The sequence below is a fragment of the Hesperophylax consimilis genome, chromosome 10 (genome assembly GCF_061612785.1).
Source record: "Hesperophylax consimilis isolate HC1 chromosome 10, BYU_Hcon_1.0, whole genome shotgun sequence".
Classification (NCBI taxonomy): domain Eukaryota; kingdom Metazoa; phylum Arthropoda; class Insecta; order Trichoptera; family Limnephilidae; genus Hesperophylax; species Hesperophylax consimilis.
The window spans coordinates 3304608-3445362 of record NC_142845.1 but is presented as its reverse complement, the minus strand read 5'-3'; the positions used below and the strand labels follow the sequence as shown (position 1 = coordinate 3445362).

The 140755-nt window shown below is 35.5% G+C and overlaps 1 protein-coding gene across 4 annotated transcripts; it reads right to left on the bottom strand.

The window, feature by feature from the left end:
• Nucleotides 1–22707: 22707 nt before the first annotated feature.
• On the bottom strand, nt 22708–136675 carry Pat1 (Protein interacting with APP tail-1). 4 transcript variants are annotated; one of them, XM_089636457.1, is made up of 15 exons: nt 136368–136675; nt 46336–46446; nt 44730–44891; nt 43961–44171; nt 41571–41697; nt 40246–40401; nt 39130–39360; nt 38034–38241; nt 35626–35784; nt 33265–33370; nt 31820–31962; nt 30039–30204; nt 28077–28205; nt 27356–27492; nt 22708–26414 (listed from the first exon to the last, which is right to left on the bottom strand). In XM_089636457.1, exons 1-14 carry the CDS (start codon nt 136539–136541, stop codon nt 27383–27385), a joined length of 2193 nt encoding a protein of 730 aa, XP_089492583.1. In that variant the 5' UTR covers nt 136542–136675; the 3' UTR covers nt 22708–26414; nt 27356–27382. The 4 variants fall into 4 exon arrangements, with proteins under 4 accessions (XP_089492583.1, XP_089492584.1, XP_089492585.1 ...); XM_089636458.1 differs by having other exon boundaries at nt 31820–31959; XM_089636459.1 differs by having other exon boundaries at nt 31820–31956.
• Between the last annotated feature and the right edge of the window lie 4080 nt (nt 136676–140755).

Sequence of the window (140755 nt, the reverse complement as noted above, 5' to 3'; positions counted from 1 at the left end):
CTTATCGCCATCTACGTAAGGGGTGTTATTGATAACGGCTCAATTTAAAATATTACACGACGTAGTGCATCGCCTTAAACAGATGTTATTAACCCCATAGCGACTTCCCTACCTTCCTCTTAAGTCATAATGTTGTAGCCAGTTGGAATGTGCACTTTTTCAAATGACAATAATTTTGAATGAAAATTACACTTTTTTTTACAATGACCAGAACCAGAAAAATAAACACTAAAATTCAAAGCATTTTAACAGGAATTCATAGTTTGTGAAAGTTCCACAATTAGTGTAACAATGCAAGAAGTAACACATTTTATCTGACTGCTAAAACTTTTCAATCCTCAATCAAAAATGAACAATAATGTAAGATTCTGCTTCTCTTTTTGTATTTTTGTCTGTATAATCTGTATTCTGCATTCGAGCAGGTATGTGACAGAGTCTGCTTTCATCTCTGAAAAGTAAACACGGTCTCGTTGCTGATTAAAAATGAACGCGGCTCTGAACGAGGAGGCCAGAGACATTGTCTGTCTTCTCTTCTCGCTGCATGTCCTATACAGTCTCAGCAGACTTTAATATAGAATCTGTACTCCGCATGGTTGCATTAACGTCAGATTTACAGGAGCGGACTGGAATCTAATAAGGCCTAGAAATCAAAACGAATTAAGTTAATCCACACATACCTCCCACACCTGTTCGATCCTATTGTTACCAGGAGAAGAAGAGTCCAGGCGCAGTACCTTTTCTAACGCGCAACCAACAAGTTACAATTATAATTCTGTCCGAAACCTTGGCTAATAAAGGAGGTAAAATATCTGTAATTTGTTTAATTTTAATTCACAGGCAAATCAGGTAAGTGAAATTTTGACCACCATTGTTGTTCTAGTGTTAAAATAGTCTGTGGATGACTTCGTCGGTATTGGGGTGAAAACGGAGTAATCTGATTTTGATCTATATTAAAAGAATATTTAAATATATTATTCAAACACATTTGAATATGAACGGTCTCGTCAAATACAAAAATCGTTCATTCTGATAGGAAAAACATCGATTATGGAAAAAAAAAAATTTTAAAGATTTTTCGCTATCATGGAACCCCAAAAATAAATCACTATAGCAAGGATAACTGTTCCCAAAACTACTTGTTTAGTTTGTAATTTCGCACACTTTTATTGAGATTGAAAAGTTTTTAATGTGTTTATTCTCTTACAATAATGCTTATCGCCAACTATTTCGCCTACCGAGATATTGCAGAGCTACGGAAATGTTCCTGGAGCACTCATACAAGTGTGCACTCTTTCAAAGCGCTTCTTCTCCACCACATGGGAAGCTTATGGCGCAGACCACGCCAATCAAACAACACTATTATCACTGCCATGGTTGCCTGGATGGAGTCTCCCCTGATGGTGGCCCTCTGGAGACGGGAGATGTTCAAATATCCTTCATAAACGGCTGCCCGCACACATTTTTCACTTCTATTCTGCATTTTTTGTGCCTGTCTATGTATTCTTATTATTTTAAATATGTAATGAATGGCATTGTACTACCCCTGCATAAATTCTGGAATAAACTCTTATTATTATTATTCGATAGTCCTGACGTGGACCCTGCGCAATGCAACCAGCATCCGTAATACTGAGTTCACCTGTGCCAGTCCTGTGTTCGGAATTGGTAGCTGAGCCATTTTTTATCAGATTCTAGATTCTTATTTGCCATGAAGTCGTGAATCATTTAAATTTGCTGAATTTAATGTTACTGTTCTTTATAAAAATAGAACGGCGTCATATGCGCCTCACAATTTTTACCTCACATGGGTATTTAAAATGTTACCTGGCTATTATAGACTTAGAGGCCTTGTATTTTGTCGGTAGAGAAAATTTGTTATATAAAACCCCTACTAAAATTGTACATTTTTAGAATCAAATTCTTCAGCATCACCAGCAGCCAACCGCGGCCATATAATGCAAACGTGTCTGTTTGTGTTATGTTGGGATCGGGAAGGAAATTCAGCCTCTGGATTTAGAACTCCTCCGTATTCGCCTGTAGAAATATGGAGAATTGCAAAAAACCATATTCAAGAGGAAACGGCCGTCTGTCAACTTGAAATAGAGATGGCTTTCAGTAACATCGGTATATGATGTCCTGCATTTTGAGTTGTGTGTCTGTTTTTTTGTTAATATATACTTATGGGAAGATAGATAATAAACATACATATACATAAAAATTATAAACGCTAAATATTTGGGAAGGAAGTCGGGAGATTAGGAAATACTTACTGCTCGTTGCTTATACGTCCGCGTCTGAATCTAAGTCAGACCTGATATGGTCGTGGTCGAGTGGGGTAGCTGGGCCTATTTTGATTTTATGGATTCTTTCGTAATCCTCTAACTAGCTAGGACTTACTGTTATTACCCTTTCATGTGTCTAACTAACTTATTAATATTACCATTTGATGGTTATATTTACTTTATTGATTTTAAGTTACATTAATAGTATGTTTTATGAGGAAAAATTCTCAACTGGATAAATAATCTCATAAAAGAAAAAGAAAAACAATAAGTTCTGAACTTTTATTCAATTTAACATTATGATTTACTGAATGTAAATAATAAAAAAATTCATCGTTGGGCTGCATCCTTTTCGCTTGGTTAGCTGGGCTTTTTTTTTTTTTTTTTTCATTTTCTAGATTCTTATATTCCATGAAGTGGTGAATCATTTAAATTTACTGAATTTAAAGTTAATGTTCTTTATACAAATAGAACGGCGTCATATGCGCCTCACAATTTTTACCTCATATGGGTTTATTCAAATATTACCTGGCTTTTATAGACTTAGAGGCCTTGTATTTTCTCGGTAGGGAAAAAATTTGTTACCTAAAAACCCTACTAAAATTGCATGTATCATCATCCAGCATCAGCACCAGCAGCGACCTACAGCGGCCATATACTACATACGTGTCTGTTTGTGTTGTGTTGGGAAGGGGGAGGAAATTTTGGCTGCGCCCTTTTGTTGGAATCCTTCCGCATTTGCCGTTGGGAGTAAGGAAAATCGCAGAAAACCTTACCCAGGAAGGAGCGGCCGAACGTCAACTTGAAACGTTTGCGGCCTTCAGTAACATCGGTATATGATGTCCTGCATTTTTGAGATGTGTGTGTGTGTGTCTGTTTTTATGTAAATATATACTTATGGGAAGATAGAAAATAAACATACATATACATACAAATTATAAAATATTATATAAATATATAAATAGATATATAAACGTTATATATTTAGGAAGGGAGTCGGGAGTTCAGGAAATACCTACTGCTCGCTATTCGTCCGCGTCTAATTCTGGTATGTGCCATATGTGGTCATGGTCCATGAGGATGTGTTTCGGTAGTCTATGTGTGTATCTGAATGTCAAGTCGCTCGGAGCATTGTATTGTCCTATGTCTCGTATAAGTTGATTTTTACTAAGTGTGAGTGATTTGTAAAAGCGTTCAGTCAGTCTGTGTGTGAATTCGTATAGAGTTGGAATTTGTTCTCGTTCGTGTAATCTCTTCAAGTTTGTTCTGAGTCTTGTGTTGTATGTGATTTTAATGCAGAGATTTTGAAGTGTCTGTAGATTCTTGTGGTCTGAGTGTGAGATGCTGCTCCATACGGGAATCGCATAAGAGAGTACTGGACGAATGAGCGAGTAGTAGACGAGGAGTTTGGTTTTGGGAAGTAGCGGACTCCGTCTATTGAAAATTGGCTTCATCATGCCGATCGCTTGTCGCGTGCGCGTGTGTATCTTCGCTTGGTGAGATTTCCAGTTGAGGCGGGAGTCCATGGTCAGGCCCAGATATGTCACTTCATCTTTCCATTCTATGCTGTGTCCTCCCATTTCGATGTTAAAGTCAGGTGTTCTGTTTACACGTTTTCTCGTGAACATGATGGCTTCAGTTTTCGCCTCGTTCAGTTTCAGGCGCCATTTTTTGTAGTATTCTACGAGCGCATCGAGCGCCCTCTGTAGGTAAATAGCGGCCATATTCGCTTTCAGCGAGGAAACGTATAGTTTGACGTCATCAGCGTAGATAGACAGATTGCATCTCTCGTCTCGGGGGATGTCGAAGGTAAACAGAATGAAGAGAAATGGTCCAAGTAAACTTCCTTGCGGCACGCCTTTTGGAATCTCACGCATTGAAGATAGCACGTTCCTTATGAACACTCTGAACGATCTATTCTTTAGGTATTCCTGTATCAGTCTCGTTAGGTATATGGGCGTGTTAGTGCGGTGCAGTTTATGCACGAGCCCGTCAATCCATACTGTGTCGAATGCCTTCTCTAGGTCGATGAGCGCAGCGGCGGTGAAGCGATGTTCGTTAAATTTTCTTGCGATAAATTCCGCTACTCTGGTGAGTTGATGGGTCGTGGAGTGCCTCTTTCTGAAGCCGAACTGCTCGTCTGGCAACGTTTTGTTGTCGTCGTGGTGTGGTACAAGCCTGTTGAGTATAATTTGTTCAAATACCTTGCTCAGCGTAGATAATAGGCTAATCGGCCGGTAACTTGTCGGCTGCGTTCTATCTTTATTCGGCTTTGCGAAAGGCAGCACGGTCGCCGATTTCCAAATCTGGGGGAAATGCCCGGTCATGAGGCAGGCATTGAACAATTTTGTTGTGTAGATGATGGCTTTTTGAGGGAGATGTTTGAGTAAAATGTTATGAATTTGATCGCTTCCCGGCGCCTTGTTTGTTCTCAATCGCCTGATTGTGACTGCAATCTCGCTTGGCGTAGCAAAGTGAATATCTTCAGCGTTTGTTTGCTCTGCTTCCCTCAAGTCTCGTAGAGAGTCTTCTACGATCCGGTCTGTAGCCGGGTCGGAAAGGCCGTCTGTAGCGGCGTAGGCTCTCTCGAACCCGTCGGCGAGTGTTTCAGCTTTTTCTTGTAGCGAAAGCGCCGTCCCGGGGCCGTTCAATTTCTGTAGCGGGGGGATTGTGAAGTCTTTATGTCGCAGCGCGCTTGCCATTTTCCATAGGGAATTATCCTTCGGCGTGAGTGATGCGACTTTTTTGTCCCAAAGTTCGCGCTTGAGTTCTGCGATTTCGGTCTTGATTTCCCTCTGCAGGCAGTTATACGCTGTCTTGAAATATTCGTCGCGTGTGCGGTGAAACATGCGTCGCAGGCGATTTTTCTCCTTGATGAGCGATAGAACGTACTCGGGAAGCTTGATCGTGTATGGGTGTATTTCTTTGAGAGGAATGTGTGTATCTTGTGCTGTTTGAAGAATCTCTGTGAGAGTGCTTGTAGCTGCGTCGATTTCTTGTGGCGTGCGCAGAGTTCCCGAAGTGAGATGAATTCGTTCGTTGACTTCTTTTTTGAATCCTTCCCAGTTTGCATCCTTGTAATTGCGCTGTTTTCTGGGGGTCCTTGAAGTTGTGCCGCCTATAGTAAAGCTCACGGGCAGGTGGTCCGAAGACAGTTCGTCTAGTGTGCGCAGTGGAGATATTGTCTTGACATTTTTCTCGAGTACTATGTCCAGTGTACTCGGATATCTAGATCGTTGCGAGTAGTACGTAGGTCTGTCGGGCGCCATTATCGAATAGGTATTTGTCTGCATGTGTGTAAAGAGCGTATTTCCGTTCGCATTTCCTCTGTAGTTATTCCAATAGTTGTGTTTGGCGTTCAAGTCGCCTCCCATCACAACAATCGGTCCCAGATTGAGCAATTTATTGAGATCTTCTCTCATTAGGTTACTTTGGGTGCAGTATACGGAGATGATGGTATGCGCTCTACCCTCTATGGTGACTTCGATAATCGTGGCTTCAGCGTGCTTCAACTTCGGAGTAGGTATTCTTGTGGACGTCATAGATTGCCGAACGAATATTGCGGTTCCTCCGCCTGATCTTCCTTGTCGATCGTCACGATAAATCTCGAAACCTTGCACTCTCAGCGGTACGCTTGGATTCAAGTGAGATTCTGATAGGAGAATAATGTCGGTGTGTAATTCGTTTGCCAAAGCGAGCAGTTCGTCTGTCTTGTTGCGCACGCTAAATGCGTTCCATACGAGGACTTTCACCGTCTCGGTATTAGGCATCGAGGGTGTCTAGGAGCTCAATCAGGATGACGAGCTTGTCTGCTCTTGTTGCGCAGCGGGCGAGCTGTGATCGCATCCTCAGGAGGCCTTGGAGTAGGGCCATCAAGTCCAGGTTATCTTCAGAAGAGGTGGACGCGCGCACGGGCTCCTGCTGTGGGCGGGGTTGTGGGGGCGGCGCGGTCTCGCGCTGCTCTTGGGCGGGGGCGGTGCCTCCGGCTACGTTGGCCCATGTGCGTCCATCCGTCCTCGGCTGAGGAGGTGGCCTGCTCGGGTTCTGTTCTGCCGGCGGTCGTTGGGCCCTTCTGGCAGGTCGCTGCTGTATTGAGGCGACGTACGCTACCCGCTTGGGGCAGCCTCTGTAGTTGGCGGGATGCGGGCCTGAGCAGTTGCAGCATGCGGCGGGCTCATCTCTCGTCTTCTTGGGGCATTCTGCCGAAGCATGCTCCAGTAAGCATTTTACGCACCTTGCTGTGTGCGAGCAGTTTCGGGACCCATGCCCGAAGTCTTGGCACCTGTAGCACTGGGTGCCGTGCTGTAAATGGTTGCTCCTGTGCTTCTGGAGGCGAATGCGGCAGTGGCACAGGTATTTGACGGCCGCGCGCAGCTGTCCCATGTTAACTTCCTTGTTGAAGTGTGCTAAGTATAAGGGATACTCGATTGAGGCTGTCATCTTGACCACCTTCACAGCTGGGAATCCCTGCGACTCCAGATCCGCCGCGATGTCTTCCACTTCGACGAGCGGCAGGCCCTTGATGACGGCCTTTTTCATCTTTTCTGCTTCGGCCGTGAATGTATGGAAGCCGCGAGCCTCCGCCCGCAGTCCATTGGTGAGGGCGCGATGGTCCTCCATCGTGCGCACGAAGATGTTGGCCGTGCCGCCCCTGTTATACCTGAAAGTAAAATGCTTACCAGCCCCCAGATGTCCTTGCACCGCAGCTGTGATCTGCGCGTGCGTCATGTTCCCCAGGGTCATCACAACCGGGGGAACGCGGTCTCTCCTGCCGGTACCTGCGGGAGAGAAATTATTATTAGTATTGGCACGCTTTATACGCGGCGCGCCGGCGCCTTCGCTTACCTCGGGCAACTCATTAAATCGGTTGCCACACTGGAGCGGTTGTGGTCCCCGTGGGGACATGGGCCTCTTCACGGGGTTGGACGGCCTCGTCCAGCCTCCATCCTGGGGGGCAGCCGTCTCCATCGGCTGCTGCGGTCTCGGGGGCGCCACGTAGGCCGACGCTGGGCCTATCGGGGGGCGCGTGGGGGCAGGACTGGGTCCTGCTGCCCTAGAGGGGCCTGCTACGGGCTCCGTCATCTCCGTTTCATCGGGCGTGGTGGCAGTCGTGGTGGTGGATGGTCTCCGGGTCCTTGGGTCCTCGGGGCGGGGCTGTGGTGCGGGGACCGTATAGCGCACGGTCCCGGTCTTCTTACGCAGCGCAATTTGATGGGCGCCGGGCGGTACCACGACCGGGGAGTCCTCGTGGTCAGCGGGGAGCATCCTCGTCGGGAACATCTTGATTGGTGGTAGTCGGTGCCTCCTTTTAAAAAGGGAGCACGTCTCGGGTGCTTGCGGGCGGTTTGCGGGGGCCAGCGTGGATCTGCGTTGGTTGAGTGTTTTTTGCGTGAAAAGTGTTGCCTTGAAAAAGGCAGTTGGGGGCGCGAGCGCCTGCTCGGGGGGGCCGGCGGGATTCCTCCGGCCGGCAAAAGTAGCGGGGCCTGGCTGTGAGCTCACAAGCCAGACAAAAAGACTTTCGTGGTTATGTCACAAACCACAAAAAACTCGGATCTATCTCTCCTCTCTCTATCATCGGTTAGCTGGGCTGGTAATATATGTACGGTCAGTGTTGATTGTTGATACCATGCCGCCAGCATTCTGCATTCACCCCACAGTCTCACACTGAGTACTGAGCTATGTGTCCTGTGTTCTGTACTTTATGTGCCGCTAGTGGCTAATTGCTATGCAGGCAGATTCACTCATAGAGGAACACTGAGTATTCTGCAAACACAACATAAAAAAATATACACTCATATAACTGTAATATCAATTCACATCTATGTTAACCTGACTGCTCTGTACTTACAGTTAAAAATAATGTTAAACACCTTGGTGTAATTGTATACACTAACATAAAGTGGAAATTACAAACCAATGCGACAGTAGAAAGGTTAAGAAAATCAATGAACATTTTTATTAGAAAACGAAACATTTAAATCTTAAACTATTACGAACCATATATTTTTCACTGATTCAATCTGTATTGCAATATGGAATTGTTGGCTGGGGTGCTGCGTTCAAAAACTCTCTCTTACCTTTAGAAATCATCCAGAGAATGTTAATAAAAATAATTTTAAATACGCCATAAGATTATCCGACCATCAGATTATTTAAAGAATTTAAAGTCCCTTCTCTGCTAATCATTTATAAAAAAACATCACTTCTACAAATTCACAAAGATTCTTTCAACAACGAAAACCAAACACTTTTTTCGAACAGCAACAGACCAAATGTGCATGGTTCTATAACCATCCCGTGCTGCAACACACCACAGCCCAACAATTTTATAAATATAGTGGAGTGAAATTTAACCAATTACCTCTAGATGTAAGATTACAAAAAAATTACGCTTAATTCAAAAACACTATAAAAATATAATTCAGTAGAATTTCTTTATTTATTACACTTTAAAAATAATTATTTTAAAATAATATTAGATATACTTTTTTCTTTTTTTCTCTCCTCTTTTTTTCTATTAATTTTTCGCAGCATCATTTTATTTTTCTTTGTTTAAAATAATAATTTGTTAAAATAGTAATTAATTACGTTTCTCCTCTTTTTTCGTTTCAACACGAGAATTTGCTCAGAAAAAAAGTGTTTTACGATACTGTTTTCACTATTTAAAAAAATTGTAATATGCATAAATTGTTATTGTACTTCTTTAAACCAATAAAGAAATAATTTTTCAAAAAAATCACATAAAATACAAGGCCTCTAAGTCTATAATAGCGCCATCTGTTGGATGTAAAGGCCACACGCTATTGTTTCTCTAACTGCACAGCCAGACTGATCCACAGCAACGCGTGGCGGGGTATAGCCAGTAATAAATAAAAATTAATAAAAGTTTCATATTTTTTTATCAAATTGCGGTCGTAACCTTTGGTTTTATTTTTTTGGTTTAATTTTTGTGATTAACGTCTATATTTAACATAAAGCATGGTATTTTCTCTTTCTAATAACCGTTTTTTCATCATTTCATCATTTTTATTGACGGAGACAACGATTTATATGAGAGCATGTTTCAAAAAGCGAAAAAATTGACTCTACGGGTAAAAGCTGTTTGTTTCCAAAACCGAACAAATTAGCCTGAAGAGTTAACCGAAATGTTATATGTAATAATAGGTACATTGAATATTTTTTTCAAGAATAAATTGTTTCGTGTGTTTACGCACGGGGAAACGACAACAACATTATTTATTTACTAAATGTTATGATAATAAGTATAGTTTTCTATTATAAAAGTTTTCCAGCAGGATTTCTGCAATATTAATGTGTCTGACGAGAATTTTGGTTCCAATAAGAATGCATATAAGAAAAAGAAACTGAAAACTGGAAAAAATGAATATAACTGTAGACCTACAACGTAAGAATTTACTAGGCGGTGTTTGCTGACAGCAGACGGTATGAAAACAGCATGGAGAGGACTGGAATGACCGTCCCGTCCAATAAAGAGAACTATGCTAGAATTAATGTAGGCTTACTCCGTAGTAATTATAGTGTGCCACCTGCCACATTGTCACCAAAGCATTCTGGGTAGAATAAAGATAACTTCAGGCGAGCCACTACCCTACTTGCTTCGCGCAGGGAACTCTGATACTTATATAAAAAAAATATTATGTTTATTTCTTGCTAGAGCAATCTCGATGAGTTGCAAAACTCATTTTAGGACTAGATGAACTTACAATACGTAGGTGGGACTTAATAGGTACAGTTCTACATTGGTATTTTGATATCAAAATTATAAGTTTCACATACAAAACAGTACACAAATAGGAGGTTAAGTAGAACAAATAGGAAGAAACAAAAAAAGAAACGGAGATATACACATAAGCACAGAGCCGAGGTAGGATTTAGAACTTAATTACCCACTAATACATTGGTAAAAATAGATTATGCTCGATTACAAATACAGGGGATAGAAAAGGAGAGAGAGAGAGAAACAAAACAAAGTACAACACGACAAGAATTACGTATTTTCATTTTTATATGTTTATTATAAAATATTATTTTAAAGCCTTACTTTGAATCTTTGGATTATGCTGGCTAATTTATCATACTAGCTGAAGTCCCCGGCGTTACGCGGGCTTTGCACTGTTTTTTTACGAAATCAGATGTAGACGAAGTCTCCCTTTTATTTGTATTTATGGAATTAGAATTAACGGCACACATGCCATATACATAGTAAAGTAAACAAGACAAAAGAAAAAAGAATATCATTTATATTCTTTTTTTTCTCATGTAGAACAAGTGAAAGAAATTAAGAAGAAACAAAAACTCGTTAAAATACTCATTCTTAAAATGTTTAATTAGTACCGTTTATACTTCAATAGAGGAGTATTAAAAACATCAGCTAATATAGCACAAGAGTTAGTAATGGTGTGTAATCTATTTGTGACAGAACTGTAGCCTGATACCGTAGTACACACTGAGGGACTTTGATGGTAGGAATAGTTTTTTCCAAAATCTTATGTAAACAGTGACCTTCCTCCTGCTTTGAACTTCAGGTGTGCAAAATTTCATCAATCTCAGAATAAAGTTGTAGATTGGTTTAATAATAATAATATTTCGATGATTTATATGTATAGCGCCGTTTTTGGAGTAAAACCACCTCAAGGGCGCTGTACAAATATATAACATATCTTCATAATGCTCTATCTTATTACTAACTATAATAATAATAAATAATGTTTGGCTAATTTATACAGCGCCGTTTTCGTGAAAAATCCCTCAAGGGCGCTTTACAAATATATTTATTAAATAATAAATACAGCTGGCGTACAACTAGAATACATAATAACTAGTGACTTACATGTAAGACTTATTTCTAGTGACTTGCGACTAAGGTTCATAACTACTGACTTAAAACTAGTGACTTATGTCTAGTGACTTGCGACTAAGGTTCATAACTACTGACTTAAAACTAGTGACTTATGTCTAGTGACTTGCGACTAAGGTTCATAACTACTGACTTAAAACTAATGACTTATGTCTAGTGACTTGCGACTAAGGTTCATAACTACTGACTTAAAACTAGTGACTTATGTCTAGTGACTTGCGACTAAGGTTCATAACTACTGACTTAAAACTAGTGACTTATGTCTAGTGACTTGCGACTAAGGTTCATAACTACTGACTTAAAACTAGTGACTTATGTCTAGTGACTTGCGACTAAGGTTCATAACTACTGACTTAAAACTAGTGACTTATGTCTAGTGACTTGCGACTAAGGTTCATAACTACTGACTTAAAACTAGTGACTTATGTCTAGTGACTTGCGACTAAGGTTCATAACTACTGACTTAAAACTAGTGACTTATGTCTAGTGACTTGCGACTAAGGTTCATAACTACTGACTTAAAACTAGTGACTTATGTCTAGTGACTTGCGACTAAGGTTCATAACTACTGACTTAAAACTAGTGACTTATGTCTAGTGACTTGCGACTAAGGTTCATAACTACTGACTTAAAACTAGTGACTTATGTCTAGTGACTTGCGACTAAGGTTCATAACTACTGACTTAAAACTAGTGACTTATGTCTAGTGACTTGCGACTAAGGTTCATAACTACTGACTTAAAACTAGTGACTTATGTCTAGTGACTTGCGACTAAGGTTCATAACTACTGACTTAAAACTAGTGACTTATGTCTAGTGACTTGCGACTAAGGTTCATAACTACTGACTTAAAACTAGTGACTTATTTCTAGTGACTTGCGACTAAGGTTCATAACTACTGACTTAAAACTAGTGACTTGCGACTAAGGTTCATAACTACTGACTTAAAACTAGTGACTTACATCGAAGACTTATACCTAGTGACTTACGACTAAGGCCTATAACTACTGTCTTAATGACATTTATATTTACTTATCTACATAACTACAAACTTACAGCTAACATACTTTTTTTTTTTTAAATACATCGATAAATACTAAGCAAGTCAATACCATTTTTACTTTATCATGAGTAGTTGGAAGGAATTGCTAGAGAATTTATGTGTGTGCATCAACAATTACAGTATAACAAAAAGGGGAAAAAATGCAATTTTTGGATAGAATGACGGATTTATGGAAATGGGTGTCTGAAAAAGTGAGTTTTTAGTTTCGATCTAAATTCTGTTGGGTTGGTTATACATCTCAGTTCCCTTTTATCCACAACAATTTTTTCGAATTCCATGGGGGGGGGGTGTGGCTACAAGATTCCATTTCGGACGCAAAAAATATTATATCAAAAACCGGTGTATTTTTGTTAGATTTTTTCGTCGCTGATTCTCGTTCTGAGTAGCCTAAATAGCGATAAATCGCCTTCGTTGGCAACACTGGTGACCGCGCGCAAGCTGCATTGTTTGTTTTACCGCGGACCCGCGACACTTTTTCAAATTGGCGGATTGGCGGGTTTTTTGAAAATTGTTCACGCGGGCCACTTATAATTCGTTCGCGGGCCACATTGTGGCCCGCGGGCCTGGGGTTGGGCAGCCTTGGACTAGACTAACAGATTGCATCCACCGGTTCGACGATCAATAATAGAGAACTATATGCACATGCATTCGATCAATGAACATGATGCTGCGTTAGAATATACATATATTTATTTATATTCTGTACAGGCAGATAATATAAAGGACCATACTTATTCAAATTCAAAAAATATTTACTGTACAAAAATACTGAGTACAAAGGGTATAGCTTATACATAGGTTAAATCCTATTTCTTCCAGCTAACCCAACAAATACACATTATATTACATAACCCAACAATTACATGTTAATAAATATATGTAAATAAAAAATAAAAAAAACAGAGGTTATTAATGTATGTAAGGTATTCATTTAAGGAGTAGTGACATTTGTTTAAATATTTTTAGTGATGATTTAAATTTGAGTATGTCGGTTATTTGTTTGATGCTACGTGGAAGGTTGCTATATACTTTAATGGCCATGTAGTGTGGTCCTTTTTGAAAAATAGTTTTGTTTGCTTTTAGGATTAATAAGTTTTCTGTGAACCTTGTAGCGTGTTTATGTGTTGAGTTTTTTTGTGGGAACTTTTCTGGAGATGATCGAACTAACAGGCATAACTCCATTATACAGGGTGTATCGGCAAATATCCGACAAACTTTAACCTTTAACTTTAACTTTAAACTTTAACTTTAAACTTTAACTTTAACTTTAATTCCTCAGCACATTTGGAGTAAAAAATGTTATGGGCGCTTTGCTGTCCGGTAACATTTTTTTTCCATTAAAAAAAAAAATAAATAAAAAATTCACACTCCGTGACTGTCATTTGCATTGAATCTCGTGTTCAACAGCTGTTATTAGCAAGTGTGTCAAAAAGTGTCCTCGCTCTTTCGTACACACTCAATAATAATAGTTAAAAATGAGACGAATGGTGCCGTGCCATTTCGTTGTGATTGTAAAAGCGCGCCAACGTAGGTACGTACGTACATTATTCAACGAAACTCGAACAAAATATTGCCAGACGAGTTTTCAAACTTTGACAAAGGATAAAACATTGGTGACATGTGGTGAAAATATGAATAATACATTTTTTATTTTAAAAAAATGTCACCGGACAGCAAAGTGCCCAAAACATTTTTTACTCCAAATGTGCTAAGGAATAGCTGGTTAAAGTTTGTCGGGTACGTGCCGATACACCCTGTATGTCCGTCACTGTCAGAAGTTTGAGATTTTTAAAAAATTGTCTAGATGAATCCCGGTGATCAGAGTTTGTAATTTTTCGTAGGCACCTCTTTTGGATGATAAAAACATCTTTGGCGTTTACTGAGTTTCCCCAAAAAACTATTCCGTGTTTTATCATTGAGTATACGTATCCATAGTATGCGGCGATTACTGACTCGATGTTTAAGATATTTTTAAGGGTGCCTAGAACAAAAGAAAAGCTACTGATTTTTGCTACAACTTTAGATACATGTTTTTTCCAGTTTATATTTGCATCTATATATGTTGTATTCCCAGCAGTGAACAAGTTTGGGAAGGTTCGATATGATTGTTATTAAAGTTAACGTTTATGTTTATAGGTGCAGCTTGTACTGGACAAAATTTAAGAAGTTCAGTTTTGTTTGTGTTAAGGGACAGATTTTGTGATAACAGCCAGTTTGCTATTGATTGACAAGTCTCGTTAACATGTTTATTAAACTCGTCAACGTCTCCAGTACATTCAAATAACAGAGCAGTGTCATCAGCAAACATTGAACATTCTGTGCCAGCAATTATTTTGTTTTTTTTTTGTTTTTGAATCTGATTTAGATGTACGCAAATTTTTTCATACATCTAGTAGGAAAATATAAAAAATACAAAAAATAACAATTACATTTTAAGAGAAAAAGATAAATACACAAAATTATATTATATAAGATATCTAGGTGACTAAAATAATATTGGTGAGTATGTTCAACAATCAAAAATTATTTTTACATATAAATCACATGTCCTACGAAAAGTGCTAAGGCTTGTGGCTTCCTTTATGACATTTGGTAGGTTATTATAAAGTTTTTGCCCTTTATAAAACGCGCTGTTTTGTGTGCATGAAAGTTTAGTTTTGGGAAGCCTAAAATCTCTGCGTCTTCTCGTAGGATAATTGTGAACATTTTAATGGTACATAACATTTCTTTGCAGATAATTTGGGAGCATATTATTTTGAAGCTATTGTTATCATTGTTAACGTATTATATATTATATGTTGTTTGGTTGTCATCATATTGAAATTTTGTAACATAATTTTAAATCTAGTAAAAATGTTGCATTTTAAAATCATCCTCATCCCCCTATTTTGTATAACCTGGAGTTTATTATTTTGGGCTTCGTTACATAAGATTAAAACACTAGAACAATAATTTAAATGCGGAGAAACAATAGAATTGTAAACAAGGCGCGTTGTCTTTAGATCGAAGTTATTTCTGATCCTTTTTAGGAATCCAACTTTTTTAGCAATTTTCTTTGTTATGTATTCTAAGTGTTCATCAAATTTTAATTTTTCATCTAATATTACACCCAGATATTTAATACTACTCACCCTTTCTATGTTTACGTTATCAATTTTTAGTATTGCCTGCTCGTTTCCCCCTACACTATCCACAATTAAAAATTTTGTTTTCATAACATTCAATTTTAGTTTGTTTTGGTTTAACCAAAGTGTTACACAATTTAAGTCAATTTGAATTTTTTCAATGGCGTCCTGTAAATTTTTACTGGCTTTGTATAACAATGTATCATCAGCAAAGAGTTTAATTGCATAATGCTTTAACACTTTGATAATATCATTCATGTATATAATGAACAACAGTGGACCTAATACAGAACCCTGCGGAACGCCTTTATTAGTGTGATGTGGTTCAGATGTTATACCATCATATTTTGTTACTTGCGTTCTTTCTGATAGGTAATCAACGAACCATTTAGATTCTTTACCATTAATTCCAATATTACTTAATTTTTTGATTAATCTATCTCTGTCGATTGTTTCAAATGCTCGTTTTAAGTCTAGAAATACTGCAATAATTTTACTTTTTTTGTCTCGAAAATTTTTCCACTCGTCTATTACATAATTAATAGCATTTTCACAAGAACATTTTTTTCTAAAACCAGATTGTTGTCGAACTAATATCTGTTTGGCCTCAATGTATTCATTTAACTGTTCCTTTGTTGGAAGTTCGTTTATGTACACAAGGAAGAGGAGAGGCCCAAGAATGCTTCCTTGTGGCACGCCCTTGTTTATGGTTCCCCATTGTGATTCTACCATGTGTTGAATCATTTTTTCGTCAATATTTGAAATTTGAACTTTCTGCTTACGATTTTTGAGGTACGATTCACACCATTATAAGGCTAAGCCCCTTATACCAATGTGTACAAGTTTAACTAGAAGAAGCTTGTGGTCAACATTATCAAATGCCTTTGAGAGGACGAGAAAAATGCCTACGGTTTTTTTGCTAACATTAATACTACCCAGAATTTTGTTTATGAAGTTTAAGACTGCCTGTGTTGTTGAACGACCTTTACGAAATACAAATTGTTGTGGACAAATTATCTCGAATCTTTGGAGGATGTTATAAATGCGATTGTACGTGGATTTATTACCTGGGAGTTCACCTGAGATTAACACTGTTTATTGTTTATGTTTATATTTTTTCACTGTTTCTAGTTCGCACGAAGAGAACGTACTTGGACCACATGCAATTGGAAATGCCATTATTAATTCTGGTATTTATTTTAATAATATATTTATGTTCTCTAAATGTAATGTCTTTTAATTACGATTAATCTTTAGATTCCATGTGTACGTGAATTGTGGGAGACTTTTATAAGCGTTTCGTGGAGATTAAAAATATATGATGATCGCTTTACCTAAAATGTATTAAATACCCGTTACTAGATTAATGGCATTTCTGTTCGCGGCGCACGTAATTAGGTAACAACGTGTAATTAGGCTGATTGGGAGTTGGAGTTGGGAGGCTGTTGATTGTTACACACGACCGGAATTATTTTGCATGGATTCGTGTTTTTAAAACGGTATCACAAAAATCAGAGCGGAACTTCGTTCGTGAAGTCATCTGATAAAAAATGTTAAGCCTATGGAAGATGTTATAACTTATGACAAATAAAAACAATAAAATAATTACCACGACGATGATGCAAACGTTTTTAAAATTATTTTTTACGGAACCCAAGATAATATTAACAATATCTTACAAAAGAGTAAATAGTGGTATTTTAGATTCTCTCCACACGGAAATAATTTTCCTCAAGTCCTTTGTCATCTTTTGGATGCTGTATCGAGGGGGGGGGGGTATTTTTGCAGGGTGAACGATGTGTATTAGGGAGGAAACACACAGCCCGACAAATCCTTCCACAGCTGAGCTGTTGAACTCCAGAACGAATCGTAGAAGCGACCCGTTCTCATGGGACAAAGTCGTGTACATACGATAGTTTCTCTGGGATGATGAGGTGCTGATGGGATCAATGACGCTAGTTCCTCGGAGCATCTTTCATTGTATTACCGGTAGAACAAGCACAGCATACCTAAGGACTGTCTGCATATGATTTCGAAAAACTCTGGAAACTTCAACTAGTAGAGTAATATAAGTTAATTATTTAAGTTAGTTATGTTTATTGATTTTCAATTCGGTTTCACATGTTTGGCCTTGGCTTTTAAATCGGTTAGTCTTCCTCCTATTACTGTATTATTAAGCTCGTGCATGAGAAACACCAACGCCATTATCGGATTTTCAATCACCGCTATGTTACTTTTCTTCACCGTTTATTGTATTATATCAGATGAATTGTAATGATAATGACCCGATTGTTTGTTTGGTTGATCGATTGACCATCTTCTGAGATCGGAAGCTATATGATAGACGATAGTGTGTTCTCACGCTTTCTATTGAAAGTTGAGAGAATCGTGTCAGCTTATTCTGTATGCATTGTGCCTGATTCAACGGTGCTTGGTCGTTAGAAGATCTGACATTTAAACGACAAAGGAAGATTTGTAGTCTTTCACAAGAATTAGAATACGACCTTCTTTTTCTGGCGGCCTTTCCTATAGTGGTTTGGCCATAATCAGGAAAATTTTCACCTAGCTAGCTGCAACTTATAAGGTTTACAAACTATAAACTGCATATTCCTATACAAAACATTGATTACAATTACCTCCTGGATAAAATGTCTCTATGAAAACTTTCAGAAAGAAGAATAAGCACACATTTAATACTGTTACAAAGAATACTACATTTTAAAATTGACTGTCCCTAATTACTTCAATTTATCAATATCCATATTACCAAAAAATCATGCCGACATCTCTTACCTTTTTACTTAAATAACACCAAGACACTAGCTTACCAAAATTCTCCGATCAAATAAAAATATCAACAAATATTCTGATATGTGTGATATATCCCATCTTAAAACTAATCAGTATAAATGTTGTATATTTTATCACTTTTATTCTTCTAGACACAAATATAACCCATGTACCCATATAACTTCTTCGCTTCTACCATTTTGTTTTGTTGAATATTTTAAATTCAAACGCATGAGGATTCTTAGTTCCTGTTCACATTTTTAACTATGAATTTTGTTCTGTTTTTTTGCAACCTTTTTTGTCATTATTCTGTTGTGTTTTTCATTGTTCATATGTATTTTGTTCTGTGTTTTTTTGCAACCTTTTTTGTCATAATCTTTACATTTTTCTTTATTGTATTAATTTTTAAGTGTTTACTTTGATATGATTATATCAAAGTAAACACTAGTTATGATTTTTTTTAAGAAAAGCCTACTAGGGCGTGTAATAAATAAATAAACTTGGGACAACTCGGTGGAAGTAATGCATTCGTAAAAGAAACGTAGGTTTCGAAGCTCGGGTCGGCCCTAAGTAAAACGGCGCGGCGTTTAGCGCTAGAAAAAAACCTCAAGGGTGCTGTGTTAGGTGTTAGGTATTATCAGCGCCTTTGCTACTTGCGGATTGGTGTCTTGGCAAATCGCCGCCCGGAACAGACTACTCCATTTGTGCCTGCGTATCTGGGTATCTTCTCATAATAATAGGCCCTCCACACGATCCAACTTGCAAAACCCGACATGTCGAACCACCAACTTTTTATTTTTCCGACCGCCTGAATAATAATAATTTGGTCAGCGGTTTTTCGACATGCTTGGTTCTGCAATTCGGATCCTATTTAGGGCCTATACGTCTTCCTGTACTACGTCTTTCATCATCCTTGTCAAATGCTTGGTTTTGAGTTCAGGTTTATGGAAATAGAATAAGGTTATTGATGTCCTCCGTGGAGGGGTAAAGCTCTCGACAAGCAAGCTGAAGTTCGCAGGCTCAAATTTCACTGCCCCATCTCCTTCCCCTCCCTAATACTTTAACATACCTCAATTGATGACTGGGAGCAGTTGGGATTCTAGTGCGGTTTCACACATAAAAAGATAGGTTTTTAGTTCATGAACATAAATAATGTAAGTAGCACATCACTAGTCTTGATGCCGAGGTAAAAATAATCGTTTTTAAGAATAATCATGGCAACATCTAGTTTATAAACCTGTCCAATAGAGATCTACTCTTTATCGTCCACTTGAACTGGTTTAAATAACAAAGGTAGTAACCCCATTTCTCAAATTGTATTTTGAACATTTTAAAGTACATTATGTTTAGTAGAAACAAGTTTTTTTTATTGCTAGCTTTGTAGCTTACTAATTCTAGCTTTCGGCCATGTTCTGATTCGGGAGCACGATAACGAACTGCCTATTTCCTGCAATCACTGTCTATACATCAGTGCCTGCAACCAATAAAACACGTAGTTATTTAATGTAATGCCTATTGCAAGCCACAGGCGCAACCTACATATATATTATACATAATACAGGTGGGGCAAAAGTAATCACCCGATGTTCTTTTGCTGTAATTTTTTTTATGATAAACTTTTGTACTGCTTGTTATTCCGCGTTCTTGCGGAGTAAACCGATTCATGTCTTGTCGATTTGTATTCTGCGTTTGTTTACTTCACAAATGTCAAAACTGAATCGACATTTGGCGCCATTTGCAAAAGTTATAGCTTTTTCCAGGTAACCGGATAAATCGTCACAATGATAATTCATCACATCTTTAAAAAGATATATGTATAAAGTCATGGAAAGTGATGAAACAAAAACTTTATTAACTGGGTTATGTAGGTTAGGTTAAAAAAAAATTTCATTGCTTCTAATGACTTTATATCACTTTTTAAAAGTGTGTTGAATTGTCACTGTGTTGAGTTATTATAGAACCCTTTTTCCAATAGGGTGATTACTTTTGCCCCTACATACATCGTACAGTGATTACACCCCTGCTAAGCAGAGATACTTATACCAGATGATGATATCAATCTATAGTTTTTATATTTAAGAGAGTGGTATATTCATGGATTATAGATCTGCCCTGATTATGGACACTGCAATGCTGTCCGAAACGTTAGCTAAAGAAGGAGGTAGTGTAACACGGCATAATAGACCAAAAACAAATCACTATATTACATACCTCGTGTTCCACGCTCATACCGCCAAACTTTGAGGAGGTTTTTTTTCATGAATAATCATTCATTATTTACATATCTCCATTTCAAACCATCTTATTGTTCTTTTTGAACACTTACTACGGAGCCTTAAGATTGTTGAAGATTTCGTTATTTGGCTTTTTGGGATGAGTGATTTTATGATATTGTCATTTGCACTGTCCTTGCACTGTATAACCCCCCAAATCGAGAGGGTGCAGCATAAATTTCTAAGATTCATTAATTAAAAATTAAGAATTCCAGTCGAAGATCTTAAAAACCTTTCAATAAACTTACTAAACTTGATTGACTTATTATCAAAGCGCACAATTACTGATTTTGTCTTTTCAAAACAGCGAATGGAAGATTAGACACCATGGATTTAACAAACCTAATTACGTGAATGTACATATTATGTTCCAAAGTCAATAAGTATGATAAATATAAGTATGTTCCAAAAAAAATAAGTATAGTTAAATCTATGTTTACCGCCACCATGTGACCAAACTAAAAATAGTATATTAGAATATTTGTAAATGATCTACAAATATTTTCTTTCTTACATGCTCTATTTATCATTATATAATTTTTTCTATATTCTATTAAACACCCAATCGGGCGTAATAAATGTTTGTTGGTGACAAATTTGCTTTACAACAAACCGTTCTTGTTTAATTTATAATAATGTTAAGCTATGTTCTGTTTGATACCCAATCTGGCATTACAAAGGATTGCTAAATACTAACATGCTAAACAATAAACATTTCATATTTATTTTACTAACATCAACAATGTTACTAAATATTGTTCCGCTACTACTTTCATAGTACCTTAAGTACCGATCTTGTAAAATTAATTAATTTACTGGACAGTTTGTATAGAGCCGCTTTTGTGAGATATCACCTCAGGGGCGCTTTACAGTACAGTTGATGCAGGTATTACAAAAAATATAATAATTATTACAAAAATGAAGTGAAGTTAAGTTAAGTAAAATGAAGTACAGGAACAGGTGACACGAATATAGAAGATGGAGACTTGGCAGCATGAATCCTAGGTGGTGAAGAAACTGGACCAGCTGCTGCAGCGAGAATCCACCGCATCCACCAACAGTGCCAGCACGAGGTTCGTCATCCGTCCAGGTATATGTCTGCTGCTAATTGTATCGTCTTACCAGACAATGTGTTTATATATTAATAAAAATAGTATATAATCTACCATAAAATGTCAGTTGGTGGCTGAGTTGACATCGTGTTTGTGTCCCACCCAGACTTAGTGCGTTCAGTGTTTCGGCTGGCTAAGTCCTCCATCAAAACACAAGCAACATTTTCCACTTACTGTGGTGGTAGTAGGAGATTTTCAAATATTTTCAGGTTACTTGTAACCCGGGAATACAAATGCTTTCTTTTCAAAAATATAAAAAATAAAAATGTAGTTTCCCCAGAATAGCCAATTATATTCAGAGAAAAGATTGTTTAACATATCCTACAGGTAATACCAACCTTCAATAAGTTATTACTGTGCCACGAGACCACTAGTAAGATCTTCCTGTGTAAGGAATTACTTTAATCGTAAGAACAAAGTGATCTATACTGCCGTCATAAAGAAGGCAAATAGGAATTTGCAATAGTCACATTCTGACATGTGAGATATTTCACCTTTATAAAATAGTTCATCAGAATGAAACTTGCAAATTCCTAGCTGTATTTTTGCTCATGATGGCAGTTGCCTCATGGCCGTCTTTGGGGATGCTGTGTGAAGGGTCTTTTTAGGGAAAGGAAGGAGAGAAAGTTCTGGGAATAAAAAAGGTGTGAGGGGTGGGTAGGTATCTGGGGGTCGATATGCCCAGTAGTGACGGACGTATGAATCCATCCCTCCCACTGAAGTGCAAGGCGATGGGTCGAGAGAGTCCTGCTGGAGAGGTCAAGAGGTCTCCCTCAACCAGTCTCTCCAAATCCAACCCGCCAGTCACATTGCTGCATACATTAGTTGAATACATATTCCAAAAATTTTCAGTGTTTTCTTTTCATTAAATTAAAGAACTTTATCAATTACGATGTTATTTTCCTTTCAGATCTGAATCATCTAAATTAGTACTGTGTTTGCATCAACTCTCGCATCTCCCTTATTTTTTATTCATTGGTATTTGTCATGGTGTTTTTGTATATTATTATCATAGATCTTAAAAAATTGTTTTATTATTTGTATTATTATTATGTCACATAACCTGAAATAAAAAACATAATACATAAATAAAAAGAAAGAGGGAAAGTATATTAAAAATAAAATAATAAAATGAAAGAGGGTACTAATAAACTAAAAAGGTTTGAAAGCATCGCAAGCGGAAGTAATAATAATTACACTTGAAAATTTATTTCTCAAAATGCAAGCATTACAATAGGCAATACATCTACAATTACATTTAAAGCATTAATGTTCAATGTGAATGGGAATAAATATGTTACTAATACAGGATCAATACAATGTCTCTGTCATTGTATAGCTAAAAGCTCAGATGTGACTAATGTCTGTGTTATTGTATAGCTAAAAGCTCAGATGTGACAAATTTTCAAAAAATGCCTATTCAAATTTATTTTTCCATTGTCAAAGGTTTGTATGCTTTATTGCAGAGGTAAAAAGAAGGTGGTTGTTGACAATATTTAACACATTAGACTTTCTTAAAAGATTGGAAAGCAATTTTGCTTATAAAAATCTTGAACCAAAATAGCAAGACGATCAATTAATTCACTTGCAATTCTGCTGTTAAGAGGTTTTAACACATTGACGGACGACACTTGTGGGAAAATTGCGGAAAACAGAGGTTCATCAGTAATAAAAAATGATTGTCTTTGGTTGTGACACTATCAATTATAGAAGTGTTCGCGTTGTGACACAAATAGACAAGCTACATACTACTGCAATAAAATACTTGACTTCCCATTCCGTTGTGTCACATCACGCCCACTGACTTAAAGACGTGTATGTATGTACGTTGTGTCATATCACATCTCTAAAACGACACTAACAGAGGTTGTGTCATAATTTCACACATCTCCTCTAAATAATGTCAAAAGACGCTGTGTCATATGACATCTCCTCTAAATAATGTCAATAGATGCTGCGTCATATCACATCTCCTCTAAATAATGTCAATAGACGCTGTGTCATATGACATCTCCTCTAAATAATGTCAATAGACGCTGTGTCATATGACATCTCCTCTAAATAATGTCAATAGACGCTGTGTCATATGACATCTCCTCTAAATAATGTCAATAGACGCTGTGTCATATCACATCTCCTCTAAAAAGAAATCAATAGATGTTGTTTCCGTGAATGTGTTAATAGCTGCTAAATGAATTACGTTGATGTTTATCACTTTTTAAGAGAAGCCTATAAACCTAACAGACCTTTTCATTAAGCATAACTTGTTCTGAAAAGGGAGTAACTCGTTACGGGTTGTGAGTTTTATACTCCATCCGTCCGCCTACTAGTCTAGATGAAAAATAGACCACCTCAAAACACTTTTACCTTCAGAAAAATGTTCTAGAAATAAAACAATGATTATAGATAACACAAAAATATACGAGCGAATTTACATATCATACTATTATCAAGTCAGAGCTTAAAATACATTACATATATCAAAAAGTAATACATATGTCCAGAGATTTGATGGATATGTTGCAGTCAAAAAGTCATTAGGTCAATACGCATTGTACGCAAGCATTATTCACTATCACTTGTTTTAGATTGGCTCAAATGATTATTTATATTATTATAGAACGCCTACTTTCAGGCATTCTGTAATACAATTCCTAGGTGAAGTGTGAACATTACTTAATACATTGCCTGTTGATTCTAGGCATTCTATTCTATTTGTAACTCAACTTCTGTAAGCTTAATGAATAATGGTTTCTTGTACAATGCGTAACCCCTATTAATCGCTGGGTACCTAACAGATATATTATGCCGAAATAATGCTTGCCACAGTTACATATTATGAATAAAAATTACGCTACATTAAAAATGATAATCCTGTCTTACAATGCGTGTTTTTTTGTGAAACCCGATAAGAACAAAAAAAAGATGAAACATTTACGACTTTAAAATATGGAACACATAATAAAAAAAATAAATCAGTCTTTTGCATTAAAAATTTATTTTAACTCCTTTTGCAATTGAATCGGAGGTACCACCAAGAAATGACATTCAGTGGGGTTATAATATATCCACTCAAATTATATAATATACAAGGCGGGTCAATATACGGGCAGTTTGCAATATACAAAATACATAATTATTAAAGTTATCAGATAAAATATTTCAGTTTAATTTAATATAATATGCAATAACTAGCCCCTGATTTCATAATAATGTATTATTTTAACATTCGTCCGCCATTCCTACGTTAATTACCTACAATTATCTATTTAAGCCGTACCTTTCAACGGTGTCAACAAATTGATCGAGTTATGATTAGTTATTCACGCCGTGATAGCTGTTTCGCCTTCCAAAGGCTCTATCAAGCAGTGACGTCTGTTAGTACAATATATCTACCTATAAGAGTTGTTTAAATTAAAGCCACCAGTGGGAAGATCTGCATACATATGGATCCATTACAAAATGCATTTTATTTATAATATGAAATAGAGCCAACCCTCGTAGGGTACCTTCCTCTTTAACACTTACATTAATCAATCATTCTTACATTACCCAATCATTAAAATACACAATAACACCGCATGATGATAATAAACAAACCAACGAATCACACATCATAATAATATTATTAATCAATCATTCTTACAATTACCCAATGAGTTATCCAGAGTAACATCACATAATAGTATAATTCTCATATTACTCACAGTTACAAAGAGTAACAACGAATTAACATTATCACTTTCGTATTAGTCAGTTAGACAAAAAAGTAACTCTACATAATAGTATAATTCTCATATTACTCACAGTTACAAAGATTAACACCAAATTAACATCATCACTTTCGTATTACTCACAGTTATACAAAAGAGTAACACTACATAATATTATCATTCTCATTTTACTCACAGTTACAAAGAGTAACACCGAATTAACATTGTCAATTTCATATTACTCACAGTCAAACAAAGAGGAACACTACATAATATTGTAACTCTCATATTACTCACAGTTAATCAAAAAGAAACACCGCATAATGTAATCACTTTCTATATTACTCACAGTTAAACAAAGAGTAACACCGAATAATATAATCGCTCTTCTATTACTCACAGTTTAACAATGAGTAACACTATGTATCACTTCTATAATACTCACAGGAAAACAAAGAGTACTAGGTAATATTATCACTCTCATATTACTCACAAGTAAGCAAAGAATAACACTACGTAATAGTATCACTCTCATATTACTTACGAGTTAAACATAGAATAACACTACATAATAGTATCACTCTCATATTACTTAGAGTTAAACAAAGAATAACACTATGTAATATTATCACTCACATATTATTCGCAGTTGAACAAAGAGTAACAACCACCACATGACAATATTAACGATCATTCTCACGTTACTCGATAATTTAAATGAGTGACAAATCACAACACAGACATACAATAAACTCATTGAGATGCACAAGAGATTTTCATTATAATGCAAAGGAATTTGAAATACAAAAAATACACAATAATAATAATCGTAATAATAAACGGAAGATATGTACCCATTTGTGAGAATATTTCCACACCGTCTAACTTTAAATTCTTCAGCACTAATAATTAATAATAATAACACATTGATTCTTAGAACTCGCAGTAAATAGCGTCTGTTTTCACGATAATCATGTTTTATGTACAGTTAGTTTGTGGATCGCACGTGCGGCGCGGGTGATTGAGCAACGTGGGGCGCCGGGCCGCGGACGGTGGGGGAGGAAGTGGCGGCCATGGGAGTCGCGGGGTGAAGAGTCAGAGTCAGTCGCCGCGGCCGCCCGATGAGTCAGTCACGGTCTGTGTTCGTGTACGTGTCCTGCGTGGCCAGTATAAAATTCCTGGAAAGAAAGATTCGGTTAATTAGAAGCATAAAATTAAAGCACACTTCTGAAAGTGCATTCACATGTTTAGAGTAGTTTTTAAGTAAAAGAACTCCTAAATTTTTAGTTATGTTTAATTACATATTAAAATTAAGTATGCATAGCTCCCATAATCACTCAGGTCTCAGGCCCATTGTGCGTACACATCATATCTCCATTGCTTCAGGTTATTCTTGACTGTACACCAATTCCTTTATGAAATTTCATCCACTCGCTAGGCCGGCAGATTTGTCGTCTTTTTTTAATTTTCGTTCACGTCCTAGATTGTGACGATCCTGTAATGACCCCACGATATCGTTAGGGTGATTATGACGGCCAATTCACCGTCCTAGCGGGCGGGAATGAGATTTTTTTTTCACCACTCGACTTGCAAAGCAAAATAATGTTCCCTTATTTTTTGTAAGAATTACTCATTGTATTAATTTCACAATACTCAAGATTACTTTTAGGACTTTTCTCTGCATTTCATACCAGTTATTCTATCTTCCTTCCCTTTTAATGACAATTTTTTTTTTTTAAACAAAACAAATCTTGTTAATAACTTATGAAAGAAAGGTGAAAAACGTTTTTCGTTTCTACTGAAATAGTTGTAGAAGTGTAAAGTGGCAGGTTTGCTTGTATACACCTCAATTGGTTGTAATTATTGTGAAACATGCACATTACATCAAGAAAATGATTCTAAAAGCGTGGAGGACCAAATTGCCGTCCTAGCGGGTGTAAGTGTAACTTTAGAAGGCAAGTGCGGATGAAGGTTAAAGTTCACAAAGGTTGTTATTAGGTGTTTGGCAAAGTCTGCCAGTTCCATAAGGTGGTAATACACTTGTAGGTATCTTGAGCTAGTTCTCTACTTTATTCTTCTTCACTCTTCCTATCTGTTAGTGTTACAGAGAGGGTGGTACCTGATATAAGCACGCTCCGGCCAGTCCTCAATCTTCGTCATCTTGGCGGAAGAAGTCGAGCTTGAGCTGTGGAATGGGGATGGCCACCTCCATGCCGAAGGCCGGCTGCTGCTTCTCCAGAGGCTGCTCCCGGAGGGCTGAGGAGGATATTCATCTTCATTAGTGTCGGATAATGGCGGGACAAGACACAATAGTCACATAGGGATTAGTGAAGAATGGGGGAGGGGATAGAATGGACGGTAAAGGGAAACATGTCTTAGATGAGAAAGTAAGATATAATGGAATCATATCTTACAGTCCCATCTTAGACATGTTCCCTTTCATCGTCCATTCCTCGCCTATTCACCCCTCCACCTTCATTTCAACACTTTGTAATATATTATATTCACACATTAAAATCCATAATTAGTTTTATTTTGGCTATATAATACATATGTACAAACTGAAATAAATGTAAACTGTCAATTTCACGAAAATTAATAAATAAATAAAGTAATGTCAAGTTAGTATATTTTTCCCTGAGGAAGGAATGAATGGTTGTTCCGAAACCGGTCGGTTTATATAAAAAAAAATATAGTGGTTCAAACAAAGTAACATTGTTTCGTTATTTATACATAATGGATAACCACAAAGTTATGGCAGAAATGTATTTAGTCTATTTTAGATTATGATTGGAAACAATGGTGGACATTGGTGGAGTGAATAAGTGATAAAGGTTTACCTCTCCACCGTTGTAAGACCTGGCTGTAGAAGAAGGCGCGGTCAGGTTTCTGGAGCTCATTATTAACATGCACCAAGCCCAGGTAGTCATACTCCAGTCCGGAATACCTCTCTCCAAACAGTTTTAAACCTACAACAATAATGGCATTACTGTGTTAAAAGCTATCTAAAGACAACAAACATTATTAAAAAATTATAACTTTAAAAAAAAGATACAATGTAAAGAAACGATAAATAAATTATTACAATACGTTGCTCGACTTTTCCCTACTTTCAATAAATATAATATCCATGTATTATATAATATATATAAACCTTCCAGAAGAAATTCTCTAAATGATAGTGAAAACCCTATCAAAGTCCATTGCATAGTTAAGAAGAACTAAGCGCCCAGACAGATGCGGATAGTGACTTTGTTATATACTATTTAGAGTTACAATAAAGCCACAAATAAGGTTTTCACAAATGAAATTTCGTAATTTTAGTCTACTGAAATTTAAATTGAAAATGGAAAAAACAATGCGGTCGACGAGGTAGAGAAGCCGCCTCCTAGCCGTTTTCTAATGTTTGTTATTTGATAAATGTGTACCACCGTTATAAAATAGATTAAGTTCATAGGTATATTTTGCAATTCACATTGTCTTGTACTTGCCTTAGGCATTCGCACTTTGAAATGGCAGCATTTTTCTAAAATTCGTTTGTTATTGTTTCTTGTTGAGTAACTTGCGGACACTGAGCGCCCCCAGGGTGGAAAATAATGATTTCAAAAGGTGACCGCCTTTTTTCGAAAAGCGCGGCCAATTTGAATTGCATACGCATGTCCAAAGGTTCAATTCCATTACAACTGTACAAGACAATTAACCGTCCGTACAATAACTGTATATATGTAGGAGGCTGGGTACACTTGTCAAAGTTTCAGTCTTGGTGGATGTAGTGGAGGCTTGTAGTGAAGTTTAAAGCCAAGTTCAGAAAGGAATTTATTTCCAAATCTGAGCTGACGAAAATAATTTATTACTGGCAAAAACTGAATAAAACACTTGAAAATATTTCTTGGAGACTTGGAGATGGTTCTTCAGGAGAGAGGATTCTCTTTCAGAGGTAGTTGTTGAACTGACTTTGTATGGAATTCGGTTCTCTATTTATAGAACAAATTCAAATCGGGCCCTCTCGGAGGAGATTTTCCTCTTTAGTGAGGAGTAAATTGGTTAGGTATTTTTCCTCTCCGCAATTAGTTTGCTGAGAGGAAAGTAATATTTTGATATGATACCTTTAACCAAGTCAGTTCAATCTACCAAAACCATCTCCCCCAGTCTCGTTTATTTATTTTATAATAAATTATACAAATCTTTATATTGGGTTTGAAGTTAAATATCTTTGGTTTGAACATTTCCCAAAGAGTGACAAATATATTTAGGTGTGATTTTTCATGTTATTATGTTAGCATATAATCATTTCTTGATGTTGATATTTATTCCGTGGTTATATTTTCAATCATTTTCCCGTAAATTGAGTCTGATGTTATCACAAATAGTCACATTTGAATTTGTAATCATTGTTTGATTAAAATCTCAATGGAATATGCTGTGCTGTGGTTGGTTGAAGATGGCGGCCATCATGGAATTCCCTCTGGTGAGTAATGGAGGGGGATCAATGTAAATACTGAGTCCGTTCCTTAGCGGTGGTCATTTCGTTGATTGGTGGCTCCGAGTGAGGTGGTGGATGATTATTTTCAGGTTCAGGGGTTATGGTTATCAGGTTAAATTATCTTGATAAATCACATATAGCATATCATTTGATAGAGTAATTGTGATGTAAAGATTTTTAATTGTGTCGGCGACACGGTATCAAGCGGTTTCGGGGTTTGAGTGTTCTTGCAGTTTTTACGTAAATATGAATTTCATTGAAAAATCCTGGATATCTGGATACGTATGATACAACAACGATAATATAAAAACGGACTCACTAATAGCAATAGATCTGAAGTAAAGCTTCTCTGCGTCAGCGTACATGTTCATATGATAGTTGTAGAGGGAAGCCAAGTGTCCTATTGATAGTCCTACTTCATAGTCATCCGTTCCTAGCAATTGTTCCTTTATTGAGATGGCTCTCAGTTGCATTTCTTCTGCCTCCTGCAATAAAAAACAAAACTATGTTTCATTTACTAAATTAAATTTAGCAAAAAAATACAAGAAAAGAGAAGATCAGGAATGTAGTCTACTTTAAGCAATGTTCCTGGCTCAAAACCCTATACATATTGCACATTCATATTAGCCACTAATCCAAACGGAAGTCTTGATAAAACACTAAAACCACCATAAAAGTTTAACTGGCGACCGGTGAAGTTCATCTGAAATAAGTGACTTCAAGCCACAGGGATACACAGTTCGCTTTCGGTAATGTTTCATGCTTCCACAACATTGCTCCTCCGGTATATGACACTTCTTCCTCAGGAATATGCAATTATCCGATACTCGTGTTGTGTACTCACATCGCAAACAACTCGTCGAGCACAGTGCGTAAACATCGCAAATGACATCACGAAACCTGCTCATCGTTGAATTCTCGAAAGATCAAAACTAGAATGCTTTCATAATCTCAATCACAACCAAACAGTTGCTGAAGCTGTCATTTTTATATCATGTCATTCTTTATTGACTGTTTTGTTCCTAGCATTGATCTAAAGCACACAAATTGTTACAAAATGTTGTAATGGGATAATTATACTTGATTATATTTATTATTTGGTGCGGACGCATTATATCTGGCGGCACTGACGGACAGCTGTTCCAAGTTTGGCTGACAGAATAATACAACATGACATGGCAGTTTTCTAGTGACAGAGCTTGCGGTCAGACGTGCAGGAAAAGAAACTCTGCGGGTTGGCATTCGACACGAATTCGTGATATTCCTCCATCATGCATGCATTTCTTTAGATTTTATTTTAAATTAGTTTACTATAATTTTAATGATAAATTCATCTTCATTATATGGAACTGGCGCCTAAATGAATAATCTCGTAATGAGGTGCAATTTTAGAATTCATTATTTGATTACCTACAATTTTTAACTTATCACCAAATCACCATGACAGTTTCTTTTAATGTAAAAATAATACCGACCCACTAATTTTTCATAGAGGTAATTTTTTCATAGAGGTTAGTCTTAGCCTGGGATTATTTCTATTTATAAATTTTTTTGTCTCATGCTAACGATTATAATTGTACAGTAAATTATACTCTTAATTATTATGGATCTTTTATTTGAAATTTACATCTTTATTCTTGACACTTTAAGTAAGACTAAATTCAAGTTTACAATGTCTGACACAAGTGACACCCGGCCGCGGGAGATTGGCACCGCCGAGAAGTTTATAAAATGTCAGCAACTTGTGCCTGTATACGAACTTCTGCACAGATGTATGGTGGTAGTCGTCATGATACTTGAATCATCGAGTATCGGATACTTGCGTATCCCTGTGAATGAAGGACTTAATGGTAACACTTTGCTACATTCATTTAATTATCAATGATCGTTATGACAGCTTTAGAGCCATTTTTGTAAGGTGCACCAAGATGTCAGCGAATTTGAGGAAATTACCAAGATGGCCAAAGCAGCTTTATGGTTCAACAAAGGACAACTGTGGTAGAGCAACAAAAGGCGTTCAGTCTATAATATTTACCCACAGTCAGACTCCTTCAACAGGGTGAGGTGAGAAAACGAGACTTGGTGTAGTACAAGACGTACCTTGAACTTCTGCATGCTCTGGTAGAGGCGGCCCAGGTTGCCGTAGTGCTTGGCGGTCTGCACGTTCATCTCCCCGAAGGCCATGAGGGAGAGGCGTAGCGCGGCACGGTGCAGCGTCTCCGACTCGGCCAAGAGGTCTGCTACTGCAATCACTCCATAAATATCACACACTCACATAACAATGCCATGAAAAAACATTGAAATAAACATCTCAGAATCAATTAATTAACTCTGATGTAGGTAGGTAGTGACCAAAAGTTTATTGTTGAAGTTTACATAATACTGTTTTTATTTAATTTACTTAAATGTGATGATTATTGTATTTTGTGACTTCAGTTGGACAAGATTCTTGCTGAAATTTTTTTCCAAAATGACCTTTGAATGCAAAACCATTTCTTTTGCTCATTTCTATAACCAAAATAACTTTCACAACCATTGGTGTTGTATTTCTGTAGATACTTGTATGACGAAGTTCTAACATTAAGTTTTTAAAGCTTCTATTTATTTTACAAGGTTCTAACATCACTTTGAACCTTTAGCAGTTGAATTTTTGTTTGGTGAGGTCTCAAAGTTTTTAAGACGATTTCTCGTGTTTTTTAATATTTTCTGATTTTGAGGTTCAATCTTAAGTAAAGTATTTTAGTGAACATATTTTAAAGGAAAGTATTTAATTATAATATGGCCCGATCTTGGAATGGTATTAGGGAAATGTAGTTAGAACCTCATGCAATGAAGTATTATGACCTAGCTGGTTGCATATGGTTTTATCTGCATGTTTAGGTATGTTCTAAAATGGTAAGTATAATCCCATTTAAGTATTTTCCTTTAAAATATAAAAAAATATAAATATATTTTATTATATAAAATACTTTGTGAAAGATTCTACTTAAAAATCAGAAATCGGTAAATAGATAATGAGAAATCGTCCTAAAAACTTTCACACCTCATTTCTCAGAAAAAGGTAAAATGAAGTTAGAACCCTGTCCAATTGAGGTAACGATTTATTAGAAATGAAAATTAAATACAACAAGACTGTCCTAAACCAAAAGGGCTTAAGAGAAAAAAAAATTATATGAAAAAATTTACCAGAAAAACTAGATCCTTAATTTAAAAAATGTTGTAAAGGAAATTCAGAGTGGAAAATGAAGAGGATGGACAAGAGCAAGGTTGGTTAGAAAGTACCTGGCTAATCAGAACTAGTTACTAAACACAGCTGTATCAATTTGAAGCTTCAAGTGATAAAAATGTCTACGGACAAATGGCCGGCGTAGGTACTACTGAAGTCATCGCGTCGAAAGGCCCAGCTGTTCTAGCATCCTTTCCTTAAGTCAAACCTATTATTTGTTACCTTCTCAGATATTTTTTTTAAATGAAAAATATACAGCTGGGCAAACCAGTCGTCTGTAGCGGCTTTAACACTAATACATAAAAAGGACAACACTGACCTCCGGAATTCCTTCCCGGTGGCGTGTCCAGTGCGATCTCCTCGAGGATGAGCGCCTTCACTCTCTTGGCGGTGGCCAGCATCAGATGGGTGGGGGGCAGCATTGCCTGCAAAGCAAACAAAAAGGGTTAGGTGTCTCCAACATTAGAAGCACTCCAATTTATTTAGGACGGGTAGTGTGTAGGAACCCAAATTATAAGGTAATTTACCCACATTTCTATTATCAAGATTACTTCATCACATTAGTTCTGTTTTTCCCATTAATTTTTAACCTTCCCACTACCAACAGGGGTACCCAAAATTTATGAAATTACTGTTTTCCGTGAATAATTTTAAATAGACTTTATAGTTTTGGTATTTTTTTGCATTCCTACAACAAAACCTATAAATCTACCATTAATTAAAGCCTCATTTCTTGCCACAAATAATATTTTTTGCGCTCTGAAACCATAACAAAACTGTTTCCGCCATTCTATCTCACTCGCTCACGCTATTACCAAAGCTGCTTGAGGGGGTAAGGTAATCTATGTGAGAATCCTGCTGCGCATCACTGCTCGTCACACGCGGTAAGTTACGCAATGTTCATTGATAAATAAAGATGTTTTTTCATAATATCAACAATATTATGATAATTATTTCACGAAAACACGTTACCCCCCTTACTAATAAACGTGTTTAAAATTTAATGCAACTGATAAAAAACCATTTACCGTACATTCAACTGCGCAAAATTGGAAGCACGTTTATTAGGCCCAAAATGTGTAAACTGCTATAAGAATAATTATGTGTATTAAAATTTACGAATAAATCCAAAAAATTAACCCGTAAAAAAACAAAGTATCTATTTTAAAATGTCTTATAATTCAAAAAAAAATAATAATTAAATTGGTTTGACTGAGGATTGAACGTTCCTACCAAGGAACTGTTTCGGCTCGATCAGGTGACGGTAAGTGGGTTAATTTCCGCTTCCAAGATTTGCATTCATTCATTCCCCAAAACAAAAGTGAAATTCAAATAGATATTTAAAAATGGCGTGCCAAAGGTTAATGTAATAATTTTTTTACTTAATTATTGAAGACAATATTAGCGATTCCTAAATGATAATCTGAAAGAGAAAAATCAGAAAAAGATACGGTCACATCTAGGACTCGAACCCAGGACCCTTTCCTTGCCGAGGCACCGCTCTACCAACTGAGCTAATGGAACCCTACCTCTTTCAGTCATATTTAACTGTATCATACTTCGAATAAGAACTACTGATATTGCCTTCATTTTTCCCACTGCACATTTTTATTTGCAACTATTTTTATGTATGATCGCAAGATTCAACCCGAACTAAATGCAATCTAGACAGCGTCTTTTAGATAAACCTATCTTATTATTTATTTTAATGTGCCTCGGCAAGGCAAGGGTCCTGGGTTCGAGTCCTAGATGTGACCGCATCCTTTTCTGATTTTCGGATTACTGTTACAAGATTTCTGGCACAGTTTTGTAGCAAACAAATTTTACATAAAACTTTGTATGCTACAAGAATGCTTCGGTGCTGGATTCTACAGGATCCCACTATACTTTTTATAATTGTCAAATCAATTGGTCTGGGTCGCTGTTCTGGTAGAATGTCATATAAAACTTTGTTTGCTACAAGAATGCTTCGGTGCTTGATTCTATAGGATCCCACTATACTTTTTATAATTGTCAAATCAATTGGTCTGGGTCGCTGTTCTGGTAGAATGTCATATAAAACTTTGTTTGCTACAAGAATGCTTCGGTGCTTGATTCTATAGGATCCCACTATACTTTTTATAATTGTCAAATCAATTGGTCTGGGTCGCTGTTCTGGTAGAATGTCATATAAAACTTTGTTTGCTACAAGAATGCTTCGGTGCTTGATTCTATAGGATCCCACTATACTTTTTATAATTGTCAAATCAATTGGTCTGGGTCGCTGTTCTGGTAGAATTTCGCAACTTACAAAGTTTCCATCGTGAGCTAGTGTACTCTGATACAGATTAAACTTTCATAGTGGAAGAAGATTGCTGTAATGTCCTCGATATTAGTATATGAGCTCACCCATGGATGACATTAGATTAGTATATTAGGTTAGCCATGGATTACATTAGCTGTGGAGAATAATAGGATAATAAATAAGGTGGCGACCTCAAGGTCGAGGTCCAGATTATTCTAACAGCCTGCTAATTAAGATATCAGAGCCCATTGTAAATCTATCAAAGTCCAAAGTGTTTTATGGGAGCCGGTGTTTTATTGACGATGAGAGCTGTGAGAAAATTCATGAGATACCGATTCACCAATGTTAGTCATGTTTAACATTTTGTTAGGAAGAATAAGGTGAAATAAGTCTTACCTCCATGATCTTGATGGCCTTGTCAGCCTCCTCGCGCGCTTTGAAAAAGCGGCCTGACGAGTATTCGTGCACGTACAGAGCGTAGGACAAGTCTTCATGCGCCATGGCCAGCACCAGGTTCTTCTCGCAGAACATGGACATCAGCATGTGCAGGGCTTCCTGATGAACAAAACAAACAAAGCGTTTTGCATCAATAAACTGTACTCGAACTGCAGATGAGAGCTCCTTTTCTATACCTCTATTGGACATGGAATACAAAATTTCAAATTAACGAATTCGCAAAGTAATTCAAAATTTTAAGAGAACAAAAATTTTGCTGATAATTCGAGTTAAATTCGTAAAAATATGACAAATTTCCGTGTAAATCAATATTTCGCGGCCAGCCCGTGGATATAGATTTATGAAATAATAATGGAAATAGAACGATCTATAAGAGTGTAGTGAAAATTGTACCGCGTTTTAGTCCTATTCTTAAAATTTAGTTTAGACCAGTGAAATTTAGATTTATGAAATAATATTATGATATATTTCTGCACAAATTGAATTTTTTCAAATTACCCGGACAAATTTTCATGCATGGACAAAAATAAATTTTTTTAAGCAAAATTTTCAAGCCACGGTTTTTCCTGTATTTCGTTGTTGCTCTGTTACGTTGCTTATAAGGAAGAGAAAGAAGTTACAGGTGAGTTATAAGTAGTATGCTTTTACTGGTCAATTTATACTGCTGAATAAATATGAGAGATATACAAGTTGACCAAGTGGCCTAGCAACACGGAGGTTCACACACAAGCATATGTTGCCGATATTTAATAAACTCGTCCAACCGACAGGACGAGGTTGTGCTTTCTCACGTCGTTGAAACTAACTTAGAGTCGCTCGTGTCAGACATTGGAGTTGCAGATTACAGATTTAAAGAAGGAAAGGGTCTAAAAACTCCTCGAATATTAAATAAATATGGAAGCCGTACTCTTCAATATATAATTCCAGTGATTTTCAATAAAATTAATAAAAATCTTAAATTTGAAAAAAATGAGAGACTTCCTAAAATGGTAAAGCTGTGGCTAATGTATGAAAATTTCATGTATCCTTGAATTTTTTTGATGTATCTACCTGTATGTATAACTTGTTTTTAGTAGAATGTTTAATTGGTAGAACCTACAGACAAGCTGCCATATAACAGTTTTGTGGGACTACCCTAAATTTGTACAAATTGTTTCTATTTACTTAATAAATAAAAAAATAGTATGAATGTGGTTTTATTGTGGACTGTAATCAAAATCTGACACAACTATTGGGGTTGCTGTGGTTAACAGTTAGAATTGGAAAAGTATTCTGACTTACTCTTGGCCTTTTCGATCGATGTTATGGCCATGAGAGACAGTGCTGGTTATCACTGCACAAGCTTCCGTAATAGACTCGAATTAACCTGTTAACCGGGCGGGACGTATAAATACGTCAAACGTTAACAGTATTGGGTACGGGTAGGACGTATGAATACGTCCTCGAAATATATGTTGCGGCCTGGAGCGGGACGTATATTTCCGAGCATATCACACGGAAATTGAGTTTTTAATTTTTACATATTTTAATTTTTTAAACTCAATGTTTCTCTTTTATCTGTGTGCTTTTATTTATTGTACTGTAATTATAACCTTTTTTATATTTTTTGTAATCTTGTAATTAATTGTTTGTAAATATTCTATTTTTTTAATTAATGTTTTCACTTTTTTTGATGCATAAATAAAAAATAAAAAAAATATGAAATTACGTCCACCAGGCGTGATGTACGAATACGTCCTAGTGAAGGAGTTCGCGCCCGTTATATGCTGCATAATTCAAAACTGAACTTCCCGGTTAACAGGTTAATCATACTGAAGGGAGATGTTCACTGCACTGGTTTTCTTAACACACTGGTAATGTATAAATAAATTGTTGCAATATCAATGAATGTAGGTTAAACCACACTGTCAGACGGGGACAGGTAACTGGGTGGAGGAATGCAGGAACTTATGTTAAAGGGAGAGGTATATAGACATTTTGTAACAATGCATGCGTGTGCTAATCAATGGTATGAACAAAACAGTCCATAAGGAATGACAGGATATAAAAATTATAGGTTGTGAGTGAAACATTCTAGTTTTGACATTTTGAGAATTCAACAATGAGGCATGTTATTTCAGTAATGACCTATACAGATTGTGTGCAACAAGTTGTTAGTGACCTGGGATGACGTGCCTAAGAAATCTCAGATACCATGGGAGCAATAATATTGTGGAAACAGGAGACATTGTCGAATGCACAACAAAACCCTGGTGAACTTCAAGAAAAGGACTATGATTGAATTTGTGCATCATGATGCCTGTCTCGCCGTATATCTAAAGGACTTCCACCTTATTATAGAGTCTCACCTCGTAGACTGTGACGCTGTCCAGTATGGAGTCCACGTTGAGCAGGTAGAAGCCGTAGTCCAGCAGCGTGAGGGAGTAGCGCGGGTCGGTGGTGCCGAGCCACAGCCGAGCCAGTGCCACGGCCTCTCGCATTAGCATACCGGCGCGGCTGAACTCGCGCATCATGACGCATGCCTTGCCGCATATCCGAAGGACATCCACCGTTATTCTGGAATGGAGTAATAAAAACTTACTTTAATGCACATAAGAAGATGAACACATTTGTTCATCGTCTTACAAATACTTTCGATTCTTGCCGATTACGATGCGACCCAATTATTTGTTCCACTAAATTGTTCCAACTTATCCTAAGGCTTTCCTGACTTCTTCATCTATCCACTTGTACATCATATCGTCGCCGTTCTGGCAAAAATCACCAAATCACAACAGAAATCTTAGGGTACTGCAAATTTGTAAAATTAAAATAATTTTCTGCTAAAATATTTTACCTACGTTATTAGTACATAATTATTATTCAAAAAATCAGTGCCAATTTTGAACATAACACTTAAATTCAAAGCAAATTTGAATTCAATAAACCCATAGAATAAACACAACACAACAAGTGTTGTGCGAATGTTTTGTGATCCAAATTAGAAATTTCTATTAGAAACTGCACTATTATTGTAAGATTATTCTTTCAACAATGTCATTGTTACATATGTTATGTAACTTACTACTGATATATTATATAATCTTTAAATTTTTTATGAAATTAATTAATTTAAAAAATATATGTATATAAGCCCAATCGGGGGCTATATTTCCATACAAAACTGTGTTTTCGAAATTCAAATTGGATAGAGATCTATACAATTTGTCAGGCAAGTGTAAGTGAGATAGAGCGCTGGGCGGTTGGGCTAAATGGAACATTTGTTTCCATGCAAATTCGTATGTAAGGCACTTCTAGTGTTATATTCTTTATTCTATGATTGAACCAAATTTCACATAGAATTAACTAACACATCATAGACAACCGAAATTGGGAGGTTTTATGACTCCTAGACACTTTTCTCCAAACGACAAACTAGGATAAGATAAAATTAGAAGTACAAACTTGACGGGAGTATCGGGCCTTAGCAGCTTGAGAGCGCGCGAGCTCCAGCAGTATGTCTGGCGGTAGTCGCTGCGCAGGAAGTGCAGCAGCGCAAACTCGCGGTACAGGCGCAGCATGAGGTCGCCGAGGGCGGGCGAGCCGGGCGCTGGCGGTGGCGGCGCCGCGTCCACCGCCCGACAGTACGCGCGCTTCTCGCCCGCACACGGCTCCAGCGCCATGTAAGTCCTGAAGCTGGAAACACAATACTGTTAATACTCCAACCAATGTAGGTCCGCGCCTGTACCTTAACTACGAAGAAACAAACAGAAATGTAGCTTTGATAAATACGAAAGAATATTGACTTTAGAATGTTGTGGCTGTTCTACTAGTATGTCAAAGGAAGGTGTTCCGAACCAGCGCCACTGGTGCAGTCAGGATATACATCAAATGAGTATGCGACATTTGTAAAGGGTCCACATTTGACAAATGAAAACAGATGTGACTTCACAAAGATACAATTTAAGAGGGGGGTTTGGGCAGTAGGAGGGATAGATCATTTGTTCGTCACTTCTGGACACGCTGATCGATAGATTCTTACCCACCCCTTATACATTTTCCTTCCCAGAATTTTCTCTCCTTCCTTTCCTTAAAAAGACCCTCCACACAGCATCCCCAAAGATGACATAGGCCCTGGAGGAAATTGTTTTCCTCAGGACCTCCTCTGCGGGGTTAGTGAAAAAAAACTTGTTTTTGTGCTCAACAATTCGATTGACTGTAATAAATGTACATTTCTATGTTTCTTCCTCCAGCATTCCCAGATAACATAAGTCCTGAGGGAAACCTCAAGGTCTCCGGAGTAAAGTAAAAAAAAAAAAAACTGATGCCAAAGTGCCGACGCCTTAGAGAAGAAAGCTCAGATAACTGGGAAGGTACGTAGCGGAGCCAGGAGGCATCACCAAATAACCAACGACAACCTCAATAACTGGGCTACTGTCACAGGTAAAATAATAGGCACAGGGGATAACACAATCGATTGAGCGCTTACATAGAGAAAGTCATAGAGTCACAAGTTTAAGTAGCGATATTACGGTACCAAGGCATCAGGAGAACATAGCAGAACATGGGGTCAGTACTAACCTGGGGGACATTGAGTCAGCATGGGGGTATGTCTTGATCTGTATTGTGGAACCCATCATTTCTTCTCTGCAGGTTTCCTCCAGCAGGGATATGGAGAGTGCAAGGGTTTCTGAGGCCTCCTTGAAGGAACAATATGAAGCCTGTGCGTGTAATAATCTATAAAGAAAAACATCTTAATAAAATAAAAAATTCAACCTGCGTACGTATGTGCTCACAAAACTCGAAAAAGAGGTAGTGGTTTGAATAGTTGAAGAAGTCGAAGAAGTCCGAGGAATACTTAATGCAAATATCTCTGTACGGGAATGAGATACGGTTTCGAATTAAAGTCGGTGTAATATAGTTTTTTAACAGTAATATTGTGGTATACAGTAGTGAATGGTGGAAGAAGTTGGTGACACCCGAGAAAGACATTAGCAATAGCAAAGGATTGCGGGTCCACTAGTATAAAATTAAATACATAAATTGGTTTAATATGGCAACTGAGTTCAAACCCGGTGACACAAGATATTTTATTTTCTATGTGTTTTTTTTTCTAATTAAGAGTACCTGCAAATCTTTTCTAAAGCTCAAGTAGCTTTATCCAAAGCCCATTACCATATAGCACTGCTATGTCAGATGGAATCTTTGAATTCCTATTTATTTATTAATTTCTTGGATAATTTGCATAGCGCCGCTTTTATGAGACATCACCTCAGGGGCGCTTTACAAAAAATATAAATATGTATTACAAAAATAAAGTGAAGTTAAGTAAAATGAAGTACAGGAACAGGTGACACGAAGATAGAAGATGGAGACTCTGCAGAAAGAATCCTAGGTGGTAAGAGACTGAACCAGCTGCTGCAGCGAGAGAGTCCACCGCGTCCACCAACAGTGCCAGCACGAGGTTCGTCATCCGTCCAGGTATGTGTCTGCTGCTAATAAAGCGCTGACACAATATCCTCACATAGACAACAGACCTTGGCAGCACCGCTGTGACGTTCGGCGAATCCATCATTCATCTCCATATAATCCTGTTCCTGGTGATTGTAGAAACTGTCCATTGTGCCCGCAATAAAAAGCGACGGTCGGGATAATAAATTACCCTTATTAAATTAGCAAAACACTTGCTCGGGCCTTCCGAGTTTCCGAGAATTCCGTTGAAAACATCTGGCATGACCCTCGTCCCACGTTCGTTCATCGCGAGCGGATGTTGAATATTTTTTAACAAAATTTTCGATTATTCACTTTTAACACACTGCACTCAAATCACATTACTATGAAGTTCTAATTACTGTTTTTTAGAGATCAATGTGTAAATCTATAAGAAACAAAAGAACATGTCTTACCTATGGCAGCATTCCAACGTCATACGGACATAATACGTGGTGTGCGGGGCACTTTGACACAGGTCTCTACACGCCACTAACACCTCTTGCGCATTGGTGTACCATCCCACCTCGTTGAGGAAGGTTCCTGGAATGAAAAAAAATAAAAATAAAATAGTTCTCCACTCCACTAGATGGCAACGCTTGAAAATTAGTTCTCCACTCCACTAGATGGCAACGCTTGAAAATTAGTTCTCCAATCCACTAGATGGCAACGCTTGAAAATTAGTTCTCCACTCACTGGATGGCAACGCTTGAAAATTAATAAAATTGGAATAAAGAGGGACTTGTGTAAGATAAATATTCTTTCTGTAAATTTTTCAAGAAAATTTTCATTAATATCATAACTCGGATTCTCTCTCCATTCAAGTGATGAAAGAACCCTTTAAATTCCTACCCAATACTCTTGATCATTTACACATTCTTTCACAATACAATGGATAATGATTTAGTTGAATGATTTGTCCTGTGATGTATGGAGTACATTCTCAAAGCTAAAATAAAAATTACTCTTCTTCGTAGCTAATGTTTGACAGCTTTCCGAATCAATCACTTGACATTTATCGCTACATTTAATGATGGAAATAAACTATTTCCATGTTGGCATAAAACATTGTTATTTAGCAAAATGTAATAAATTACTACTTTACTACTTGTAACTCATTCTAACTGTTTGTATGAGAAAAATAATTTACTGTAATACAACTATATTGCTATAATATTAATTAATTTATTATTTATTGATTAACGCCCTTTTTGGGGTTTTTACATATGATTTATTAAGAAATATAAATTATTTATTGTACATAACTGAATTGCTTCATTGTTCAATGAAGATGTCAACTGACTTGGTATAATTGTTTCCCTCCATTAGTATTCTGGGCAAAGAGGAATACATATGGTAGTTAGTCCTAGAATTTCTGCACTGAAATAAATCCTGACTTCTAGTATTACGTTGTGGAATCTGGAAGCTTATCAATTCTAGCAATACCGGACTATCAACTAAATCATTTAGAATTTTATATAAAAATACCAAGTCAGTGAAAATACTTCTGTCTGACAATTTGAGCATATTCATATAATTTAACAGAGTGTTGTAGTTCAACATAATTTCTGGAATACCCATTTTAAAATTCATAAAACGTAAGAATTTGTTTTGTATTCTTTCAACAGCTAGTACATGTATATTATAATGTGGGTTCCAGACAGGAGAATCGTACTCAAGTTGACTTCTTACATAGACAAAATATAACAATTTAATACACTTTATATTGTTAAAATTTCTGGTTAGCATTAACAAATGTAACCTTGTACAGGTTACATGACAGCTCAACATACATTTAAAAAGTGATAAACGCCATTAAAAGTGATTAAAAAAAACTAACATATAAACCTAACTTAAATAAGATATATCTGCGACGACACAAAATATTTTTATTTGAAGAACCTAACGGATCAAAACCAAGTTGGATGACGTTCGCGGCGGGCTCTTTTTTACAATAGTCGTGACTTTGAAAAATGTTAAAGGTTTAATAATAATTTCATTAGCAAGCAGGTGATAATATTTCCAATCATGTGACATGCGACAAACTTAGATTCCAGGCAATGACTTAAAACAACAACAAAAAATATCAAGAAAAGCAGAGTATTTAAAATATTAAAATTACACTTAAAATTAGCGCCAATAGATTTATAAAAAAATCAAATAAACGGAGCGTTAAAATTCGATAACGACGATTCAAATAAGATTACTTTTAAGTAGGCAATAATGCATTGGAAAACACTAGATTTAACTGGTAGTGAAAAAAAGAAAAAAATTAATTTTATGCAAGATAATAATAATATTTTATTTAATATGAAGCATCTAACATCAGATTAGTTATTTTTATTCTCTCCGGGAACATTGTGATTGAATGTTTACTTTTTGCTGTCTCATTTCTTGTTCATAATCTTCAAATACAAGGTCGATAAGTATAATGAACAAGATAAAGAAAGATACGCTAATATGTACCAGGAGAATAAAGCAAATGGATGGAAAGAGTCGGAGGACAAGAGGCCTCAGGAGGACATGGCACGATCAAGACAATCGATAGTATGTAAGACTCAGTAGTTTACACCACTCCATCAAATTTTGATAACCGCTTGACAATTGATCAAACGACTCAAACGCTGACGGGTAGAGAATTAGCGGTTACAATATGTGAGTGTGACAAAATGTCAATTTGATGACTTTGTCAAATTGACGGTGGTTCAAATGACCTAGCATAAGAGTTCACAGTGAAAACCTTTCCAAGGACAAAGTTGGAGCAATTCAAAGTAAGATTAAGATAAGATATTTGAAATCATCTTACCTAATCTAAGTCCTAGGTCTATGAGGGAGTCTCTTGTGTCCGGGGGGTGTGCGAGGTAGGTGGGGGCGGTGGGTGGGGAGGTGGAATGGGCTGGTGACGCAGGCTGCGGAGGCTCCGCAATGGAAGGAACGTCGGCTAGCAGCCTGTCGCATTTACTATTGTAAAACTCCACTAGCCTGGCCGCCACGTTGACATCAAGTTCCACGGCAGCCTAGAACATGAAAAATTAAGTATTACCGAAAATTAAGTAGTTTTTTTTTTGTGTTTTATATCTGTGTGCGTAAATTCGTAGTACAAGCAGGAAACGGGTGAATCTACATCATTAGAGAACCCAAAAACATTTATTTTCTTTTGACCTGAGTAATTTGTTTATAACTTTTTTACATTTTTTTTCAGCAACTAAAATTTTGGAGTCAGGTCCCACGCTTTGCCACATTTTAAAAGACATTAAACAGCTGATATTAACCCCCTAGCGACAGATTCTTAAAAAGTTTTACCAAAAAAATTCAAACTTCGGCTTGATTTACTTGAATACGAAAGATCAAATCAAAAAAATCAACTCCAAATGTGATGTAGATTCACCAGATTCCAACTTGTGCTATGAGTTTCCGGACACCGTGTACAAATACAATGCAAAAGATTAATTTTTGCTTTGTGAAATTTACTCAATTTTTTATCTCTTTAGCTTAATTAATTCTATAATAATATAAAAACAATTTTTGAAGTCAAAATATCAGTTGCTTGGAAAGCTATATAATTCGGTACATACTTTCAGGTAAGTGGGGGGTGTGCGTGGGGAGGTGGAATGGGCTGGTGACGCAGGCTGCGGGGGCTTCACAGCGGAAGGACCGTCAGCTAACAGTCTGTCGCATTTACTTTGGTAGAACTCAACAAGCATGGCCGCCACGTTTACATCAAGTTCCACGGCAGCCTGGAACAAGAAAAATTAAATTATACCTAAAATTTTGTAGTATTTTTTTTTGTTTCATATAAATACAATGCAAAAGATGAATTTTATTATCCTTTTATCCTTTATGGCCCTATCTATTAAATCATTTAAAATACTACTATTTTTACATGATTTACAAAAACTTCTGTAAATTACTACGAAATTATTACGAAAATAGAATCTGCTGGCGGAGGGCGAAAATTTTGCATCAGCACTCCAAGAGTTACCATAATATAAAAACAATAACTATTACGAAATCAAAATAGCAGTTGTCTGGAAAGTTACACAATTCTCTATGTGAGTGTTATTCCTCAAATTTTAATCATATAAAATAACAGTTTAAAATACATTCATGACCATACACCTGATAAACAATTTACCGGTGTTTAAAAACCTGCAATACTACACATCAATCCTTTTCATCTCTCGTAAACATACTTCCTAAATCCACAAACTCATCCACCTGCTCCAAGTATTCATCATTCACAACTATATTGCACACTGTTTCCGTACTCTCTTTTTCAAACAAAGAAAAGGAGTGAAAAAAAGAAAAAACAAAAAAGATCATGGTTATGCAAAAGAATAAGTTTATTCTTTGCTACCTGAAAGCGTTTGTACAGTTTATGGCGTACAGTGCTGTCCCTGGGCACCCTGATGAACATATTCATCACGGTTATGCAAAAGATTAAGTTTAGTGTTTGTTACCTGAAAGCGTTTGTACAGTTTATGGCGTACAGTGCTGTCCCTGAGCACCCTGATGAACATATTCATCACGGTTATGCAAAAGATTAAGTTTAGTGTTTGTTACCTGAAAGCGTTTGTACAGTTTATGGCGTACAGTGCTGTCCCTGAGCACCCTGATGAACATATTCATCACGGTTATGCAAAAGATTAAGTTTAGTGTTTGTTACCTGAAAGCGTTTGTACAGTTTATGGCGTACAGTGCTGTCCCTGAGCACCCTGATGAACATATTCATCACGGTTATGCAAAAGATTAAGTTTAGTGTTTGTTACCTGAAAGCGTTTGTACAGTTTATGGCGTACAGTGCTGTCCCTGGGCACCCTGATGAACATATTCATCACGGTTATGCAAAAGATTATGTTTAGTGTTTGTTACCTGAAAGCGTTTGTACAGTTTATGGCGTACAGTGCTGTCCCTGAGCACCCTGATGAACATATTCATCACGGTTATGCAAAAGATTATGTTTAGTGTTTGTTACCTGAAAGCGTTTGTACAGTTTATGGCGTACAGTGCTGTCCCTGAGCACCCTGATGAACATATTCATCACGGTTATGCAAAAGATTATGTTTAGTGTTTGTTACCTGAAAGCGTTTGTACAGTTTATGGCGTACAGTGCTGTCCCTGAGCACCCTGATGAACATATTCATCACGGTTATGCAAAAGATTATGTTTAGTGTTTGTTACCTGAAAGCGTTTGTACAGTTTATGGCGTACAGTGCTGTCCCTGAGCACCCTGATGAACATATCCAGGTCCCACAGCTCTGGGCCCGTCACCCAAAATATCTCCTCGCTCATCTGTAACAATAACAAAACAATCATTATTTCCAACTATAAAGTATCCAAAAGTTTTTTTTTTTCAATTTGGTCTTAATTTTTTTTAAGTCGTTATTTCATTGGTCAATTGATTAATATAAACAATTCCCAACACTGTAAAATATTAATGTACAAAGACTGTTTATAACGCAAATAAATAAAAGTAAGAAAAACGAGAAATACACAGACCGATATGTTCCTAGTTCCTACATATTGGTAAAGGTATTTAACTAAAACAAAACAAAACCTAGCCTAACATTTTAGGTAAAGGTATTTAACTAAAACAAAACCTAACCTAACATGTTTTGTCATCTCTCCTCCTGCAGCCAATTGCCCATAGAGAAGAGCACATCATACTGATTGTGGATAGTTGAGATCTTGAAGGATACGAAGAGGGCTGGACTGGAGAAGCAGATCCTTGGATTCTGCTGCTATCCAACATGACATCTCCAACACCCAACCCAAACACCCAAATCCCAAAGCCACCAGTAATTGGACAGCTGCACAAATAATGGAATGGATATGTTGAATAAAACAAAGTTGCTATTTTCTTCTTAACTACGTGACGGATTTTAATAGGGTTTTCATTTAGACAATTTCTTCCGGAAGATTTATATTATATTTAAAACATGCATATTATATTTTTATAAAGTGCAGAAAAGTCGAGCAACACCGGGTACACGTCAGCTGGTCGATAATATTTTGAAAAACATGTCTAAAAATCTTTAATAAGTATGTTAATATATTCAATAGCTTTAAAACAGAAATCGAAAAAACCAAAAGAAAATGCGGTTTGTAGCGGGAAGTAGTCAGTTTCGTTTCCCGCCACAATGAAAACAAATAAATATAACATTCTTTGAATAGTCATTCTCCGTGTGTGTCGAAAGAAACATCAACAAATAGTTAAAAATTCAATCGCAAATTAAAACGAAACTCGCCGATTTATGTTATACTATTTGGATTCACGAAGTTGTACCAACCGAAATTTCGATAAATATGTATATTTAATGTGTTTTTTTGCGAATCTTACTACCGCCCCACTATCTCCCCATCTACGAATACCTACTTCTCTGAGGATGACAAAAAGGTCGAAATTTAAATAGCGGATATTCACAAAAATCTAGAGTCAATATAATTTGAATATATAAATATGTAAAATAGCTATGGCTTGAGGAAAGAGTGAGCATCGTGTGGGTGAACGCCCTTGCCGCCAAATCATCTATTCTTATTGTGGAAGTGGTCAGATAAGCTGATGAATCTTATAAATAAATATACAGTGTCTTCCTTGAGAGTCGCAAGGAAGACCCCGTGTTTTTAGTTATCGCGGCAGAGCCGGCCGCTACGGGCGCCGACCTGCCAAGGAGCCAAGACGCTCATAATAACCTAACACCTAGTACAGCTTGGTTCAGGGCCGGCCCTGGCTGCAGGAATACGAACACACCATTTATTTATTATTGTCAAAAATGCAATGAAAGCAGATATCAAGACACTTACAAAAAGTCCTCTTTCTCATCTCCCTCTCTCATCTTTTAAATACTTCAACCTCACAACGAACCCCAAATTAAGACTCCGTAGTAAGGTTTGAAAGGGAGATATGTAAATACAAATGTTAGAGGGAGCGCGCTAATATTAAAAAACGATAAGCGAAAATGGTAAACATATTGAATAAAACACAACTCGTTTGAAATAGAGCAAAAATATCTCGACAGTTGCATTTAAAGATTCACTGTGAATTTTGTTCATGACTAACTCGGAGACGCCCGAGGAAGACATGGCACGATCAAGTGAATCAGATACTCGAGTCGGGCAATGTCAAGAGTCAGAATAATAGAAGGGTATGTATGAGACGATGTATGAATGTGAATGAGGCAAGGAGCGTGTACCATGACCGAGTTGTTTGGCGGTACGTCCTCTCTTCCTACCCCTGCGGGGAAACGGCGCGATGGTTAGTTAGTTAGTTAACAAAACGTCGTGTTTTTAATAATTTTCGGAGCTTACTTTGCGATTTTTTTCTATTGAGGTAATTTCATATAATTAACGCTTCAGCGTAACAAATGTATAGATATTATCTTCAAAAATAGCATATATTTTTTGGAACATAAAAACTTAGAGAAACTTGTTATAAATAAGTAGAATTTGGGTAAGCGGGGGCTTAAGGCTAAAAAATAACATATTATTATATTATTGTGTTCTGTTTTCTCACTGTTTTGTTCTGTTCTGTATTATTTTTTTTTTAAATAATATAATGTTTATACGCAAAAGTTATTTATTAGAAAATAAATATTAACATAGTGTTACTATGTATTTTGCTTAGGAGAAAAAAACTAAGTGAGTTTAAAAAATATATATTTTTAATTGAATTTTGTTAACAGTAAAATCAATAACAATTTTACATCTATAAAACACAATCAACATTTTACTAACAAAATAAAAAGGCCAAAGTTGACGTTCTTCCTTTGCCTCAGTAAAAAATAACCACAAAAACGAGGAAAATAATAAGTTTTCCTCATTTTTTGCGGTCATCGAGCAGAATTTGGTGGTATTAAATATCTGCGAGCATACGTCAAGTGAATTTAGAATTGTCTGTGATTTTGTATTTTGTTATTACGCAACCTAAAAATGTACTTATCATATAATAATAGGCGCAATTCAGGTGCGTTTTCAGAAAGAGACAACTACCAGTGGCGGTCGGTGACTTTTTGTAGAAGGGGATGCTGGACATCAAATGTTTATACTCGTACTTGATATCAAATATGCACATCTAGACGCTAGCCTACAAACAAGATACAATTAGGTGCCGTCTAAAATTATCTCCATAAATCCATTAACCTGTCCGGTGGTGAGTTTCTGGAAAGAAAACGGTCCCGCTGGAGGGAGTTTTTTCAACAATCAAAATATAGAAAAAAATAAATGCCACCTCGTAGAGTATAAAAAAATAAAAATAAAATCCTTAGAAACTAGCACGAAAAAACAAATACTAAGCTATTTAGAAGGAAAAAATAAAAACAATTTTGCAGAAATCGCCAACCATCGAAATCGGAGCAGATTTTTGTTTTTACTTAATAAAAATCAGATTCACTTACCACAATTTTAATGAAGCCAAGGGGGGAAGAACGACTTTTTATACACACTAACATATACGTATTATTATTTACACTTATACTATTGTATTTTCATTATAAAAATTAAACATAGGTATACAATGTATATGCAGTCAATAATTACGATAAAAATAACACTATTCTAATTATTATGTACACTATCTTAGGAATAAAATTGTCTTCACTAACTAATACTGCTTTTTCGTATGGTAGTCTTCGAAACATGGATATACGTAAAATGCAAGATTGCAGTCGGTGCACATATATTTCGTGTCACTTCTTTTTTGAGCTCGAACTGCTGTATGTCTACACACATGGCATTGTCGTTGAGTTCAGTTTCTAACGGGAATATTTGCTCTTATACCTGAGTTAGTTGAATCGAATTCATGAATAATGGGCGTAAACTTACCCTGATCCCATTTACGATGATCAACTTTTCTCTTTTTGGATGTTGAACAACTAGGGAAAGTTTCATCCCCATCAGATTCGTCGGATGAGCTATCTGAATGTATTGGCAAATCATAAAGATCCTCGTAAACATCTTCATCTTCACTTTCGATTAAAATGTCAGCAATGTCTTGTTCATTCAAAGGGTTAACCATTTTTTTATAAAAGTAAAATATATAAATTGAACTAGTTATCAATACGAATCACAAAGTCAAATCACAGTAAAACACTGTCCAAATTATGAATAACCTAAAATAATAAAATGTCAATGATAATAACACTTTGTAGTCGGGCGTTTCAAACAATAGACTCTAGCCTATAGCGGATGTTTTTCGCGATTAGCACAAAAATATATCCTCATCCCTTTCGTTAGTATCTGAAGAAATTTTTGAAGGGTAAAAGAAAATATCAATTAAATAAATTCCACTAAAAACACGTCTGTTTTGTAACTCTGTATATCATAACTAAAGCACGTGTATATTAGCGCCACTCTATCTTCACAAGTAACGAGTACCGGGAATACATCCAATTGCTAAACAATTTTTGTGTTATCTCTCATTCAGGAAATGATTATTGTCATAACATCCTCGGGATTATCTCATAAAAGTAAAGGTCCAATGAATTTATAAGACGCCATAAAAATATAATAGGTACTCATATTCCCAGTTCAACTAACAAACAATCTTTGAAATTTTACACGATAAAATTGCCTAATTATTACGCGCAATCTCTCATTGAGCTGCGCAAAAGTATGTGTGTACATAAAAGAAACAACGGCTTATCTTTTTTTTGTTACATGTGTGTGTAGTTTGTAATGTCTTCAAGCGTTTAGATTAAATAGTCACGGGAAATAATGGGGTAACTTTACCTTTCTCGCCTTTGAAGTGGAGCCGGCGTAAAGGATATTTTTACCCGTCCCGCCGATAAGCACCAGTCGGCCGCGAGGAAAAATACCATTCCCGCTCATAGTGTGTATACAGTATAACGAATAATATTTCAAATAGTTCATAACACTAAGATTCACTATTGAATTTTGTTCAAACTGTCAAAAACTGTATTCAAACTGAAAACAAACACTGTCGGTACAATATATGTAATAAATATTCACATTCAAACACGTGAGGTAATTTTTAATGCAAGATGATTAGGTTATTCAGTGTAAAAACAAACAAAAACCACAAATTTCACTTCACAAAAGACGTCGCTCGCAATAAAAATGTTGTTTACCACCAACTGCCAGACGGTGACGTCACGGAATATTTTAATTGTGAATAACTCCGTTGGTAATGTACCTAAATCGATAAAAACTTTTGCAAGTTATGACAAATTGTCCCTAGATAGCAGTAACTATCGGTTTTCCGGAAGAAATTCAATAGTTAATTAATTTTAGGCGCAACCGTACGGGTACGGTCATACTCCTTACGAGGATTTTTTTTCTCACCGTACCTGTACGGTCATACCACCGGACAGGTTAAGCTCCATAACTCAATATTTCCAGTATCCAGAATATCTACATACCTACATCTATATAAAGTGAAATATCTTCATACCTACATCTATATACAGCGAAATATCTACATACCTACATCTATACATATAAAGTGAAATATCTACATACCTACATCTACATACAGCGAAATATCTACATACCTACATCTATATAAAGTGAAATAACTAATATATAATTAAAGATTCATTGCATTTTGTATGTACGTTTCAATGGTAGATATTATGTTTCATATATATATATTTAATTGTAGGCAGGTAATGGGAAAGATAAAACAAACATTTTTATTTATCTTTTGTAAAAATCATTTATTTTTATTTTGAACTAAGTAAGAGATATTTTGCTTTGTGAAATCTTTGAATGAATTTTTCAAATATGTAGATTTTAGACTTTTCAAATATAAAGATTGATTTTCACAAATGAATTGAGTTATATTATTATTAATCACGTCTAACGGTTTATGATTTTCATTAAAAAAATATTGACCTCGAGTGATCATTCACTTAAAAACGTAAAATTCTCCCACAATTTTTTTTTTTCGTAGTTATTTATCTTTGTAAAAACGCTCCTCAATTGGAGCAGTCCGCCCGACTAGCCAAGGCGCCAAGGAGCCAAGGCGCCAAAGAAGCCAAGGCGCTGGTTAACACCTAATACAGCGAGCTTCTCAGGGCAGGCTCTAACAAGGTTTATTTCATAATTTATTACAGGCATATAAAAGTTTAATTCATATAAAGGAAATACGTAATATTATATACGATATAACACAATGTTGCAAAAATTTTATTAAAAAATGCATGTAGTGCTGTAGATCGGGCTTTCAAGAATCAATAGAATTTCCCTGTTAAATCTTTCATCGCTGACGTTAAATATGTCTATTATCAGAAGAAAAAAGAATAGAGATTTTGTTAAGGAACAATATACTCCTCTCCACTAAACTATCGGCAGGTCGGTCCTACAGGCAGAAAGGTAGAATAATCTATGTATCTATGATGACACCGTCTTAAATAATCATCAGCAACATAGAGACCTATTACATGGCTTCGAAACAGCTAGATTAAATAGATAGAGCCACAGCACGTGGCCGCGCTCACACGTGTAGAGTAATCTCAAAAAGTGTTTCTGAAGCCTCTCCAATAACCAGACATACACTAAACGTTGAGTTCAATTATGTGGTCGAGCCAATTTCGTCGAGTACAATCAAATGTGTGGACATCGCATCGAGCCGTCGTCTTCACTCGTCACGAAAGTGAATAACAGGCTTTACGGTGACCCGCCCTTTACGTGATATTTTGGTCCACTTTCGTGGATGAGACTGACATGTGGGTTGCAGATCGATGGAATCGGCTGTAACTGTCACCTCAGTAGTAGGAGCTTCGGATACTTCCGATGGTAAAGATGGCTGCTGCATCTTGACTTCGGTAACAGCAATAGGACCAGCGGTTACGGCCGATGTAGACGACTGCTGCATTTTGACCTCGTTAACAAGAGTAGGATCAGCGGTTATGGCGGATGTAGACGGCTGCTGCATCCTGACCTCGGTGATAGGAGTAGGACTAGCGGTTACGTCCGGTGTAGACGGCTGCTGCATCCTGACCTCGGTAATAGGCGTAGGACTAGCGGTTACGTCCGGTGTAGACGGCTGCTGCATCCTGACCTCGGTAACAGGAGTAGGACTAGCGGTTACGTCCGGTGTAGACGGCTGCTGCATCCTGACCTCGGTAACAGGAGTAGGAGTAGCGGTTATGGCCGATGTAGACGGCTTCTGCTTTCTGACCCTGGTAACAGGTATAGGACTAGCGGTTATGGCAGATGTAGACGGCTGCTGCACCTTAACCTCGGTAACAGGAGTTGGACCAGCAGTTATGGCCGATGTAGACGACTGCCTAATCTTGACCTCGGTAACAGGAGCAGGACCAGCGGTTGTGACCGATGAAGATAGCTGTTGCGTCTTCTCGGCCAACTGCGGGGTAGATGTGATCTGTGTAGTAGATGTCGAAGGAAGTACGGCGACATCCACTTTATCTGCGGCCTGAGTTTTGTGCGCAGATTTTTTAGTCCTTTTGCGAAAGAGAAGCGGCTCTCCGCAAAGGAGTGCGCCAATTTCAGACAGTGTACTGTTTTTATTGTTATTTACAACAACTGTGAGCGAGGGGGACGGGTCAGGGGGCGGTGGTGGCAGGGGTGGTGCGGGTATATCGACGTCACCTTCTGACGTGTTGGTAGCGCACACGGAGAGTTTCACGTTGGGCGACGGAGGGCGCTGCTCGCTAAAACCTTCGGATAAGCATTCGGTTGAAAACGGTATTTCCGAAGATGTGGGACTGACCTTATCTGCACTGTCACTTCTTGCACTTGCACAATTTGAGTTCGTAATTTTTTCGAGGTGAATTACGCGTTGTAATACATCTTTCAACACTGAAGTTTGTTCGTTGAGTATGATCATTAGATCACGGAGGGTAGGTTCTGCCATTCTTGAATTTTTTTCACTTCACAATAATACTTTCAGGTATAGGAACAGTCAAAAACACGCCCGGACAAGAAAAGATAAGGTAGTTGTGTGTGTTATCATCCACAAAACTCCGATAAGACTATGCAATCGATTCAGGGCTTGCAAGTTTATGTTTCCCTCGTATATTTGGGAGTCTGGGCAGAACGGTTATGTAATAGAACCCTTCTAATTCAATTTCCTGCCTTATACATCATGCTCTCTTTCTTACTTACTTAATACCTACGACTCCTCCATCCTTCTCTAAAACGACAAATGTAAAGAAAGAAATGCTACAACGTAGCTTTTCAGCGGCAGAACCATTCTACCTTCATACGATATTGTACTCAACAGCTTACAAATTGTATTTGGTGACTTAGCAGGGGTGCCCGGGTTCGCGGGTAAGGTTTGTCTAGGTCTTGGCGGCGGATGCGTTTGCCCACCTACTGCATGTTAGACTGGTTAGGGGAGACCTTTTGACCACTCCAGCCGGACTCTCTCGACCAATCGCTTTGTACCGCACTGGGGGGGATGGATTCATACGTCCCGCCCCATTCCGAATTCATCTCCCTTCTTACCCTAAAAAGAACCTCCACACAGCATCCCCAAAGATGACATAGGCCCGGAAGGATGGTTTTCCCCAGCGCCTACTGGGTGGAGCTGATGTAAAAAATATATCGACACTTAAATTGAGAAGGCAAACGAAAAAAAATGACAAATTATTTTTGACAAGCTTGGTTAATTCCGTGACGTGGCGTTGTTCGATTAAAATGGACATTATCCGGTGTTATCGGCGTCGCCTCTTTATGAAAGTTTGATTGCTAACTTTGTAGAGATAAAAAACATGTGAATGAGATGTCACTTAATCACCTTGATTACCGATTGAGACAATACATGGTATTCATATATAATATATGTACAATTAAATACATTCAATGATTATGTTTACTTTTTTTTAAATTTAATCTAAATCAAATTTAATAATATTATTATTAAGTTCTGCGAGTATTTTTTGGTTTTTGTTATTGTTACAGCTTATTCGGCTTTCAAGGCCATTTTCTAACTGTTCTTATAACCACGTTTAAACGTAGACCTAAACAATATAACACATTTAAATAAATTAATAGCAACATAATAATAATTTTCAAAATCATAAGCAATAATTAGTCGCCTGAAATATCAACACAAATTGAAAATATCTTCCGAGTAAAAATAAATGTCGCCAACGGGAATTGAACCCGTACATTCTGATAAACAACCAATGGTTGTAAACAACTAACAGGTGAAAAAAATATTATAAGCAGTAATTTTTGGTTGAGGTAGTACTACATATTGAATTATTTGGCAGGTTGGAAATAAGCCGACATAGCTCATCAGAAGGTACGGGTTCAATTCCCGATGGCGGCATTTATTTTTACTCGGGAGATATTTTCAATTTGTATTGATATATAGGTATTTTTTTTATTTTTTATTATTACAAGATAATACATCACAAAATGATAACAAAGTAATAATGTATTATTACCAGTGAGTTTATAAAACTCATTTCGGGAAAGACAACATTAGATTAAGGACAAGACAAATAAATAAAATACATTAAAATAAATAAACGCAGATGTTATTATGGAGTTCCAGGCGATTAATTTCAGGCGACTAATTATTGCTTATAGTTATTCTTTATGCTATGCATGAAACCTTGTCTTATAAACATTAGTTTATCATTAACAAAAAAATAATAAATTAATACCAGTCACATCATTATCAAACAATTAAGATAACATTAATGTGGGGAAAACAGACTTCAAAATACCCCCACAGAAAATGAAATCTATACTCACAATTATTTTATCGAATAATAAAATAGAATCATATTAATAAGTCGTCTAAACGTGGTTACAACCACAGTTTGAAAATGGCCTTGAAAGCCGAAACAGCTGGAACAATAACAATAACAATAACCAAAAAATACTCGCAGAACTTAATAATAATATTATTAGATTTGATTTACATTAAATTTGAAAAAAAAAATAAATGGAGTTCTACGAATTATTGTTGAAGAAGATAATACTAATAAATGTAAACGAAACTTGAAGAAAGAACAAGACATAGAAAAATAAAAAGGTAACGGCCTCAACTGGGAATCGAACCCAGGATCTGTCTTACCGGGACAACGCCTCTAACCACTCGACCATTGGGACCCAATTATGTTAAGACTGTTAATTGTTGAGACTGTTAACTTTGTTAATTTTCCGTGTCTTTTTCTATTTAATGTTTCGTTTAGATTTGTTAGTATATATTATCTTCTTCGTCAATGACATACTACATTTATGTATAACCTTCAAGAGTTATTAAAGTAAGTTATTCCAATAAAATTAAATAAGTATTATAATCAGCCAAAACCTCGTAACCTTCACTGGCTCAAGTGCCCTGAAAGAATCCAGCACAAATTTTGTTGGATGGTGTTTAAATCCATCAATGAAATGGCCCCACCCTACATCTCTGAACTATGCGTCCCGGAAAACACTGGTCTGAGACAGTCAACTCTTAGATCAGCAACATCATCAGCTGTAGGCAGACTGATAGAACCTAAGCGCAAGCCAAATACTAAGTTTGGTGATCGCGCTTTCGGAGTATCTGGGCCGAAGGCTTGGAATAAACTTCCTCGGGAGGAAGGATCCATAAGAAGTCCAACAGAATTCAGGTCTAAACTAAAAACTTACCTTCTTAAGCTGTCTTCCCTTAAATTAAATATACCATTTCTGAGAGAAAGTAAAATTATATCCAATTTTCCAATTACATATGTCCTAAATCCTGTATCTAAATTTCGCTAATAAACAATTATTTAAAGTTAATTAAGTGTTAATCTTAAGTGACCTACCAGGTAAGTATGGTACTGTATATTATCTCCATATTTAGTTAGTAATAACATAGATCATTGTAGAAATCTATTATATATTTGTACAGCGCCCTTGGGGTGATTTTGCACAAAATATTCATACAACGTTAATAGATTTGCTGTATTTTTTTGGATTGGAAGAATTGCAAGGAAAATGTGAACCTGGGTCTTGAAGAGACCCATGTTTTAAGCGGGTGGAAACACATAAGCCAGAAAATTACATCAAAGCCAAGCTGTTGTATACAAGAACATAAAAAATATCAAAAGTGACTCAGTTGACGTGTTTCTCGGCTTTATTTTATGTTGGACTATAAAACGCTGCCTTCTATGCAGATATAAGCACAGAATACTATAATATGCTAGACTGATTATTATTTGACTGAACAATCGCCAGGTAAGAACGAGGTAGGTACCGGTCACCAGGTAGTCACTAACTTCTATCTAGATATCTAGGAAGAACCTTGCGAGACAAATGGCGTGATCATTTCTCCAATTAGTATGCAGCGGCCGCACTATTGACTGAATTCACTACGAGTAAGAGACAGAGAGGGTATTATGCTGTGTATCCTTTCCCGTAAACTTTATAATAATTATTTTCTTAAGTTTCTTTATTCAGCATACTAATACCACTTTTTAGTTTATGATTTTCAAAATGAAGATTAACAAACAACTAACTAACCTAACAACTTTATATATTTAAATATATATATATTTTAAGAAATTAAACATTCCTAGGTTACGAATAACATTACAATATTTAAAAATCTCCTACAACCCCCACAGTAAGCGGAAAATGTTGCTTGTGTTGTGATGGAGGAGTTAAAGAACGATTTTTTTTTAAATTCGCCAAATTATCTATCGTGTTTAAGGAAAAATATCAGCTTTCAGGAAAGATATCCGGTTGCAAGACAATTATCGCGTGTCACACGAAGCCTTCGAAGGTATTCGAATTCATTAACACCAGGCGTTTCGTGATCAGATCACCAACGACGCCATTGGTTCCCGATGGAGTATTGAGGACTGAGATGTTTTACAGCAATGGCAGAGTTAGGATTTTGAAGTGTTTATTTTTTTGGAAAACCAACAGTTATAATCTCTAAATAGTATGAAATGAAGTCACTATCCGCGTCTGTATGTTTGTGCGTTTAGTTCTTCTGAACCTTGCGACGGAGCTTGATAGGGTTCTCACATCATTTAGATATTTTCTTAGGAAGGTTTATACATATAATACATGGATATTATATTTATTGAAAATAGTGAAAAATGGAGCAATGCCGGGTACACGTCAGATAGTAAAAAGTATAAAACAAAGTATTATCATCATCTGTTCGTTCGCTTAGTTCTTCTAAACTACGCAACGGATGATGATATTGTTTTCACTATGATTTAAAGAATTTCTCCCGGAGGGTTTTTTTTTTATTATGTGCATCTATATAAAAAGGTTTACATTTTTTTTTTGACTTTGCCTGTCTCACTAGGAAATCCTGTGCCGAAATTACTAGGAAATCCTGGTTTATGTATACAGGGTGTCCGGGGGTAAAGTGCATTGACTTCGGGAGGTGATTCTACATGATGGTAGAAGTAAAAAAGTTAAGTAACTTTTTTCGAAATTCCAACTTTTTTTTCCATTACTAAAATATTTTTCCATAGAAGAATATTTATTTTCCTATACAAACAATTCAACTTTTTTACCTAAAAACTACCTTAAAACGTTGGAATTTCGAAAAAAGTTATTTTTCTTTTCTACTTAAAATCATGTAGAATCACCTTACCCCCAGACACCCTGTATATGCATGCATATTATATTTGCAGAAAGTAGAGAGAAGTCGATGTTTTGTAATCAAGTCGTAAAACCACAGACATAGGAATTAATAGACGAGAAGATAATGGCGAGGGGTAAAATCAACTGTTGAAGAACGAAGGGAGTAAGGCTGACTGTGATTCGTCAATAAATCAATCTGACAGTAAATAGGCATCTCGCATTATAATATCACCATTTACTTCTTAAAAGTAAAATCTGCTTTTGAATGAATAGACATTTTTACATGGGAGCGCAAATTACTCGCCACGTTATGAACAAATTTGCGAAGTCCAAATTCGGCAAAAAATTCGGTTCTATTTTCAGAGTCGAATATTTCGTTTAAGTATTTAGTTAAGACACTTTTATAAATGTTCATAATTTACTTCCCAGCAACCAACCAGCTTTGTGTTTCGCGTCCAGACGTTTCTCGATGTGATAGTATATGTTTCTAAAACTGATCTATATTATACGATGTGAATATGCTTAAAATAAAGTAAAATAATGCTTATATATGGAATGTGATACGACAATTGGGTTTATTCTCTTTTTCAAATCTATTTTTACAAGTTTTCATAGTACAAGTCAACATTTTGCCGTGTTATTTCGTAAAATGAACCGATGATGCCTCGACCATAGTTCGCACAAGAATGATGACGTCACGTTTTCAAATTTCACTTGAGGCCATACGCGAGCACAGCCGGCTCCAGTGGAACCGGTATGGGGAGTGGGGATAATACGCTTTTAATCACTTAGGGCAGGTCTACTAATATTCATATGTCTATGCGTAAAACATATTTTTTCGGGCGCTTACATTGTTAACGCTGGCTAAACCTTATGAGATGCATCAAAACAATGAAATTGTGTATCATAAAAAGGTCTACAGAAAAGTCCGCGATGACAAATCAGCTAGTATTTATAATGTATAGTAAAATATGTATGATTAATTATTCACCAATAAAAGGTTTTCGATTTTTTAATTGTTTAGATCCTAGGGAGTGTGTCGCCGCAGTTATTCGGAAATATTTTTTTGCTCTGGAACAACCTTGACTGAATGATATTGGATTAAATGATAAAATTATCTAAAGTGACGTCCGCCGGAGATAATCAATTTACGCTGTGTCTTTGATATCACGTATAAACATTTAATACTGTGCAAGCATACAATTGCAGGGCCCCGCTGAAGTGGAGGATAGTACGTCTGCGTTAGGTACACTTCCTTTGTGTAAGTACCTACCTGCTTTGGTGCGTTACATTCGATCTTATATCTCCTTATATTAGCTTAAATACTTGACATATCATTTTAGTATTTTACGTATTCCTGCGCAAAATAATTGACTGAATAATTGGGATTTCTATAGTTTAAAAGTCCATAAGACAGAAAAATGCACGGGGTCGTCGGAAGACCCACTTGGTTAAGGACGTTTTGTTTGGCATCTTGGCCTGTCAAAAGTCAAGTTATTAGTATTGGTAGATTCTGCTGGTCTCGAAGACTGCGATGGGCAGGACGCGGTGACAGAATGCCACGATGACAAGAGGTCAAATATTATGACTGTGGGTGCAAGCGAACTAGGGACAAACCGAGGAAGAGTTGGATAGATTACATGGAAGAGGATTGGAGCAGGACGGTAAGGACTGAGGACTGGAGAACATTTGTGGAGGTCAAATTACACCCTGGGATATCGTTACATTATGACGTTCCATGACGATGGGAATCGATATTTACTTTATTTGGCGAACGATAATAGATACGATACGAATGTACCACACAGAGAAAAATGAGTATTGCTGATTTATTAAAAAAACTCTTAAAATTATTGGTAATCCGGGTAAAAACGGGACTGCAGAAATACGGGATAAACCTAGTATCCCGTATTTATAAAGTAAAATCGTAATAACATGTGTTCATGTTCCTGCGTTTATCTTAATAATATAGACGAAATGCGAAAATATTGGGATTTTTATGAACACGTGTTATCACGGTTATCAGGAAAGCTAATCAAATCATTCGTGAAGGGCCTGCAATCTTGTTTTAGCCGGATTACGAATAATTTTAAGAGATTCTTAATAAATTAACAATATTGTTTATCAGTAAGTTTTCTCCGTGCATCCCAGCCAGGAGCACTCCTGTCCCGGTATGACCAGTACGCCAGGGAGCACAGATTTGTTAGGACTTGGAACACGTGCTCCAAGAATGTGAAGGATGTTGAAGTTTAATCAACCGGTATACATGGCAACCTAATAGGCCAATATTGGAATTAAGGATGAGCAGAAATAAAGGAATTGATTTAGCGTGTTTTTTTATTCTTTCTGTCTCCTTCCTTTTGTATTTTCTCGACTCTTCTTGGGCATTCTTGTCTCTTTTTGGGCTATTCTTTTTTGCGTTGTTCTTGGGTCGTTTTGGATGTTCTTGAATTTTCTTGTATCTTCCTGCAACCCTTGAATTGTGGAGAATTTTCATAGATAAATTAAGCACTGCAATTATGAACCGGTGAACGGAATTTCAATCGATTTACAAAGCGTGGGAAGCTGAAATTTGTTTGGAATTAGACAAATCAATATATCGATCAAATTAGATTCGGTTGATTATATTACGCATAAACAAACAACCTTACTAACCTTAGTTCATTAACCACGAAGCGATTCATTTATAAATAATTAAGATCGAAATTATAAACAATCAAACCTCGATTCCTTTCATTCTTGTGCCAACATGTTATAATAGCGAAAATAATTGGTTAAACATAATTAAACATGTGAAGCTGGAAGTATTTATAAAAACAATGCCTCAGGATCATTGCCTTTCAATAGAAGAAATTTACCATTCGAATGTTAGTAAACTTGAAAAATTACGACATCCATCCAATACATAATCCGTCTTACTAGAGTAATACGGGAAGATAAAAACGGCTTAGTAGAAAACGTTACTCATAATGACGCGCATGCGTAATGCGTATACCGGCCGTAGTCGAAAATTTAATTATTGATTAATTAATTAAATAATTTTGGTAACTATTGCTTGTTTGATATGATTTATACTATTCAGTTCCAATTTTGAAAATTAAAAGTTAATACTCTGAAACTAACTACGACTCTGAAAATAGAAGCTGCCTTACTTTGCCGAATTTGGACTTCGCAAATTAGTTCATAACGTGGCGAGTAATTTGCGCTCCCATGTAAAAATGTCTATTCATTCAAAAGCAGATTTTACTTTTAAGAACTAAATGGTGATATTATAATGCGAGATGCCTATTTACTGTCAGATTGATTTATTGACGAATCACAGTCAGCTTAACCCCCTTCGTTCTTCAACAGTTGATTTTACCCCTCGCCATTATCTTCTCGTCTATTAATTCCTATGTCTGTGGTTATACCCCTACGCAAAAAAATGAGTATTGCCAATTTCTTACGAATCTCTTCAACTTATTCGTAATCATATCATAATTTGAAGAGAATTTTAATAAATCAGAAATATTCATTTATCTCCGTGTAGGTACTCTATCCATTGTGCATTTTAAACACAGACGGTCTCGAAATGAGCGCATTTGAATTCTTAGTAAACAAGACAGTGTCACTACACCCAGAATAAGTACCACAGGTACAGGTAGGTACTGTAATAAGGGGTGACTTGGTTACAGCGGATATCTGAACACTTCTCGCTACGACTCAGAAATTAATCTTTTTTTTCGGACCGTGAGCACACAATAAAATGACCTTTCGAAAATAAGTTTCAAATTAGTTGGTTTCTAGTTTTAATCACACATATTGATGGGTGAATTGTGAAGCTGTTTTTTAAATATTTTCAAACATAAAAATACACTAGTGGACCCCGCAATGCCTCGCTATTGCTAATGCCTTTCTCGGGTGTCTCAGACTACTTCCACCATTCACTACTACATATCTCAATGTTACTGCTAAAAATAAATTATTAAATAAATAAATTACATAAATTCAGTTACCAACAAAGGATTAAAAATGCTTGGTTTCATTCTTCGAAATGGCAGAGACTTCCGTAATATTTCAACATTAAAAAATTTATATTCTTATTTAGTTCGTAGTCAAGTCGAATATAATTCTTCTATCTGGTCCCCTCACTTCAAAATTCACTCTGACTCCATTGAAAAAAATCAGCCTGAATTCCTTAGATTCATTAAATTATATAAACTCGGTCTCACAATTGAAACAACAAACTTGATGAAAGAACTGAACTTATTAAAACTCTCAGATAGAAGACTTGTTTCCGACTTGATTTTTATTTAAAAAAATATTAATAGTATTATAGACAGCCCTGATTTATTAAGTCTAATTACCTTCCATATACTTATAAGAACTAGTCGATCCAAAACTCTTTTTGGTTGCAATAAAAACATCAGGACTGAGTCATTTAGATTTAGATGCTTGTACCTAGATTGCATGCAGTTGGCAATGTTTTCTCAGAAATTGTAGATGTGTTCAACTGCACGGAATATAGTTACAAGAAGGCTATAATAACATTCCTCAGTAATAATAACAATTTAGTTTACCATTATATAATAATACCATTCTTCTGTATGGGTTCTGTATAATTTTAAATGCAAATTTTAATATTGATTACTGTTTCACTGAATTGTTACGTTCATATTATCAAATGTATGTTGTTATAAATTGGGGTCCTTAGAATAATAACTCAGATTCTTGAGAGTTAAACTGAATCACTTTTTATTTTGACAATAAACATCCACTTTCACAGGTATGACTAAGCACTTTTTACGTAGTTATTTCGGAGGGGTGAAACCTTTGATTGTTTTTGAATAAGAGCGCGTTTTTAAGCAAAGACCACCTTTTTATAACCTGACAAAAGACTGTTGACATTCAAATTCAAAAGGCCGCAAAACAGAGATCGTCTTTGCTGACAGAATTTAATCATACAAATAGCAGAGGCGAGAACCTTTCATAAATAACATAATTTAGCTTTCATACATGTCACTAGTGGTACATAATTACCCTGAAAATTATACAATGTAAAAGCTCTTAGGTATAATAAATAAATAAATAAAAAACTACATTACATCGACTTAAATTCGACTCCGTATCTCATTACAGTGCAGAGATTTTCCGTTAAGTATTCCTCGGGCGTCCCCGACTTCTACAATTCAAACTATGTAATAAGCTTATAAAAACGGATTGTATAAGTCGCCTCACTCCTAAAAGTGACTTTGATCACCATTAATTTTTTATTTGACTCCCCCACATGTATTTCGATATAAATGTTTCTGACACAAATAATCATATAAAAAAGTTATTTAGTTTCAAAGATGAAAAAGTCACCACATTTTACGATACTACGAATAGTCCCACGAATTATGGGAAAGGAACGAAGCAACTGCAAGCGCGTTTCGCGCTCCTGGCTCGGATCGCGGAAATTTTCTCGTATTTATCGGGGAATCGGGGGCGTGTTCATTTGCCCGAAATAGATTATTTTTTAAAACTTCTGGCGAAATTGAACACAAATATCTTCAAAAAACGAAATTCATTTTTTGGGTAGAATCATTTGTATTGGCATGTTTGAAAGACCCGGGAGTCGAAAGGTCAATTGGCGATATTAGATTTTTTTTCAAATCGGTATAGATCACACTTCATAATGCGTTCAGTGAACTTGTTTGTAACAAAGCGGAGAGTTGCAAGAAAACTATTTACAAAACGCGGATGCAGTTGTGTTAAGCGTCAGCTACACTACTCGCTTCGACGCTTCGACGAAGTCCTCGACGAAGTTAGCCGAAGTTCGAAGTGCGTGCCCACACTCGTGCAACTTCGCGAGTAACTCAGTCCAGTCCTTTGACTCGGGCGCATTTACCGACAACAATCGGAAGTCGGGGGAAGCGAAGCGAAGTTGCCCGAAGCGAAGTGAAGTTCGTGCCCACACTATCGTATTCGGTCAACTTCGATCAACTTCGCGAGTAGTGTAGCTGGGCTTTTAGGCGGTGTTATCACCTCGGAGATAGGCACGAGACGAAAGGTACATAGTATTATTGTTCATTGTACAACGCTAAACGACCTCAATCTCCTAAGGTTTACCATTCATTCTCCTTAGAAGTGACGAAACAACAGCTGCTTTGGTTATGAACCCATCCTTCTCCCCGCGATCTGTGTCATAGCGAATATGGCGTTGCGACACTCGCCGCTGACTTTTGTCAATAATTTTTCGTTCGACAGCATTGCTAAGATGCCAACATGTTGCAGACAATGTTGTAGTCGGCAGTCATGGCGCCGGTTAGGGCAGGTTCAGATTGTGCGATCCATTTGCAAAATCTAAGCGCGATTGTGAGAGGATTGGACAAAAATTGCGACTAGAAACGCTCTCTAACAGGACGAAATGGAAATTCGCAAAATATAACATCAATATTTTGGAGCGATTTCGAACGCAATTTTTTTGCCAAAAGTTACAAGAAACGCTTACTAACAGGACAAAATAGAAATTCGCAAAATATAACGGCGATATTTTGGAGCGATTTTGAACGCGATTTTGGCCAAAAGTTGCGACAAGAAACGCTTGCTAACAGGACGAAATGGAAATTCGCAAAATCTAACGGCGATTTTGAGAGCGATTTCTAACGCGGTTTTAAACAAAAAAAAAAGATAAAAGCTTTCTAACCGGACGAATCATCTTATTAGGTAATATAGAATTCGTGTAAATACATAACTCCGCTGTTGTAATCTTAGCATTTTTCTCGTTAACGACGCATGTAACTGGTAGCACCATATTGGAACCGTCAAGTTGTAGCTTCTTCTTTCGTATGGTGGGGGGTCAGAGGGCAAAATCTAGGCCAGTGAGCCAGTCTAGGGCCTCACGCGTCACTCTATGGACCTCACCAATCCCGCCGGGGAAGGAATGTAGCGGGCATTCTTTAACCACATTTTCGGTGATCTGTTTCGCACCGCATTCACACATCGGCGACTCTTTACGTGGGAACAGAGACTGTGGGAAGACATTGTCTTATTGATCGTTTACTAACTTATAAAGTCTACAAACAATAAAATATTTTCCCATTGACCGAAACGCTTATCAAAGTAACATGGCTTCAACTCCCGCTGATTATAATCATTCCACCTTTCTCATAAACGACGCATTTAACAAATAAGGTACCACCTGTTTGATGTTGTCTGCGAAGAAACCTAGCATCACAATCAGCATGCAAGCAAATGCGCTATCGCAAGGAGAACCCGCCCGTGCATCGTGCATTAAGCCAAGCACTTTCTACATAACAAACGCGTTAATGAAATCGCTTCATCTGAACAGAGTCTTAGGTCTTGGGCGGGCAGTGCCTGTCTAGTAAAATGCACTATTATACAGTCGAGAACGTCTAGCCAATCTCGACAGCAGTTATCTAACGGCCTTATGACCTCCTTGATTGCACCCACAACGAGTACAATACCATTCACTGTACACGATCATATTGCACCACAGGAAAGTTATTAAAATTAAGTAGGCTTTAAAATTATTTCCTCGTTATTTGTCACAAATTGTCAACACTGACCGCTAGAAAATTATTAGAAAAAACAATAATTATTATTCATAGATAACGAGTTGACACTATTTAGAATCTAATTATGATCTGATCGGAATTCGTTGAATGCAACAAAAACAGATTGTGATGAAATATCATGAATACGGGTTAGATATATAATTTAATATTGACAAAACAGGAGAGAAAGTGTGCTATAAATAGGGAAAAGTACTCGATTGGTGTTAGTTATCGAATAAATGGTTCCCAGGGCGGCGGTAACCATTTCGCCTCCCAAATTGAACAAATTAAATGAATTGAAATAAAATAATTAAGGCAGTTATAAAAACTAAGCAACTAATATCTATGTAATTAATGAGCCGGTTGTGTAGGTATATTTTTTAATTTTTTAATGATAAATTTATTTTGTTCTTTAATTTATTATGTGGGTATATTTTTTATTCTTTAATGATGAATTTATTTTGTTCTTTAATTTATTGTGTAGGTATATTTTTTATTCTTTAATGATAAATTTATTTTGTTCTTTAATTTATTGTGTAGGAATATTTTTTTATTCTTTTATGGTAAAATTATTTTGTTCTTTAATCTATATCTTTGTTTATGATTTTTTTGTTTCACAATTTTTTGTGTCGAGTGTCGATTGTTGAATGCTTTTATTGCCTGGTATTTGTGGTGTCTTTGTCCAAAGCTTGTATTTATCGACGGTGTTTTTTATGTTTTATATGTACGTTCGTCTAACTGATCTATTTTAATGTTAGTTTGTGTTTGTTGAAATTCAGTTTTTGGTCAAAAATATGCTTTTGTGGTGTATTTATGAATATTTGGCGTATGTCTCCTAATACAAACATGTTGAATATTTGGTCACTGTCAGTCATTCTATGTATTTTTTTTAATGTGTTCTCTTTATGATAGTTTTCTGTGTAATTTCCACATGAGCGATGGCTGAGTTTGTTGTTCCTCCCCAAGCAATAATACCGTATTCTACATATAATGGATTGGCAAAGTGCACAACATATTGCTTTCATATGTTTCCTATGTTCAGGAAAAATGGTATTGTTTTCAGAAGTTTATTTGTGATGTGTATGTGCATGATGTGTTTATCTGAGGTTATGGTCTATTATGATTGCTAGATATTTTATTTGGTCTTTTTTTCTAAAGTCAATCTATGTAAACAAGATAGACATAGTTGACATCACAAGGAAAACAAAAACAGTCAAATATGATAGTGCAAAGGATTGTGACGAAATATTAAACGAATAATCAGCGGGTTAAATATAAATATTTACAACGCGTGTATCCTTAATGTGTACCTTTGTATTCACACGCGCCGAGAGAGGAGTCAATTATTTATGGAAGCGCAAAATAAAAGAAGACCTTGCTACTAAATGTAAATGATCGGTTCCTTAAGGTTAAACGCGACACTCGTTATATTCTACGTGTCAATTCATTTATTTTATTCAAATACGCTTTTTGCAAGGTATCGCTTTACAATATTAATACGTAGCACGTATAGCGGTGCAGATTGCTAACAGTATAGAAGATCTACAGTCGCTCGGGTCTAGTGCGAATGAAATATGTATGAAGAATGAGTCAATAATGAATGTAAGTAAGTCTAAAGCAATGAGGTTTTAAATAGAGAGTGTGCTATATAGTTATAAATGATGAATACTTGGAGCAGGTGGATAATTTATATAATTGGGAAGTATGTTTACGAGAGATGGACAGAGATATTGAAAGGGTAAATGCAGGTAACTCCATTAATGGAGGACTGAACGAAGTTGGCGCTAACAAAAACTATCCAAAGAAGCAATGTTAGCAGTCCACGATGGAGTGCTGGTACCTACCCTGATGTATGGAAGTGAGACATGGAACTGGCAGAGGAAGGATGGAAGTAGGCTGAATGCTGAAGAACTAAGATCCCTGAAGGGCTCCCTTCGCACATGTATTAATTAACACATTGTAACATATTGAAATGGAAACAATGCTAAGCAACACGTGTAGATTGATGCCAGACAATGCAGTCACCTGTTCCTGTTGCCATGGGACGGGGACAATGCTATCAACATTGTTTACCACACACACTACAAACCGACAAGAAAACAAGAACCCGATCTCTTTAAAAATACAAATCAACGAGATGAAGACTACAAGGAGAAAAATGAGTATTGCGAATCTCTTCAAATTATTCATAATTCGGTTAATAACGGGTTGGCAGGCCATTTCCTGATAAACTTTGAGTAAATTCCTAATTTATCGGAACACAAAATGCCAAAATATTAGGATTTGCATGAACGCGTGAAAACGTGTTCCGACATCGTTATCATGTATTCGTCATTTACTAAAAGTTTATCAAGAAACCTATTAATTCATTTGTCAAGACCTGCAATCCGGTTTTTAACCGGATTACGAATAACTTAAAGAAATTCAAATGTAACATTGTCATCAAATAGCCATTCAGTGCCAGTTTGGGTTTTTGACATTAAACACCGATTCTAGGTCCATTTCAACTTTTCAGCAAAAAAAACCAAAATGGCCATCTGATGACTTTGTCACACGTGAATTTCTGTGAAACAACTGGGCCTAACTAAAGTTGGGGTGTTTCTAACACACGTCAGACGATGCTGGCCACACTCTGATCAAAAGCTAAAACGGGCCGACAATCGACGTTTAACGGGGACCATTAAAAAATGTTAAAATTTCAAAATGGCGCTTATTGTCGATGTGATAGTCAACAAATGTGATGGAGTTTGCTATACCCAAAGCTAAATTTTAGAATAAAAATGGTTCGTTATTTCGTTGTATCTATTAGACACTCTAGAAATGTAATAAAACATATCCACTAATTTCGGTTGTGGGTCTGACTGTGATTGTAACTTGGTTCAATAAACTCGGATTTGTTTTTAATTTAACTGTCATTTTTAAAATCTGAATTGATATAATAATATTTAGAAGACTTGAATAGCGCAGTTTTTTGTGAAAAATCACTCCAAGGGCGCTGTACTGTATACATATATATGTCTACAATGCTTCTAATTTACCAATTATAGACTAGACAAACATTTATAAACTTTTTACTAATTATGAGTCAAGGAACTCGTACAAAGAGAAAATTAACTCCATATTATTACATCTAATATTTTAATTCCATTTTAATTTATTTTCTTATAAATCCCATTTTTTCCATGTTTTATTCCATTTTTTCCGTTCAAATATATTTTCTTATAAATCCAATTTTTCCATATTTTATTCCATTTTATATTGTATTTCCATTTTTTTTTGGTTTTAATATATTTTCTTTTAAATCCCATTTTTGCCGTTTTAACACAGTTTGTCCGGGAAGGGTAGTTCTACCTCTTACGCCGGTCCTGCTTGAATGGCGGAAAAGGCATTGCTGTCCGATAGTTTTTTAATACCAATCTCTTTGTAAGGGTCTCCTTTTTTTCCATTTTCAAGAAAGCGTTATTTATTTAAAATAACTAGATTTACTAACATAATAAGAATGCATAATTCACTAACATAATAAGAATGCATAATTCACTAACATAATAAGAATATAGTTATAAGAAGGCTATAATAACATATCTCAATCAATAATCAATGTCAGGAATAATAATATTCTTCTGTATGGCTCCTATATCATATTTTACCACATGTAAACGATTTACTTCAGATATCTTATAGTGTTAGCTAACATATGTATTATTTTATTAAAAATTATTATTTCTTATCCATAAGTATCATTGAATCGCTGACAGCCCTGAAATGTTAATACATACCAAGTTGCGACGCCAGCCCAGCTATTCCAAGTACAATTAATTTTGTGGGTAACAATAAACTCACTGCTAATTGCTCTATTATAATATGCTCTATTTTGTTAAACTATACATGTTAACGAGTAAAATTTTTTTATACGCGTACTATAACCTTAAGGCGATGCACTACGTCGTGTAATATTTTGAATCGAGTCGCCATCAATAACACTCCTTACGTAGATGGCGATAAGGCTTAAATTTCCGCTAAACACCATCCAGCTGTTTTGATTATGGAAGAAAAAAACATGGCCAAAAAGTGCCGTTTATTTTATTTTGTGGATGTTCAGGCATAAATTTTTTTTTTTTTTTATAAATTTAATTTAGATTAAATTTGATAATATTATTATTAAGTTCTGCAAGTGTTTTAGTTTTTTATTATTGTGACAGCTGTTTCGGCTTATAAGGCCATTTTCAAACTGTGGTTAGTCCACATTGAGACGACGTATTTATACTATTTCAAATTTAAATTTTGAAGGTGCATACATTGATTTATTACTGGTTACACCGATGACATGATCTATTGTTGGTTAAACCAATCTATGTTTTCCCCTCAGTAAATGGTAATGGGTTCTTAATTATTTACTAATGACTTTATTGCTATGAATTATTTGGGTGCATTATACTGCTTGGGTTTTGTGAAAATACTAAGAAGTGGTGAGTAAATTATTTTCCGTACTTTATTAATTAGTGTTAAATTTGGGTCATTCGTTCGTTTATTGATTTCTAATTGTTCAAGTAAATTTAATCTAATGCCCTTTTTTTCTATATGCAATGGTTTAGGACCCTTGTTGTTAAGTGGGGTATGATTATTCACCAAGAGATGTTCTGCGAATTTTGAGGATGTGTTTTTATTATTATAACATCGTATATGTTCTTGGAATCTAGTTGAGAATGCCCTCCCCGTTTGTCCGATGTAAGTGGCGTTACAATCGGCGTGGTCACATTTTAATTCATATATGCCACTGTTGTTGAGTATAGGGATTTTACTTTTAGAGTTTTTAAGGCTTGTTCCTAAATTATTGTTTGTTCGAAAAGCTATATTTAAACCACATTTTTTAATTTCTTTTGCAATTTTTTCAGATATTGGGCCGAGGAATTCGAGACATGCAAATTTTTCTATATTTTTGTTATTTACCGGATATATTAAATTGATTTTATTTTTATATTTCTTATTTTTTATTATTTTTTCAATGTTATTTGCCTCATAGCCGTTATTAATCGCGATCGTTTTTATCGTTTCCTTTTCTTTTACATAAGCTTTATTGTCTAAGGGAATGTTAATGAGTCTATGTACCATTGAATGGTACGCTGATAATTTATGAGACCAAGGATGATTTGAATTTGAATTTATTGTTGTATCTGTAAAAGTTGGTTTTCTAAATATTTCAAAGGTGTGTTTATTATTACTTTTACCAATTGTCAGATCTAAAAAGTTTATTTTACCTTCAATCTCATGTTCAACTGTGAAGCAGATTTTATTATTAACGGTGTTGGCCCAATTAGTAAAGATATCTAACTGTCGGTTGGTACCATTCCAACATATAAGGATGTCGTCTACGTATCGGACATAATATACTATATGTTTAGCTAAGGGAGATTTAAGAATTATATTTTCAATATAATCCATAAATATCTCCGCTAGAAGTGGACTTAATGGTGACCCCATGGGGAGACCATCATATTGTTGGTAATATATATCATTGAAAAGGAAATAATTTGTATCTATGCAGATTTTTATGAGCTGGAATAACTCTTTTCTTATTACCGGATTTATATTGCATTTTTCCAAGATATTTTCAATTATTATTAGGCATTCTTTAATGGGGATGTTGGTAAATAGGGATTTTACGTCTAGAGAAATGAATTTACAGTTATGCGGGAGATTAAAATTTTTTATTTTATTAACTAGTTCTATCGAGTTTTTGACACTGTAACGTGGTGAAAAATTTGTTAATTTTTTGAAGATGAAGTTAAGTCTTTTAGCCAGGTTTGATGTAGGGGCGTTAATAAAAGATACTACGGGCCTTATTGGATTATTCGCTTTATGGAGCTTAGGTTGGCCATACAGAGCTGGGGCTCTTGGGTTCATGACCCTTACGTTTTTCTTTGACCATTCGGTGGGAAATATGGCATTTGGAAAAGGTGGAAGACTTCCACCTTTGCAAAGGTGGAAGACTTCTTGTTACCAGAAGATTTTAAAATTTTAACTAAGGATCCAACCAATAAAATTGTCAATAACGTCAACATTCTTATAAATAATTGCAATGCCATATTTCCCACCGAATGGTCAAAGAAAAACGTAAGGGTCATGAACCCAAGAGCCCCAGCTCTGTATGGCCAACCTAAGCTCCATAAAGCGAATAATCCAATAAGGCCCGTAGTATCTTTTATTAACGCCCCTACATCAAACCTGGCTAAAAGACTTAACTTCATCTTCAAAAAATTAACAAATTTTTCACCACGTTACAGTGTCAAAAACTCGATAGAACTAGTTAATAAAATAAAAAATTTTAATCTCCCGCATAACTGTAAATTCATTTCTCTAGACGTAAAATCCCTATTTACCAACATCCCCATTAAAGAATGCCTAATAATAATTGAAAATATCTTGGAAAAATGCAATATAAATCCGGTAATAAGAAAAGAGTTATTCCAGCTCATAAAAATCTGCGTAGATACAAATTATTTCCTTTTCAATGATATATATTACCAACAATATGATGGTCTCCCCATGGGGTCACCATTAAGTCCACTTCTAGCGGAGATATTTATGGATTATATTGAAAATATAATTCTTAAATCTCCCTTAGCTAAACATATAGTATATTATGTCCGATACGTAGACGACATCCTTATATGTTGGAATGGTACCAACCGACAGTTAGATATCTTTACTAATTGGGCCAACACCGTTAATAATAAAATCTGCTTCACAGTTGAACATGAGATTGAAGGTAAAATAAACTTTTTAGATCTGACAATTGGTAAAAGTAATAATAAACACACCTTTGAAATATTTAGAAAACCAACTTTTACAGATACAACAATAAATTCAAATTCAAATCATCCTTGGTCTCATAAATTATCAGCGTACCATTCAATGGTACATAGACTCATTAACATTCCCTTAGACAATAAAGCTTATGTAAAAGAAAAGGAAACGATAAAAACGATCGCGATTAATAACGGCTATGAGGCAAATAACATTGAAAAAATAATAAAAAATAAGAAATATAAAAATAAAATCAATTTAATATATCCGGTAAATAACAAAAATATAGAAAAATTTGCATGTCTCGAATTCCTCGGCCCAATATCTGAAAAAATTGCAAAAGAAATTAAAAAATGTGGTTTAAATATAGCTTTTCGAACAAACAATAATTTAGGAACAAGCCTTAAAAACTCTAAAAGTAAAATCCCTATACTCAACAACAGTGGCATATATGAATTAAAATGTGACCACGCCGATTGTAACGCCACTTACATCGGACAAACGGGGAGGGCATTCTCAACTAGATTCCAAGAACATATACGATGTTATAATAATAAAAACACATCCTCAAAATTCGCAGAACATCTCTTGGTGAATAATCATACCCCACTTAACAACAAGGGTCCTAAACCATTGCATATAGAAAAAAAGGGCATTAGATTAAATTTACTTGAACAATTAGAAATCAATAAACGAACGAATGACCCAAATTTAACACTAATTAATAAAGTACGGAAAATAATTTACTCACCACTTCTTAGTATTTTCACAAAACCCAAGCAGTATAATGCACCCAAATAATTCATAGCAATAAAGTCATTAGTAAATAATTAAGAACCCATTACCATTTACTGAGGGGAAAACATAGATTGGTTTAACCAACAATAGATCATGTCATCGGTGTAACCAGTAATAAATCAATGTATGCACCTTCAAAATTTAAATTTGAAATAGTATAAAAACGTCGTCTCAATGTGGACTAACCACAGTTTGAAAATGGCCTTATAAGCCGAAACAGCTGTCACAATAATAAAAAACTAAAACACTTGCAGAACTTAATAATAATATTATCAAATTTAATCTAAATTAAATTTATAAAAAAATTAAATGGAGTTCTACGAATTAAACACAAAAACAATAAATAATTCAGGCATAAACATTTAAATGTTTTCCGATCATTTTATAAATAACTTAATTTGCCACATTATACAATAAAACTATAACTGAAAATGGTTCGTAAGTAGGAAATTTTGAAGTATAAAGCAGTTTTCATAGGCCTTATAAATTATTTTTTTTCTGGACTTATAAAAAGACTTATGTAAAAAAAACTCGATTATTTCAAAGGCTAATATGTATTATACTCGCGGTATTTATTTAAAGCATCTGAAACATTTCTAGGCGACCAAATTTTCAAACCAAAAAAACATGATTTTGCATTACTACGTAGGGCATCGCCTTCCGCCTGTTTTAATTTATGCAAGAAAAAAACATGGCCAAAAAGTGAATTTTATTTTATTTTGTGGATGTTCAGGTATAAATTTTTTTTTTCGATCATTTTATAAATAACTTAATTTTCCACATTATACAATAAAATCATAACCGAAAATGGGTTCGTAAGTAGGAGATTTTGAACTTTAAAGCAGTTTTCATAGACCTTATATTATCACTGAATTGTAAAAGACATTTTATGGCGTTTGAATAAATAAATAATCCCGTGTGATTTTTCTTACTAAACTACTATGTATGTAATATTATATATTGATAATAATTACAATAGTTAACTTATGCCTACATGAAAAGGGGTACATTTGCAAGATTTTCAGTCGATTTCTGAAACGCGATGATAGCAAAATAGTTGCAAACTGTGGGAATTTTTGTCGGCGGCTCGTGTCGTGACGACTATATTGACCTAGCTGTAAACTTCACGCAATTGCATTTTCATTTCATCTGCCATTATAATATACGGGATAGTATAGACCAGGGGTATTCAAACAACAATCTGTGAGCTGGATCCGGCCCGCGTGCCCATTATCATCCATCTAGAGTTAACGGACTGACAGAGTAACAATGGCTAATCAAATGGAGTTAATCGGTAATTTGTCCATTAGTTTATAAAGTGTGTAGACCATTGGTATTCGCATTACGGGACAAGGTCATCTGCAGCCAGCATCCATCTCGAGGTCAAGCACAGTATGCTCTGCTAACGGACTAACAAAGACCAGAAGGTGGGACAAAATTGCAAGGGAACACTGTTTCTCAATCGACAGTCGGTAATTTATTAATTGGCTTATAAAATTTGTAGACCCCCAGTATTGCCGTTACGGGACAAGGTCATCTGCAACCAGCATCCATCTCGATAACAAGCACGGTATGTTCTGCTGACGGGCTGACAGAGTAATCCCAGTAGATAATGCGGACAAGATCGATGTGTACATTGCAAAGGAACACCGTTTCACAATCGGTAATTTAACCATTGGTACTTGTATACAAAGTTTGTAGACCCCAGGTAGTCATCTGCAGACAGCATCCACCATGAGGTCAAGCACAGTATATTCTAACGAACTGACAGAGTAATCACAGCTGAGGATGCGTACAAGTTCGATGCGTACATTGCAAGGGAACACTGTTTCTCAATCGACAATCAGAAATTTGTCCATTGGTTTATAGAGTTTGTAGACCCCTGGTATTCCCGTTACGGGACATAGTCATCTGCAGCCAGCATCCATCTCCAGGTCAAGCACAGTATATTCTAACGAACTGACAGAGTAATCACATATGATAATGCGTACAAGTTCGATGTGGACATTGAAAGGGAACACTGCTTCTCAATCGACAATCAGTAATTTGTCCATTGGTTTATAGAGTTTGTAGACCCCTGGTAATCTCATTACGAGACATGGTAATCTGCAGCCAGCATCTATCATGAGGTCAAGCACAGTGTATTCTAACCAACTTACAGAGTAATCACATATGATAATGCGGACAAGTTCGATGTGTACATTGCAAAGGAACACTGTGTCTCAATCGACAATGGGTAATTTGTCCATTGGTTTATAGAGTTTGTAGACCCCCGGTATTCCCGTTACGGGGCAAGGTCATCTGAAGCCAGCACCGAGCTCGAGCACAGTAAGTTCTGCTAACGGACTGACAGAGTAATCCCGGATGATAAGGCGGACGAGATGGATATATTATATTTATGCATTATTGCAGGGGACACTGTTTCTCAATCGGCAACCTTCTTGACTACGTAGACTCTATATGAGACATACTGTTATTATTACAGTTCCGTGATTAATTACCCTAATTATGTATAGATAATATGAGATGATCGACGTGAGACAAGATTCTGCAATCTTCTCGAGAAACTTGATGAATAACATAGAGAATAAACTCATTCATTTTCCATATTATGTTTGTATATTGATTACACACTCACTGAAAATTTTGAATAAACAATACGGTTTTTGACATAGTGATTTGTTTTTGGGGTATTATGCCGTGTTGCACTACCTCTTTCTTTAGCCAATGTTTCGCACAGCATTGCAGTGTCCATCATCAGGGCAGATCTGTAATCGTAATAGCCATTACACATATGCCCTGATGATGGACACTGCAAGATTAATCAAAATAGTGATTTAGCATTGAGCTTCGCCTTAATTGCTAAACAACACAAATTAATAAAATAAAATTACACTGGGATTAAAATCTGCGACCTACGGATTGCTAGTCGAGAGCCTTACCCCTCAATCACGGAGCCCGTCAATAAAGCAATAATTGAAGGCGAAGCTTATTGCTAAATCACTATTTTGATTAATCTTTATAACGAATTGGTTTACATTATGAATACAAAAAAGCTTTAGATAAATTGAAGGTTTTCCTATCGTTTCCCTTAAGTAGAATTCAAAGAAAAAATTTAGTTACTCAATATAAAACATAAATGTAAACTACTAAAAAATGTATTTTTTCAATAGAAATGTATGAACGCATAAATGAAACAAACACCTCTAAAAAATTCAATATTATGGCTAAGATTATCTGTGACAGTTTCCCTTGATTAACTTATTTGCTTTCTTATAAAATTGTTTACAAAATAAATAAAAACCGCTTTTGCGTTGGAAATCGATAGACTCCGTTTGCCAAGCGATTGTAATGCCTATTATCTATGTTCGTGACGATATAAGGCATAACAAGAATTAACACATTTTTGGCTTGTAGCTTGGGAATGTGGGACGATGGAGTTTATCTTGTACAACGCCTTTTCAAAAAATACTATAAATCTGCATAAGCCACTTTTAAACAACGGGAATCGTTCATTTGCGAAGGCTGTCCAAGTCTGGTCTATGAGACAACGAAGTGTGAAGCTAATTAAAACTGTACCGGGGCGATGCTGATGGATTTTATGCTCATTCTGTATAGTATGAAAATGCGCAATTAGTACCGGCGCCACTGTCACTCCGACATTATTAAGCCCAGTTCACACAAGGAGAAAAATTTATTAAAATGGCTGATTTATTAAAATCCTGTTAAAAACTTGACGGAAAGCCATATCCTGGTAAAATATTAGTACATTGAGAATATATCGGAACACGTGATAAATGAAATGCCGAAATGTGTCAATTTTAGAATTTTTAGAACACATTCGTGTTTTACTGATAGTTTGTTAGGAAATCTGTCAATTCATTCCATCCATAGAGTCCCGTTTTTAACAGGAATATGAATAATTTGACCAGATTCTTAATAAATTAGGAATATTTTACATCTGTAAGTTTTCTCCGTGTATCTAGACATATTTTCCATCGATGAGGAGAGACATCCTATCCTACCCGAATTCCATTACTGCCTGATTTTTTTTCCTTTTAAATTTGGTATATATAAATTTCTATGTATGGATAATTTGACCAGATTTTTAACAAATTAGCAATATTAAAATATAAAACTAATAACTAAAAAGAAAACTAATTGATATAATTATCAATTAGTTTTCTTGGTGCATAAAGTTTTTTTGGCGCTATCTAGAATCTGAATAGAATCTAGACGGGTTTCATGAAGTGACAAATTCAAGTTGTCGCAACTGACAAACTATGTAGGTGTAAATTGTTGGAAGATGCCGAACTTCGTGGCTTTGAAAGTTAAGTAACAGGTACCAATGATATTTCGTTGAGCCATAAATTGTCTTAAGAAACTATTCAGCTAATTTAGGGAATAATACGCGACAAAAAGAAGTTTGAAGAGTGGCCTATATGGTTGAATCAAAACATAATTCGACACTATGACAATTATTATTCGATCTTCGTCGTTAGCATCGTCAAACTGGCAACTAACAACGCGTTCATGGAAAGAAATAGCGCTTGTGTGACAAAACGTCGACATCAAAAAAAAACTCGACGCCGAACATTTAACTTCCGTGTGAACGAAGCTTAAAACGCGACACAATGCACATAATAAGATAAAATTAATACACTTGGTTGAGCTGTTTAGAGCGGGCGGTTCAATCAACCGGTTATATTGTAATCTGGATTCCAATCAAGGAGAACGTGTTACATAGAGATATGAAAAATCAGGGAACTAAAGGATAAATCACAGCAAGAAAGATAATATTATTACTGACGAGAAACTTGTCTGCATAGCTTCTTTCATCCAGGCCATGGGCCCATCGTGGTTTGTCCAAATTTTCAGAAGAGATGATATTCGTTTAGAGAGGGACAACCAGGAAATATCTATATAGGATAATCCAATAAAAAAATGCTTTTTGACGGGTGCAATCCCAGTAAGTGTAATTTTCTCCATACGTAATTTCTTCCAGTTGTAATTCCGTCCGTGTGTAATTCAGTCAGTGTTTGATAAGTGAAATCACGCCTGTGTGATTTCGTCCCCACACCCTTGATACATATGCCCCGTTGATTGCGCCAACTCCCACTACCAAGTCTCACCAAATTCTCTTGAATGCCTTTAATAAAGTTCGCCAGGGTTGTTATTGGGTACTTGCATATGTCTTCTGGTGGCTCCCCAGGAATCTGAGCATTCTTCCCAACGAAGAAAGATAAATAAACGCCCATAAAATGGTAGCCCACATTTTGATCGTATTAAAAAATATCGTAATTATCATTTATTCGTAAGCGCATTTGATCGTAAACTGCACCTTATTAAGTAAAATGATTACAAGTAAATTATATCAAATCTGTTTACTTTAACATGGCACACAGACACTATTATTTGCCTACGATCATTTGATTGCGATCATTTGATTACGATCATTTTGTTTACGATCATTTTACCCATAACCCTGAGTATTTAAAAAAAAATTAAAACAATTTTTTTAAAGTTAATCAATCCCGGGTTACGAATAACAAGACAATATTTGAAAATCTCCAACTACCATCGCACTAAGCGGAAAATGATACTAGTGTCGTGATGGAGAAGCCAACCGAAGAATTGAACTCACGACGCCTGGTGGAAACCAGATGCGATGCTAACTCAGCCACTGACTGGTCAATTACACGCAGATCACACTCATTGAATACATTTTATGGACGTATCTGACAAACAGGTAAACATTATGGCATGAATCTATTCATAGGAGGAAGTTATTAAAATGCAAATCGGCGATATAATGCAAGTAATAAAAACACGTTCGGCTCTCGACAGCCAACTAGAATGACTCCATTGTTATTCACCATCAATGACGAGGAATTGAACATTAATAATTTATTAAAAAAATATATTAATTAGCGGGGTGTTGGACAGGGGGAGGTGTAGGGGGGTCTGATTTATAATCGAATCAGCTGCTGACAAGTGAGAGCAATGACAGCTCAGAAAGGGGTGGGGCATTGACGTCATCATAACTTGTTGCTTTATATATTTTTTTATATTGGTTGTAAACAAATAACATTATGTTTAGTGTGTGTGAACTGGTCACACAATGCATTGCAGAAATAATATAATAAAGTCCCATTCAGATAGGAATTGAATGTTCAGCGTGGAGAATTTATTGTTTCGTCGTTTTGGAACAAATTCACATAAAATGCAAGATGATTTGGTTTATAATAAAAATTACAAATAAACATACCTTATATAAAATGCTCAAGGTGGGGGGGATGCTTAAATTAAACTTTCGGATCAAAACTACAGTATTTTATCAAAAATAAATTCAAAGGACCTGACTGCACAAACCAGAAGCCACACGGAAAGGAATATAAAATGATTTATTTTCATCGTAGGTATATATATACTCGTAGAATATGGACTTCTGCTGCCATCTAGTTCTAGGGACGAGAACTTTTATTTACCTTGTAGAGGTAATGTTTTGTTTGAGATTGGAAAATACTTGTATTGTTAATATAAAATTCATTTCACATACTGAAAGATTTTGCTAAATATCCAGACACAATGAACATAGAATATATTAGAATTACAAATTACGAAGCCCAAATTATTTTAGAAACGCTTGCATAGCTAACGCTGGCTAAACTTTATAAGATACATCAAAATAATAAAGCGTAATCTGTACCGGCAGTTTGTTGAATCATACAAATTATAGTAGCGTTAGTAAAGTGATTTAATTTATGTGTGGTATTGTTTTACTTTGTATTTTATTTTATGCTACATGTTTTACTAATGTTATTTCATATCATTTTAACGTTATTTCCTGTTTTACAATAATATATATATATATTTATTTAAGAAAGTTTGCAACATTACAACTATAAATGCATATTATGGTGTATATTGTACATTGATTTGTAATTTTTTTAAGGTTATAAAATTAACAGAAAAATACAAACATAATATGATGAAGGTAAAAAGAAAATAAAAGTACAGTTAGTGAGGTTTCTCAAATACCGCCTCACTAGGCTAGCCTGTGTTGAGGCAGAATTTTTTATGTTAGTTCATTACCTTTGAAACATACCTATACTTGTATTAAAATGTATTCGCTCAATAATGTGGTGACTTCAATAACTGCGAATTTGGGTTAATGCACCAGTAAAGGCCCTATTCTTATTTTTGATCTAAGTTTTTACATTATCTTTGAAAATTTTTTGCGAATCACATTGTTGTCTGGAAGAATGTTGTAGAGTCTTGTCGCAAAGTATTTAAAGTTTCGTTGACCAAACGTAGTATGCGTTATCGGTATTTGTAATAAGTTTTTGTTGTTGCTTCGAGTACATGGTGTATTTGAACTTTTTTCTATTTATATTTGAGTATAGATGAGTTGAGTTAGGACAGTTAATGTACTAAGGAATTGTATATTTCAAAAATGCCTACAGAAAAGTCCGAGGTGGTATGTGTCTAAAGATAACCCCCATGACGTGGAAGGTCTAAATATGAAAATCATTGCATCCATTTAGGCTGCTTTTCTATGTGTTGCGCATCGCATCACGTCAAATCAATCTATAGAACTGGTCTTTGAGAGGAACGCAGCGGCCAAAAGGTAAACGTCCGCCGGGAGAGCAAAAGACGTCAGGAGATGCCAACTGGATTCCAGATGCAGTCGACAGTTCAAAATAGTGCATTGTGATGCGTTCAGAGACATCTGACCGAGAGGTGATGATCTGAGACTGCAGAGGAAGACGATAATATGCTGAATTGGCCCATTGAATTCAGATGGAATAAGGCTATTCGAATTTTGAATTTCAATGAGACGAATGCAAATGGTTGGAACACAATACATACGAAGAATACAAGAGGAGTGTGAGAATGCATCCGAGGAAAACGAATTTTGTTTATTTTTAAATAAAATTTGAATGTATAAGTCTTAGTAACTCCCCAGAAGTATAATAGATATACATTATTTTATTTGGTTTTTGCCCAGTTGGACTTTTACATGTAAGAACTGAATACACCTAGTGAGCTTATTTTTTTAATGATAAACTAATGTTTATAAGACAAGGATTTTATGCATAGCACTAAGGATAATAAATTATTATAAGCTATTATTAGTGAAAAATAAAGTTGGTATTTAATAAGCAGTAATTGTTGATTGAAGTACTAGTACATATTGAATTATTTGGCGTGTTGGAAATGAGCCGACGTAGCTTCAGTGGTACAGAGCACCTGACTGGACATCAGAAGGTGCGGGTTCAATTCCCGTCGGCGGCGTTTATTTTTACTTGCGACATAATTGGAAAATTTGATAATTGGACTTTCTCTCAGGAATGGTATATTTAATGTAAGGGTATGACAGCTTCAAAAGGTAAGTTTTTAGTTTAGACCTGAATTCTGTTGGACTTGTTATGGATCTTAGTTCCGGAGGGAGTTTATTCCAAGCCTTCGACCCAGATGCTCCGAAAGCGCCATCACCAAACTTAGGACGGGTTGTTTCGGAGTATTTGAACAATTCATCAAATTTCAACGTTAATTTCTGGGATCTGCGAAAGTCCAATTCAAGTTCTGTTATTATATCATTGTAGGCTAGTTGCTTGACAGAACTGAAATAAAAACAGATCTTGAAAAAATCTTTCACAGAACTTGAAAATGAACGTTGAAATTTGATGAATTGTTCAAATACTCCGAAACAACCCGTCCTTAATATTTGGCTTGCGTTTAGGTTCCATCACTCTGCCTACAGCTGATACTAAATAATAGGAAACTTGTTCAGTGGGAAGGAAGTGCAATGATTTAAACAATTTAATTTCTTCCCATGAACACTCACAGATACTAGGAGATATAATCAACTCCCGTAGTCGGTTATATCAGTATAAAAAAGAACTCGGTATGTAGTATTTATTCAATGGCATTTTTTATTAATGCAAGTGGTACCATTATTGAAATGATAATAGCTTACGAATGAATCATTAGCAAAAACATCTGACGTTATGTCTTTCTTATACTTGGCTCCTCAGTTGACAAAACAAAAAAGAAAACATTACCGAAACAACGCAGAAAAAAATGTAGGTACCTACCAAGCTGACAACCATTCGGAGAGAACGCTAAGCTAATTTCGATTCTAAACACCGGACAGGTGTTCTCCTAGGACAGGGATACGCAAACCAAGGCTCTCGAATCAAATAAGGCAGGCACAAGTCTAATAATATTTGAATGCATGGGGCTTCGTCAATGACGGCAGAATACATAGTAAGATCATAAGACATCGCCTCAGTTGGACAAGTTTCAACTGACGTTTTTTTTTGGTTCTGTATTCAAAAATATCATTTGAATACAGAACCATTTTGTTTGCTCATTTCTATAATCAAAATAAATTTCAGAGCTATCTGTGTTGTATTTCTGTAGATACTTGTAAGACGAAGTTTTAAAATCACTTTGAACCTTTTGACCGTTTTTACGAGACGCAGTGTATTACATCGCTTTATTGGATAGGATTCTAACTTCACCTTAGTTCTAATGCTAAGTATACATACGCGAGCCGAACTGAACCTCAACTTATTGGAAAGGAACGAAGCAACCGCAAATGGCGCGAAACGTCGCTTGCAGTTGATCCGTTCCTTTCCCGTAATTCGTGGCTCGGTTCGCAAATCTATACATACTCTAAGTTGAAGAACTTTGCAAAGACGATTTCTCATAATCTATTTCTTAACATTTTATGATTTTGAGGTTCGAACTTGTACAACGTATTTTAATTTAACTTGCTTCAAAGACACGTGCCCCCATCTTCAAATGACATTAGGGATATGTAGTTAGAACCTTATACAATGAATTATTATGCCATAGCTGGTTGCATAATATGGTTTTATCTGCACGTTTAGGAATGTTCTAAAATGGTACGTACGTTTTTTTTTTTTAATCTTTTAATATATGTTAAACTAGAATACTTTACAGGATTTACATCTTTACAAGATTCAATCTCAAAATCAGAAATCGGTAAATATATAACGAGAAATCGTCTTTGAAAACTTTGACACCTCATGTCTCAGAACAAGTTAAAGTGAGGTTAGAACCTTGGCCAATTAAGGAGACGTATTGTAAGTATTGCGGTAGGTCAAAACTATAAATGCAAAGATTGTAATTTTATGATGAGTTTGTAATTTCAGTAAGTTTTGTGTCCCTAACCCTTTTGTAACCCTACTTTAAACACCAATAGCCCACCATTTTCTGTCCTGTCTGCCTATCCCTGCCAAGAAACGGCGTGGTGATTTGTTAGTTAGCTGATCAAAATCGAACAAAAAATTGAAACTTATTATTCGTCAATTTAGGGAAGTTTAATTTTTTTAAATAACAGCATGCATTAAGATGTTTATCGACCCCTGTCCCGTGTGAATAAACATCTGGTATTATGAAAGCAGCAACACACCTATTCAATGATCACACGTTTGGCGAGTGACCAATCACTAAACCCGGATAAATCAATGGGCACGCGTTCAGCGTTGACGGCCTCTCCATGGTCGAGGTGTTTCGAATCCCGACTAGCAAGCTGGAGGTTAAAATTTCGGCGCGCGCAAGTAATTTTATTGGAAAATTTTGTTTTATTTCACAATTCATTCATTTGCGATAATATTATAGTATGTTTGCGGCACGTTCCAGAGCGGAAGATATTCTCAGTATCGCCATGGTTTAAGACCACCCACAATTCAGAATTGAAACGTTGTTTGAAATGGCTCATTTTTAAGAAAGACAAACAATCCCGTGTTACGAATAACCTGTCAATATTTTAAAATCTCCCACTACCACCATAGTAAGCGGAATTGTTGATTATGTCGTGATGGAGGTCTTAGCCAATCGAGGAATTTAACTCCACTACCTACCTTCAGACTCACAACATAACCCAATTGAGTATGCCTTAGTCTCACTGGCCACAGATGGTTGAGAAGAGTTGGGATTCAAATATATAAAAAAAATGTGACATAAGGCTGGTATTCCATTTTTGCGGGAGATATTTACGTCATTCAAGTTGATCTCTGTTAAAAAAATAATGATTTAACGGACCATGGACATAGCCAAGCCAGTAGCTGTACGCCTTATTAGAAACGGGTTCTTATTTTTACCCCGAAATGGCACACAACAATAAGTATGGTCTCCTAACCCACAAAACGTTTTGATGTGATATCATTTTGTAACATAACTTGTGACGACTAATAAAGCTACGTATACGCGAGCCGAACTGCCGAACAAAACAGCAACTCGTGGGAAATGCGGCGAACCTCTGCTTGCAGTTGCTTCATTCCTTTCCCGTAATTCATGGCTCGGTTCGCGTATGTACACGTACCATTATACAATACCACATCTTAAATTATATCATAAATGGTCCACTTTATGTAGCGCCGTCTAGTGTTTTATCACCTCAAGTTCTTATCTTATTAAACATTTATGTTATCATAATTAACATTCCGAAGTGCAGACCATTCATCATTATTGCATTAAGATCAAACATAAAACACAATGTGTATTGCCAACATCGATGATTTGTGCTTTTCAATTAGATAATTCTTCGATTTATTTTACTAAACTATCTATTTAATTCAGACAAGTATTTGCTTACAGCAAAAATTAAAATCAGGAAAGTTTTATTAAAGGGTGGGGTTATGTTAGTTTTAAGGTGCATCAGGTGCAAGCCAAATACTAAGTTTGGTGATCGCGCTTTCGGAGCATCTGGGCCGAAGGCTTGGAATAAACTTCCTCCGGAACGATCCATAAACAAGTCCAACAGAATTCAGGTCTAAACTAAAAACTTACCTTTTTAAGCTGTACCCTTAAATTAAATATACCATTCCTGAAAGAAAGTCCAATTATATCCAATTTTTCAATTATGTCCTAAATCCTGTATCTAAATTTCGGTAATAAACAATTAGTTAATGTTAATTAAGTGTTAATCTTAAGTGAACTACCAGGTAAGTATGTTATTGTATATTATCTACATTTATATAGTTAGTAATAACATAGATCATAGTAGAAATGTATTATGTATTTATACAGCGCCCTTCAGCCGATTTTGCACAAAAACGACGCTATACAAAACATCCAAATATTATTATTATAGGTTTTCAGAATTTACAATGTTAGCTGATAAACCGAAACAAACTAAGGACGTTAAGGGGAATTTGAACAATTCAAGCAATTAGCCTATAATGATATAACAGAACTTTAATAGGATTTTCACAGAACCCGAAAAAGGACGTACAAATTTGATGAATTATTCAAATTCTCCGAAACAACCCATCCTAAGTGAAATAAGATGAAATAGAAAATGTAAAAGTCCAGCACTAAATTGAGAACGTGTCAGTTTCTCTCTGCTGTGGAACGATTTAAAGGCCTCTGTGTTTCCTCCTTCCTACTGCATAGGTCTCTTACAGACCCATGTTCAATCCTTCCTCTCCTCAGAAGACCCTCCGAGTACCCCAAACATGAAATGGCCCTGAGGGGAATTATTTAAAAAAATATTGTTTTTTTGAAACATTAAATTTAAGTACTACTGTTGGGGGAAATGGGTGAAAGATGGAAGATAGCATAAAATAAAGTACTTGCGAGATCTATGCAGACCGACCCTCTAGAATAAAAATAACAATGACTTAAAACTTTATTACTACCTTAAATAATTATACAGATAAAAACAAGAGATTTATCATACCGTTTATAAGGATACAGACTTTGTTGGAGACATGCCAAGGAAGGAGGAACGATTGCGCGGCCTTTAAATACAAAACTTAAATATGGATTTAAAGCCAAAATACCCTACAAAACTGAAATAAATTTTCTATTTAATTATTGAAGACATATTAGCGATTCCTAAACGAAAATTTGAAACAGAAAAATCAGAAAAAAGTTACGGTCACATCTAGGACTTGAACCCAGGACCCTTTGTTTGCCTGGACACCAGCAAGTTGGTAGACCCGCTTGCCGTGCCCCGGCAAGGATGTGACGGTAACTTTTCATGATGTTTCTGTTTCAATTTTCGTTTAGCAATCGCTAATATTGTCTTCAATAATTAAATATTAAAATTTGAGGATTTACTCATTAAGTTATTTCAAAAAAGGTATAGCAAATATTTAGTAACAGATTTGTTTATTAAAAAAATAAAAATAAAGAGCGACAAACATTCCCGGGTTACGAATAACCGTACAATATTTGAAATTTCTCCTATTCTCCCCACAGAAAACGGAAAATTTAGATTGTGTTGTAAAATAAAGAGCGACAAACATTCCCGGGTTACGAATAACCGTACAATATTTGAAATTTCTCCTATTCTCCCCACAGAAAGCGGAAAATTTTGATTGTGTTGTAAAATAAAGAGCGACAAACATTCCCGGGTTACAAATAACCGTACAATATTTGAAATTTCTCCTATTCTCCCCACAGAAAGCGGAAAATTTTGATTGTGTTGTGATGGAGGACTTAGCCAGCCGAGGAATTGAACATACTACGATTGGGTGGGACCCAAACGCGATGCAAACTCAGCCACTGACCGGACGACAGGTGCTTTATTTATTTGTGTTTTAAAGTATAATAAAGGCAATTCAAGAATTACATTTTTCATGATTTTAGAGGTAATTTTGACAATTATTTGTGAGTTAATGATAGTTTTTCTTGCTATAATTACTGTATGAAATATAATAAATAAAATATAAATAAATAAATAAATAATAAAAAATTAATAATTAAAATGACTAAAAAAGCCGTTTTGATGGGGGTAAATTTAAATTTCTTAGTTATTCGTGGAACACAAGTTTGTCGTATACACATTAAAATTTCTACCCAAAAACGTTCATTTTATGATGTTTTATATTATTTTTCACTATATATTATCACAGTATTATTATTAATAAGTATTAGTTATTCACAGTATATATATGTTATGAATAACTAATATATATTATCACAGTAGGTAGTGCAAGATTATTTTAATGATTACAATTAACTCACAAAAATACCAAAGTTACATGTAAAATCATGGAAAATTGAATTCTTTACTGGCCTCTATATCATATTATGCAACACATATAACTAAAATAGCACGTACTTCCCCACCTTCACCTTCCACATCTCTTTCCCCTCCCTACTACCTCCAGCCTCACAACATATCTTAATTGGCGATTCCATAGTTTCACTGGCTCCATACAGCCGGAAGAGGCAGTTGGGACTCTTTTGCGGTATTCAAATATTTTTTTTAAAATAAATATGACTGACAGCTGCGCTTTTCGTGATAAATATAATGACGAAATGTGACAATATTAGAATTTTTATGAGCACGTATTCCGACATTCTCATAACACATTCGTGTTTCACTGATACTTTGTTAGGAAATCTGTCAAATTCGTTCGTTAAAGACCTGCAGTCCCGTTTTTAACGGGAATACTAATTAGCAATATTTTATAACAGCTTTTGATTTAAAAAAATAAGTATTCAGTTTTTATGGGTTCTTGGCCTCGCCCAACTTTTAAAGCCCAGCTACACTACTCGCGAAGTTGATCGAAGTTGACCGAATACGATAGTGTGGGCACGAACTTCGCTTCGCTTCGGGCAACTTCGCTTCGCTTCGCCCGACTTCCGATTGTTGTCGGTAAATGCGCCCGAGTCAAAGGACTCGAAGCGTTACTCGCGAAGTTGCACGAGTGTGTGGGCACGCACTTCGAACTTCGGCTAACTTCGTCGAGGACTTCGTCGAAGCGTCGAAGCGAGTAGTGTAGCTGACACTTAAAGTTTTGTATGAAAAAGCCGCGCAGCTGTTCCTCTTAAGCTGTGTAATTAGTACCTACTTAAAGAGGTATCCGAGTACGAGTTTCATTGAAACTTGAATTGCTCTATTATTTATTGCTTTGTTTTGATGCTTGCATGTATGGTTCTTAAATGCATACAATACAATGATGCCTCGTAAGAATATATTTATTTGGGATAAACAAGCAACATGACTTCTTTCATCATAAACAGGTAGTCAATATTTTCTGATAATGTAAACTTAATCAAATGAGGTAACAACAGCGTGTTTACGTAAAGTATTCCAGTCAGAAAAAATCAACCCGTAAAAACAATGTTTCTTTACCGATTATACTATTTTTAAATCTGTTTTCAAACTTTGTTTGACTGAGGGTTGAATCTCTACATCCAACCTCGCCAAATTCCGACCCGAGTTTTATTCCGTATATTAACTGCTATAATTGTAACGTATCGATGTTTTACAGGATAGAATACTGGGCCCTTAATCTTAAGTATTCTAACGAGGATAGGGATCTGGTAATATATATTAATAGTCGTAGATTCTGATATACGGAGGTTGTTTAATTCGGAATATAATAAACTGACAATACAAGTAACAAGTTGCCTAAAGGCCGTCTAGCGATAGAATGAGCTCCTCTCGACCCGACAATCTAATCCGAGGCCGTTGGTAGCGTTCGGTTATGTTCGGTAGAACCCGAAGCTGCCCGAACCCAAACACCAAACACTACAGTAATGTAATCCGATTTCAGAGAAATGCGTACATTTCCGCTGTTGTGTACGTGATTGCCACCAAAAGTTGATAAAATGCATTGCCATCGGCAACGAGTTTATCTACCGAGTTTCATCGATCGGATAACGTGAAGTGGGTATATTTCCGCTTCAATGATTTGCATTCATTCAAAAGTGTAATTCAAAGAGATGAATGTAAAAAGGGGAAACCACCATGTAAATTGAAGAGTACTCGGCAAAAACAGGCTCATAGAGGAAATTCTAATTTTGCAGGAGAGCAAAAGAAAGTATGAAATACTTATGGCTTAAAAATGAATGATGTTGGTTGGAAAATGAGTTTAATATTAAATAAAATAATTTATAAATCGATTTCTCATTTATTTGTTAATACAATGAAAGTGGAAAAACTGGTAACCATTTTAAATATTTATAAATTGAACCTAACTGTGAAAATTACCTATATTATCACTAGCTTTTCTGTCACACGTGGTCAATGATCAGTTAAATTAAAAAAAAAGTTAACTAAGATTTTCGTATTGACATACGATTGTCTTAATATTTTTTCATCCTTGTCCTTTCTTAAATAATAAGATTTTATATAAGTCCCATTTGCTAAAAACTGAATGTCACCCTATCTGTCTTTATAATCTTCTTTGCTTCTTCTTTTGAATGATGATTAGTTATGGTTCAAATATTGTTACAATATACCAAAGATATTATTAGAAGAACGAGATGTGCTATGCGCAGTTCGTACTGAGTGGAATTGTTTTGCCGAGTGTCGCCGGTTTTGTTCACCAATACTACTGCAAACCTTCGCTTGCGCTAAGGTATCCGCACTAATACATAGAACAGATTTCTGTGCGTACACGTCCCGATACCGTTCAAAGTACCCTAATTAGGTAGTACTCCGGCTACGGTCCGGCGGCCAACATAGCATATCTCGTTCTTCTAATATCTTTGCAATATACTGTCAAATTACCCATCTGGTAACACATCTAATACTTATTTTTTCTTTTTTTCAAATATTTTGTGTTTGTATGTAGAATTACTTTATGTTTGCTTCACTCAGATGTAAATTGTTAACCTCGATACAGGCTTAGTCCTAGTGAGGTTGATTTTTATGTGAAAAAAAAACGTGTTTTATGTATAGTGAGATGCAATAAATAAATGGTCACTACGAGTGATTAAGCACCCCTATTCAATTTGGGAGGCGGGTTTGGGTTCCGCCGACCCTGGCGTCATATATTGGATAACCAACACCTCGCTACTACCGGTAACAACCCTACACATAGCATCCCCAAAGATGACATAGGCCCTGAAGGAAATTATTTTTATTAGGGCCTCCTGTGTTCAATACCTACTTGAGTAAGAAAAAAATTAGCGGAGACTAAAATGCCAACTACAATTTTTACTACCTCCTGATCAGTGTGGAAACTGGTGACTTTTGGGTGTAGGTACTAGAGTACTAATATTAAAAATAAAATAAAATGCATTATTGGTGTTGTTGTAGCCGAAAGTGTTTTTGTTTTTAGAAAATCGGTTTTTTGTGAAAGATTTTCAAGAAATCGGTGAATCAAACTTAAATTTACCGAAAATCTTCTTAATAAAACCGTCAATAATAATAACAACATCAATAATGTCGAATTTTCCAAACATAGCACTATAACACACTCAAAAGTTACGAGCCGCCACTGGTCCTGATACATCCTGTATACATAGCGCTAAAACCTTTTTGGTACTTTTCTATTAGTAGAATATCGTAGGCCAAATCTAAACATTTGTTGGCACAGGGGACAATGTCAGATAAGCGAGATTTGAGCGAAAGATTGGCCTCCAAAGTGCGCCAAGGTCCCCGATTTCGTTGCTACGCTACAGATTTAATTTATTCATGTTGTGATTTTAATAACCAATTTATTTTTAGCTTTACATTCTTCCATTCTTATATATATTCTCACGTGTGTGACAGCGGTTTCGCCTTACGAACACGTAACAAAAATTCAGGAGGTCGTTGACAAACGATCTATTTATAAACAAATCTGTGGATATATCTATTACCTAAGGATAAGAGTAATTTATTTTTAATTAATTATTATCGATATTACTAACCTGATAATTTTTTTCCATATTATCTCTTCAGTGGCTGATAAATGTGGTAAATAATAACCGGCTAACTAATTATATTCTTATACACTCGTTCAACATTGATGTGGTAAAGCCGGCCTTGAGCCTGGATTAAGAGCGTTTTGACCAAAGATATTAGAAGAACGAGATGTGCTATGAGCAGTTCGTACTGAGTGGAATTGTTTTGCCGAGTGTCGCCGGTTTTGTTCACCAATACTACTGCACGCCTTCGCTTGCGCTAAGGTATCCGCACTAAAACATAGAACAGATTTCTGTGCGTACACGTCCCGATACCGTTCAAAGTACCCTAATTAGGTAGTACTCCGGCTACGGTCCGGCGGCCAACATAGCATATCTCGTTCTTCTAATATCTTTGGTTTTAACCAAACTAACTCCATGGTAACAAGTCAAGTTTTTCACTGTTCTGACCTTACGCGCCACGTAATATTTACACCACGTTTTTAGTAAGTCTGTAATTGTTTAACGATATCCTCTCTTAATTGAATTATAATTATTATTACAATTATTATATATTATAAATATCATTTATCGCTGGTTTAATTGTTATTCAACGATGTTTTCGGAAGACGAAACACCTTAAAAACAAATAAATTAAAAAAATCAAAATCGAATTGATAAGATTGAACTTGTCACCGAAGAGAAAACAGCATTTTTGATTTCACCAATGACGTTAAAGCATACTTATAACAAAAAGGGTTCGAAATCCGATCCCTGAGGAATTTTGAAAATAGTGGATATTATATTAAAAGTAAATAAATTAGTCTAATATGATGATTTCCTGAGAAAAATCGATGTACTTACATCATTTCTAAAGCATGCGACACAAAAAATAAATCTTTAAAGTTGGGTAATAATTTTAATTCAATTAATGTTCAATTCAAGAAAAAAATCTCAAATATTAAATCTGCAAGGAAAAAACTTACTGATATAAAATATAGACATTTTTTAAAGATCTCTTCAAACTATTCGTATTCCTTTTAAAATCGGGACTGCAGGCCTTTAACGAATGAATGGTCAGGTTTTATAAGTAAAACACGAATGTGCTATGTAATGGAATACGTGTTAATAAAAATTCTAATATTTTCGCATTTCTACACGGTGTAGGTACTTTCAAGACAAACGCAGGTGCATAAACACGTGTTCCGATATTTTATGAATTTACTAAAAGTTTATTAGGAAATTTAATAAATCAGCAACACTCATTTTTATCCGTGTGTGGTAGCTATAGGCCTTTAGATTCGCCGGTTAGCGGTAACCGAAGGCAAAACCATTTGCCAAAATAACAAATCATCATAAAACATTTACTGAAACAAGATTGCCTGACCTCTAATGAAACGAAAGTGCCCACCTCGTAACCTTGCCGTATTATGTTACACGGAGAATTAGCGTAACATTAATACATGCAAACATTTGGAAGATTCCTTTGCCAACGTTTTGTATGGCTTCAAGTGTTGTGTTGAATATTTGCGACTTTACTATGTCGTCATAATCAAGCTATCAAATTTAATTCACGACTAATTAAAATGTTACTCCTGTCCAAAGACGTTTAATTCGTTTTCATTGTTTTAAGAATTGTCTTGGTCATGAATGTGTGTGGCTCCTGGTTAATTTATTTTATTATCTGATACGTCAGACAAGTCATAGAAGGACACGGCATTTTCGAGTGAGGCAAATTATATTTGTTTAAAGTGGAAACCGGAATTACTACGAATGTGAATATTGAATGTGCTAATTATTGAGCATGCGATTTACCATGTGGACGAATTACTAAGTGATGCTAGGCGCGCGAATTACAGTGTGATTATTAATTAGGCAATATAGTTGAGTGAGAATTATAATGACTCATATTATACTCACTATCGAGAGTAAGAATTACTGAGTTCGCTGACATTTGACATTCGACATAGTGAGGGTTTCTGAGTGCTCGAATTACTAACGGCCGTTGTTCCCAATTTCTCGAACGATCAATCTAAGGCTCCGATCAGCCAAAGTGATTTGTTCAGTAACGTTCCATTCGCCTGTTTCCAAACATCTATACCGTTGATTATCTTAAATAGCCCCGCCCATTTTCATAGACAATAAAATGACATCAAAGTAAAAACTTGCAATGTTAAATTAATATTGACGAACTAATAAAAATTGTATTTATTATTTATGCATATCTTTTTTAAATACTGTAATACATAAACCGATATTTTATATATTTTTTAAACAAACGTATGTAATATGTTAAAAATAAAGTGTTACCCTGACTTTAATGCCACCGTGTCCTGGCATATTTTAATATTTTTCACTCTGTCGACATTTTTTACAACTAGTCAGTAAATGCTGAGGCAAGTTTAATCTAGTAGTTTGGCTTCCTTAAATTGGTTGATCGCTCAGTCGTCACCTTTTCGTTGGAAATAGCGTAGTTTTGCGTTGAGCCAAAATTTCGGCTCAACAGTTGATCAGTAGGATTGAGAACAACGGCCGTAAGTGTGTTAACAATTTACATACAAGTCTTTACTATCGAGCGAGAATAGCCGAGTTAGTATTACTGGGTGAGTGTATTACCGTATCTGAGACATGGCGGCGTTCACATTGGCCATCCTTCATGACTTTTTTATTTTTTTTTATTTGGTACAATGTTTTTTTACATTTCAAAGTTTTCCAGTAATGTTGATGACTTATATGAATATTTTTTGTAATTATATCACTTGGTTCATCTTGCCAGGGCTCCTACCAGACCAACTCTATGGACGTAATCATCTCTCAAGCCGAATTTAACATTCAAAATAGATTAATAAACCCGCGACGCCTGGGATCGCGCCCGATGCTTTGGACCAATCGACCACAAACCGGTAGTGGTAAGTTAGTTGAATGATGTCAAAGGAAACGGGAAAATATGATTTTCCAGACGCGGATATTCACAATGACCATCACAAAAAGCCTTATCTTAATGCAAATGGGAGTTGATAAGAATTATAATAAATTAGTCATGTCATGTGGCATTCATGGCAGATTGAACAGTTTATGGAACAATGATAGAATTCAACCGGAGCAAACTGAAACGCTGCTTACCGAAGGTATCTTCCAATTTGATAAATGCCGCAAATATAGATAATCAATATTATTTCAAATTAATAATTTGTGAAATTACACAACATCATATAAAATTACTTGCGCAGGCCGCGATTTGAACCCGCTATGAAAAAAGGAAGAACCCTGAGAAAAATCAAGTGATACTATCCCGGGTTTGCTCCAGTATAGTAATAATTTATTGTGATGTTGGTGTAATTAAGCATTATTCCTAAGAATAAATACTTCCAGGAAAATGTACAGGTAATATAATATATAAACATTAATAAATATTTTGCGAAACTTATTTTGACTTTCATTTGAATAATCTTCAAAAACTTTTATATATATTAAAAAAAACTTTTATATATATTAAAAAAAAACCCTTTATTGGTAGTTTCTCTTAAAATTGAACACATCTCTGTGCTACATATTTTCCAGTGTGACACTTTCCGTTGTGCAACGTTGAAAAGTATTTTGTCCTTACCCTCATGCAGTTCCGTTTGTTAAAATCAATCAGCTATGGAAATGCTAAAACTTACCGTGTACTTAAGGGCGCGCAGGAGCGCCGAAAAATTTTAACGATAGGTATTTGTAAAAATTATTTCTATTTCGTTCATCTCAGCGGGGACAGCAAAAGCGCTATCGGTGTATTGGTGAACCCCAATGCGTGTGTGTGCGTGGCTGCAGGTGTTGGAAGCACGAATCGTCGCGCCGCGCCCGATAGCGACTTCGCGTCATATTATCGCGATCAGTTCTTATTATTTCATTTACTGTTATTCATTTATTCCAAAAATTAAGTAGGTGCCTAGGTACATATTCGTAATAAAATAGCGAGGTCTACATTATTTAATATTGTGTTGTACTTAACTTTATTATTATTATTACTTACTACAAATATGTACGTAGATACATTTATTTTGCCTCCGTGGTTGAGGGGTAAGGCTCTCGACTTCGAGTCCGGAGGTCTCGGATTCAAATCACGGCGTGCGCAAGTAAATTGATTTTAATTAATTTATGTTGTTTCACAATATTAAAAATAATATTCATTAAAAAGAATATTAATTAAATATAATATAAAATAATTGTCTGGAGAAATAATGATACACGTGGCGACTTAGTTACGGCCAAATCAGCTATCAGCTTACAGGGTTTTGTAATACTAGTCCAATTAAGTCGCCAATTGGGGAATCCACAGTCTCACTGGCTCCAGACGGGAGCAGTTCGGACTCTTGTGCGGTATTCACATAAAAAAGTCACGTCGCAACTCGCAACTAGAGCGCCTGCTGTTCGCTCATCACCTCAGTCACATCGCGACTTGTGCGTAGTTATATACGTGTGACTGCCTGCTCCGAGCTCATCTTCTGCACACGCACAAGTAAATGAGACTTGTGGGTGCGTGTATACAGGTTGCTGCACACATAAAAAAGTCATGTCGCAACTCGCAACTAGAGCGCCTGCTGTTGACTCATCATCTCAGTCACATCGCAACTTGTGCGTAGGTATATACATGTGACTGCCTGCTCCGAGCTCATCTTCTGCACACGCACAAGTCAATGAGACTTGTGCGTGCGTGTATACAGGGTGCTGCCTGCTGCAACAGATAAGTCAATACGCGTCGCGACTTGAGCGTGCGTATTCCTATATAATAGATATCTTCTGCGCTCATAGTTCATTCATCTTGTTACTATTAGTAAAGTAAGATGCACGCTGTTTTGGTTTAGTAATATCGGGAGATTCATACCATCTTTTTTTATAAAACGGCAGCATAGGCGCAGTAGGTCCTTTTTTAATTAAACATATAAATATCGCTAAAAATGTTGTTGTTTTTTGGCTCTCCCTGAATAACGTAAATTCATCAGTTTTGACTGTATGCATAAAGTGCATTAGTGCAAGTCGGTACATTTGTTAACATATCTAGTAACCTATAATAAATATTATTCTACGTCTTAGGCTGCGTAAACACACGCCAGCCGAACAACGGATTATGGGAAAGGAACGAAGCAAAAGCAAACTGCCCGAAACGCTGCGCCGCTTGCGGTTGCTTCGTACCTTTACCATAATTCGTGGTTCGGCTCGCGTCTCTGTCCGCAAAGAGTGGCGTGCACCGATTTTTCAGTGGGCTAGAATCCTAAGATTGAAAATACGACATTAATGATGTTGTCGTAGCTGAAAATTATTTTTTTCCGAAATTTCAATTTTCAAATTCTGTGCACGCCACTATTCGCAAATATATACGTAGCATAATATATGTGTATTTAGAAATTGAGTTACATAAAATCGACTACTATATTACCTACCTTCAACTCAAAAATTTTACAGATAAATAATGGGTAAAAGAAATGGAAACAAAGCGCGTTTGTTTTTATCTACTAGACGAAAAAAAACCGATTATTAGTATCAAACGACAGATTCATGTTGCACCACGTTCGACATCTAGGTAAGTCGAAATATCGCTTTCCTGTTACTCTTACTACTGAACTTTCCTAAGGTTACCTTTACGTACGTAAAGTTTTTTTTCCCGCAAGTTGCTCACATAAGAGAGTTATGGCAAAATTACCAATGGGTATCGTTTACATTGATAATTTTGCCATAACTCTCTTACGTGAGCGACTTATGAGAAAAACCTAAAGATTTATGCTATGAGAGCCGTGTATTATGTAGCATGTATAACGGGAAAATGGGATGGACAAATTTGAATAAATAAATCATTTGCATTTACAGGGATATGGATGTCATCGATATTACTTTTGGAAACTTAACTACATCTTCACTAATGCATGAAACTTCCATGGATGAATCATTTGCTCCAAATATAGACGAAAACGCAAGTTCATCATCATCAACAACGCTTGATGATTTGGTGATAGAACCAGACCATATTGATGAAACCCATAATTTCGAAGGTCGCAGAATTGTGGATATAAAATATTTGTTTTCGGAGATATCAAATATAAAGCACGAACACACCAACTGCACATTTTCCGATTTAAAATTTGTGAAGGAACGACGAAATGGTCTTCTAAGCCAGTATGTTTTCGAGTGCAAAATGTGCAAGAAAATAGAATACGTACACTCCGAAGACCCGAAACGGAAAATGTCTATAAATACTGCTGTCGTCGAAGGAGTGATGTGTACAGGAAATGGGTATTCACAATGGAATGAAATTTGTGGGGTTTTAAATATGCCAAATATGGATTGTAAGACTTACACGAACATAGAACAATGTTTAGCGCCAACAATTGAAGAATGTGCTTTTGAAGAAATGATCGCAGCTGGTGAAGAAGAAAAAAGGCTAGCCATTTTAAACGGTGACGTAGACGAGGGTGGCTATCCTTTGGTAACGGTGGTTGCAGATGGCTCCTGGGCAAAGAGGTCGTACAAAAGTGGATTTAGCTCCTCATCTGGCGCAGGGTGCATATTTGGACTACGAACTAAAAAGGTTTTATTTCTGGGAGTGCGAAACTCATACTGCTGCATATGTGCTAGAGCTACTAAACTACACATAGTTGCTTCTGAGCACAGGTGCTTCATAAACTGGCGTGACAGTGCTAATGCCATGGAAGCCCACATTATAGCAGAAGGGTTCTCGAGAAGCATGGAAATGCATGGATTGAAATTTAACAAACTAGTTGGTGATGGCGACTCCAGCATCATGAAAAAAATAATGCAACAAATGCCATATGGTCCTAACCTTATAGTACAAAAAATAGAGTGCAAAAATCACTTACTCTGCAATTTTTGCAACAAAATGAAAGCACTGGGAAAAAAAACCAACAACGCTAAAGGCTTTGTACCAGTTCATATAAGGAAAAAGGTTGAAGTAAACGTTTTACGCATGAGAAGAGCTGTAGTTGGAGCAGTAAATTACAGGAAAGAGCAAGAAAACACAGTACAAAGTGATAAAATAAAAAAAATTGAAAATGGACATAAAAAATACCGCAAATCATGTGTTTGGTGATCATAAAAATTGTGCATGCAAGCCGGAGAAGTATACTGATGATCCAAATTTAGTAAGCGATCTTCGAGATTGTGGAATATGGACTGATATCCAACAATTCTTATTGTCTCTAATAGCAAATGCAGAAAGTCTTATTATTGACGTGACAAATAACACTGTGGAGCAATTCAACAACGTTATCGCCAAATTTATAGGTGGAGAAAGGGTAAATTTTACTACAAGAGGATCTTACCAAGCAAGATGTTTTAGAGCAGTAGCTTCGTGGAATAGTGAATTGGCAACCCATTCAAGAATACAAAAGAAAATCCAAGGCCACAGTCCCGGCAAATACATGAAGCACTTTATAGAGAGAAAACGACGTTCGAATGAGAATACACAAATGTGTCGAAAAAAAAACTAAAGTATAATGAAAATACGACAGAAAAAAAGAAAAAAAGTTAGAGGGCCCGATGAAAATTATGGTCAATTGGAATTAGAACCAGATATGCCACCTGAAATATTTGAAACGAAAAAAGAGGAATTTCTCAAAGAATTATCTTCAACGAATAAGGAAGAGCTCGAACGGAATACGGTAGGCCAAAGCAATAACAATCTGTGGGCAATTGAAAGACGTAAGCGGATAACGGCGTCTAACTTTGGAAAAATATATAAGCTTCGGCAAAAAACTTCAGTTACGGGAGTATTAAACTCTTTACTGTACTCACAATTCAAAGGAACTATGGCCACAAATTATGGAAAAGAAAATGAAAGCCTAGCAATAGAGCAATTTTCAAAAAAAACAAGTTTGCAGGTATCCGCTTGTGGGCTATTTATCGATAAAACCAAAAACTTTTTAGCGGCAAGTCCGGATGGCCTTATCGGTGAGGATTCTATAATTGAAATTAAATGCCCTTATAGTATAGCAAATATGTCACCAGAAGAGGGAATTGCACAAAAGATAATTGATTACTGTAAATTGGAAGACCATTCTTTAACATTAAAACGGAATCATAATTACTTCTACCAAGTACAAGGCCAGTTACATATTACTCGTCGTAATTATTGTTATTTTGTTGTGTGGAGTCTAAAAGGTTTGCTGTATGAAAAAATTGAGAGGGACGATGAAATCTGGTAAAAAATCGTTCCACTGTTAGAAAATTTCTACCACCAATGCCTTTTACCAGAAATAATTGACGGTCGCATACCAAGAAATTTACCGGCGAGGGAAAGGTCTGGACCATAAATTGTTTTAATTTCATTGTGTAGATGTTAAACAGTAATTTTTTTTACAATAAAGCGTTTAAAAACAAAAAATATTAGATCATTGAAGAAGATTGAAAATGTCAAGTGATGTAGGAGGTATTCCCAAAAGTGCATTTTTCTGTAATAATATAACGTATTAAAAAAGTTAAATAAAAACTAAACTAGTTATGTGTATGTACCTAATATGTAGCACAATAAACAATATGGTGCCTCTTATACATAGATTTCAATATTCATTTGTATAATATGATATTATAATAACATAATCGATTCAACAACATGTGGTAGATGCATGTACCACTGAACATACGCTGTACCAGCATTCCATCAAACGATCAGTGGTGTATGTACTTACCATCGCACATTTTCTTGTAAAACATATTTAAAAAAAAAAAAATCTAGAACAATATATTTAGTCAAATATAAAAGTTTTTTTTTGGTTCGGTAGTTGTATCTTAAAAAAAGTGTCCTATAAAGGGATAATATTATGTTGAGTACAACCTTCAAAAGTTATCAAAAAATATTTTCATTAATTTTTGTGTTCCATATCCAACTCGGCAATACGGAACGCAATCATCTCGGGGTCTATCTGTAACAGGTGTTTTTTTTTTCAATTTTTTTCCATTAATTTATTTGACGTAAACAAATTAAATTTGTCACAATAACTTAAGTAAATAAGCTCGGTAAGTATTGGCACACTCAAGATAAGTCACCAAACAGAAAAAAAAATTAAAAAAAAATAGATAACTCGGGACATGACAACACTAGTGGACTAGTGTATCGATATAATTATTGAGAATGTCACATCACTTCGTTGACTGTATACATATTCAACAAAACCCTCTCCGCCCCCCCTCACCCCCGAATACTGAGAGAAAGGGACACATGCACCTCAGCCTGATAATACCTAAATAAAATTGTCAAAATCGAGGTTTTGTAGTCCTCATTTTTCTACTCCAAAACTGAACCGATTTCCAAGATTTTTTTTACCAAATGTATTGGAAGAAAACATTCTATGTTTGTACGTTTTGCTTTTTTTAAAATACATCGTCTTATTTGTATACTGAACGTTTGTTGATGGCGTTAAAAAAAGGCAATTTTAACAATTTTTGGAGGGTTATAACTCCTATAAAAAGTAACTTATCAAAAAAATCAAAACGTACCGACACGGTTGCGGTCAATATTCATATTATGTAAAAAAATATTTCCTCTAGTGTCAAAATCCAGAGAGGGAAATGAGGAATACGTTTGTATGGAAAAAACACCACCCGGTTTCCTCTTAACGCTCCGGTTGGTAAATGTTGGAATTTTATTGCTGTGGTAGAATAGCGCAATGAATTCATAACATTATGGTCGTAAATCATTATTATTTATATAAGAGAGGAAGCTGAGAGAAGCCGATTCTGAGATTTGAAGACTACTGGGTAAATTATAAGATCAGTTATTGTCAAACTAGAACCGCGGCCCGAAACACATACTAGAGATGGGAAACAAAAAAAACACAAATTTTCCGACTCATTTAATAATGACTAAAAGTAGGCGGGATGTAAAGCAATAAAAACGTGTTTTTTGAGACAGATTTTCGAGCTTCGCAGCTAACTAACTAAACATCACAACAAACATCAGGGGTAGGCAGAGAGGACAGACCGCCACACAATTCTGTCTCGGTAAACACTCATCGCTTCGTTCATATTTATACAGGTTCCATCATAACTCCTCAAAAAGACAATTCAACACATCTATAAAATGTGCTATAAAGTTATGAAAAGTGATGAAACAAATACTAGGTTAAACAGTTACATATGCATCACTTTTCATTACTTTATAGCACTTTTTATAGGTGTGTTGAATTGTCATTTTGATGGGTTATCCGGTCAGCATTACTCAAATATCTTCTTCGTATGGTGCCTTCTTTCATTTGATTTTAACATAAAGCGTCAGCTACACTACTCGCTTCGACGCTTCGACGAAGTCCTCGACGAAGTTAGCCGAAGTTCGAAGTGCGTGCCCACACTCGTGCAACTTCGCGAGTAACTCAGTCCAGTCCTTTGACTCGGGCGCATTTACCGACAATAATCGGAAGTCGGGCGAAGCGAAGCGAAGTTGCCCGAAGCGAAGTGAAGTTCGTGCCCACACTATCGTATTCGGTCAACTTCGATCAACTTCGCGAGTAGTGTAGCTGGGCTTTAACATAAAGGTAGTCTCTCAAAGACGGCCAGCCTCTCGACTCCCAAGCCGGAGGTCGCGGGTTCAAATCAGGGCGTGCACAAGTAAATTTTATTTGATTAATTTGTGTTATTTCACAATGTATTCATTCACCAGATATGTATAGCCAGGAACATCATCACCTTCCTCTTCCCGATCGCATCCCCCCCCCCCTAACTGCCTTCAGTCGCAGAATATACCCCAATAGAGCATGCCACTGCCATGTCTCACTGGCTCCAAACGGTTGGAATCAGTTGGGACTCTTGTGCGGTATTCATAAAAAAACAAAGAAAACATAGAAAATCGTATTTTTAAAGCATATTTTATTTAGTGTAGATCTATTCTAAAACTACTATAAAAATGTTCCATTACCTACGTACTAATATTTGGACTTCACAAAATTGAGACACAACCCACGAAAAACTGCAATCCTTAATCTAGATGACAGATCAAAAGTTAAACCCGTAACATTGACATTGTCGGGACGGTGTTATGTTTGCCGGCTGACGACTGACGACCTTCAGTCTGCAGCGGACCACCGCACCGGGCGGCAGGAATTTTGCCAAAATCACGGTCACTCACTCACTAACAGCAGACTTACAATGTACGACACCGCGTGGCGCCGATTTGGCACGCTCTGAAAAACTGACAAGAATTAGCGCTAAAGCTTTTTGAACCATTATTTTCCTTAGGGCGATGCACTACGTCGTTTAATATTTTAAATTGAGCCGCTATCAATAACAACCCTTACGTAGATGGCGATAAGGTTTAAATTCCCGCTTAACACCATCCGCCTGTTTTGATTTATGCAAGAAATAAACATGTCCAAAAAGTGCCTTTTATTTTATTTTGTGGATCTTCAGGCATAAATATTTAATTTTTTTTCGATCATTTTATAAATGACTTAATTTTCCACATTATACAATAAAATCATAACCGAAAATGGGTTCGTAAGTAGGAGATTTTGAACTTTAAAGCAGTTTTCATAGGCCTTTACATTATTTTTTTCTGGGATTATAAAAACACTTATCTAAAAAATACTCGATTATTTCAAAGTCCAAGATGTATTCTACTCGCAGTATTTAATTAAAGCATCTGAAACATTTCTAGGCGACCAAATTTTCAAACCAAAAACACATGATTTTGCACTACTACGTATAGCATCGCCTTAAACTCAACATAACAAGGAGATCGTAGGACTATATGTACACGGTGTTCGGAAATTCATGGTAGAAGTGGGAAACTGGTGAATCTATACTAAAAAAAGGGAAAGTTCCATATAGCATTTGTATTCTCTATGTGATGTACACGGAAAAAATGAGTATAGCTAATTTATTAAAAATCTCTTCAAATTATTAGTAATCCGGTTAAAAACGGGATTGCAGGCCTTTAACTAATGAGTTTACATGTATCCTGATAATAACTTGTAGTACATTTCGAATGGTGACCGGATAATTCATCACATCTTTAAAAAGTTATATAAAGTCATGGAAAGTGATGAAACAAAAACTTTATTATCTGGGTTAAGTAGGTTAAAAAAATTTCATCGTTTGTAATGACTTTATATCACTTTTTAAAAGTGTGTTGAATTGTCACTGTGTTGAGTTATCATGGAACCATTTCGAATACATTATCACGATGTCTTTTTGCATTATGCCGCAAGAGTCCCACCTGCCGGGGGATAAAAGATATAGGGAGGGTAGTAGAGGGTAGTGGAGGGGAGGGTATAGGGAGGTTGAAAGGAACTGGAAATTAGACCTACTCACTAGGATCACTAAACACACCTAAAACAATCCCCATGGGCAATTTTCGGGAGATATATTCTTCTTTTTTTTTAAACAGTGTTATAAAAAGAGAGAACACCGGGCTTTCAGTTTGCGTACAAAAGATTACCATAGACGCGCCGTAATTTTTTTAAATAATTATATGTAACAACATTTAGCGTTTGAAAAATTTTTGTCAAAGTTTGCAATTTTTTTAATAAATATTATTATATCAAACGAAAAAAGGGTGACGATAACTTTCATAGTACCTTTGTCTAAATATGTTTTTAGTTTCTTGTAAAGTGTAGATAAAAAAACATCGGTAAGCGACTTTAAAACTTGATCTATTTTTGTGTCAATATTTAAAATTTCAAATCGCTTTGTAATACTTCAAAAAAGAGGGTCTCATCTGATTTCAAAAACAGTATTTTATTTTGAAATGAGTTCAATACAACGAATTTATCTGGAAACGAATGAAAATGCAATCTGCATTGTGACAGTTCACATAGATGACAAGTAGGTAAATTGCAAAATGTCAAGGCTTTAGAGGTAAAAAATATTTTAAATTCTGAATGGTAGTCTTCCATCACGATGGTTTTGAAATAATCTGTCACTTAGAAGAATGATAAGTAGGTACATGAAATTATTAACTGCAATCAACGTAATCATATTGAAAACAAGCTACGAAATGTATGTTGTGGTAAGTCGGCAGCATTCTCCTTGATATTAAAACCATTGGGTAGGATTGTTAAGACCTACAAAAACCATTGGGTAGGATTGGTATTAACAACAAAAACCATTGGGTAGGATTGGTATGAACAACAAAAACCATTGGGTAGGATTGGTATGAACAACAAAAACCATTGGATAGGATTGGTAGGAACTGCAAAAACCATCTGGTAGGATTGGTAGGAACTACAAAAACCATTGGGTAGGATTGGTAGGAACTACAAAAACCATTGGGTAGGATTGGTAGGAACTACAAAAACCATTGAGTAGGATTGGTAGGAACTACAAAAACCATTGGGTAGGATTAGTAGGAACTTCAAAAACCATTGGGTAGAATTGGCAGGATATACAAAAATCATTGGGTAGGATTGGTAGAAACTACGAAAACCATTAGGTAGGATTGGTAGGAACTACAAAACTGATAAGATAAATCTAATGTTATGATTTTACCTGACATATGTGATGATACCTATCGACTCAAATGATGTATGCGATAACAGCTGTCATTGATAAAAAATATTCCGATCATACAGTATTCCCTCCACGTTACGTCATTACTCAGTACTTGAGAATCTATCAATTATACAAAACCTTTTCAGAAATGCAAACATAAAGTTGATATTACACAGGTGAGATAATTAATTTAACACCCATATTACAATAAATAAAAGAGTGTCCCGGTGGGGCGTGTGGGTATGGAATAAAAACGAACGAAAGTAATGCCATTTGGACGTGTTTCGTGATCCAAATATTTGGCCAAAATGGCCTTAAATTTCAAATACAACAGTGTGAGAGAGACAGTAAAAGGTACCGAGTCAGTGCGACATTAGTATCCATTCAAATCTGTAAGGCATTTGTAGTGTTCTTCTTTATCGTATATTATTGCACGGAGAAAAATGAGTATTGCTAATTTGTTAACAATCTCTTTAAATTATTGGTGATCCGGTTAAAAGCGGGATTGCAGGACCGTCTCCTGATAAACTTTTAGAACATTCGTAATAATATCGGAACACGTGTTCACACACCTGTGTTTGTCTTGATAATATATAATGACGAAAAGCTAATATTTTAGGATTTTGATGAACACCGACATCGTGACAATACATTGTTATTTTACTAAAAGTTTATCAGGAAACCTCATTTACGAATCATCATCATCACTTCATTCATTAAGGGCCTGCAATCACGTTTTAAACAGAAAAAATTTGAAGAGATTGTTACTAAATTAGCAATATGTTTTTTTACGCTGGGTTTGTTTTTTAGACAAATCTACAGTTTTATTCCAAGATTGATGAAATTTTGCACACTTGATATTTAAAACAAGAGGAAGTCTACAAGATATTGAGAAAACCCACCACACCCCCTTTTCCTACACCCTTAAAGCAGCATTTTGATATTTAGACTTAAAATGAAAATTCACTCAAAGTAAAATTGTCTACATCCGATTTAGAAAAATTCTGAGTAAAGCCCGGGCAACGCCGGGAACTTTAGCTAGTTTAACAATAATATGACAATATGACAGCGAAACTAATGAAACAACAATATACAGGGTTTTCCAATAAGAGGTGTTATTTTGATATTCAATTGTAAAAGATAAATGGTTTCGTTGCTTGTGTGGCACGTAGCGCCGTCTTGTTGAAAGTAAACGTTGTCCAGATCGATACCATCCAATTCAGGTCATAAAAAATCATTAATCATCTCTCGATAGCGCAATCCATTCACCGTAACTGTTGCTCCAGCCTCATTTTCGAAAAAGTAAGGTCCAATGACTCCGCCGGACCATAAACCGCACCAAACAGTCACACGTTGAGGATAGAGAGGCTTTTCAACAATAACTCTTGGGTTTTCCGAGCCCCAGATGCGACAATTTTGCTTGTTGACGAAGCAACCGAGGTGGAAATGGGCCTCATCACTCAAGATGATTTGCATTTGATTCACTCAGTAATATCTACCGAAATAGCGGGCTATTCAAAATAACACCTCTTATTGGAAAACACTGTAGATAACAAACAACTTATAAGGACATAATTAATCTATTACGTGAAATGACATTATTATGACAACATTTACGAGTAGGTATCTCCATTTGTGTTGTTATTGTTGATAACATTTAATTGATAATTATAAATAATTCCTTTTGAGAAATGGAAAAACTCTGCGTAAAGCCCGGGCAACGCCGGGAACTTTAGCTAGTTTCACAATAATATGACAGTGAAACTAATGAAACAACAATATAGATAACAAACAACTTATAAGAACATGATTAATCTATTACGTGAAATGACATTATTATGACAACATTTACGAGTAGGTATATCCATTTGTGTTGTTATTGTTGATAACATTTAATTGATAATTATAAATAATTCGTTTTAAGAAATGGAAAGTCAACAAACCCATGTTCATTAAATCTTTCTCGGAAAAATTAAATATCTTCATCTATAATTTTAGAACGTATTTTCAACGACTATTTATATTTTCTACGTCCGATAATTAATTATTTATTGCAGAGCTCCTTTGCTTTGGACCCAGAATTCGCGGATTCAACATCTTTTACCGAATGAAAGATATTCTTGTTATTCTTTAGTTTACGTTTCGTGATCAGATCTGAGTAGCCAGGTATTTCTAAGATGACCTCTTCCCCTCAGCTCAGCCTTGTATAATTTCCCAAATGGGGATGCAATGCGGAGAAAAACAGTATTTCTAAATAATTAAGAATCTCTTTAAACATTGGTAATCCCGTTTAAAACAGGATTAAAAGCCTTACGAATTAATTAACAGGTTTCATTTTAAAGTTTTGGTACATTACGAATGGTTCCATGATAACTCAACACAATGACAATTCAACAAACTTTTAAAAAGTTATATAAAGTCATTAGAAACGATGAATTTTGTTTTAACCTAACTTAACCTAACCTAACCTACATAACCCAGTTAAAAGTTTTTGTTTCATCACTTTCCATGACTTTATATAACTTTTTAAAGATGCGATGAATTATCATTGTGATGATTTATCCTGTCACCATTACGAATATATTATCACGATGTCGGAACACGTATTCATAACAATTTCAATACTTTCGCATTTCGTCATGTCTTACCAAATGTACGCGTTCCGATGTCGGAATATTTTTGTTATTATTATGGTCATTTTCAAAATAGGAACTGATTTTTCAAGCATTAAGATTAACTCACAGAAGCTGTACACCCAGCTTGTACACAGCACGCAGATACTTTAATAGTACATCACTGCTGATCCTGTACAAATCGCAAGTGCGCTCCACTGTTGAATTTAGCAGCCACCTCTGGTCTGGTGCCCCAAAATACCTGAAAAAACCTTCCCTCTGTGCAGAAACGGGAAGTCTGTTTGATAGATTCCCCTATCTAACAGGCGGATTGCATTATTTAGAGCGCAGGCGTCAGGTAGGTAAGCTGCCCTTGTTCTACCGGCATTAAAATGGAAGATGCTCCGAGGAACTAGCGTCATTGATCTCTTCGGCACCGGTGCATAATCGGGAAACACGCCAAACGCGCGCCCAACATTTGTACACGGTTAACATTTGTCACATGAGAACGTGTCGCTTCTACGGCTCATTCTTAAATTCAAGAGCTCGGCTACGTAACGATTTGCCGGCCTATGTGTTTCCTCCCTCCTACAACACGGGACTCTTCAAAACCCACGTTCAATCCTTCCTCTCCTCAAAAAGACCCTCCTCACAGCATCCCAGAGATGACATAGGCCCTAAGGGAATCAGTTTCATCAGTTTGCCTCCTACTTTTTCACATTTTTCGTGCGCCAGTTTAGAAATAATAGTGATGGTAAATCAAAGTTACCTTACTTATAAAATTTGATAACTTAATACGTAGTATAAAATCATTTACATGTTAGTAAATATTTGAACACCTGTGTGTTGCGTCAATTTACTTTTGCAAGTGGAAGTCGGTGAGTACTAACTCATTAGTGACGAAATAATGCCAGTTACCAGTAAATCCCTTATTTATCAGAACTATGTGGCAATTGAATCAACATCGCTTTACGTCGATATGACGTAGGCCAGACCCTAAAAAGTGAACTTCTTGTGAATTTCAAAAAAGTAACGTACCTACGTTATAATCTAAGCGTGCATGATTTAATAAAATTATTTTATGAAAAAACACTTTTTGCAAGTTATGCTTTAAAATTGTAAGACGAATTATTTATTTACGTACATACGTAATGTGAATATGAATAAATAGTTTAGTCATAATACCCATCTCTTTCAAGAAAGGCATACAAATACAATATTGGATGGAATCATTGATGTATGTATTATTGAATTTGTAAGCCTTTCTCGTAAGAATTGGGTTTTTATACGGACAAAATTAAAATTAAAATAGGTATTCTAAGATAATTATTATGCAGAAAAAACTAGGAATGTTAAGTGTGAGACAGCGAATAATTTACAATACCCTAATATATATTTTTTTTAATAAGATGCTCCCGAAATACATGTTGAATGTTTATTTTAATTTCGCAATACATGGCTACCCCAAGAGAAACTGTAGAGATTTTAGACTTCCAAAAACAAATTTGACGGGAACCTAAAATAATCTCTATTTTGAAGGATTTAAGATTTTTAATGAGCTACCGACAGATGTTAAAGAAGCTAAAAGCCTTGCTGCTATTCGTGGGTTATGCCAAAATACCATAAAGAATATTTTTGGATGTATTGTAAAGTGTCCTTAATGTCATAGAAATAAATTGTTTAGAAGTTAATACTATGTTACTGTTAATAACATGTTATTTTGTTATAACTAATTAAAAAAACACACAAAAGAAACAAAAATTAATTATTCATCTAATATAAATACGGGCACAAACAAATAATTCGTCATAATATTTTAGACCATTACTTGCAAAGTCTTAGTAATTTAAAGAAAAAATGGTTTGAAATGCCTAGTTATCATTATATTTCTCATTTCGTGATTTTTCAGAACTAAAGCATAGATTAAGAATTGTCACACAAAGATTTTATTTTTATATTCGTGACTTTCTAGAACAAAAAGATAACGAAAGATATCTTGAACCTGATCACTATCGAAACAGATTTTTTTGCGAAACCTTCGGGTAGGTACGTATTCAAATAACTTTACGCCTTTGTTTTGGAAAAATGCCTAAAATTTAAAATGTTGTTCATCACGGTCATTAGAAAGTATCATGATTGATAATTTTTGATCTACTATATTTTAATAAAACAAATATAAAACTCTTTTCCACTTTAATTTTATTGACCGTAACCGGTTTCAGCTGGTCAAAGCCATCTTCAGACTGGTACAATTTATTCTTAGTCTACAGTTTATATACATAACATATGGGGGAGGGGGGTGGTTTAGAGGATTTAGAGGGTTTTTAATCAATTATATTAGTTACATTTGTTACTAAGTCGTTTCAGACTGTCGAATTTCTAATTATTTTGGTATTTCCAGTAGTCTAATTACCTTGGGTTTGTAGCTCACTTCAACATTGTTCTGGGAAAAACCTTACAAGTAATATGAATTAATCATTTAATTTTATTGTCAAATCGTTATTACATTTATGATGTATGGGATTACTGATCTACATAAATCAGATACAATCATACAATATTATCTTAAATACAAAACACATTTTATGGAAGATGAAATGATTAAAATATTGATTAAAATGTAAGGTATGCGTGGTACGACGGAATTACGATTAAGATATTTAAAAAAAACATGCCAGCCGATGTAAGATGATTACCGATGATTAATTCATAAAATAAGTAACTAGCTGACGTGTACCCGGAGTTGGTGGGTGTTATCCTTAGGAGATAGACATATATCTTAACAGACTTTTCTGTTGGCCTTTTTAAGATATACAATTCCGTAGTAAATTATTTTGATGTATCCACAGACATAGGAATTAATAGACGAGAAGATAATGGCGAGGGGTAAAATCAACTGTTGAAGAACGAAGGGAGTGAAGCTGACTGTGATTCGTCAATAAATCAATCTGACAGTAAATAGGCATCTCGCATTATAATATCACCATTTAGTTCTTAAAAGTAAAATCTGCTTTTGAATGAATAGACATTTTTACATGGGAGCGCAAATTACTCGCCACGTTATGAACTAATTTGCGAAGTCCAAATTCGGCAAAGTAAATTTCTTCTGTTTGCAGAGTCGTAGTTACTTTCAGAGTATTTAGTTAAGAGCACTTTTACAAATGTTTCATAATTTACTTACCCCAGTAAACAACGATGAGCACACTTGAGAATCGCTACATTGTGATGTGATAGTATATGTTTCTAAAACTGATCCATATAATACGGTGTGAATAAGCTTAAAATAAAGTAAAATAATGCTTACTTATGGAATGTAATACGACAATTGGGTTTATTCTCTTTTTCACATCTATTTTTACAAGTTTTCATATCACAAGTCAACATTTTGCCGTGTTATTTCGTAAAATGAACCGATGATGCCTCGACCATAGTTCGCACAAGAATGATGACGTCACGTTTTCAAATTTCACTTGAGGCCATACGCGAGCCCAGCCGGCTCCAATGGAACCGGTATGGGGAGTGGGGATAATACGCTTTTAATCACTTAGGGCAGGTCTACTAATATTCATATGTCTATGGATGTATCTCATAAGGTTTAGCCAGCGTTAGCAATATAAGCGCCCGAAAATAATTTTATGACGACTTGATTACAAAACATCGAATTCTTTACTTTCTATAAATATAATATGCATATATCCAGAGATGTGTAAAATGGGTACCCAAAACAATTTGAAATGCAAAGTGGAAATGGGTCAAAACTTTTCCATTTGAAAATGCAAAATGGTTTTTAGAAAGCATTTCAAATGCAAAATACCTATTTTCAAAATGCAAAATGGTTTCCAGGTCAAACAATTAAAATAATTATAGAATTTTTAAACAATTTTGTCATTTAATAATGGACATCAATGTAGAACAAACATATTACATGATAGTAAATCCAAAAACACCACGACTACAGATTATGAAACCACAAAAAATTTGCGCGGGACTAATGTTGCCAACGTAAAAACATAGAAACTGCTATCTAATATTTAATATTACAGCGTCATGGCCCCATGTTCAGTATTTGAATCAGTATTTTTTGTAATGGTATCACTCAATTGCCAGGGCTCCTACCATGGAGCAACTTGACAAATGTAAATTATCTCTCATAGCGAGATTGAGGACCGACTGATATTTGGGTCTTATGAAAAAAAGATGAGTGGAGATAGTAGGAAGAATGTTGCAAAAAAGTATTTAAAATACCCATTTTGCATTTTGCGTTTCCATTTGAAATGGATTTATTTGAAATAAAGCACATCTCTGCATACATCTAAAACATATGTAAACCTATACATCTACATATAAATGTAAACCTTCCGGAAGAAATTCTCTAAATGATAGTGAAAACCCTATCAAAATCGGCTGCGTAGTTTAGAAGAACTAAGCGCACAGACAGACGCGGATAGCGACTTTATTTTATAATATTTAGAGATTGTACAGTTTTTTTTAACATGCTTTTCGACTACCACACTAGGCTAGGGGGCTGTACAATTTATTACGAAATCATAGTATCTATCTCATTTTATTATTTACAAACAGAATAGAAAAACATTTATTTTTTACTAGCTTTACCCCGCCACGCGCTGCTGGGGCTCGGTGTGTGCAGATAGAGAAACAATAAGGCGTGTTGCTAATACGTCCAACAGATGGCTCCGTTTTTCAAAAGAAGCATGTTTATCCAACAAATGGGACTGTTTACCAAAAAAACCATTTACATACCTGTCACAAGTGACCACTATATAATACAGGCGTACAAAAACACATGCGTATTCGAATGCAACCAGTAGACGCCTAGGTAGAAATCAATAATATATATAAATCAATAAGAATATAGTTACAAGAAGGCTATAATAATATACCTCAATAATAATAACAAATAAGTTTAACATAATACCATTCTTCTGTATGGGTTCTGTATAATTTTAATATTGTTTACTGTTTCACTGAATTGTTATGTTCATATTATCAAATGTTTGTAAAAGCTCTTATGGGCGTATAACAAATAAATAATAATCGGGTGATTTGTCTTTTTGCTTGCAATCTTGCGCCCGCATGAGGCCAGCCCTGTCTTGGTCAAGCAAGCTGCACATGTATAAACCAACCTTATTATAAACTGTTGTTTTCCCTAAATTAAAATAAATAAATAACTTGACTCGTTGAAAGAATGGAAACATGGATTAGAAAGTGATTTTTTTTAGAAGTCATAAATAAAAAAAAACTTATTTTAGTAACTCTTGCGACTTAGTTGTAAGCATCAAGCTTCGAGCTATGCTAGAGTCAAATCAAATGTCAAACATTTACCGCAAAATATAAATTCTTTTCTCAAAGTGAATTACGGCAGTTGAACCGATAACAGAAGAATAAAACAGAAACTTTCCAAAATGCGGTGTTTGTCGGTTATGTGCACTGGATAAGAAAAGATCCTCAGCATCAATGAAGTGTTGCCGTTGCCAGTCCTTTACATGCAAGAACCATTCTTCAGTTGAGGTGGTTTGTAACAATTGTAAAGATGAGAATATTGATTCTGACTAAATAGGTCGATAAAATATTTTATTTTTAAATATTAACATGTTTAGAGTGTTGCTTCATTTTTTTTAAGAAAGTCAAATATATTTTTTTAAAGTACTGCCTATTATGATTTTTCAAATCCTTAAAGAAATTCCCTAACATTTGTATAAAGAAAACACCACTTACATGGAGAAAACTTGATGACGTAAAATTTACGACAAGCGCCCGCTCAAGGGAAATTTCTCAACGCGCCCGCTGGAAGGTTAATTAATGAACAATATGAAAGGAAGATGATTTGGAGAGAGAAATGGGTGCAGGAGAATCTATATGACACGCAAGTGGAAGGAACAAGTGTGTAGTATAATAGACAATGTATGAATTGTAACGTCAAAGAATTGTGCAAGTTTGGATTGCCACGGTAGTGCCTGATTATTGTTTTGTTGAGAGTTTTTCGGGTGGCTGCCCTGCGATCGGTTTGAGGGGGCGAGCAAAAATTACGCGGGTAGGGAGATTGGGAACAATACGCGGGAGGACGATTCCGCGGTGCGCGTGGCGTTAGGCGAGAAAAAATGGAGATTGAAATTTTGAGAAAAAGATCGCGCGGATACCTTGAACTTATCCTTTGGAGACTTTCCGTTTAAATTTACAAAACACATAACCAACGTTTCGACTCCTGTGTGAGATCGGCCTGTGCTTGTTCGAGTGTTGTGGCTTGAAGAGATGAAAATATACAATCGGTTATTTGGATTAAAAAATGGTTTTATTTGTGAAGCGTAATTCCTTGGAGACTACACTGGATTACCAAGCATGCTGTCGAGGTGACACAAAGATGAATCATCATTGTTCCGTTAAACGTTCAATGGATGCTGTTTAATTGAGGATGGCCTCGCGCACTCCATCAGACGAATCTCTACCCGGCGCAACCTGCTCACCGCTGGCGGACTCTCAAAACACCTTCAGACGTGACAACATGATCAAGGTTCTTCAATGCTTTTACACATTATGTCTTCTTGCCTTAGCCCCATAATAGCCCTGGTGATTGACAAGGGTCCATGCTCATCAGACGCTCATCAGACGCTCATCCGACGCTCATCAGACGTGACATCGAACGTGACATTGGCGCTCCAACGTAAATAAAGTTTAAAACAACTTTAGGTGCTCGTATTTAAGCCTATGGCAAGGGGATACTCTCTATCGTATCAAATTTAAGATTAAAAATTGTAATTTAATAATTTTTAATGTATAAATTCTCTAATAATATGCTTAATGTTTATATATAATGTGCATTACGAAGTACTTATGTGTGTGCATTGCGTGGTTGCGTTGTGGCTTCGTTCGCTTTACATTGATGTTTTGTTCGGTAGACGGTGTACAATTTTGACGTGAACTAGCTTCGTTCGCTCATTTGCTCAAAATATATTTTTTAAATTAACTACTGAATGATATTCGGGTGCTGTTGTTTTAATCCACTGGTAACACGGACCTGTCAGTTGATATTGTTTTGAACATAGTGACAGCGATAATGTTTATTATTGTCGATCATTTGATATGTCATTACATTTGTAAATGCGAGCTATACACTTATATAGAATTTGAACACATTTGTTACGACTTGCGGTAACGTGTTAGTGTACCAGATTTTTTTTTAAAATTTAAGAGTTAATGTTTTTTAAATAATTTTTGAAAAATTTCTCAAAATTTTTTTTTTCCTTTCAATTAAAATGGCGATTCCTAACATCAATAGTTGTACGAGGGAGGAGTTGATGGTACTTTTAGAAGATAGAAAAATTGTTCCAGAAGCAACCCTTACAGCAATGAGACAACAGGCACGTAATTTTAATCTATCATTAAAGGAAGGGGGCTCCGAATCAATAGACAAATCCTTGGATCCTCAAGTAAATAATATAACAAATAACTACTATTATTCAGCAAGAAAGGAAGATGAAGTCTATTCATGGCAGTTACGTTTTGACGGGACGTCAGACGTCAGGGATTTTTTGTACAGGGTCGAGGAACTGAGTAGAGCCAGGAAAACTAAGACGGACAATTTGGTTTTGGGTTTTGGTGAACTTCTTGAAGGAAAGGCGGCCAACTGGTTTCGTGCATTAGATAAAGAGAATTTAAATTGGAGTACATTGAGAAATAAGCTTATAGATCGTTATGAACGCGAAGACAGCCAGGTAGAAGCAACGCGAGCAATTTACACTATGCGACAGGAACCTAACGACACTGTTGCTGATTTCGTGGACAATTTGAGAATAGCGAATTCCAAATTACTAGAATCCCTATCTGATCAGCAGTTGGTGCGTCTGGCAAGGCATAGTCTTTTAGACAAATATGCAAGTGTATTAGCCTCCAGCGACACATCCGATCTAGAGTCCCTAGTTTCAGCTTGCACAAAAATAGAGATGTACACTTCAAAGCAACCCTCACATAGTCAACCTCGGCGAGCTGTTCATTTTGAAGGACCGACTTCTTCTTCTTCTCGAAATAATTCTTCCCAGAACAATAGATCTTTTTATTGCAATTTTTGTAAATTACAGGGCCACTCTTGGAATAACTGCAGGAAAAGACAAAATCAAAATCAACGTCGGTTTTCAAAAAACTAAAGGGCGGTTTTCACCATCTTACGTACGAGGATGAGGGGAACCGTACTTTGTTTTCATCTTTAGAGTGTTCTAAGACACGTGCAATGCAGGCATTCACGCCTCTGGAACATGCTAAGGATGACATCAGACCACATATTAATATTAACATTGCAAATAGGATCTTTTCATGTTTATTGGATAGCGGCGCTTCGGTTAGTTGTTTTGGGGGGAATATTTATAATTTTTTTACTAGTTTAGGATTTGAATTAAGATATTTAAATTCTTTTGTTACCACTGCAGACGGTAAACACCAAGATGTAATAGGCACGATGCGAATACCTGTTACCTTTAATGAAAAAATTAAAGACATTTTATTCTTTGTAATTCCGTCACTTTCACCTACGATTATTTTGGGGGTCGACTTTTGGAGACAGTTCCAAGTAGCTCCGCAACTGTTTCCAGAAGTAAACATCACAAGTAATGATTTTGAGAGGGGCATTAATGAAATTAGAAAAATTACTGCAGCTTCTTTTCTCTCTCCAAAAGATAATTGGAAGTTAAAAGAAATCATCAAAAAATTTGAAACAATTTCATTTGAAAAATGTCGGTTAGGACTCACCCATCTTGTGCAACATCATATAGAAACCACGGGACCACCGATAAAGCAACGTTACTATCCTTTGTCTCCAGCGCGTCAACGCTTATTAGAAGCTGAATTAAAGGAAATGTTAGCTTTAGGTGTTGTTCGCCCTTCACGATCGGCTTGGTCTAGTCCAGTGCTTCTAGTAACAAAAAAAGATGGTTCCGCAAGATTCTGTCTTGACAGTCGAAAAATCAACGCAATTATGAGGCGAGATTCATATCCACTACCATACGTGTCACGCATTTTGGACAAGCTTCGTGGCGCGCGTTTTATTTCGTCTGTGGACCTCTCGAAAGCTTTTTGGCAGATTGCTCTAGATGAGTCCTCAGCTCCTGTCACAGCATTTGTTGTACCTGGTTATGGTCTTTACGAGTTTACGCGTATGCCCTTTGGCCTAAAAAATGCACCCAGTGAATTACAACGTCTAATTGATAAGCTATTTGGCCCTGAATTTGATGAAAATGTGTTTGGATATGTAGACGACTTAATATTAATATCGGTTGATTTTGAATCTCACTTAAAACTACTACGAAAGGTTTTCGAACGATTAAAAGAAGCTGGTCTAACAATAAATTTAAAAAAGAGTGAGTTTTGCAAGAAAGAACTAAAATACTTAGGTTACGTGGTAGATTCAGAAGGACTACGGACAGATCCGGTTAAAGTTGATTGTATCAAACAATATCCAATCCCGAAAAACTCAAAGCAAATTAAAGCTTTCATTGGATTGTGCGGTTATTACCGCAGGTTTATTAAAGACTTTTCCACCGTAGCAGCACCGTTAACTAAACTTACTGGCTCAAGAAAAGGAGTAAGTAATTTTAAATGGTCTCAAGAAGCAGAGGACGCATTCAACAAATTAAAAGAAGCCCTTACAACAGCTCCCGTAATGAATTGTCCAGACTTCAACTTACCTTTCATTATACATTGCGATGCCAGCGCAGTCGGAATCGGTGGAGTTTTAACGCAGAACTTTAACGGTGAGGAACACCCGGTGTGTTACTTTTCGCGTTGCTTAAATGTTCATGAAAAAAATTATGGTGTCACAGAGCGCGAGCTTCTTGCAGTTTTGGACTCGGTTAATCACTTCAGACCATATATAGAGGGGACTCATTTCACTGTGATTACAGATCACTCAAGTTTGCAATGGTTGGTGTCTCTTTCGAACCCTACCGGTCGGTTGGCTAGATGGTCTACGCGATTGTCGCAATTTTCTTTTGATGTCATACATAGAAAAGGCAAATTACATACGGTACCTGACGCACTATCCCGTATGGAAGTCTCATTATTGTCGACAGGGGATGCGCCTGCTCCAGTTCCCACAAGTACTGATACGTGGTACAATAACTTGTTCTCTAATTGTCTTAATGCACCTCAAAGATTTATTAATTTCAGAATTCTGGGTAACGAACTATTTAGACACTGTAAGACCCGTTTCGCCCTTTGCGAAGATACGGCGTGGAAATTAGTAGTACCTGCAGAGAAACGTATAGATATCTTGAGGAAAGAACACGAATCAGACCTTTCATGTCATCCGGGAATATTTAGGACTTACAAAAAGGTTCATCTACATTATTATTGGCCTGGAATGTATAAGGATGTGAAAAACTTCGTAAATCGGTGCAAAACATGCAAAGCTCATAAGATTAATACAGCTGCACCGGCGGGGATTTCTGTTAATCCAAAAATAGTCAACAGACCAATGAAAATGTTGTCCATTGACCTTGTCGGTCCACTGCCAAGAAGTTATTCCGGATTCACATGAATGTTGATGAAGCAAATAATGTCTGCTAGGAGAATCGTGGAGACTTTCACACTGGGCAATGGGAAGAGATAAGAAGATAAAGAAATGAAGAAACGGCAAGACCTCATCTTCTAAATTGCCCAATTCATTAGCTAATCGGGTCCCTAACTAGGAGGGTCGCCAATTCGTGGGGAATTCTCAAAATTGCGAGAAATTTTCTAAGATTTTTAAGAATTTGGTATTTTGCGAGTAGCAAGAAGCTGTTTCTGGGGAAAATGCGGGGATTCTGGAAATTTCTTGATATCCAAACATATTAAAAATAATGTTGTTATTGTTAAATAATTGTGAGAATTTATTTATTAATTTATTTTTTATAATATAATATTGATTACATTTTATGATTTTGACTATCCAACTAGGAAGGATTCCCGTTTTAGGACAGTCAAATTTACAGGTTTCATGTTATCCTAGACGAATACAGGATTTAAGACTAGCTAAAATAAGTATGTTAAAACGAAGATACATAAAGATACATAGAGGCGTTCGTGATTTCAAATTATATTTTTTAGTATCATTTCGGAATCAGTCCTGCCTAGATCCAACAACCATTTTGTCACTCTTGGACCGAAGGATGACAATTTACACAGTTTCAGCTGAGAGGGGATTTTATTATATATTTTAGGACCGAGATATGAGAATATTTTCTGATAAGAATCTACTACAATTTCGTATTCTTCGAAAGAGAAAACTCAAAAATCTATCAATCTACTAAGAATGTTCTTAACCGATTGCTTTGAAATTTTGACACAACGAACTCGAATACGCGTGTCTTTTATATACTTATAGATGTGATCTGTGACGGGTAAACATTTTTTAACAGCGCAATCTGTTGGACGTAAAAGCAACACGCTCTATTGTTTCTCTATTTGCACAGGGAGACTGAGCCACAGCAAATTGTTGTGGTTTTTCAAGGGCGTGCGCTAGTATTTATGTAATTACGATCTCCACCAACTTTTCGATTGCATAATTTTTTTTTTTTTTTTAATTTTAAAAAGAAAGACAAACATTCCCGGGTTACGAATAACCCAACAATGTTTGAAAATCTCCTACTACCACTACAGAAAGCCGAAAATGTTGCTTGTGTTGTGATGGAGGACTTAGCCAGCCGAGGAATCTAACACGCGACGCTCGGGTGAGAACCAAGCGCTATGCCCACTCAACCACTGACCGGTCTTAAATAAATGCATCACGTATTACTTTGACAATGTGTTCCAAATTACAACATTTGAAACTCGCAGTTGCATTATATTCCAGTGTAATTTTATCGCAATTGCTGCGGACAATGATAATAATGTCATCTGCGGCTCCGAGCGGTCATTATTATTATTATTAGTACTAATTCGTGTGGAAAATGATCGGAAACTAAAAACGCCATGTTATTGTTTGTAATAATTATCAAAATGACGTTTCCGGTTATTGTACCTAAAGTGAATAAACTCTACTCCACGAGACTAGGTCAGATAACACACGAATATAATACAGGATTTTCCAATAAGAGGTGTTATTTTGAATAGCCCGCTATTTCGGTAATGTTACTTTTGAAGCTGTCATTCTTTGACATTTGACAAGTAGAAACTACGCCATTTAAAAATGGAACGATACACGCTTCAACAACGCATTGAAATTATTAAAATTCACTTGAGTGAATCAAATGCAAATCATCTTGAGTGATGAGGCCCATTTCCACCTCGGTCCATCACTCCATCACCACTCAAGCAACGAAACCATTGATCTTTTACGATTGAATATCAAAATAACACCTCTTATTGGAAAACCCTGTATTTATTTGTCCAAAAAGATGTTTTTTTGAAGAAAACTTACTTATACAGGGTGTCCGGGGGTGACACTTTCACGATTTCGAAATCTGTGCATTCTTTCGTTAAAGGCCTGCAGTCATGTTTTTAACAGGAATAACAATCATTTTACCACATTATTAATAAATTGGCAGTCTTTTACACTGGGTTTCCGAGGGTGTAAAGTGCGCTAACTTCGGCGAGTGATTCTACATGATTTTAGAAGTAAAAATATAATGTTTCAAGGTATTTTTTAGGTTAAAAAGTTGAATTGTTTGTATGGGAAAACCAATATTCTTCTATGGAAAAATATTTTTGTGGGTATAAATATGGGTATGGGTAAATAAACATTTTTTTTTTACTTCTGCCATCATGTAATCACCTACTGAAGTTAGCGCACTTTACCCCCGGACACCCTGTGTAAAATATTGCTAATTTGTTAATTATGTGGTCAAATTATTGGTATTCCTGTAAAAACGTGATTTTATAACGAAGTATCAGTAAAACGCGAATGTGTTGTGAGGACGGCGGAACACGTGTTCTTAAAAATACGAATATTACCGCATTTCTTACTTATATTTAAGAGGAAGCTACAAGCCAAACATGTGTATATTCTTGGTAATTGTAGGTAATAGGCATTATAATCGCTTGACAAACGGAGTCTAGAAGCGTTCGATTTCAAGCATAAAACTGTTTTTTATTTATTTTGTAAATAATTTTATAAGAAAGCAAAAAAGTTTATCAAGTGAAACTGTCACAGAAAATCTTAGCTATAATACTGTATTTTTTAAAGTTGTTTCCTTTATGCGTACATACATTTCTATTGAAAAAAAAAATTTAGTAGTTTACATTTATAGTTTTTAGTGAGTAATTACTAAGCATACTAATCGGACAAAGGTTGAAAAAAATGGGTTGTGAAATAAAAATACATAAATATAAATCAATATAAAATTCTCGTTTTTGCAATAAACATTTTATCTTCAGAAAATGTGATACCCCTGGAATCTGTTATAATCAGTACAGTCTAATTTGAGTAAAAAGCTAATTTAATAGCAACATAAGAAGCACCATCTGAAAATTTGAATAAACCTTTTCAACATTTTAGCACAGAAAATCGTCTGAAAATGATTATTTCTGTAGCAAGTTGCCAATCTGAAAAAAAAACAGCAAAACTAATTTATTATCTTATTCTGTTAAAAGTATGTGTAGACACAGCGTTTATATGAAAACAATCTGTGTTTTAAATCATAGCTCAGCAACATCATCATCTGTAGGCAGACTGATGGAACCTAAGCGCAAGCCAAATACTAAGTTTGGTGATCGTGCTTTCGAAGTATCTGGGCCGAATAAACTTCCTCCGGAACTATCCATAACAAGTCCAACAGAATTCAGGTCTAAACTGAAAACTTACCGTTTAATCTGTCATACACTTACATTAAATGTACCATTCCCGAAAGAAAGTCCAATTATATCCAATTTTCCAATTAACTCCTGCACCTAAATTTTGCTAATAAACAATTAGTTAATGTTAAATAAGTTTTAATCTTAAGTGACCTACCAGGTAAGTATGGTACAGTATATTATCTCCATATATAGTTAGTAATAATATAGATCATTGTAGAAATGTATTATATATTTGTACAGCGCCCAGGGTAATTTTGCATAAAAACGGCGCTACACAAATCATCCAAATATTATTATTATTATGCATATTATTCTGCTTCGAGCTTCCCAGATTAGATGCCTGGGGTAATGTTGTGATCTTGAAGGAAGTTGGGAGGAAAAGAAGATACCGAACAGGAAGGAGAAGTACCTGGCTGTAAAGTAAACACGGCTAAAGCCATTTCAATATAAGTTTTAACTCCGAATGGTGGCCTGTCACCAGGGGGATAGTGATATTAAATTATTACTCTGAATAGGAATTATTAGAATCATATCTGTGTGTAGGAAAAGCAAATGTAAATTCCTGAACAGATTGCATTTGATTAATGATAATGGTGATGGTTTTGTTATGATATACTCAGGTATTATTCAGATAACACTGTTTATATTATGTAAACACATCAGTAACAGCTGACGGGGCTCTGCTTTTCACAGTAGCGATGGCTACATCGGAATAATTGATACAAATACATTAATTGAATCTAAATTTTATAGAAGCCAATAGGCACTTAGGAAGAAATTATGCAATCAGTCAAATTAACGAATTAATTGATCGGTCTCTATCACATTTATTTTAAAGTAAGTACTTCCCTTCTTCCTCTTTCCCATCTCCTTCCCTTCCTCACTACCTTCAACCTCACTGGGATGCACAATGCACAGCGTGAGATTCTACAAATCAACAAATAGCAACTTTTCGAGAATAACAAATAACTCTTTTAGATAGTTAAAAAGACAAAAAGTAATGGTATAAATTGACTTGTACTTCTAATACCAATCGAAAAAATTATAATTTCAGTTATATTATAGTAACTTTTGCCTATTTTGCATTGAAATATGTTTTGATGTTTTTTATTTATTTATTTAGCCAGTTTAGAGCCTCAGGTGTCGCCCTGTGGACCTCGGCAATCCCGCTGGGGAATGAATTCAGCGAGCATTCTTTAAACAGTTTGGTTTTAAAACTCTTATAAACGTGGCAGTGAGATTTAATTAATCTAGCAAAATAAGACCTTATTGATATACATACATTACAAATATACATATACAAAGTAAATCACAATATTATGGACACTTTGTTGAACTGGTTCCAAAACCGAAATGAATTAGTAATCATATTTTCAACAACAACAATATTTTCAAGATCACATATTGAATGCTTATAGTCTCTCTAGTCCAGATGATTGCCTTCATTTGGGAGAAAGATTTCGCATTACTTTATCAAAGAAGAACACATATACAGAGAATAAATCAATATTTCTAAAATGAATCTAATTCTAGTTACTATCAATACTAACATATTATGTAGGTGTGATGAGACCACGTATTAAAATTAAACACTAACCTTCAAACCGCACCCCGCTACAAAATTGTCACAATTCAAAAAAGAAAATTGTCCCAACTAATAAAAGAAATTACACAATTAAAAAATTGTTTATTTGAGTCTTGAAATATATATTATTATGTAGGTAGATTTCAAATTTCTAAATCTTCAAAACTCCACTTGGTCTATTCACCACTTTGATGGCCGGAAGTGACTCTTTCGCACTATGGTATTTGAACTATGGGTTATTTCCCATAATTCGTGGTTCGGCTTGCGCAAATCTTGTCCTGTTAATACGCTGCCTTACGTTTTGTATTGTGATAGTGTATTCGGATCTTCGGATGCAAGTAAAAAGAAAAAAAACGTTCAAATATACATTGTGACATTTTTGAAGTCTTTAATAGAAAACTGATGACGGAATCAAATATATTTTTTAAATGTCTCATTTGAAATATGACAGTTTTTTTTTTAAACTTTTTAATGAGCCCTTCATGTTAATTGGTTCGCTTTCGGGAACAACTCATAATATGGTCTCACAGAAATCGTTGTATCTCCCTTACTGCCATGGTGAGAAATATGATCTAAACGGTGTTAGAAAGAGAAAACACCACGCGTTATATTCAAATCTATAAGTTAACCACAGAAGAATTAAAATGTGCACTTTTAGTCAATAATTATATTACTGTTTATCATAACACAATTTTAAATCATATTTTATCACCTTTCATAAGTAGTCTTTACTTTTCGGATACGTTCAGAAATATTCCATTTATTTAGATTTTATTACAAAACGGAAATACTCCGGCCTTCTGTAAATTATGGTAGAGGCCTGAAGAGTTAAAAATAGTATTAATTACTATCTGACGTGTACCCGGCGTGCTGGGGGTTAACCTTATGAGATAGACATATACCATTGCCGACTTTCTGTAGGCCTTTTTTATTATTTTGATGTATCTTATAAGGTTTAGCCAGCGAAATGCTACCGAAAATATAATTTTTCGACTCTATTATAAAACATCGACTTTTTTCTACTTTCTATAAATATAATATGCATGTATTATATATGTAAACCTTCCTAAAGAAATTCTCTAAATGATAGTGAAAACCCTATCAAAATCCGTTGCGTAGTTTAGAAGAACGAAGCGCATAAACTTGGATAGCGATTTTCTCAAAACTTTTTTGAATTGCGACACTGTTCAAGAAAACCTATACATATATTTCTCATGAATTATAATCGATCAGAGCGAAATGTATCTCACATTTTAATAACTAGTTCCATTACCAATCTATTAATAACAAGACAAACATTGTTTAAGAAATAATATTGTGACAACTGCATCAATACAGCTTTTGTCTCAATCGAAACATTATTCAAATGAACGCTTGGCCGATTTTCCGTCAGAACTTAAATTAAACATTAAGATAGCAATGACAATAACAATGTAGGTAGGTACGTTCATCCCACATTAGACATGACATGAAACAAATGTCCGCATTGCGCAAGTAATTCTTATAAGGTCACCATTATTGGTAAATAACCAAAATTATTATTGATTATTATTTAGACACAAAATAACAAGTAACCCGTGGCGTTGATATCAAGTCCTTCGCTTATTTCTCTTCCAACTAGGGTTGACAAAACCTAATATGTATTTTGTTAATTATTTGTAGATTGAAATTACACCTTTAGAGTTATTTTTTTTTAAATACATCTATTTGAGCTTCACTTTTGTCTTCGTTAATGAATGAATGCAAATTTTGAGGTTGCAGGCAGTGAGTGGGGAAGAGGAGGAGATGGGGAGTACCTGGTTATTCAGATCTGGTCACCAAACACGGCGAAAGTCATTTCAAGCGACTTTCAATTCTGAATGGTGGTCTTATACCAGGGCGATACTAAAAGTATCTTCCACTCTGGAACGTGCAAAAGCATGCTATAAATTATTATAAATGAACTATCTGTATCCCGCCACGCTTTGCCGTTGCTCAGTCTGTCTGTGCTAATAGAGAAACAACAGTGCGTATTGCTTTTACATCCAACAGATGGCGCTGTTTTTCAAAAAAGTTTTTTAGACGAGAGCCTTACCCCTTGATCATGTAGTTCATCAGTTTTCATTAATTGAATTAAATTAGAGAAGTATTTTTCACGTTTTCCGCTTCTGACAACCCTGCTTAAAACAATCGACTGAAATTAGGCCCACTTATTAACGCCGTCTCCCACTGTTAGGAGTAGAATTTCGACAACCATAAGGTCACTATGCCCAAATATAACCTAATATCTTATCATTTATGTGGTTCAAAAAAATATCAACAAATAATAAGACACTATTATTATCGGTCGAAGGAGATTGGGTAATTTATTGTTGCAAGTGAAACCATCATGCACAACTAGTGATGTATAAATTCCCGGGAATTTATTTCTGGGGAATATTCCCGGGAATATTCCCGGAAATATTCCCCTGGACGGGAAATTTTGGGAATTTTGATTTTAACAACATAATACCTCAAAAAGAATAATATTTATTAAATAAAAAATAAAATATACACACATATAGTACATATAGAGCAGGATAGATCCATAAAAACTATTCCCATATATATAGGAATAGGATCCAAGAGAAAAATAACATAAAAACACCGATCAAAATTATTTTAAAGTGAGTAGTATCTCTATATAATTGTATACTGTACAGTATTAGTAGCCTATATATACTTTATGCTAGTAAACGGTACATATAAAAAATCAATCGTAAAACTGTAAAAATGACACAACTTCACAGATCGTTACTGTTCATCTGATGATACCGATTGGACACTGACACTATCAACTTCGCTTCCACTTTCACCTTCAAATTCTTCTTCTTCATCCGACCCTGACGAAGTTGTTGCCGACTCAGGATTATCTACGTTTTCTTCTTCCTCAGTACCACATAGGTTTGAAACGTTATGATGCGAAGCAATCTGCTCATCCGTGGAAGAAAGGGTTTTCTTATGAGCAACTTGAGAGCCTCTTTCAGAGGAAAGAAGTTTCCAATTGTGTGCCACAAATGTTATTTTCCCTGCTCTTTGAGTTGTTAGACGATTCCTCCGTGTTGTATGAATGCGTCTAAACGTGCTAAAAGATCTCTCAGTGGCTGCTGAAGTAATGGGAGCAGTCAATATTCTTATGGCAACCTGTGACAAATCAGAACATGCGCACATCCCCTTCCACCAGGTCACTGGCGTGATTTTATCGACACACTTCCATAGGAATGCCTTGCTCCATGATTCTTCTTTAGTCCTATAATTGGCTAAATCAACAAGAACATTTGCACTATCAACCTCCATATGACTCGCTACTTGGTCAATGAATTCAAGTGCTTCAAATTGATGTGCGTGGCTTAGCAGATGTCCTTGGGAACGCGGATCTAGTAAGGCAGCAGCCCTACCAACCAGTATTGGAGCAATAGCAAATTCTTTGCGCAGCGCCGCCTTTTCCAGTATTTGCTTCTCTTCGGCATGTGACAGTAGAGACGCTGGAAGAGTTTTACTTAGACTGCTCTCAATATCCTCAAAAGCATACAATGCTTTGTGTGTTAGTAGATCGTCTCCCTCTAGCTGTGTCATCCAGGAAACAATCGGTCGCAGAACATCGGCTAATGATGTCACTCTTGTCCAGTAAACATCATCATCCAACAGGCTGTTCTTCATATCATGAGGCAGCTTCGTTTACTGCAAATGTTTGCAGGCTTACTTTACATGCTAACACTCAATAAAGCATCCAAGAGAAGTGTAGAAACCATTTTATTAAAAATAAAATAAATTCCCCGTTTTCGGGAATTTATTTCAGGTCGGGGAATATTCCCGGGAATATTCCTGTTCCCGGGAATATTCCTGTTCCCGGGAATATTCCCCAGGGAATATTCCCGGGTCTACATCACTATGCACAACTGCATATAGTTGAGAGCTGTTCAATCAACAATAACTGTGCCCATTTTTATTTCATTAGGGGTAAACATGAAATGATGCATAAACAGCTCTTTCATAGACGGTGCTAATTTAATTATTTTAGGAAAAAACTATTTTCGTAAGTTATGCTTTTATATTCAATCCAATATTGTATTTGTATGTCTTTCTTGAAATAATTAAGTTATTATACGGACAAAACTATTTACTGGCGCAAATAAATTATCTTAATATTTTAAAGCAGAATTTCTCAAAGTGGGCTATAACGCCCCCTTGGGGGCGGTTAAAAAGTTAAGGAAATCTAGAGGGGCGACGGCAGACAAATTCTATCTAAAAAATCCGAAGGAATCTAGCTGAATTAAAGAATAATAGTTAGTTTTACTTCCTATAAAAACACATTTTTTTAACAAAACTGGGTATCCGCCACTTTATAGGTTACTTTTTAAATTATGTAAAACACTAATAATGGAATCATATATTTTCTATCATCGTCATTGGTTCCTCATAGTTTGTATGGAAAACTGTATCGGACTATCCACCATCACAGTTCGTGCCGTTATAAATAAATTATATTTACAATAGCTGTTTTTCAGATAAGCAACAGATGGTAAGTTGAAAAATAAGGGAGGCCACTAGATTTTTTTCAAATCTCAAAGTGGGAGGTGGTCGAAATAAGTTTTAAAACTAGTGTTTTTAAGCATAACTTGCAAAACGTGTTCTTTCCAACAATAATTAAATTAGCGCATTTTACGAACGAGCAGCTTATCAGTTATTTAAAGTTTACTATTAGAGAGTGCCGTTTACAATGCATGTTATTCTATCTGGAGAAATTTTTAACTTTGATTGAATGAAAATGGAATTTAATCTTTTTATCAGAATTATGTCTGGACCTGATTGTGTTACAGAGTCATTAACAACTTAATTGACAGCCCTGCCATCTTCGCCACTATTAAATTCCATGTGCCGACTAGGAACACAAGACAAAATGTAACATTCTTCTGCAATACATACACAAACAACTCTCAGGCACACTCACTGACCAATAGGATGCATGTTCTGGGCAACAAGTTTGGGGGTACTATTGATATATTTATTGACTCCATTTATATTCCTAAGCGTTATCTATACAAGCACTTTCTTGAAACGTACAATTATAGTAGCATTGGTAATGTAGTTTTAGTGATTTGTTTTGTATGTAGTATTGTTCTAGTTTCTATAATATTTTATGTTACTGTTACATGTTATACTAATATTTTTTCATATTCAGTTAATTAGTTTAACATTTATTTCATGCTTTAAAAACCTTGTGTATAATATTCAGCCTTAGTATATTAAAAGCCCGGCTGAACGTAAAATCATATAAAATTAAAATTTTTACCATGACGTAAATAGTTGTTTATTGTAGTAATTAAGTTAAACAAAGTCCAATTTCCGTAATGTGTGCCTGTTATAATTATTAATATTAGTGGGGCGGTTAGGTAAAAATTAACCTGTTACGTTTTTAGCTTATCTCCTTTTAAGGCGAAACTTAATGCTAAATCACTGTTTTGATTAATCTTTATAACGATAACGATTAACACAATGAATACCAAAAAATATATTTAGATAAATTGAGGGTTTTCCTATCGTTTCGCTTGAGTAGAATACAAATAAAAAAATAAATTACTCGAAAAAAAAAATTAAACTTCTAAAATTTTTTTTCAATAGAAATGTATGAACGCATAAAGGAAACAACTTTTAAAAATACAGTATTATAGCTAAGATTTTTCACTTGATTAACTTTGATTTCTTATAATAATATTTACAAAATAAATAAAAACCAGTTTTGTGCTTGAAATCGGACGTTTCTAGACTCCGTTTGTCAAGCGATTATAATGCCTATTACCTACAATATAAGTTATACCAAGAATATAAACATTTTTGGCTTGTAGCATCCTCTTAACTTCATTATATCATAGAATTTAGGCAGCTGCTGCAAGTTACATTACTAACATTATAAGGGTAATTGTATGACTTTATTATTTATTTATTTATGCATATGATAATTTACTTAAATTGATCGTGCAATCATTACCCTCGTGCAATTTAAACACCTTCATTAACTCACATGTCAGTAATAAAATAAAAGAAATTAACAATAAATACAAATTGATATTTTTGAAGCGACAGCTTTATACCAACATTACACAGTGGAGGATAATAATAATTGGGAGTTGATTTATTTATTAATGAAGTAATTGGAATTAAGTAATACAGGGTTTTCCAATAAGAGGTGTTATTGTGAATAGCCCGCTATTTCGGTAGATGTTACTTTTGAAGCTGTCATTTTTTGACATTTGACAATTAGAAACTACGCCATTAATAAAAATGGAACGATACACGCTTCAACAACGCATTGAAATTATTAAAATTCACTTGAGTGATAAGGCCCATTTCCACCTCGGTGGCTTCGTCAACAAGCAAAATTGTCGCATCTGGGGCTCGGAAAACCCAAGAGTTATTGTTGAAAAGCCTCTCTATCCTCAACGTGTGACTGTTTGGTGCGGTTTATGGTCCGGCGGAGTCATTGGACCTTACTTTTTCGAAAATGAGGCTGGAGCAACAGTTACGGTGAATGGATTGCGCTATCGAGAGATGATTAATGATTTTTTATGGCCGGAATTGGATGGTATTGATCTGGACAACGTTTACTTTCAACAAGACGGCGCTACGTGCCACACAAGCAACGAAACCATTAATCTTTTACGATTGAATATCAAAATAACACCTCTTATTGGAAAACCCTGTATTATCCAAAAGCCGTGAAATCAACATCTGCAATGTAATTTAACCTGTAAACGAGTAATGTCATTCGATTCGATGCATAATAAAATGTTTAACAAAAAATACTTGTATTTCTATTATCGTCTTAGTGAGACGCCATCATTCAGAATCACTTGAAATTACATTAGCCGTGTTTAGTGACCAGATTATTAATTTGTTTAACAATGACATGTTGTAAATATAATTCATAATTTGTTACAAATTACTTGTAATTGAAGTAATTAGTGAGATGGTAGTTATTTTACTAAATAAAGTTTTATATTAAAAAGTTTCATAATTGAAGCACAGTTTTCCCTACCATATATAAAGTGGTTATTAAAGGTCATACAATATGTGTAAAAAACTTTCATTCCTACAAAAAAAACGGTATAAGTTGTCTAGCGACATTATAAGTTGGGTATAAAGCATTGTATGCATAGACTATAATACATCAATGATTGTATGTGTACAAAGTGTTCAATAATACATTGTGTGTTTATTTGTTTTTTTATTTATCATATTTGCTTGCGATAGTATTTTTACATCCTGATTGCATTGTCGAGTTGTTACCATTTGTCAAACGGTCTCCATTCACATACAAATTACGTAGCGAACTCGCCAATTCCTCGCCCACATGTTTAGCAAATAAATATATATCAACGATATCGACTTTTTTAATGAAATAAATTCGACGTTTAAAACATAATTGGAACCATTAATTGTATAACCATCACCTCTGCTATAGGTCACCCCAAGTGGTACGCTACGTTTGATGACTTAGCAGAGGCGCCTGGGTTTATAGCGTGTGGATTGTCTAGGTTTTGGTGGCGGATGCGTCTGCACAACTACTGCCGGATTTGGAGACACTGATTAAAGGAGATCTTTTTATCTACATACAGCAGGACTCCCTCGACTTGTGATCGCAGTAAGAGAGATTAATTTAAACGTCCGTCACTCCTCGACACACTGAACCTAAGATTCCTACCTACCTCTCATACCTTTTTCCTTCCCAGATCCTCCTATCCTTCCTTACCTTAAGAAGACCCTCCACACAGCACCAAAATACGCGAAGATATTATTTCTGATAATTTCAATGATCTTTTAATAATTATAATGCTGTTTTTATCCAATTGTAATCATTTCAATGTACCCAATGTAAAAGCCCACTGGGCGTATAAAATCATATTTGTCAGATTGAATAAAATATACACGGTGTCCGGAAACTCGTAGTACAAGCGGGAAACTGGAGAATCTACACCACATGGGGAACCCAAAAAAACATAAAGTTTTTTGATTTGAGCATTTTCAAAAAAAACCAAAAAAAAATATTTTTCGGCTATTTTAGGGTTAAAGTTTTTTCTGGTGTTTAGGGTTGAATAACAGATGTTTTAACCCTGCAGAGCAGAAATATTTTATGATTACACCGGGTTAAATGAAGGGTGATTTCAAAATAATGCTTCAAATCCGAGTTTCTTCATTTGTTTTACTTTCAAATAGTTTTAATTAGTTGGGTACTTTGATCTTCAGTAATAATTTATAAGAATTTGATTAAAAAAAAAAAAAAATCAACTTCAAACTCGATTTACTCGATAACGAAAGCTCAAATAAAAAAAAATATACTACAAAATCGACTCCAAATGTGATGTAGATTCACCAGTTTCCCGCTTGTACTACGAGTTTCCGGACACCCTGTATTATTTAGGTTATTTGATCAATCGAAAAGTGACTTTGAAGTAATTTTTACAAAAATGGCGTATAAAAACATCATATTATGACTTACGATCAGTTATTTATAATTATCGAGATGAAACTATGTGTCACGCTGGTAATATAGTTACTTATTACTATTGGCCGTTAAGAGTAAATTTAAAAGAATTCATAATATGATCTTTGGATTGAATAATCGATACAATATTGTATGTGTATGCCTTTCTAGAAATAATTCATTTTTATACGGACTACACTATTTATTCATATTTCATATGGCGTATGTACGGGCGCAAACAAATAATTCGTCTTCATATAAGCATAACTTGCAAAAAGTGTATTTTTTATTAAAAAAAAAAAAAATTAACGCCATCTACGAACGCGTAACGTATCTTGCGTTTAACCTTAAATAATTTTCAACACTCAAAATACTTTTAAGGCGAACCTTATTGCTAAATCACAATTTGGATTAATCTTTATAGCGAATTGGTTTACATTGTGAATACCAAAAAGTATGATTTCGATAAATTGAAGGTTTTCCTATCGTTTCGCTTGAGTAGAATACAAATAAAAAAATTAATTACTCAATAAAAAATATAAATGTAAACCACTAAAAAAACTTTTTTTCAATAGAAATGTATGAACGCGTAAAGGAAACAACTTAAAAAATACATACAGTATTATAGCTAAGATTATCTGTGACAGTTTCACTTGATTAACTTTTTTGCTTTCTTATAAAATTATTTACAAAATAAATAAAAACTTGTGCTTGAAATCGAACGTTTCTAGACTCCGTTTGTCAAGCGATTTTAATGCCTATTACCTACAATATAAGGTACACCAATAATATACACACTTTTGGCTTGTAGCTTCCTCTTAAAACTTCTTCCGTTCGAAGAATTCTACTAACATCATGCTTCACGCAGGGAATTCCAGAAATCTTCATAGATTACACAAACTCATTTTTTCTCAGATTAACGTCCTCTTGTCGGTTTGTTTACTGCTTGTACTAATGTAAACAATACGAAGAAAATGCCGGAGGCTTCGTGGACCATGTTGAAAGAAAATGGAACAGATGATTAAATTTCTAAGACTTCGATAGAATCTGAGCTTACTAGATAGAATAGAAAATTTTAATGTGATTATCTCTTGTGCCCGGAACCTGTGGGGACTATGGCACCATTATTCCACTAACATTGCCGAATGTTGGGAGGCGGAAAGTATAAGGGAAGATAAGGTCTTGGTAAGGCTCTCGACAAGCAAGTCGCAAGTCGCGGGTTAAATCCTGGCGTGCGCAAGTAAATTTTATTTTTATTAATTTTTGTTATTTCGCAATTAATTCATTTAAAATAATACATTGTATATTTGCGGCACTTCCAGTTTGGAAGATACTATCAGTATTGTTCTAGTGTAAGACCACCATTCAGAATTGAAAAGTTGCTTGAAACTGTTTTGACCGTGTTTGGTGACCAGATCTGAATAGGCAGGTACTTCCCCACCTTCCTCTTCTCCCCACTTCGTTCAGCCTCACAACATACCCCAATTGGGGATGCCATAGTCTCACTGGCTCCAGACGGTTGGGGGCATTTTGGGACTCAAAATCAAATTAGATTTTATAGTTTAGCGATGGCAAGTGTCTGGTTATTCAGAGATGACCAATCTTATTTTAATTCTATGAGATCGACATCGTAGCTTCACGGAGATGCTGTAGATATTATCAACGGAGAAGATGATTTTACGACAGATTAACATTTTTATGTGGCAAACAAGGAAACGTGGAGATAAAATGGGTGAGAAAGAATGCGAGGGGGGTCAATTACCTTCCTTTTTAAATTCCTACACACTGGCAAAGACTCTAACGGCAGATTCATAGGTATCTTGTTCCAATTCAAATAACATTTAGATCGCATTTCGAAGTTCTTAACTTTGTTAAATAAATGAATATCCACCACCTAAGAAATGATGTTGGAATTGTGTAGACAGGAGTGGGAGTAATTACAAGAATAAAAATATGGGCGGAGAAACAGTGGGAAAGAGGGGGGATTCGAATTTCGAACGAAAGAACAGTATAAACGTTTATTGCGCAAACTTCAAGGCTAATTGCACGATACTAGACTGTTTAAATGATGACCTACGAATGGACATTTGAACGCAAGTAATATTTGGAGGGGTTAGAAGTTAAAACGGTGACCGGGTATCTCATCAAAATGACAGTTCAAACCACCTACAAAAATTGATATAAAGTCATGAAAAATGATGAAACAAAAAAAAATAGATTAAATAGGTTCATCACTTTTCATGAAAATACCTACAAAAAGTGACAGAAAGTAATGAAAAGTGATGAAACACATTGGTAACTATTTAACCTAGTTTTTGTAGAAAACGTACGGATGGTGGACTAATTCTGCCGGTATTTCAATGGTAGGTGCTTCGAAGAATTAGTGTCATTAATCCCTTCAGCACCGAGGCGCAGCCGGGAGAAACGCCAAATGCTGCATATACATATGTATAATGTACATAATATGTATAAATTATATGAACCACGAATAATTTAATGGGAACTGGCGCGAACTTGGTTGGTTCGTTCCTCTCTCATAATTCGTGGTTCGGCTCGCAAAGGCAATAATTCTGCGTACACACGTGAAAAAAAAACGCGAGCCAAACCACAAATTATGGGAAAGGATTGAAGCAACCCAATATTTGACAAGATTACTTATTAATTCATAATATTAACATAAAACACATTATTTACGTTGAAGAAACAGATCCATGACGTAAAAGAAACATATTTTATAATAATATTATAGGTCCAGGAGTGTTGTAAAATGTATGAAAAATATGCTCTGATAATACATACACACATTATGTATTTTTACATTGGTAATGAGGAATTAAAACATATTATTTTTTAAACGCGTTGGTAATCATAATCAGCGACAAAATGCAGTATTCTTTTGGCACCATGCCTAAATATTTCGAGTTCAATCCCCGGCAACATCCTTGAAACATTTATGTAAGTCTAGGTAATAATATTTGCAATTAGAATAGATTAAATGCTTCCAGTCTCTTCCTAGAATACACACACAGTATTTATAATATTATTTGTGTAATCATACTTACGTAGGTACTTAATCGCTTGTCTCGATTTCAAAAGTACCTTTTTATAACTTTTTCACACCAAACAATACCTACATCATCAGTTTCAATTTGAAAATTTCACATGCGTAAGTACACACAAGGAGATAATTTGTTTTTTTATAATACCTCAAAAATTAAACGCTTCGAGTATCTTCCTAGTAAAATAAAATGTGTTGATAGTGGGTACCTACCATAGACCTACCCAATATAATGCGGGTGGGTAGGTACTAATTTATAATGTTTTTATCAAGTTAGATTACGTTGGAAGTCTGGACCTATTTGTCAAATTTTGCACAAAAGTGGTAAATACCTATTTCGCTAACCGCCGCATTTTAATAGACGCAGATTATGAAAATTACATTTCGTTTCAACTTAATTACTACAAGAAACACCGATTTACGAGGGAATAGATGATAAAAGATGCATTATAATTCCACTTTCATTCAATGAAAGTTCAAAATTTACCTTATAAAACGATCCCTTTGCCGCCATTTTGCACTTGGGCAAGTTTCATTTGAATCTACATAGATACGCATAAATTACTTAATTAACCCAATCTAATAACCTTTTTGTGCATGTAAATAGTTGTTTCTTGTAGTAATTGTTGAAAAAAGTGTGATTTATAAAATTTGTGCCTAAAGGTGCGGCGGTTAGGGAAATAATTGCCTCAAAAAGTTTGTGTATTATAAAAATTCCAACCACGAACCTTTCAGTTTTAAAACATCGAAAATTGAGGAAAGGGATAATGGAATAGTCCCAGGTAAAATACTGGATAGTTGATAGCTACCTACTTATTATTAAATACGCACGTTTAGAAAACCATTGTAATAAAATAAACATTTGTATTTATCACAATAAATAATGATTTCACAACCGCTATCACAATCCGTGCTCTCTTTCCACGCTGTCCCAATTATTTTCCGACATCTTCTAACTCGGTCACACATCGCAATCATTATTATTTTTCTCGATGGCCGCATTTCCACTGCACTCAATCTGCCTTTTCCATTATTTCAAGTTTCGATTTTAACGTTAACACGGACATGGTGGCTACTGGCTCTCGGCTACCTCGCCGTTCCGTGTGCCATCATTCCATGGCTACCCATTTACTTTCCGATCAAGAAACACGAAACATCAATTTTTTTATGTCAACAATACGAACTGTCAAAATTCTTATGATCAGCTGTTTAGGGCCTGTGACTGGATGAAATTATGAAATCATTATCTTCTGAGGATAATCTACTTCTATTCGCTAAAAAACTGTTTTAATTTCTTTGTAATAAAATTGTCGTAGTCACGTAGTAAAAAAAGTACAATGCTCTCAACTGGGGAGTGTCAACTTTTTCACTAAAAGTATGTGACAGGTACCCAAAACTATGTTGCTTTTTCACTTCATACATATTTTAGTGTAACTAATTCTAAGGACGTCTGCTCGCATAGTAACAATTATTAATTTAATTTATTGGCAAAAGAATCAAAAGAGTTAGATTTCAAATCAATACAATGAAAGGCGAGAACAAATTACACGATCTTCAGTACAAAGAGACTAGTTACTCATATTCAACAAAATTAGGATGAAAACGTTGTGTTCGGACTCGATGAATTACATTTATCGGAAAGGAAAAGTATAAAGATATTTTGGAGCACGCCATGGACAAGAACAAATCACAATAAAAACACTAATGAACAGTGAAAGTATTATGAACTGTAGGTGGGTAATGAATATTTGTACAGAGCTTTGCGCAACACTTCGTGATTTGTCGCCATCCTTTCGATTCGACCGAAATGTTTCAGAGAAAAGACCTCAAACGTCAGCATTTTCAGCAACGTGAGAGGACATTTTAGCATAAACGACACACATATTCATGAGTTTCTCTGACAATGAAATCATACAGCATAAGGTCTGTGTAGAATGCATGGACTTACCGTGAAATACAAGTCGACGAAAACGTTCTGAGGCATGGAGAGCATCTCATTACGATCCCACTTTGAATTGTTTATATGCACAAACAAGCTTTTAACACACCGAACACATTGATAATATAAACTGGGAGGCATTTTCGGAGGTTTAATATCAGCACACGAATTATTGTCGGCCATCTTGGCAGAGAACTGACTGGGTAGCGGCGAAGAGCAGCGATTTAGATCTGCAAAAGTTGGCAGAGTACAGTACCACTATTAACTTTCCGGTGGTATAAACTGGAACCACAGATTTCAACGTACGTTTTTCAACACTTCGTAGCTAAATAAGCTATAGTGGCGCTTTGCACGAGCGGCGAGATTATATTCGAAGTAGTGTACTGAGTCCGCAAACATTTGCACACGGAGGAACTTCATGGCGCTGCGGATGGCGGCCTACTATTGGTTCATAACAAAGAACAGCTGATCGCGTTTGACATTGCAACATGGAGGCAAATTTAAAATATTTATTAAGTTTTGGGTGACTTTACATAAGAATCACTATAAACGATTTTGTTATATTTTGCCCTTTAAAAATACAAACTTCACTACACAAACATTTTATATACTGTTTTTTGTACAATGAATTCGCCACACTAACGTAAATTTACCCAATACAATTGAATCAAATTTTACAGGGGAGCCATTGAATGTTGTGAAAATTGTTTTTCTATTTATTTTAGGTTAATAAATATCTAAACAAGATGACAAGCCCGTTGAATATATATTATTTGTAAATAAATGCCTGTGGCCATGTTAAATAATAAAAATATTTGGCTAATGTTTTCTACAAAAAATATACAAGTAATTCTAGATCTTAAAGTCAAAAACATACCAATAATGCGAAGGAAGTCAAACATCGACAAAAACATACCAAATTTTAGTATTGGTATGTTTTTTTGTAGATAAAGTTATCGTTTGTAAGACCTAGTTATTTGTACATGTTTTTGTTAATAGCGTTGTTTGACTTGAACCCCTCGATTTGTGCAGCGCCGTTTTCTTGAAAGAATCACTACAAAAGTTCCCCAGAACTGAATAGCCAGGAACTTCTCAACTTCCCCTTCCCATAACATTCCAATGGCTACGAGCACTTTCAGTTCTGCTCTTGTGTGGATCCCAATGAAAATCAAATAATAATATTAGAATGATTTGTATAGCACCGTTTAGAAAAATCACCTTAAGGTCACTTAAAACCACATCAACCTCATATTTTATGAGCTCTTGTAGTATGGCTTAAGGTTAAACGCCATCTATGAACGCATAGATTATAACGTATGTTACGTTTACCCTTAAAGTTCATCAAATTTCTCTCTGGTAAGCGCCAAGCCTAGTGATATCATTATAGGCAGAGCCGGCCCTAAGCCAAACGGTGCCTGGCGCTAGAAAAACCTTAAGGGCGGTGTTAGGTATTATCAGCGCTTTGGCAAGTCAGCTCCCTGAGCGGACTGCTCCAATGCGCCTGCACAGGGTCCTGGATACAGGTACCGGCCCTTATCTTTAAAATTTGTTTTTCACATTGGACAGTTCACTTTATAAAGTGAAAACAATATAACTTGATTTTTTTAAGGTGTCAATTTTAAATTATGATTTCGATCTCTAAATTAAATGTTTTATTTCATAAATATATATCTGAAAAATCGTTAAATAATAATTAAAAAAAACCTATAAACTTAAATTGTGTTATGATTAGCGTATGCGTATGTGTGGGAAAAACCATGTATGATCGTGTGAGAAATGTGGAGATCCGCAAAGAGTGCAAAGCTGATTTAAGTGTAATGAGTAAGATTAAGAAAGGGATGCTCGGATGGTTTGGGCACGTAGACCGAATGAACGAAGAATAGAAAGTAAAGAGATAATTAGTTTATCACTTTGTGATGTCATTATTTATTTATTAAAAAGATAAATAACTTTGTTTATATCCCTTTTATTTATATACACTATCTACATGTTTCGTGAACGATGATCACATCATCAGGATTCGATGTACACTCTAATAGTGTACTCTCAGGATAGTGTACATCTAATCCTTATGATGTGAACATCGTTCATGAAAGATGTAGAAGGTGTACATAAATAAAAGTGATGTAATCAAAGATATTTGTGTTTTTAATAAAATAATATATGATGCAAATGTGAATGGTAGAAGTTGTCGGGGACGCCTGAGGACGATGTATGAATGTGAATGAGGCAAGGATTGTGTGCCAAGATCGAGTTGTTTGGCGGTCCGTCCTCTATACCTAGCCCTAAGGTGAAACGTAAGTACCAGTAATTTCTGAACATCCTTTAATTAAAGTGAAAAAAATGCACTTGGACCATTGTTCTTTTTTTGTTCACTACAAAGTTTCACTGTTCTGTTTTAAAAACAAAGAAAAGTTATAACAAATGAAATGTTACATATTTATCACCAAAAAATCTTTATCTGCCTTTTTCTCAGCTTTTGTGGACATCTACGGTGACGATATATGTACCTACATATATTTTTATTTCAATTTTTTGTATGAAGAATTTTCAGTCAGGGGCACAGCCTTCCCAAAGTAAAAAAATCTTCATATAAAAATTGGAAACTTAAAAAAAAAATTAAGATACAACAATATCAATAATGTCGTATTTTCAATCTTGCCACTCTGGCTCACTGAAAAGTCACGAACAGCCATTGGCCATTTTGGTGTTGCCATTTAAAATCTGATGTGAGACTATACCGGGGACTATATCTATACACCGCGTTTCACACTGAAACTGCGAAACATTTGGAATTCTTGAAAAACTTATCAAAAAATGTAGACATTTTTTTTTCATTAGTGCCCAAATAAAAAGTTATGATAAATTTCTTATTTTTGTTTAGTTTACAAAGAGTTCCAATAAAAACACCTTTATAATCTATTTGTTCCCACTCGGTCAACTGTTCTATTTAAGATTTGAAATGTGAGGGCGGCCATTTTGTTTTCTAAACATGTACATTACTCGCAAAAATAAAGCAACCACCAAATTCTTTGCAGTTTGAGCATAAAATACGATATAGATTGAGTATTTAATAATAAGGCATTTTTGTACAATATTGTTTATTACAATAATAATTAGAAGCTAGTATCACTATAAAATAGCTAAATAAAACTTTGGTCATTATAAAGTTGCTCCAAATGTTTAGATTCTCGCCACATATGTAGAATCTCATTTTTCCATTTCAACATGGTTTCCATTTTAACCTAAAAAAATAGCTTACATACATGAAAAAAAATTGTGCAAAATTTTATAAAGCGTAAAGTAAAATAAAGAGAGCAATGAGGAAAATACATTCCTAAAACATCAAATGTTGTGCTACACTCACATATTCATTTTCAGATTATAGTAGAGCTTGACACGATTAAGGAAATACACACTGGACCCACTGCACTGCACACATTAATGCGCACACTTGTCCTACGCATGCAACGCTAATTTGTAGTATTGCGATATTCAATGGATTTTACGTTATAAACCACTTTGTAATGTCTTTACTAAATCCTAATGTCCCATTTTAACGACAAAATGAACAACAATTTTCAGTAAACGTCAAAATGCCAAAACAAACACAACCTCAAACACTCAGGCCTCCGGCATAATCTGCAAGAAGGTCGGAGAATTTCTGCTGTGCAATAAAATCCAAAATGTATCCGAAAACTAAACATTTTTTTAGAAAGGTGATAAAATACGCTTTCAAATATTATTATTAGAAATAAATATATATATTTTTGGAATATTTTTTTTTGAAGGAAAATTTAAAATCGATTACTACTTTTTTTATAATAATATTTTTTATTAATATTACTACTTTTTTTATAAAAATAATTAACAAAAAAATTCACTAAGTTGTGGTTGGAACCTTTGGTTTCATAAAGATACAAATTTTAATTCTTCTGTGGTTAACTTCTCGATTTGAATATAAAACATGGTGTTTTCTCTTTCTAACACCGTTTAGATCATATTTTTCACGATGACAGAGAAGGAAACACTATGATTTCTATGAGTTGTTCCCAAAAGCGAACAAATTAGTCTAATCAGCTGGCTGGAAGGCCTTCCACCAACGCCATCTTTCTTTCACACATCCCTCGCCGATCTGTACAGCACAGATCGACATTGAACGAGAAGCGTAGGTTTGCTTTGTATGTGACAGTGTGTTTCTATCTATTTTCATATAAAATGTATGGATTGTAAGTTGTCCAATATCTTAATACGTGGACCCAGTGTATTGTTACCTTTACTTTCGTAGACAGCCAAAGGAAAAACTAACGAATTAACAAACTATTTAAACAATATTTTTTGTATACAATAAAACCTACTACAAAATTAACCGTGTCTAACTCTACTCGTATTATTAT

Excerpts from the sequence above, each read along its gene's own strand:
- Pat1 (XM_089636457.1), bottom strand. The coding sequence starts at position 136,541 with ATGGCCGACAATAATTCGTGTGCTGATATTAAACCTCCGAAAATGCCT. Across the intron at positions 41,698-43,960 it reads AGACCTAGGACTTAGATTAG|GAACCTTCCTCAACGAGGTG; the intron begins GTAAGATGATTT and ends TTTTCATTCCAG. Across the intron at positions 40,402-41,570 it reads ACGTTGGAATGCTGCCATAG|ATTATTACACGCACAGGCTT; the intron begins GTAAGACATGTT and ends TTTTCTTTATAG.